This window comes from Mesoplodon mirus (assembly GCF_964341445.2).
Source record: "Mesoplodon mirus genome assembly, chromosome: 11".
Lineage (NCBI taxonomy): Eukaryota > Metazoa > Chordata > Mammalia > Artiodactyla > Ziphiidae > Mesoplodon > Mesoplodon mirus.
Window position 1 is genome coordinate 35,471,118 of NC_138987.1, and position 102,952 is coordinate 35,574,069.

The 102,952-nt window shown below is 54.5% G+C and overlaps 3 protein-coding genes across 10 annotated transcripts; all 3 read left to right on the forward strand.

The window, feature by feature from the left end:
- The first annotated feature begins 7,347 nt into the window (after positions 1 to 7,347).
- On the forward strand, positions 7,348 to 10,577 carry LGALS1 (galectin 1). The gene is made up of 4 exons (XM_082636883.1): positions 7,348 to 7,460; positions 8,693 to 8,772; positions 9,892 to 10,063; positions 10,378 to 10,577. The coding sequence occupies exons 1-4, from the start codon at positions 7,452 to 7,454 to the stop codon at positions 10,522 to 10,524; spliced, it is 408 nt and encodes a 135-aa protein (XP_082493009.1). The 5' UTR covers positions 7,348 to 7,451; the 3' UTR covers positions 10,525 to 10,577.
- A 5,010-nt stretch (positions 10,578 to 15,587) lies between these two features.
- NOL12 (nucleolar protein 12) lies at positions 15,588 to 20,227 on the forward strand. 3 transcript variants are annotated; one of them, XM_082634640.1, is made up of 6 exons: positions 15,588 to 15,724; positions 17,230 to 17,335; positions 17,622 to 17,670; positions 18,193 to 18,335; positions 19,293 to 19,390; positions 19,797 to 20,227. In XM_082634640.1, exons 1-6 carry the CDS (start codon positions 15,642 to 15,644, stop codon positions 19,960 to 19,962), a joined length of 645 nt encoding a protein of 214 aa, XP_082490766.1. In that variant the 5' UTR covers positions 15,588 to 15,641; the 3' UTR covers positions 19,963 to 20,227. The 3 variants fall into 3 exon arrangements, with proteins under 3 accessions (XP_082490766.1, XP_082490768.1, XP_082490767.1); XM_082634642.1 differs by lacking the exon at positions 15,588 to 15,724 and adding an exon at positions 15,916 to 16,674; XM_082634641.1 differs by lacking the exon at positions 15,588 to 15,724 and adding an exon at positions 16,769 to 17,135.
- An 8,000-nt stretch (positions 20,228 to 28,227) lies between these two features.
- Positions 28,228 to 87,073, forward strand: TRIOBP (TRIO and F-actin binding protein; the record flags this gene model as incomplete). Of its 6 annotated transcripts, none has more annotated exons than XM_082635130.1 (24): positions 28,228 to 28,313; positions 28,811 to 28,940; positions 29,884 to 30,044; positions 35,341 to 35,480; positions 36,982 to 37,171; positions 38,636 to 38,804; positions 44,090 to 46,511; positions 50,831 to 50,945; positions 51,642 to 52,760; positions 56,799 to 56,876; positions 59,031 to 59,168; positions 68,503 to 68,559; positions 71,163 to 71,231; positions 71,354 to 71,443; positions 71,835 to 71,944; positions 73,415 to 73,940; positions 74,577 to 74,708; positions 79,896 to 80,043; positions 81,994 to 82,096; positions 82,663 to 82,822; positions 82,900 to 83,010; positions 84,007 to 84,093; positions 84,851 to 85,014; positions 86,382 to 87,073. In XM_082635130.1, 21 exons carry the CDS (start codon positions 29,931 to 29,933, stop codon positions 85,010 to 85,012), a joined length of 6,240 nt encoding a protein of 2,079 aa, XP_082491256.1. In that variant the 3' UTR covers positions 85,013 to 85,014; positions 86,382 to 87,073. The 6 variants fall into 6 exon arrangements, with proteins under 6 accessions (XP_082491256.1, XP_082491257.1, XP_082491258.1 ...); XM_082635131.1 differs by having other exon boundaries at positions 35,341 to 35,448; XM_082635132.1 differs by lacking the exon at positions 59,031 to 59,168.
- Positions 87,074 to 102,952: the final 15,879 nt, after the last annotated feature.

A 102,952-nucleotide genomic window follows, 5' to 3' on the forward strand; every position in this document is an offset into this window, starting at 1 on the left:
ACCTGAGGCATGATCTGAACTTGTGTTGGCTGACTCCGGGAGGCTGCGGCCCCTCTCTGTGGAGACTGAGGTGCGAGACCGGTCCTCACCCTCCAGGAGCTCAGCTGAGATGCTGCGCACCCGCCTCCATTTCAGGCATCCTTCACACCTGGGCTGCTGCTGTGAACGTCTGCCCTGCTGGCCTCGAGCATCCCCAGTGCCTTCTGCAGAGCAGGTGGCCATCTGTGAGCTGGCTGAGGGTAGGACTTCGAGGTCTGGAAAATTCTCTTCAGTATGATTCTTCTGGGGAAGAGGGAGTACTTGACTGAGCCTGGCTGCATCAGGAAGTGGGAGCAAATGTGCTCTTGTGGAGACTTCTGGTTGTGACAGATTTGGCTCAACCTGGCTAAGGCATAAGAGAGTTTATTGGCTGCTCCATGAGGTGGTCCAACACCCTCCAGGTGCATCCCTCTCATCCTCTCACTCTTCTGGGCTTTGGGTGTGAAAGCGGTTGCAGCTATTATGTGATCGCAAAGCATGGCCCAGTATATTTCTCTTGCTTGTGACTCTGCTTCAGAAACATGGGAAGAGCTTGTTGGGGTTGTTTCCTCCAGACCTCTAAAAGTTGCAAACCAACAGAAAAAGTCTAAGAACAGCACAATGAAAACCATATGGCCTTCACCTAGACTCCCAGCTCATATTTCAGGAAGCTGATGACACCAATCCACAAAATGAAACAACTCCTTCACATTATACCCCCTGGTTTCAATAGTTAGCTAGTTTTGCCTCCCTTCTCCCCCACGCCTGCATGTTGACTACTTTCTTGGTGACCAGAGGCCTTAGGGGTACTTTCTCTTGTCCCTGCCATAATTTTTTCCTCTGGGGGTGGCTCTGAAACAGTGGCCAAAGCTCAGACTCACTGAAATCTGAGCTTGGTCTAGCATCAGAGTCCCACCCAGCACTCTTTTTATTTCATCTTAGCTATTACAGATAAGCATAACCACAGGACTGTAAGTTTTACTTTTTTCGCAATTCCTTATGCATCAGTAAGCCAGCTCCCCAGGACTTGGAGCCATGTCTAAATTCCATTGGTAACGTTAACCTTTTTTTAAAAAAAAATTAGTTAAGAAAGCACATAATCTTGGGACTTCCCTGGTGGTCCAGTGGTTAAGACTCCACACTCCCAACGGAGGGGGCATGGGTTCGATCCCTGGTTGGGGAACTAAGATCCCACAGGCCACACAGCATGGCCAAAAGAAAAAAATATGTAATTTTTTTTTTTTTTTTTTTTTTTTTTGGCCGTGATGCATCACTTGCGGGATCTTAGTTCCCCAACCAGGGATTGAATCCAGGCCCTCGGCAGTGAAAGCGTGGAGTCCTAACCACTGGACCACCAGGGGGTTTCCCCCACGTTTACCTTTAGACAATGCAGCACAGCTGCTGCTCATACCGTGGGTGACCACGTGACCACCTAGGAATCAAAGGTTCCTCATCCCGAGCTGTTGCACACTTTCTCTTCCCAAACCACACGTTTCCATGAGCCAGGGCCTTTGTAGCAAATCCCACTTCTCTGACACCAACTGAAAGGGAAAACTGTTTCCTCTGCCCACAGAATACAGTACTTCTGACACCAGATGTGTGGGTTTTCTACATCAAGCAACTCGCCAGTTTTCTGCAGACACCAACTGGGTATCCTACAATCTATCAATAATTCAATTCCGACACTACCCGGAGTTAGTGCAGACCCCACAGGTTAAGTGCTCAGTCCCCCAAGACTTTCCCCCACTTCAATGCCAGTCACAAGTGTCAGGTCATCACCTGGCACTCTGACCAACTGGCTATAAATCAGAGGCTCCCACAACTCCCTTCTCAGGTCTGATCATTTGTTACAACAGCTCACAAAACTCGGGAAACGCTACGAATACGGTTTTATTATATAATAAAGGATATGATAAAGCTTACGGATGAACAGCTAGATGAAGACATATACATAGCGTGAGGTCCTGGAGGGTACAAAGTGAGGGCCTTCTGTTCCCGTGGGGTTAGGGTGTGCCACCCTCCCAGCATGTGGATGTGTTCACCAAACCAGAAGCTCTCCAAACTGTGTGGTTTGGGGCTGCTCATGGAGGGGATTCATCACATAGGCATGATTGATTGTTAGTCTCTAGTCCCTCACCCCTCCCTGGAGGATGGGGGGCTGCGGGGCTGAAAGTTACAAGCTTCTTCTGATCACTGCTTGGTCTTTCTGGTGACCAGCCCCCCTCCTGAAGCCATCCAGGTACCCACCAAGAGTCACCTCATTAGAACAAAAGAAGACCCTATCACCCAGGAAATTCCAAGGGATTTAGGAGCTCTGTTTCAGGAACTGGGGTCAGAGACCAAAATGTTAGAACAAAAGATGCTCTTTCAGGCACCCATATCACTTAGGAAATTCCAAAGGATTTAGGAACTCTGTGTCAGGAACTAGGGTCATGGACCAAATATACATTTCTTATGTCACACTCCCCAAATTTTAATTTAGAAACGTTTCAAACCAACAGAAAAGGTGCAAGAACAGCACAATGAACACTCGTGTGCCCTTCACCTAGATTCCCAGTTGTTCATATTTGTCCGATTTGCTTAATTGCTCTGTATATATTGGGTTGGCCAAAAAGATCGTTCACTTTTTGGCCGATCCAATATCTCTTTTTTATTTTATTTATTTATTTATTTATTTATTTTGCGGTACACGGGCCTCTCACTGTTGTGGAGCACAGGCTCCGGACGCGCAGGCCCAGCGGCCATGGCTCACAGGCCCATCCGCTCCGCGGCATGTGGGATCTTCCCGGACCGGGGCACGTACCCGAGTCGCCTGCATTGGCAGGCAGATTCTTAACCACTGCGCCACCAGGGAAGCCCCTCTTCACATTTTTTAACTGACTCATTCAAGTGTCTGTTGCAGATGTGAAGTCAGTTCATCCCAAATCCTTTAGCTTGTCTGTCCTAAGAGCAAGGATGAATTGTGGATTGTGGTTGTGCAGAAGAGCAAGGACTGTCTACACAGCCACAATCCATGATCATGCAGGAGCCCAGATCTTTGATTTCACTGAGCCACTGAATTAACCTACCACAGAAACCTCCTAGCTCCAGACTGCTTGGTATGTGAATTTTCCTTAATTTTCAAGCAGTCTTCGTTGAGATTTCTGTTATTTGCAGCCCCAAACTCTCCTGATACACAGGTCCCAAGCACATTATAGAAAACATTAAAATGTACCTACAGCCCCCATTAAATATATTTATGGGAAGTTTTTGCTATACATTTCCCCAAATATTTTTATGCTTTTGTTTTAGACATTATTTGGCTATGGGGATCTAATTCAGGAGTGACCGACCTCTAGAGAGAACTGGGCACACTTACGAAGAAAATTCAACCCACAAAATTGTTTTCAAGGTAATACAATTTTTATGGCTACCAAGTGTTAGGTTTGAGCACAGTAAACATTCATTAATTTCAGCTCTTCAGTCTTAGAATTTGGGGGCCAACACATTTTTTTCCTCAAGTCTCAAATATTTTCTAAGCTTTTAAAAAAGTCTTAGCTTCCTCTGAGTCTATAATTGTCACACATCCCCCAAAACGTTTAAAAAAATTAAAAAGACTCATGCCTGAGCCCTGGAGAGCTAATGACAGGGTCTGGACCCCACCCAGCCCTCATACGAGAGGAGTGGTTCCCCAAAGGCGAGCTGGGGCCTGTGTTCAGAGGGGGACAAACACCAGGTGGGAAGGCAAAAGTGACCGAGTGTACTGTGTTTGGGGAGGTGGCTGTCTGGGGCAGGTGGAACAGCATAAGCAAAGGCAAGGAGGTGGCACTGGATGAGCGGGTAAGTGGGGAGGCGGGCTCCAGCACAAACTGCTTGGAAAAGTATCTGAAGTTGGGCGCATCCCCCAACTAGTCCTTCCTTCATGGAGCAGGAGGAAAAGATCATTTTGAGGTCCAGGTATCCCCGGACCACAGTGTTCTTTCCTTGGCTCGGCAGATGAAAGGGCTGCAGCGCTAGCACCGTGTGTGACCCTGGCCACGTGGCCACGCTCTCTGGGTCATCTCTGCATCATTAAATGAAGGAGCTCTGGAGGCTCTGACCACCCACATTTTCCCCAGCTGGGCCAGCCAGGTTGCCTGGGGGTGTGGATGGTGTCTCAGTGGGCCTGGCAGCCCTCTCCACCATGGCCAGCTGGAGGAGGCGCGGCCTTCACGGCGGCAGGGCAGGAGTCGGCAGGCTGGGAAGGGCCATGCTGGCCTGGATCCCCTGTCTGGACAAGCTCAGCTCATTTCTCATGGCAGCAGCCAAGGTCCAGCCCATAGCACCAGCCTGTAGGATGCAGGAATTCCAGAGAGCTCGCAGCCTCTGCGGCAGGCCAGTGAGGAGGAGGAGAGTCCCTGGGGTGGGTGCCCTTGGCCTTGAGGGGTGCAGGAGACAGAGCTGACGTGCAGCCCCTCTCTCATCACTCCTGTAACCTCCAAGCAGCCAGAGGATTACACTCCTGCTACCCTCCAAGATGGGTAACATTCCCACCTTCCAGGCCTGGATACAGGTTCAGGGAGGACAAGGACCAAGGCTACAGTCACAGCCAGGTAGCCCCCAAATCAGGACTTGTCCCTCTTCTCTGATTCTAACGTCGGCTTCATTTCAGGGCCCCAGAGCAGCTTCCCTGTGCAGAAGTTTCACCCCGGTGGCCTGCTTCAGGAGGGAGGTGAAGACGAAATGAGATAATGTATGAAAGTGAGGCGCCGGGCACAGGGCCTGACAGATAAGTAGGCGCCACCAATAGGAGGCCCCAAGATGGGGGCAGAGGGCACACAATGCACCTTGTCCCTGGTCCCTGCCTCAGGAAAACTGCGGCCCCTGTTATAGGGGACACTGGACTCTGGAGAGACTCCCCACCGCAGCCTAGGCAGGAGGAGACTGCCAAGGGATGGGGGGTGGTGAGAGGGAGGCCTCCCAGAAGTGCTGACCAAGGAAGGTGAACTCAGCCTGGGAGAAGAGACAAGAGGAAGGCTAAAACCTTCTAAGACTCTATGAAAAAAATAATCATCTATTAAGTACAACAGACCTGAACTCCACCTTGTACTAACCTTATGCAGGAGAGCAGGGTTGCACATCCCCAATTCACAGATGGGAAGACTGAGGCAAGCAGGGAGAAGCAGCTTGCCAGGATGCCCTGGGGAGAGCGTGGCAGGGCTAGAACCAGAACCCAAGTCTCCAGACTCCCGAAGGGGCCCTTCCGGGAGCCTATACACCCTGTCACCCTGCCATTCCATCTCTCTACCAGCCCTCGACAGGCCAGATGCCAGAGAGGAGTAAAGCAGCCCCTCATCCAACAGCAAACACTTCCTGGTGCTGGATCCGTCTTCCAGGTTGGGGGAAGAATGGAGGAGCAGCTCCTGAGGCCCTGAGAGCCCAACTACTGGGTTGGAACAGCCAGCCAGGCCCACCTGATGGCAGTCACAGCAACAACTGCGTCTGAAGCACCTCTGGCCTTGGTCCCGGACTCTTCCTGAAATGCTCCCATTCCTTGACCAGGCAGAGAGAGTGTCTGTGGGCCTCAGAGGGGAAGCACAGAGGAAAGGCAGTGGAGCTAGGCCCCAGCCACCCCTCCCTAATGCTGAGGTTTGGGGGAGGCCCTGGAGGAAAAAGTGAAGCTCCGTGGTTGGTTTCCGTGGCAGCTGGCTTGGTCTAGGAAGAGGGATGAGGGGCTCGCAAGGGGTGCGACCCAACCTCTCTGGGCCTGCCTCTCAGCCCCCGGCAGCCCCTCTCCTCCTGTGCCAGCGTGGGTTTCAGTCATCTGGAGGAAGGTGGGGTCTGGGGAGGCAGTGCCGGGCAGGGCGGGTTTGCTCCAGATGTGAGTCACCCCCGGTCCACATCTTCCCTCTTCAGTGCTGGTGATTTCAGAAGGGGGACAGTGATGTGAAGGCGGTCCTGTTGATAACTCTCTTAGCAAGCCCCCCACCTCACTCAGTGCTCCCCACGCTCCTCCCTCTACCTGGTTTCTGAGTGTGAGGTGAGCACCCCTCCAACCCACCTTCAACTCTGTTGCTGCAGTGATTTTCCCTGCAGCCTAAATCTGGCCTCAATACTCAGTCTTCCTATAACCTTCGGTGGCTCCCCAGCACCCTCAGATAAAACAGTGCCCAAACCCCTCAGTGAGGCCCTTCATGATCCAGGTACTGCTGGCTTCCCACCCTCATGCCCCATCTTTCCCCAGCACACCCTAAACTCCAGCCATGCCCAGATGCTCACTGTTCCCCAGACTTGTGCCTTCTCATTTCTGAGCCTTTGCCCACGCTGGAATGCCAGTCCCTGCTTCTTCACCCATCCTTTAAGACCCACCTTCTTCCCATTCTGGACCATCCCACCAAGATGCTCGCTCATGACTTCCCTCAGAGCCTGCATCATGCTACTTCTTAATTAGGTTCATGGCCAGATTCTGCCCCAACAGTGGGCTACTTGAGAACAGGGACTGAGGGCTTCATCTTTGAATCCTCTGAGGCTAGCTCAGGGCCAGGCACATAGTAGGTACTCAGTAAAATATCTGCTAAACAGATGGGGAAAGGGAAAGCTGTGCCAGGTGTCAGAGGGAGAAATGTGAGGAGAGTGGATGGGGGTGCACAGACCGGGGACCCCATCCCCTCATGGCCTGGCTCACCCTGGGCCCCCTCCCAGGCCTGACCCTCTCGGACAGGCCAGAGGTTGTCAGGCAGGGGCTTTTGGAGGATCCCCGGCAGACCCCTCGGGAGGGCAGAACGAAGCCTGAGGCCTGAGCCCTGAGCCTGGGCGGCAGCCTCAAGCCTGGCACCGGCCCAGCCTTTCTTTAGCGCTAGTGAGGAGCACGAGCAGCAGCCGCAATCTCTGCTTCCGGGGGAGGCCCAGGCGGGGCCAGGGCTTTGTGGTTAATGGGTCCTGGGTCCTCTGCAGAGGCACCCAGAGCGGGCCACGCCCTGGCCCCTGCCAGGGAGCAGCCTCACGAACCCCAGATCTAATTCTTGAAGGACACTGCACCTCCTCAGCCGCCTTCTATGGGGGACCCCCTGAGCTCAGATAGCTGGCCCTGGCCCTCTTCCAGCCAACTCTTGGGCCTAGCTCATCCTCAAACTATTTTCCACTGGCTTCCCCCATTCTTTGCCACAGCATAATTTTGGGAAGGGGTAAGAGAATGGGAGGTGGAGCCTGGACCTTGGGGGAGTGGCTAAGAAGGAATGGGGGGGTCTCCACTCTGATTGGTCATCTCTGCTCCAGAACTGGCTTCAAAATTCCATTGACTCCGCCTCCCGTGGCCCCCATCTCCCTTCTGAGTTACAATTGGCTCAGCGTCCAGGGGGCGGGACTCACCCGGGTCTGGTCCAGTTAAAAGGGTGGGAGCGGGCTGTGGCCCATCTCTCGGGTAGTCTTCAGACAGCTGGTCCCCAAGTCCCAGGAACATCCTCCTCTCCTCAATCATGGCTTGTGTGAGTATGGGGACCCCACCCCAAGGCCCACAAATGGCGTGGGGGCAGACAGCCAGGCAGAGTGAGGGCAGATCACGATCTGGGTTCTAGTTCTTGTGGCGTGGCCTTGAACAAGTGTCTTTTCTGGGCCTCAGTGGCCGTGTCTGTAAAATGGGGGTGGGCTCCATGCTTCCCCAAGGCCTTCTCTGGCTTAAGAATTTTCTGGATTCCTCCAGGGTCTGACAGCCAAGGGCTGACATTCTGCAGCTCTCTGAGAAGTGGGAGTGGGAAGGGTGTGGCCGACTGGAGGTGGAGTGGGGCATTTTGAGGGCGCCCAGGCCCCTATCCCTTCCCCCTTCCCCCCAAAGAGCCTCCTGTCCCCTCCCCCCTGCAGCTGTCCCTGTCACCGGGCCAGGGCAGAGTCACCCTCTGCTCCAGAGCTGTAAAAGTCGCCAGGATCTGAGACAGGCTGTCGGGAGGGAGCCTGCCTGGGTTAGCCGAGGGCGGGTGATTCTGTCCAGGCTGGTCAGGTGGGGGCTGGGGGAATTCCCGCTCAACCATTCCTCCAAGCTGGGGGGTGGGGGCTGTGATAAAGGAGCAAGAAGGCAGCAAGAATCTTCTGCAGGCCCCTAGGGAAAGGATTCAAGTTTCTGGCAGGAGGAACCACTCACACCAGTGAAGCTTTGCGCTGGCTCTTGTTAACCCCGAGCCAGCCAGGTTGCAGGCTCCCGCCCTGGGCTGCTCTCCCTTCTTAGAGGGGTCTAGCTGTGCTCCTTAGGGGTCTCCTCTCCAGCCCCTGGCCCTCTCTGCACAGAGGAGCTTGAAGGGGATGGTGGGGGATGGCCCAGCCCCAGGCCTCTTCCTCTCCAGCAGAGGGGCAGACGCCTCACTCACCTTCCTTTGCCCCCAACTCGCAGTGCCTGGTTCTCTCCATCTATTCAATGAGGCGATGGAGCACAGCACTCCACCTCCCAGGCTACTCTGCATCTAAAATCCCCGGGCTAAACCGCAGAAACTTTTAGATCCTGTCTTCTAGAACCTCAGTCATGTTACAGACAAGAAACTGACCCAGTTGGGAGTAGGGACTTGCCCAGCAGCACACAAAGAAGGAGAGTCTAGAACTTGCAGCCGGGTTCCTGAGCCTTCGGGTCGGCCAGGTCAGAGCAGGCCCGGTCTTCCCGGCGGGGGGCACGACCTCCCACCCTCCCACCCTGCGTCCTCTAACCCGGCTGGGCGGGGTCTTGTCTGCGCAGGGTCTGGTCGCCAGCAACCTGAATCTCAAAGCTGGGGAGTGCCTCAGAGTGCGGGGCGAGGTGCCCCCGGACGCCAAGAGGTGAGGGGACGACGGCGGGGGCGGCGGGCGGCAGGGGCGGGGGCTGGAGCTCGAGGGTCCCGCCCCGCGTCTGGCAGAGGCGTGGCTGGCCGGGCCCGGCTCCTCCCTCCGGCGGGGCGGGGTTAATGTCGGCGGCTGCTGAGGCTACGTCTTCTGGGTGAGTCACTTCCTCCGCGGAGTCTGGACGCCCCCACCGTTGTCGCCCCCTTAAGCTAAACCAGCTGCGGCCTCGTCATCTGCCTCGGCTGGCCTTCCCCTCCCCACTGCTGTGGGCGGGACCAGAGGCTGAGGGGGGCAGGGAGAGGGAATGAAAGGGTGTCACCCTCGCTGCCCGCCCTCTGAGGTCTGTGTATCCTGCGCTCTTCACTCTCGACTTTTCACTCCTTCGGTCCTTCCTTAACTCATCATTCATTCGGCCAGCTGGCCTAGTTTCTCCGCAGCCTTGTGAGCTTGGGCCAGTCAACCAACCGCCTTGAGCCTCGTTTGTTAATCAGTTAATGGAGGGGGGAGGTTGTGTGGAGGTGAAATGCTGGGTCATCTCACACGTTGATGACCAGCTGACAGTATAAAGAGCCGCACGCTTCATATGCACTGCTCATGTCATTCTTTCTAAATCCTCAGAGGGAGGCCTTGCTGTTACCTCGACTCAGCAAATGTATTATTGTTATTCGTTCATTCGCCCACGGTTACAGAGCACCTACTGTGTGTCACGCATCATGCTGCGCACCAGAGATACAGAGACGGACAAGACAGACAGGACTCTTGCCCTCCCAGAGGTCACCATCTGGAGGGAGTCTCTGACCTTGACCAAACGGGCAGGGACACAAATTCATGTCTACAAGAGTCCTGGCTGTCAGCATAGCAAGGCCCTTAAGAGATACTTCCTGTGGAGCCCCCACTGTGCAGATACGGAAAGTGAGAACCAGATGGAGCAGGGACTTGCTCAAGGTCACACAGCAAGGAGGTGGCAGGGCACAGCTAGAATCCAGGTTTCCTTCCTCTTGGCTCCATGCGTTCCCCCGGTGAGGTCCATTCATGTGCACTGAGCGGCACAGACTGGTCGGTCTGAGGGGGCTGCAGAGGGCGGGGGCAGCCTCAAGCCCACCCGCTATCCCCTAGCTTCGTGCTGAACCTGGGCAAAGATGGCAACAACCTGTGCCTGCACTTCAACCCCCGCTTCAACGCGCACGGGGACACCAACACCATCGTGTGTAACAGCAAGGATGGCGGGGCCTGGGGGGCTGAGCAGCGGGAGTCCGTCTTCCCCTTCCAGCCTGGAAGTGTTGTGGAGGTGGGCTGGGGCCTGGGGTGGGGTCAGGGCCCTGGCTGGGCTGGGGCAGAGCTGGGTTGAGTGGCTAGAGACCTGGGTCCCACCCTGCCCCCCTCCCCTCCCTCCCCATCTCCCCTCCCTCCTGTCACCTGCTGTGTGATCCTCGGTGAGCATCATCCCCTCTCCCAACCTCAGGGCCTCACCATGAAGCGGGGCTGTTGTTAGGGCTACGTGAGGAAAGGGCTCTGGGGGGGCCTAGGACCTGCAGGCCGTGGCTGCAGGGCCGAGGCTCCCGCTATGGGGTCCACATGCTCACTACCCCTCTCCACCCCCAGGTGTGCGTCTCCTTCGACCAGGCAGACCTAACCATCCAGCTGCCTGGTGGATACGACTTCAAGTTCCCCAACCGCCTCAACCTGGAGGCCATCAACTACCTGGCAGCCGATGGCGACTTCAAGATCAAGTGCGTGGCCTTTGAGTGAAGCCAGCCGGCCCATGGCCCCCAATAAAGGCAGCTGCCTCTGCTCCCCCTGAACCAGCCTCCTGTGTGTGTGGGTGTGGAAGAAGAGGATTCCGCCGACTCCCCCAGGCTCTGCCCCTCTTCACTTCCATTCACTGCCTCAGTGCATGCATACCTTTTTTTTTTTGGCTGCACCGTGCGGCTTGTGGGATCTTAGTTCCCTGACCAGGGATCGAACCCGGGCCCATGGCAGTGAAAGCGCCAAATCCTAACCACTGGACCGGCAGGGAATTCCCTCGATGCATACCTCTTAAGTGCTAGTGACATCTTGTTCCCCTGGGTCCCCTGGGCTGAACAGAGAGCTCAATACACAGCGAGGGGCTCAGTGCTAAATAAGACCCAGTCACTGCCCTCAAACAGCTCCCAACTCACTGGGCCCCAGCACACAGTAGATGTGCAAAAGATGTTGAAATAAACGAAAACGGGAAGAGAGGCAAGGACCGACTGATTCATGCCATGGTATCTGGGGAGGTGGAAGGAATACCTGGGGCCCCTCTCATTTGTTTTCATGAACTAGAAAGAGATCTGGTTCAGACAGTGCAGGGACACCAGCTGTGTGCCCCTGTGGGCCTTAACTGACCTCTCTGAGCCTCGGTTTATTCATTTATATGAGGGGGATGACAGCATGGAGACTACCGTGGGACTGTTGTGAGGATGAAATGACGTGTGTGATGGAGGATGAGTGTAGGGCCTGGCACAACGTACACACGCAGTGGATAGTGTTTCCCGTCGCTGCCGTACTACCTCTTGAGATCTTATCCCCCGAATCTGAAGGGGAGTAAACAGGCTCTGAGTGATGACTCCCTGGTCTCTACCAGGCCCAGCTGAGCCTTCTGGGGCTCCCCAGGCATCCCAGCTTTGTGGCGCCAGGCCGCACACCTCAATGCTACAGTGTAAGGGCAACCAGGGTGCTAGTCTGGAAACTCGTGTTCTGTGGCCCTCCTCAGGACCCTCAACCCAACACAGGGAAGATGGGCTTGGGCGGTGGCCCTGGCGCCACCTGCTGGCCCGTTTCTGTATAGGAGGAATTGGGGTGGTCGGTGGCAGGATGCGCCAGCCTCTGCAGAGAACCTACAAGTAGGGGCCGGTGGGCCGACTTGAAGCCCCGCCTTCAGGTTCTCAGACGCCTCCTGCTGCACACAGCCTGTTCCCTGCACGGAGAGTGCGGGAGACTCACTCTCCCTGAGATGAGCCCTCCATGAGCCTCTCCTCTGCTGGTTTCCAGAGGACGTGTTTTCCAAGACCAGCCAGGCTCCGTTACCTTGGAGGGCAATCACACTCACTTGTTGGAAGTGATGGGACATGAGCTGATAGCTGGGCAACGCTGCAGACCGACCACGCCCCTGCACCTTTTCCCTTCTGCTCCCTGCTGTAGGGCCCCCTATCTCCCTGGGAAACAGCCCCTGGGAACTGAGCCAATGTTCCAAGAAGGCTTGGAATCAGGACCTCAGTAGGCACCCCCAACCCCCAAGGCAGTCTCCTGAGGTATGTGTTGGGCGGGAGCTTGGCAAATCTCACTCTCCAGGACAGCCAGCACTAGCTGTGGAACCCTGGGTAGGTCTCTTCCACCCCCAAGTCTGAGTTTCCTCATCCATAAAATGGGGGCCATTATTTTCACCTGGCCCTTTTGGGTGGGTGATTCCCATCTCAGTGGGTCTGCTGGAGGGCACATCTCTATAAAAGGGCCAAGAAGGATGGAGTGCAAAGGCTGGGAGCGGCCATGAGCCACACCCGATCTCCAGGCCTTCCTGGGGCACCCGACTGGCCACCCAGAGAGAAACAGCTTTGGAAGTCTGGCTGTGGAGGGGCGCCCTCTGCTGGACATCAGAGAAAGTGTCTTCTTGACTGCCTTTCTCTGATCCCACTTACTCTCTCTACACTGGCGGAACTCAGCGATACTCCAGGACTGGGACTCCAACCAGGCAGAGGAAAGCCCTGGGGCAGATAAGGAGAGAGACCACTGGCAGTGGACGAAAGAAACTGGGCTCGGAGTCAGACAGACCTGTGTCCAAACCCCAGCTCTATCACTGTGTGCCCTTGGACCAGTTAATCAACCTCTCTGAACCTGTTTCCTCATCTATCAAACTGCATTAGTACTAGTATCCACCCTGTGCGGCCGTTGCAAGGATTAGCTGAGATAACGTAGAGAACTACACTGTGCCTGGCACATAGTAGGAGCTCCGTAACTGTTGGTTCCCTTCACCTCTTTTAAGACTCGGTGTGTCTCAAGAGCCTGTGAAACTGGGTCCAGAGAAACTAAGCAGAGTTCTGCCCTTAGACCACTCAAGCTTCACCCTCAGCACTTGCTCTTCTTGTCTGTGTGACCTTGGGTAAGTGACTGCACATCTCTGGGCCTCATTAAAATGGAACGCATACCTCAAAATAGATAATCGTGTAAAGAGCTAAATTAATGGCAGCTGCCGTTATTCTGGCTCATCATCTTCATCATCATTTCTGTTACGGAGAACGTACCACCTCTTGCTGTGCCTGGCACACAGCAGGTGCTCAATAAACATAAAAATAATGTCAAGGAGAAACTGACTTAAAAAGGGAGGTGTTTTAGACCATGAGTTGCAGTAAATGGCTCTCAAGCTTTTGGAATCTGGGTGGGGTTGCCAGTCCTGTATCTCTTTTCCTGGAGTAAAGGAAACCTGGAACTCCCAGGGAAGAGCTTGGAGCAACAGCACCTGCCCGAAGTGGCGGGCTTCACTTTGTACTGGGAGCTTTCACAGATGTGACCTCCCTGAACCACTCGTGGGCTGGCAGCTCGGGCCCGGTGGGCTGCGAGGGCGGACTGTACAGAGCCCCCCACACGAGGTCCTGCATAAGCAGGTGTCTCCTTACTCGGTCCCCAGTCTCTGCGCCTGACCGGAAGCTCTGGGAGGGCAGAACCACTCCACACACAGGGCAGCAATTGAGGATGATGCTGCACACCACTTAATAATGGGGTAACTTTGTTTAAGTCACTTCTCTCTGAACCTCCACAGAAGGCGGCTCGCTGGGCATATTTTGGGGGGGCATCACTGCATCCAAGGCAATGCTTCCTCCCAGGAGGAGGGTGCCAAGGGTGGCATGGGGCATGGCCACTAGGGGGTGGCAGAGGGACAGAGGGGCAGTTGTTCATCACCCTGAAGCCCCCCGCTGTGCCCTGTATTTGAGGATAACTTCCTCTCAGTGCCCAACGTGGAATCGCCCAGGCGGAGGACCCTTGTGGAATGGGTTCAACATTCATGGAGAGATGCACCTACTGTGTGTGCCTAGCTCCTTTCAAAACTCATGGTCAGGGTCTGCATCTTGCCCTCCGGAGGGGGTGTGCTGCTACTGGGAGAGTGATCCCTCAGGCCAGCGCCCCAGGATGCTGGGCCATGAGGCCAGTGACCCAGGTCAAGTCTCAGCTTTACCAAAGAACAGCAGTGTAACCCTGGACAAGTCTCTTCCCTTCTCTGAGATAACAGTTGCCTTCTCTGTGTGCCTGGCACACAGTAGGCACTCAATATGTGTGTGCTTACTTGCTCTCTGGGCTCCAGTCACTTGTCAAAGAAGAGCATTGAGTCCTAAGAGTCTGTTATCCACACTCTCGGACTGTTCTGTGGTCACCTCCTCTGGGAAGCCCTCCACACTGGAAGAGCCAACCCTGAGCTCCTCCAGCCCCCCGTGCATCTCACAGAAGAGGTGTCATCCCCTGGACTGTAATGATCATTGACCCTGTGGACCCGAGAGTCCTTACGGGCAAGGGCAGCAGCTTGTCTGCAGTACCCAGCACAGATGAGTCAAGAATGGGGGATTCAGGGACACAATCCCAGCTACTAAAATTCCCCTTTAGGTGTTTTACTTACTGCCTTCACATTCGTGCCCTCCTTTTTAGTAGAGGATGTGTTACTACATCCCAACTCCATACTTGGGGAACTGAGGCACAGACAGGGGTGATGGCTTGTGTAGCAAACACATGTGTGGCATGTGTTATGTTATACATACATGCTACATAACACACTTATCCCTCACAATCAGGGTTCTCAAAATTTGGTCTGTGGACCAGCAACATCAGCATCACCTGAGAACTTGCCTGAAGTGCAAATTCTGGGGCTCACTCCAGAACTGCTGAATCAGAAACTCTGGGGTGGGCCCAAGCGATCTGGGTTTCAGCAAACCCTCCAGGGGATTCTGATGCACGCCAACGTTTGGAAACCACTGCCTTACAATACCTACCAAGTCACTATGATTAGTCCTCTTTTACAAACAGGGTGATTGAGGCACAGCGAAGGCAACTGGTCCAGGACCATACAGCTGTAACTGGGGTACCAGGATTCTAATCCAGGTAGTTTGGCTCCAGAAATGTGCTCTTGGGGCTTCCGTGGTGGCGCAGTGGTTAAGAATCTGCCTACCAATGAAGGGGACATGGGTTCGAGCCCTGGTCCGGGAAGATCCCACATGCCGCGGAGCAACTAAGCCCGTGTGCCACAACTACTGAGCCTGCGCTCTGGAGCCCACTATCCAAAACTACTGAAGCCCACGCGCCTAGAGCCCGTGCTCCACAGCAAGAGAAGCCACCACAATGAGAAGCCCGCACACCGCAAGGAAGAGTAGCCCCTGCTCGCCGCAACTAGAGAAAGCCCGCACGCAGCAACGAAGACCCAACACAGCCTAAAATAATAAATAAATAAATTTATTAAAAAAAAAAAAAAGAAAGAAACGTGCTCTTTGAGACCACCACGGAGTTGACATCCAAATCAAAAGAAGGATCAGCAATCTTTGGCCATTCTCTAATAACTCTGTATTGAGCACGTACTATGTGCAAGGCACCGTGCTAGGCGCTGGGACCTCTGGGTCTCGCTCTCACCGTTGTTAGTCTAAGAGAGGGAGTGGGGCTGGGAGTCGCGGGGGTGGGTTGGGGAGGGGCAGGAATCTTGCCTGTTACAGGCAGAAGAGGGGGACGGGGAGACGGGCTGGGCGGCCCCTTTAAAAGGCGGGGCCTGACGAGCGGAACTGCAGGGCGTCTCTGCGGGGCACTTCCGGGAGGCTGGAAGCGCTACCCCGGAAGTGTCAGGTGAGAGGGAGCCGCGCTGCCGAGGCCTCACCGCTATGGGCCGCAACAAGAAGAAGAAGCGAGATGGCGACGGCCGGCGGCCGCGGCTCATTTTGAGCTTCGACGAGGAGAAGCGGCGGTGAGTGTCAAGGCTGGACCGTATCCTCTTCGGGTCGCCGGGCAAGGATAAGGCCAAGTCCGCTGGCACACGCTCACGCGGAGGGCCCTTCCGGTCCCGCCCTCTGGGCGTGGTGCGAAGCTCCCGCGGAAGGAAGCGGGCGCTCTGGGCCCCCAGCCCAGAGGAATGGAATCGTCCGCCCCGCCTTTACTTCTCCTTTCGGCTCCCCAACCTGCCTAGCGTTGCTCTACGCGCCGCCCGAGAGCGCAGAGCTCGGGTCTCCGAGCGGTGGCTTCGACCTCCGTAGCCCAGCCCGGCGGCCCCGCATGCAGCCGACTCAGCTGTTTCTGATGAACGATGAGTGAATGAAACGAGTGGCTTAAATTCATTTATTCACCAGGCGATTACTAAGCTCCTTCGGGGTGTGCGCGCCAGGCCTCGGGATCCCTGAGTCGGACCCTTAGCGTCCGGCCCATCACATGTCCCCCATTCAGAGTGCCACCTGGGCATATGGTAGTGGGTCAGTGAAAAGCCTGGCGTTGGGCCCCGGAACAGATGGGAATGGTGCAGCAAGCTCTAGAGAGATGAGAGGGGCTGAGATCAGATAGGGGGAGGGAGGGAAATGCTGAAGCATCATCAAGAAACTCAGGGTGGGACTTCCCTGTTGGCGTAGTGGTTAAGAATCCGCCTGCCAATGCAGAGGACATGGGTTCGAGCCCTGGTCCGGGAAGATCCCACATGCCGCGGAGCATCTAAGCCTGTGAGCCACAACCACTGAGCCTGCGCTCTGGAGACTGCGAGCCACAACTACTGAAGCCCATGCGCCTAGAGCCCGTGCTGCACAACAAGAGAAGCCACTGCAATGAGAAACCCACGCACTGCAACGAAGAGTAGTCCCCACTCGCCGCAACTAGAGAAAGCCCGCGCGCAGCAACGAAGACCCAATGCAGCCAAAAATAATAAATAAATAAGTAATAAAAAGAAACTCAGGGTGGCATCAACACAACTTACAGATGAGCCCAGGGGCGGGGTCCTGGGCAAATGGGGGGGTTGGTCCAATGAAGAGTTCGTGGAGGTCTGGGTGAGGGTGGCCTTGAAAGGCCCACTAGAAGTGGCTTAATTCACTGAGTAATGGAGTTTGCCAGAGAAGAAAGGACCCTCACCTCTTCTAGGTTCAAAGGCCCTCAGCCTGTGCCCACCACCTCGCCCTGTTGCTGGCGGCTGAGAGCCCTGGAGGGTAGTGAGTGGAGAGAGGCAGCATCTCCTTCTCTTTCCCTAACCTTACACTCTCTGTGACCTTGGGCAAGTAACCTTACCTCTCTGTGCCTCAGTGTCTCCCATCTGTAAAATGGGGATGGGTACCTACTACTCAGGTTGCTATGAGGATTACATGAGTTAACGTGTACATTTTTGGAATGGTGCTTGGCACATGGTGAGTGCAGTATTAGGTTTTTCTTTTTTTTTCTCTCTGTGGAACAAGCTCTTCTTTCCTTGTATGCTGACTTTCTTTCTTGCCTCTGCTGTAGGGAGTACCTGACAGGCTTCCACAAGCGGAAGGTGGAGCGGAAGAAGGCAGCCATTGAGGAGATCAAGAAGCGGCTCAAGGAGGAGCAGAAGAAGCTCCGGGAGGAGGTGCAGAGGGAGAGGGCAGGAGGGTGCCTCTGACTTCCAGGGGACTTGCAGCCTCGATGGCTCGAAAAGGGGCACCTGCAGGGATGAGGGGAGGTGTGGGCAGGCCTGGGGAGCAGTTTATACAGATAGAGACACTGTGGGCCCAGGACTGGGGAAGGTTTAGGGTGAGATCTCCTGGTCTTTCTCTTCAAGTCATGGTCTTACTCACCCTGGAGGTGAGCAGTGCCTCTGCCTGAGGTTGGGCTGAGAGGCCATACTCACCATGTTCCCTTCCCTTTGGTTTCAGCGCCACCAGGAATACTTGAAGATGCTGGCAGAGAGAGAGGAGGCGCTGGGTAATCCCATCCTTGGCCTGTCCTGGAGAATAGCCAACAGGCTGAGTTTATTTATCCCTTGGTGGGTGTGAGGGCTGCACAGAAGCTGACGTCCCTTGTTTTAGGGGTCTTGGTGGTGACCTGGCAGCCAGGGGTAGTCCTCTGCTGTCTCTAAATGTCAGTGGATCAGAGACCAGGAGGAGATCCAAACCTCTTGGTAAACCGATCATGAGCAGAAAGGCCAGCTTCTGAGGCCTGGAGGGACTGGGGGTGGAGGGGTAGGGGAAGCAGCAGCTCCTGGTGTGGCTCCAGCTTTGTCCTGGGGGGGACCAGGGGGTCTGAGGTCTCCCTGGAGCATGAAGGGAAGAGTTGGGGGTCATTTACAGCATTTGCAGGCCAGGCTCTGGAGCTGGGGGCTTCCTGGATGCCCTCCGATAGAGCAGGGGGGCCACTGCACTCCAGGGCTGGGGGCAGGGGGCGGTGGCTGGAGCCTGCTTACTTGTGCCCTGGGGCTGAGGCCTGGCTCTGTGCCCACCTGCACAGAGGAGGCAGACGAACTGGACCGGCTGGTGACAGCAAAGACAGAGCCGGTGCAGTACGACCACCTCAACCACACGGTCACCGTGACCACCATCAGCAACCTGGACCTCTCAGCGGCCCGGCTGCTCGGACTGCCCCCGCCTGAGGTGGGTCTCCCTCGCAGCCCCAGGGAAGAAGGGACACGGGCAGCCTGGCTGGCCAGGGGTCACTAAGTGCGGCTCTATGTCATAGGATTCCAGTGTGAGGGGCTCTTTCCTCTGGGGCACCCTCCAGGGCCTGGACAAAAGCCCCGAGCCTGGGGCTTCAGAGGCCCGCTCCACCACTAGTGGCTGTGGGAACCTGGGCAGGTCTCTCTGCCTTGTCTGCTTCCCTTCACCACTACCTTGGGGTCACTGATGATAGCAGCTGCCTCGTGGGGTCGCTGTGGAGGATAAAAGTGGTCGATCCACTAGAAGCCCTTGAGAGAGCGGTTGATTGTGATCACTCCCACTGCACGGTATGTCTCTGTGCCCTGATCTGTGGGGTGTGAGTCATAGCAAGTTCCAACCAGCATTTTTTTTTAAAGAAAAGGAACATGATATCATTGAAAATATCAGAAAGCATCACAGCAAGTGCTGTCTTATGAAACGTTTGTTTCAGTTAGACTTGTGTTTGGGTCGCGTAGGGGTTTATATGCGTGTGCACGTACAGTCACCAGGTAAACCACAGCCCCGAGCATGGGTTACGGTGTCCTTAAGTTCGAGGGCCACCGCTTTATCACATCCTTTCTGAGCTCACACTCACCTTGTATTTGGTGCTTATTCTTCTGTAAGTTCTGATGCAAAGACCAGTCTTCTCTCCATCTTAGAGTTCGTTCATTTGTGAGTGTTTGAGTGTGTCCACTGTAGGCTGTGGCGGTGGAGGACTTTGGAATCCAGCTCTGCCTGTGTCATCCCTGCTTTAGGGCACACGTGGCCTTTCCACCCACGGCCTTCTCTGAGCCCCGGCCCAGGGGAGGGAGGCGGCAGGTCATGCCCCCGCGCGACAGAGCTGCAACTGCTCAGGGTGCCCAGGCCCCTCGATCCACCGCTCCCTGTGACCGTCCTTCTCCTGTGCTTCTTTAGCAAGGGGCTGGGCACAGGTCTGAGGAGGAGGCGGCGTCTGCGGAGAAGCCAACCAGAGCCTTACCCAGGAGGTCCAGAGACCCTCTGCTGTCCCAGCGGTGAGCCCTGGCCTGTCCTCCCCTGTGAGCCTGCTGCTATGGCTGGCGTTGTGAGGGCGCCTGTGGTGGGTGGTGTGGGGCACGTGTGGGGCCCTGGGCAGCCCTCTGCTCTGCTTGTCAAGTGGTCCTCGGCCTCCCTCACTGCCCCCTACCTCCACCCTCTGAGAATGTCTGACCCTGGGTACCCCTAGTGCCTGGGGTAAGGGCCTTTCTTGCTGTGAGCTGAGGAGCTGGCAGGCCCTCTGGGGACAGAGCGTGCTGCCTTTGGAATGGCGTCCATGGCCTGTCCTGACTTCCCCTCCATGAGCTGGGCCGTCAGTCACCCCCCTGCCCACACTTCCACCCGCACCCTGTTCCCCAGGGTAGACTGAGGCCCGAGCCTCACCAGCCTTCCGCCCTCCCACAGGATCTCCTCTCTCACCGCCTCGCTGCACGCGCACAGGCGCAAGAAGGTCAAGAGGAAACATCCCAGCCGGGCCCAGAACTCCACCAAGAAGCCCCCAAGCGCCACTCGTACCAGTAAGACCCAGCGCCGCAGGCTGACAGGCCAAGCCCGGCACAGCGGGGATTGAGCCCTGAGACCCAGGCTGTGCCCCAGCCTTGGCTGCAAGGACCTGTCCTGTCCCAGCTTGGCTGTCCTGTAAGCCAGCCTGCACCCAGGCGCTGACTCCCCAACCCAAACTTGGGAGGCCAGCATCTCTCCGGCTTGGGGCTTGGACTCCAGCCGATGTAGGCGGCTGAGAGCTGGCCTCCACCAGGGGGAGCCTCCAGGGTCACGTTTGGGGCATCTTCCCAAATGTATACCCCACCGAACCTTGATTACATTTGTGAAAGTAAGCGCACGTGTGGACGGTTTGTCCCTGGCCCCGATGCTGCACGCCGAGGGCAGGCGTTTGGGGTGGAGGGAGCTGCTGGGGTGTGGGTCATCCTCGCTGTCCAGCAGTCCTCCCTGTGGGCACGAAACGCTAGCGCTAGGCCCGGGCCCCCAACCCGGGTGAAGGCCAGCGCCACCACTGCTAGAAGCCAGGGTCTCCCTGCAGCTCTGGAACCTGGGCTGGTGGCTGAGCAGAGCTGGGCTCTGCCTTTTCGTGGCTGGGACTTTTTGCCTCTTCCTTCTCCTTGGCCTTGCTGGCCTCCTTAGGGGTGGAGACGGGGGAGTCCCGGAGTATTCCTCACACCCCCAAACTTGGGCAGCTTCCCCAGGCTTCCAGCAGCTCCCAGACAGAGCCCAATAAAGAAGGAGCGATTAGTCCCTTGTAAAGAAAATACATCTCCACTTGCCTGAAAGCCTGGCCCTTTCAGAGTAGGCCCCTCATGAGGCCGGCTGGTGCTTGGTGAGGCCTGCTGCTTTTTCACACTTCTTCCAGGGAGACCTTCAGGTGCGGCTTCAGAGCCGATGGAAACCAGCCTGTTAGTGACCCACGTCACTCACACTCCCCGCTCTTCTCCTGACTGAGCTGGGCTGGTGGCAGAATCCAGGTCCAGCTGCCTCAGGTGGATGTGGTGCCAGTGAGGACAGCCGGGCATCTGTTCTGGAGACTGTCAGACCCCACTTGCGCTGACTGGTTCCTGTGACTCTGGGCCAGGGCACAGGAATTTCAGGTTGCGTCCTGATTAGCGGAGCTGTGTCGGGCCCTGACACTAGGACTGCAAAGGGGAGACACATGAGCTCTAGGCCCCTGTGCAGCTGATGGACTAGTGAGTGTGTGTGAGGGGAGCACAGGTTCTGTTCAGCCCTGGGGCGTGGGGGCTCCTGGAGGAGGGGAGCAGGGATCGGGGGTCCGCAGAGCCGGCCTTCCCCTCCACTCACCCTGTGGCGGGGCTGCCAGGAGCAGCCCTGGCCCTGCACTGGGCGGGCGTTCTCCCCTGTCACCATCAGCCCGCCGTCTGGTGCTGGCTGCTGCAGGTCTGAAGGCCACACCTGGCCATGGGAACGTGAAGCTCAGGGCTTGTGGCTGGGAGGCCCGGTGACCTGGCTTCTTGACTCCTTCCACCTGCTCTCCCTGCTGCCTTCCTGTTGTCCTCCCCGTGCTTGGGGTGGGGCGACTTGCCCCATTTGGCTGCCTCTATCCAGGGCAGAGGGCAGAGCTTGTACAAGCTGTCCAGGTGGTTCTGGTACTTGACCCGGGGCAGTGAGTCTCTCCCTCACAGCCCCTTGTGATCAGGAGCAGAGATGAGCCTGGGGGATTCGCACACACAGCCGGGCTGGGGTTTGAGTCCTGGCTCAGCCGCTGGCCCACTGTGTGAGCCCCTCACTGCTGACTTCACTGGGACTGCCTCCCCACGTGTGAGATGTTATAAGACGCCTATCTCGCAGGCCTGCCTGGAGGCTGAAGGGAGACCACGTGCATGAACCGCTTCCCACGGCTCCTGACTTTCCCAGGTGTGCCTTCCGTGTGTGCGTGGCTGCCACTGAGACACCGTGCCAGGCTCTCTTCTCCATCCCCAATGACATAGGATGTTTTACAACTTATACCTACATTTGTACTAGTATTAAGTTCTCATCCACTCTCTCCCACGTGTGCCCTCAGAAACCAGCAGACCAAGGAAATTGAATCATGGTAATTTTTGCCAATCCTAAGGTTGAAAGTGATAGAGTCAGAACTCTCTGGAGAACTTGTCTTTTCTCTCCATGTTCTACCTGGATTCTTCCTGTCGCTCCCCATCCTGTGGGCCCTGTGGTTTGGGACCTCTAGGAGCTTAATCAGGAAAGATTAGATTTAGCTACATATAATATGAAACAAGATTTTAAAATAACTGGCTGGGCTTCCCTGGTGGCGTAGTGGTTGAGAGTCCGCCTGCCAATGCAGGGGACACGGGTTCGTGCCTTGGTCCGGAAAGATCTCACATGCCGCAGAGAGGCTGGGCCCGTGAGCCATGGCCGCTGGGCCTGCGTGTCCGGAGCCTGTGCTCCGCAGCGGGAGAGGCCACAACAGTGAGAGGCCCGTGTACCACAAAAAATAATAATAATAAAAAATAAAATAACTGGCTTATGTAAGAGAGGAATTCTTAGGTTAACAAAGATGGAAGGTAGCTAGCTTGGAGTGGAGATGGCAGGCTTTCAGTTTTTTGTTTTGTGCCATTTTCAACACATGGGTTCCATCTCGTGGTCCAAGATGGCTGCCTGAGCTTCAGCCATCATATCTGCCTCTCAGCTGCAGGAAGGAGGAAGGGATGAAGGTCAGGGCCCTCCTTTTAGGAACACTTGATGCTTGTGCTATTAGGCAGGTGGCAAAGGCTTAGGGCAGGAGGAAGAGGGAGCTCCTAGTTGCAGGGAAGGCTGGGGTCCGTGGTCTATTCTGGAGAATCGTGTACCCACTAAGAATTGGGGATTGCGTTACTAACGGGAGAATTGGTATTGGGGTGCAAGCAGCAGATTCTCACACAGGAGCCAAATATGTAAAGGGCTGTCCAGAGGGGATCCAACTGTGGAACTAAAGCCATAGCAGACGCTCATCCAGATGTTCCTATTACCGCACTGAACTTCCCAGATGGGTCAGGCCTGTGCTAGTAAAACAAGGAGCAATGGCCATGGTTACTGGGAGCCAGGCCTCAGCTCAGTAGAGGAAAGAACTCTCCTAGTAGGATCTGTTTTGGGGTGGCCTGATTCTCCCCCGGGGGCTGAGGTGAGGAGGCCGGGTGGAGCTGCCCGCTAGCGCCTGAAACTGAGGAGGAGAGGGATCTAATGTTAAGCCTCAGCTTCCTTCCTCTCCAAAATGCCCTTGACCTTGATGTTCCCTAGACTTGAGCTGTTGCCCTCCCTTTAGCTGTGTGGAGGGCTCTGGGGAGGGGTTCCCAATTCATCCTGAGCTTGGAGGGCTCACTGCCTGCTCTTTTGTGAGCAGGTCCATCTTAGAAAAGCCCTCCTGGGACTTCATTGGTGGTCCAGTGGTGGTTAGGACTCCGTGCTCCCAATGCAGGAGGCCTGGTTCGATCCCTGGTCGGGGAACTAGATCCTGAATGCTGCAACAAAACTAAAAGATCCCACTTGCTGCAACTAAGACCCGGCGCAGCCAAATAAATAATTATTAAAGAAAAAGAAAAAAGAAAAGTCGTCCTGTTCTGAGCAAACATCTGCCTCCTCCAGATGCCAGAGAAGCTCTTTAGGTGTTTGCACTCTGCCCTCCGCCTTTCTCACCTTGGCTCTGAGCTGCCTCCTCTGGGAAGCCTTCCTTGACACCTGGCAATCAGTCATTTCTCCATCTGGGCTCCCGGGATACTTTGCGTTTCTTTCTTTTAAACACTGAACATATTATAACCTGGTTACCTCTTTCCCCCGAGACAGGCCCTGAGCTTTCTGAATGGGAAGTTGTGTCAGTCATTTCTGTGTTTCTGCTCTTGAAACAGGACCTGAATCGCTGTAGGTTTTTGGCCAGTCCTGGCTGGATTACACTGGACCCATTCCCCCTCCTTACAGGTAACCCTTGAAATAATCTTTTTGAGATTTTCTTGGCCCTAGTGCCATGCTTTCCTGTCTGCAAGTTTCTGAATCTAGTTTTTTCTCCTCATCGCCACAACCATCTCCCGTGGGCCCTTGCTGAAACCTTCCCTGTCCAGTGAGCTTTGCCCTCTCCCTTGCCCCTTAGTCACCATGATTGGCAAATAACCAGAAGAAGGAGGATGGAAAACAAATTTATCAAGCACCTCCAGTGTGCCAGTGATGACATTAACTCAACAACAACACTGTGAAGTGGGTACTAGCTCCATTCAACAGTTGAGAAAACTGAGTCTCAGGTTAAGTTACATCAAAAGTTACCCCGTTATAGGGCTTCCCTGGTGGCGCAGTGGTTGAGAGTCCGCCTGCTGATGCAGGGGACACGGGTTCGTGCCCCGGTCCGGGAAGATCCCACATGCCGCGGAGCGGCTGGGCCCGTGAGCCATGGCCGCTGAGCCTGCGCGTCCGGAGCCTGTGCTCCGCAATGGGAGGGGCCGCAGCAGTGAGAGGCCCACGTACCGCAAAAAAAAAAAAAAAAGTTACCCTGTTATAGATAATAAGACATGATCCTCACATCTCATGAAGGAGACAGACACACATGGAGATCACCCTGGAGGTCGGTTCAATAAAGTATAGGCCCAGGGGGGCACAGAACAGAGAGGAGGTGACATTGAAAGGAGTCTTGGAAGATGGCTTGGCTAGGTGGATGGGAGAGGGGATGGGCAGGCAGGGAGCCCTTGGTGAGCAAAGGTGGGGGAGGGGTGGTCAGAGGAGAGGAGAAAGCTGCAGAGGCCGGCAGGGACCAGACCCTTAAGGGCCTCAGATACTGAGCTAAGGATCTGGACCCTTATCTTGGGGCAGTGGGAGCCTCCGATGTGGGAGTAGGGGTTGAGCCTGGGGAGAGAGTCAGAGTCAGGGATTCATTTGAGAGAAATCTCCCTGGTGGCAGCGTCAGGGTGCACCAGGGGGACTGGAAGCTCCAAGACCCTCAAGCAGTAATCCTGGGGAGGGGTGGGCAGACCCTCCTGTCATGCAGGCACCACTTGCTCTCGGTTACCAAGTGTTTACTGAGCACTGGTAGGGAAGTGCTTAGTAAAGCACCAGTATTGGGTGCTTAGCACTGGGGATACACTGGTGAGCAAGACAGGGTGGTCCGTGCCCTCCAGGGGCTTACATTCCCTGAGCTGTTTCTACAGGGACAGAGAGGAGGAGAGATAATAACATTTACTGAGCACTCACTGTATGCCAGTCACTCTTTACCTGGTTTAACTCACTGAGTTCTCACCATAACCCCACAGGGTAGGTAATTCCATTAAGCCCATTTTGCAGGTGAGGCACATTGAGATACCCCCCAACCCTACCCTGATGTCCTCCAGGACACTGTTTTAGCTGAGTTCTAACTGCTCACTCTCTCTCAGTTGGAGCTGGGATTTAAGCTGAGGGTCATCTCTGGCTGGGCACATGTACATCTCCAGGGAAGGATCAAGAAGGTAGATATACCCAAGCCATGGGTCCTTCTGCAAAGAATTAAGTCACACCCTAGATACATACGTTAACACTGCTGGACTAGCTGAACAAACCCAAAGAAACGGGAGGCGGAGATCCAGGATCTTACCTCCAGGGGCGCCACTCACGTGGTCGACAATGTGAAAGACACCCCAGGAACAACGGGAGTCTTGCACAGGATCCCCGCAGAGTGAGCCCTCACTTAAGGCTGGGGAAGCCAAGGAGGGCTTCCTGGAGGGGGTGGGCATTTAAGCCATCACTAAAGGATGAAAATCTGTGATTTACCATTTCAGAGACACTGCATAAAAGAGAAGTCCTGAAGATTAGTTTGATTTGACTCACATAATGTTTAAAAACAATTTGACTTAGCCATATTTAAAATCTTTTGAGGTTTTATATAAAAGTTCAGATTTCCAGCTTCTCCAGCTTCTGCAGGCTTTGGATCACCACTTTACAGGGTAGGTAGCTTTGGGCTGGAGCCAACCCTGATGACCACTTTAGAGACTCATACCTTCCAGCCCCTGCTCCACTGGGTCACAGCCCCCTGCATCGCTACCTTGCCTGCCCAGACCATGTGACACTCCAACAGGCCTGTGAGACCGGAGGCCTGGGATGACCCTTCCCGCTTGATCAGTGAGGAAACTGAGGCTCAGGGGGGTAGAGTGGGATTAGAACTGTCACTTACTGTTCTGCTTCCCCAAATCTCTGAAGAGGTATGTCTGCGCCGAGGGGAAGGGTGTGAGCCAAGGGGTAGAGGTGAGCAGGCACAGACTCTTCAGGGAGCAGAAAGGGCAATGGGAGGCTGGGGCTAAATAGTGACAAGTGGGACGCTGCCCTGGCTGCCACCATTATGCCCTGAGCCATCCCACAGAACTCAAGAGTGTGTTTTCAGACCAGGCACTGTCATCGAGGGTCTGGGTGGCTTTGGGCAACTTGCTTGAGTCTTGAGTTTCCCATCTATACAATGGGGTTGTAGCTGCCCTTCCCATCACAGGGATGAAAGTACCACTGTCCCCCACAGGAGGGGGCTTCCTCCAACAGACCCCTTCACTCGTCCCAACACACCCTTGGCTCACCGGCCCCCTTCAGGACCCTGGCTGCTGCCCACCCCCAATCCCCCCACCGCAAGTGTTTTCCCTGCCCTGGAGGAATGCAACCAGGTAGCTCCAGAGCTGCGGAGAGCACTCAGGACAGCCCACCAATCCCGCCCACTGACTCTCCCCCTCACCTCCTTATTCTTTCCCCTCCAGCCTCGCTGCTTCTTTCCCCTCAGCCTGAAATGCTTTTTCCAGGACCTGCAGGCTCACTGCCACGTCTTCTCCAGGTCTTTGCTCAAAGGTCACCATCTCAGAGAGGCCATCGCCGACCACCTTATTTATTTATTTTTTAATGTTTAACATTTTCTAAATATTTATTTTTGGCTTTTTGTAATGTTAAATAAGAAATAGAGCCATTGGAATTGTTTTATTGACTAAATATATGTGTGTATATATATGAGATCTAGCTGTAAATACTTCCTGCCCACCTTATTTAAAAAGTAATGCTTTCCCCACACCAGCCACTTCCAACCCCCCGACCCCTTCATTTTTCTCCTTAGCACCTAACACCAGCCGACATACTCCATATATTGCTTCTTTATCATGTTTGGGATCTGTTTGTCTCCACTAGAACGTAAGTGCCACAAAAATAGGAGGTTCGCTCTTTTGTTCACTGATGGGTCCTCAGCACACACAACGGACAAAGTAGGGGCTCTGTAAGTATTGAATGAAGTGTCAGGAGTGCCACGCTGAGTTGGCTCCAGATTTTACTGATTGGTAGGGGCTAGAGAGCTGGGGCCATACCCTGATTTTCAAACTCAAACCAAGCACCCACCCACCCCCTGACTCAGAGAGGTCAAGTAACTGTCTCAAGATCCCATGGCCTCACTACAAGCGCTAGGGCCTCACTGCTCTCTGTTTTGCTTACAGTAATTGGGACTGAGCAGAAAGATCACTCTCCTTGGTATGAAGGTGTGCTTTCACCCACTCGGTCCTGTGCCAGGATGACCTGTTCAGGGGTCTGCCTCTCCCCCTGGTCAGTGGGCTCCCCCTCTCAGAAGGAGCCACGTTTTATTCATATCCCTGGTGCCCAGCACAGGCCTGGCATGTACCAGGTACCTGTGAATGTCTGAGTGAACTAGTGAATGAAGATGCTCTGTATTGACCAGTGGAGTCCAGACTGACCAGGGTTTTAGTCTTGGCTCTGCCACTTACTAGCTGGGTGACACTGGCGAATTAGTTAATTTCTCTGATCCTAGTTGCTGTGAAATGAGGATCTTGGTACTTAATCCTTCAGGTTACTACGTCCTCGTAGATGTAAAGCTTTTGGAATAGAAGCTGGCGCATAGTGCAGAATGTTCGCTTAGAAAAGAAGGCATATTTTTTAAAAAGGAGGAGCTTTGCATTTTGTGAGTGAGCTCCACATCAGTGGAAGTGTGCAAATGGATGTGCAAATGGTTGAAAAGCCCTGGGCATTTCATTTCATCCTCACAGGTACCACTGCCACCTCCATTTTACAGATAAGAAAATTGAGACGCAGAGCCAAAGCCAGCCTAGGAGACTGTGGCGGGAACGAACCGAAGGGAAAGAGATTAAAAAGAGCCAGAATCAAAAAAAAAAAAAAAAGAACCAGAATCGCCAGTGCCAGCCCTCTCAAGAACCCCCTGGGAACCCTGCCACTGCTGCTCGGGCTGAGCGTGCAGCGGGTCTGGCACTCGGAGGCATCTGGGCGCCGCCCGCTTCCGCCCCACCCCTTGCCGTCGGGTTGTCCAATCCCAAGGTCTTCATGTAAATGAAGCACCTAGAAAGAGCCTATGCGAGAGCGGCAGGGGCGTGGTCTTCGTCCACCTCCCAGGCAACGTTCTGATTCATTGTTAAAATAGAAAGGCTGTGACCCCTGGCACCTCATCCCAGCACCCCCTTGTGTGTGGAAACCCGAGCCGAGGTTAGTACCGCGAGCGGAAAGGTTGAGAGGGAGGAAAGGCTAGTGGGAAAAGGTAGAGGGGTGAGGGACACGGGGAGGGACTGTCTGACGAGCTGGATGGAGAGAGGTCCAGGGGTCCATTCCCCGGGTGGGGCATGCATGTCCACTGAAGGTTTTTCATTGTTATAGCCACACCTAAAGTGCATTTTAGAGAAGGATTCTGCCAATTGGTTGGGGGTGGGAGGGGGAAGCAGGAGCAGTGAGGGGCATGTGTATAAGAGCACCCCACACCCGCCCACAGGGGATTAAGCTGCTTTCTCAGTCCGAGGCGTTGCTCCTTTATGTGGCGGGGTTGGGAAGGAACCGCCCAGGCTGGGCAGGACGGATGCCTACCCTCTGCACTACTGGGAACAGGGAACGACGCAGGGAGATAACAGCTCGAGGAGAATTGGAGACCCCGGGGCCACTGAAGGGCCAGTGGTGCCCCCAACCTCCACTGTGCCCTGCCACTTCCCCAGGTCTGATGGTGAAGGAGCCAGGAATCTTCTCCCTGGTTGCCCCAGGGGAGGATGTGAAATTCCCCAGCTCTCCCCCAAGATTGGCAACTAAGGCCAGATCCCCTGCGACGCTTTGGAGGAAACTCGACAGGTATGAGCAGATGACCTGGGGGCACAGTAAGGTGCATGTGTGTTTGGGGATATGGATTCCTCTCACCCCACCCCGCTTGCTGGGGTGAGGAGAGCATCTTCAAGTCACTCTTCTGACGGGGCTCCCCGCCCCGCCAGGGCTTGGGGTTGGAGCCCTCAGTGGTGCCCAGAGGAAGAGCCCTGTGCTCACCACAACACCAGGGGTTCTCTTTGGCTGAGCTCTGCCAGACTTGCAGTGTGACCTTATGTTCACTTTCATCCATGATTTTGTCCTCAATTCTGAAAATACCTGGCTGGCCACTTGCCTCACTCTCAATGTTTCCCAAGGGACCTGTGTGAGTTGGCAGTGTGATCCAGTGTCCCTCACGCCCACCTCTGAGAGGATGGGGAGGCACAAAGACTGGGTTTGAATCCAGTTCAGCCACTGGGACTTTGAACAAGTTATGGAATCTCTGTGAGACTTAGTTGCCTCATCTGAAATTGGCACTAATTTGATCAACAATGCAGGATAACTGTAAGGCAAGGGTACTCAAACTTTGGGGTGCATTGGACTCGCCTAGGAGACGTATAAAATGCATTGTATAAATGCCTTGTATAAGTGCCTCACCTCCAGAGATTCTGGCTGGGTGGATCAGGGAAGGAACTGGGAATATGCATTTTATGAGCAGCTCAGCTGAGTCTAATGCAGGGTCCTCAAAATACACTTTGAGCAACACTGCAGTAATGACTAGAAATCACATGTCAAATGTTTGGCAGAGTGCCTGGTGCTTAGGAGGTGCTTAATGAGTGTCTGTTGAGTGAATAAGTGAACAGGTGAAAGAATTGATGGATAACCTCATTTCATTGGTCCTTGGCTGTCTGGGGGCAAGTTGGGGCTGGAGTCCGGGTGGGCTGCCAGCCAGTCAGCTGGTCTTTGCCTCCCCTCCACCCCTAATTCTTCCCAGGCCCCACCATCGGATTGCAGGAGCTGCCCTGGCCTGATTCAACTGATATGGAGGGGGTGGCTGGGAATGCCCCCTGTGAACACTTTGAAGCTAATGTGCTTGCCCAGAGATGCTGTCAAAACTGCTTCCACCCTGAGGAGGCCCACAGAGCAAGGCATCAGGTGGGCAGGCTTTCCTGAGTGGTGGTTTGGGACAGGGGAGTCTGTGATGGGGGTGCCTGGCTGGGCCACTAACTTGCAGCTGAACTCAGACACTGACCTTCCTTGTGGTCAGAGCCTCAGTTTTCCCAGTCTGTACAATGAGGTGGTGGGACCATGTTAATGCTTCCCAAATGCCAGTTATTCTCCTCCTGCTCTTATGATTTTTTTTTGCCAAGCCTCATATAACCTATTACTTACCATACTGTCCATTAAATCAATACGCATTTTTTCACTTACATTAAAACAAAACTTTACATCACCACCACAAATAGAAAACTAGAATCATATTCTTTATATAGAAGGTTCAAAGGAAAGAATAAAAGAAGAAAAAAAAACCAACCCAGAAATGTCACTAAATTCTAACTAGAGAGTGTTGTCAGCTAAAGGTTCTGAGCCCGAGCCCTGCTGCCTCTCTGTTAAAAAGGGAGATTGGTAGGTGTTAGCCATTAAAGAGACCCCACATCCCCTGGAGACTTTCTCCTTGAAGGTACTGAAGGAGTGAAAGGGGAGGCATTTTCTCACTTAGTGGTGGATGGATGAGGTTTCAGGCTAAGCCCTGGTCCAAGTAAACCCAGAGCTATGAGGAGCACGGGACTGTGAATCTCCAAGGGCGCTGCAGCCTTAACCCCCTCATGGCTCTGTCATTCTCAGTGAGACTTGAGGCTCCCCTTGAGCCTGGCCGCCATCTCCATGCAGGCATTAGCCTCTAAGAGGTGGCCATTATAAGGGAGTTGCTGTTCAGCTTTGGAGCCAAGAAGACCAGAGTTCCAGTCCTAGGTTTGCCATTTACCCGCTGTGTGACCTTGGGCCATTGACTGCTCTGGTTTCACTCTCCTAATGGGTAAAGTGGGGCAACAAGTCTTCTCACCCAGGGCATCTGGCCCTGCTTAGCCCAAGTCACATGTGGCTAATTCGATACACATTCATTTCCTTTCTTCCTCCTTCCCGACCAGAAAAATAAACCTGGGAGATTCTTTTCTACCTGTCCTGATACCTCCAAAAACAGCTCCCCTACCCTCACCCCCAAGTTCAGGGAGCAGTTGCCTGAAATCCCTATGAGTCCATCTCCCATTGCAAATGACCTTCTCCCGATGGGTGGGGAGATGGCAAGCCTGGAACAGGAGGAGAAGCTTGGATTCAGACAGGTCTGGGTTCTAGTCTCAGTCCCACCACTTCCCAGCTGAGACCTTGGGCCAGCTCATGTGTTCACATATATTGAATCGGTGCTTAAAATGTGCCAGGCATTATGCTAGATATTGGGGAAACAGTGACAAATAGAGCAGACACAGTTCCTGGTTCATGCGCTTGTAGTCTAGCAAGAGAAATGGAGACTAAGAAAGTAATCATGCAAATAATTTTTTAATCATGGTTGTGATAAATGTTGTAAAGGAACAGCAAGTGGCATGAGGGTAAGTGATAGGGCATTCGGGGAATGTTTCTCCAAGGAAATGATACTTTAGCTGCTTGGTAAGGGCTATGAGGGCATCGCCAGTGAAGTTGGGGTAAGAGGAGAGGAAGGGAACAGTAAGTGCAAAGCCCCTGAGGCAGAAAGGAGGAGGCACACTGGAGGGTGGAGAGAAGCCAAGGATGGAGAATGGGGTGGGGGCTGGGTCTCACCGGGCTGTGGGGACTTGTGGACGTGCTGAGAACCTTGGACTTTTTCCTGAGAGGCATGGGGAGCCACTAAAGATTTTAAACAGGGGAGTGATGTGATCAGATTTGCATTTTCAAAAGTCACTCTGACTGCAGGACAGAGAATGGACAGCAGGGAGTGAGAGGGAACAAGGTAACCAATGAGGAAAAAGTGCAGTTACTCATATCAGAAGTGACAGAGACTTTTTTTTTAATTAATTTTATTTTGGCTGCACTGGGTCTTCATTGCGGCACGCGGGCTTCTCTAGTTGTGGTGCGCGGGCTTAGTTGCGGTATGTGGGATTTTAGTTCCCCAACCAGGGATTGAACCCAGGCCCCGTGCATTGGAAGCATGGAGTCTTAACCACTGGAGCACCAGGGAAGTCCCTGATGCTGGAGATTTTGAGATGGAGACAAAGGACACATTTCAGAACTAACTGAATAGGAGAATCTAAAGGATTTGGTAACTGAGTAACGTGGAGGGGCTGGAACATGGCTGACTGCTGTGTTATTTTCTGTGGCAGGGTTCTTGGAATGGGAGGCCCGTTTGGAGTTGTTTGGGGTGGTGAGTGGGAGGTGCCTGGGGGATGCACTGGAGATGAGAGGAGTTTACTTAATATGAGGAGCTCAGGAGCCAGACCTCTGCAGGAGATGGAGGCTTTCAAGTCATCAGGATCTGGCGCTCATGAAAGTCCTGCTCATGGATGAGCAGTTTCAAACACGTAGAGTCCCAAAATCTGTGTGTTAAAAAAGCATACCCGGGCTTCCCTGGTGGCGCAGTGGTTGAGAGTCCACCTGCCGATGCAGGGGACACGGGTTCGTGCCCCGGTCCGGGAAGATCCCACACGCCGCGGAGCGGCTGGGCCCGTGAGCCATGGCCGCTGAGCCTGCGCGTCCGGAGCCTATGCTCCACAACGGGAGAGGCCACAACAGTGAGAGGCCCGTGTACCGCAAAAAAAAAAAAAAAAATCCCCCCAGCCAGATCCTTAATTACACTCCAGCACACACTCATCCCTGAGGGGCCTGATAAAGGTATCACCTGGGGCTAGAGCCAGTTCTGACATCTTCACCTATGTTAGAAAATGCAGGGACTTCCCTGGTGGTGCAGTGGTTAAGAATCCGCCTGCCGATGCAGGGGAAATGGGTTCGAGCCCTGGTCTGGGAAGATCCCACATGCCGTGGAGCAACTAAGCCCGTGAGCCACAACTACTGAGCCCATGTGCCACAACTACTGAAGCCTGTGCGCCTAGAGCCCACGCTCCACAAGAGAAGCCACCGCAATGAGAAGCCTGTGCACCGCATTGAAGAGTAGCCCCTGCTCACTGCAACTAGAGAAAGCCCGCGCACAGCAACGAAGACCCAATGCAGCCAAAAATAAATAAATAAATAAATATATTAAAAAAGGAAAAAATAAGAAAGAAAGAAAATGCAGAAAGGGCCCCAGGTCACAGAGCAAACCTTTCCCAGAAGCTTGCTCCAGCTCCTCTATGATCCTGGGCTCTGGATGCATCTCTGCTCTGCTCTCAGCTGAGTCTCCCAGGCTGGGAGGTGTGAGGAGGGTTTATCCCTGGAAATCACACAACCTTGACCAGGTCATGGCCAGGTTCTGGATGGAGGGGGGAGGGTCTTGCTGTATGCCAGGCCCCACACATTCCTTTTCAATGCATCTATTCTTAAGTGTATTTAACATTTTATTGATTTAACACTAATAAAATTCTATTGAATGTTTTTACATTATTTATTATATTTAAGATGTACAGACCTGGTGGTGTTCTAAGCCCTTTTACTCATATTAACTCATTTAATTCTCATAACACCCCTAGGGAGTGGGTCCATTAATCACCTCCGTTTTGTAGATGAGGAAACGAGGCTCAGAGAGGGAAGTCACTGGGCTGAGGTCACCCAGCTGGGAAGTGGAGGCGCCAGGATTGGGCTTGATGACTGTCTGAGGCCAGAGCCCGTGCTGACCCGCCAGACAGGAAATCAGAGCTGGGGATTAGTTGCTGGGCCTACTCGTGTGGATGGTGGGTAGTGACGGGGGCTGGAGGTGAAAGCAGGGAGGAGGTACCACGACAGGCTGGGGCTCCTGCTGGGCCCAGCTGGGCTGGGACCCCTTGATGATGCCCAGAGTGCCGCTCCCTCCTCATTCACGCGGCAAGGTCCCCAGGGTAGCCAAGGCGCCAGGCCGGGCTGCAGATCTGACACCTCCCGCTATGGAGCGCTGATCAGAATCTGGCTCCCGGGCAGGGGGCGAAACTGAATCCAGATGGGCCTTCCTTCTCTGGCTTGGATGGCGCGGCAGACACCCCAGCCCCACTCCTTGGCACTGCCCAGGTCCCAGAGTGGCGGCCTTCTTGGAACCCGGAGACTCTGTGCCCACCCCAGGGCTGCGGCCAGGCTGTGGCCTCCACCCCGGTTCTGGGCTCCAAGGTCCCCAGGGAGCCCATGCCCAGGCCCCCGCCCGGCCCTGCTCTCAGGTGAGCCGCGAGGATCGGGTTCCTGCGGTTTCATGTCCTGCATTGTTCTTGGCTGGGCCCCGGCTTATGAAACAGTAATGAGGGGCCCCTGCTCCCGCAGCCGGCCCCTCTAAGGTTTCCACTGCCTCGGCTGCCGCCGCCTCGGCCCAGAGTCGGGGCCTGGGAGGGCAGCAGCGTGGGGGCCTGAGTTGGAGCCCCCCGGGGACGAGGGTGCTGACAGCCGCCAGCCGCCACTGCCGGAGCCCGCCGCCCAGGTAATCTGAGAGGAGGCGGGGTGCAGGGTGCCGTGGCCGCTGTCCCCCTCACCGGAGGGAGGGCCCTGCCACCCTGGGAGGTGAGGAGGAATGGGGGGGCCTTCCCGCGGGCGAGCAGCCATTCCCCCCGGGTGAGCCCAGCACCAGCCTTCGCAGGTGTGGCCCTGCTCAGGGCAGGAGGGAGAGAGAAACCCTCAGTCAGCTCAGGGGCCCTGCCCCCAACCCCTGGAGCCTTGACCTTCCAGCCCTGGAGCCCCCTGGCCCTCCTTTAGGAGCGCACATCTCTCCTTTTCTCCAAGGTCTTCCTTCCCATCTCCTCCTCCCTCAGACTACCTCTTCCTGCCTCAGACATTTTCCTTCATTCTCCGGGCTAGCTTAATCCTCCCTCTCCCTCCTCATCCTTGTGTTCTGGTGGTGATAGAAGACCCTTTTGGATCCTTTCGTGCACTTCACATCCTCAGGCACATACTCATACATATGTGCCGACACACACGTGCTTGCTTGTGTACACAAGTCAGGTGGGTATGCTAATGCGTGTGTTTATAAACACATCTAAATAAACGTACATGCACTTATGCAAACAGACGCATCAGTGTACCCACCAGACATGCATACACATGCGTGCACATGCGCATAATTGCACACACGCAGGAATTTATACGAACACATACCTGTAGACATGTGCGCATGCACATACCCTGTACCTCTGCCAGCCCCCAGCTTGGGTCCCAAGGAGCACTTGCAGTCTGATGGACAGCTCTCCCTGAGAAGTGGAGATCCCAGGAGGAGCTGTCTGGAGACTCTTCCACACCGCCTGGTGGGGGGAGGGGCTGCACAGGGGGAGGGGAGCCCCCACGTGGGTGACGAGCTGCCTCCTCTCCAACTCTGTCTCAGGAGCCCGGGAGCCCTCCAAGTGCTGAGGCGCCCTACTGCGACCTGCCCCGCCGCCCGGCCGCCCCTGAGGACCCGCTCGGTGCCTCGACCTCCAACTGCCAGTCTGTGGTGGGTTCAGGCCTTGGGCCAGGGCCTGAGAGGTGGGTAGAACCCTGGGGCCTGAGGAGGGGTTCCCGGGGTTGGATGCCCTCACCCATCCCACCCCACACCCCTTCATGATGGCAGCCTCCATCTGTGATGGCTGCTGGCGTGGGTCACATGGTCAGTCCACTCGGCCTGGGTACAGGCAGCAGTGGGCATGTTCCATGGGCCCTAGCTCAGGGGATGGAGCAGCTGTGCACCCACCCTGCAGTGGGCATGGCCCACAGCCCACTCACATTTCCTGGTTCCCTTTGCACAGCTTTAAAAGATTAAACAGTCTCAGCACCCAGGGGTGCTTTTTATCACCCACCTACCTGACCATGCACCACCCCTAGGCTCTGGAATTCCCTCCACCCCGGCGCCTGAGTTGGACCGAAGTCCCTCTTTGGGGCCATGGTGCCTTAGGAGGGCATGGCTGAGGGTCTAGAAACCTGGGTTCCAGCTTCAGCTCCTTCCCTGATGGGTTGTGGGACCTTGGGCAGGTTATTCCCTCTTTTTATACCTCAGTTTCCCTGTTTAAGAAAGAAGAGGGATTGAATCAAATCAGCATTGTTTTGCGAACATGTGTTCCTCATAGGTAGGCATTATTTTAAAAAAACAAAAAACAGCTCTGCCATCAAATATGTTTCAGAAAGTCTGGTATAAACAAATTTAAATATCGTTTTTGCACGACTTGTCAGAGCTTTTAGTTTGCTAGCATGCACTGTGCTTTTGGGTGGGGAAGGTAGGAGAAGAGTGTAATATGTCTCAAACTTATTTGACCACAGACCTCTTTTAAGGGTCATCACTCATTTCTGTCTCATAGGCCAATTTGTGGGTCACTCTTTTTTTTTTTTAATTTTAGAATTTTATTTATTTTTTATACAGCAGGTTCTTATTAGTTATCCATTTTATACATATTTGTGTATATACATCAATCCTGATCTCCCAGTTCATCACACCTCCCCACCACTTTCCCCCCTTGGTGTCCATTGTGGGTCACTTTTTGGGGATACTGCCAGCTCTAACCTACTGGCTTCTTTAAAGCAGGGCTTTCTCTACAGCTCCCTCCCTTGGCGTTCAGACCGGTGGCCCTGTCACTGCCCCTGGAGCCCTGCTCCCTCTCAAAGCCCCCTATTAGCCCAGCATGATTCTGTCTTAGTCTTACTGAGCTTGGGGTCCTCTCTCCTGCTCCAGTAACATGGTGGGGGCTGAGGCCACAGCCCTGGTTCACAGTGCATCTTTGCCTTTTCCTAGCTCTGTGACCTTGGCCAGTCCCTTGACCTCTCTGAGCCTCAGTTTCTTCATCTGTAAAATGGGAATCTTTACACTCACTTCGAAGGGAGGCTGTTGGAGCTAAACGAGGCAGCCCACGTGAAGGGCAGAGCACAGGCAGCCCTCAGTGTTAGCTCCCTCCTCCACTCAAAAGTGAGGTGTGTGTGCACCTGGGTGGTGGTAGGGTGTTACTCCTTAATTCCCATCACTTTGAGGGAAAAAGTCACGGTCTGTCTCCTCTCCCAGGGGCCCATCAGCAGGGCTCCCTGCAGAGGGCCTCACAGCCACCCCCAGGAGCCAGGAACCCGAGGCAGCACCCTACCTAGAGGGCCTGGCCTCCTCCCTGTGCGGCAGCTTCAACGAGAGCGCTGACTCTGGCACCAGCTCCAGCCCTGACTGCGAAGCCCCTGATGATACCAGCGACTCGTCCTCCGTGGTGAGAGGGGGGCGGGAGGCCAGGGCAAGAGCAGGTGTCTGCCCCTGGGCCAGCCCTGGGGTCCCACACAAACCCCCAGACGGGGCTGAGCCTCTCACAACAGGGAACGGAGCCGAGGTCCTCTGGAGCCTTAGCCAGCATGTTGGGCTGCCCCAGACCGTGCACCTGGGAGGGGCCGGGGGCTCTGCAGGGCCAGCCCAGGGGGCTGAGGGTCTGGCTATGAAAAGATGGAAGCAGGTGTTTCAGTTGACAGTGAGCTCCCCATGAATCATCAACGGGCTCCAGCCACCAAAAACTCTCAGTTCACGGAGGGCCGGGATGTTGGGTGTGGTATCCAGATCAAGAGTGGGACTGGACCTAGGCCCTGCCCTGGTCACACACTGCTCAGCCCCATGACCAGCCCTGGCATAGATCTCTGAGGGTCAGAGGAAAGGGAGCAGGCTGTGGGGCCTGGCAAGGGCGGGGGCTATTTAGCCAGGAGAAGAGGAGACTCAGGGGAACTTCTTGGGACATGCGACCCTCAAAGGGTTGTTCCGGGACAGAAGAGGCAGGCTATCCAGGAGACCCCAGGGGGAAGTGATAAGACTCAGAATAAAACAACCCAGCCCTGCAGGCATTGTCTCAGGAAGGCTCACCACCCCACTCTGAGGTGGAGAATTTTATGTCCCTGTTTTGGGGCAAGAAATCTGAGGCTCAGAGAAGGGAAGTGACTTACTTGAGGCCACACATCTGGGAAGTGGTGGGGCTAGACTTTGGGGTTTTTTTTTGTTATTATAAATTTATTTATTTATTTATTTTCGGCTGCACTGGGTCTTTGTTGCTGCGCACAGGCTTTCTCTAGTTTTGGTGAACGGGGGCTACTCTTCAATGTGGTGCGCGGGCTTCTCATTGCTGTGGCTTCTCTTGTTGCGGAGCACAGGCTCTAGGTGCGTGGGCTTCAGTAGTTGTGGCATGCGGGTTCAGTAGTTGTGGTGCATGGGCTTAGTTGCTCCGCGGCATGTGGAATCTTCCCGGACCAGGGCTCAAACCCGTGTCCCTTGCATTGGCAGGAGGATTCTTAACCACTGCGCCACCAGGAAAGCCCCTGGGGCTAGACTTTGAACTCACCTACTTCTCTCTGGATCCTGGGGGTGTCTCTGGGGCAGGGGCCGCTATTCGAAGGCCCTCCTACCACACGGAGTCTGACTACCCTGGGTTCAAGTCCCCTCCCATATAAACCATTTCCCAGCTGTGTGACTTTGGGCAAGTTCTTAGCACCAAGGGACATACCTGCTGCACAGGGTTGATTGAACATTCGCTGAGTTCACACCTTCAAAGGGCCCAGCACAGTCCTGAGCATACAGCAGGTGCTCTTGCAACGTCAATTCCCTTCCCTTCCATCTGTCCATCTCATGCTGGGAGTGCAGGCCCTGGGCTCTCTCTCCTTGCTCTCCAAACAGGCTTTCTCCTCCCCTTCCCTGGCAGGACTGGGACACTGTTGAGAGGCAAGAGGAGGCCCCCAGTGGGGACAAGTTCACCGTGATGATCCCACGGAAGCCACAGGAGGGGCCAAGGGCTGACAGTGCCCGAAGGGCTCCTCCTCTCCTCACCCGGTCCCCTGTAGGAGGAGACACTGCAGGCCAGAGAAAGGAGGGTGAGTACCTTCTGCCAGGCCAGCTTGGTCCCTGTGACCACAAGTGTGGTGATGGCCAGGGGCCTGGGAACCAGATAACCATTTCTCTGGCCACGTGGGCCCCTGGATACATCTTACTTTGACAGCTTGAGTCTTAATAACAGTAACAGTCCCCATATAATTATGGAGCAGACAGTGTGCCATGCAATCTGCTTTAAATACATCATCTTACAACTGGTGGGTCAGGATCTTCAGGCTGCAAGTGATGGAAACTGGCCGAGTAAAAGTCTAGAGGAATGCCTTCGGGCATGGCTGGATCCAGGTGTGCAAATGGCATCAGAAATCTGGTCTCTGCTCTTTCTTCTGTGTTGGCTTCATTCTCAGATCCTCCCCTGATGGTGGCAGGATGCGTAGCAGCGGTATCAGGCTGTATCCTACCTAATTTTCAATTCCCACAGTAAGCGGGCACAGTCTTCCCTGTAGATATAGCTAAAGTCCCACGAAGGGTTCTCCCTGGGACCCAGCATGAGTCATGTGCCCAAACTGGAGATCAGGGATGGGATCAACCCCCTGTTCAAACTTCATGGTCTGAGAGTGGAAGAGAGGAGGTGGCCCAAAGGAAATCAAGGAGGTGTTGTTTCCAGAGAAAGGCAGAAGGCTGCTGGTCAGGCCAAGCCCACAGATGCCCATGACACTGGTCAGCGTCTCGCTGGTATGTGAACCCAGGATGCTGGACCCCCAAAGTTTGGGCCCTCCATCACTACTGCACTGTGTTGCCTCCTGGTCTGTGTCTTCAGCATCATCAGGATTTGGAGATGTGGGGTGGGACAACCATGTCTTAACCCCAGGAGGCAGTCTTGGCTTCCTACGACTCCTGTAGCATTCAATCATCAAACACATGAGCAGTAACCATGTGTAAGACCTGATGCTGGATACCTTGGGCCTTCAGGAGGAGACAGACATGGTCCCTGCCCCGAAAAGCTCATCATCTAGTAAAGCAAACAGATGGGAGATGACAAACAGCAGCTCAGGACAGAGGAAGGGCAGAAACAGCTGTGCGGGGTTGTGAGAAGGGCTGGGGGTGAGGGTCGGGGTGGGTCCGGGGTCCGGGGAGAAAGAGCTTCATTCCAGCCAAGGAAGGACTACTCAGAGGAACACCTTTTGGACGTGGCACTGTAGCTGAGGAAACAGCTGGGTAAAGGCATGGAGGTGTGAAAAGGGAGTATCCTGGTATGCACAGCTTTAGCAGAGATGGTGGTATATAGTTGGGCCAGACCATGCAGGGCCTCAAGAGTCTAGCCAAGGAGTCTGGACTTTCTTTTGTAAGTAGCAGGGAGCCACAGGAGGTTTTTGCGAAGGGGAGTGATGTAATTGGTCCTGTGCCTTAAGAATTTCACTAGGGCAAGGTGTGAAAGATGAATTGAAGCAGGGCGAGGCAGAGGAGACTTTTGCAGTTTAAGAGACTGTTGCAGCCACTGTAGTGAGAACTGGTTTAGGCATGAATCACCGGCTGATGCTAAATTCCCAGGTGAAGGGTTGTCGGGGAACAGTATATTCACACGGTCTCAGAGTATCGCCCCTCAGATTACGTATGGATTACAGAGGGAAAAGGCACCCTTAGGATGGGAAGATCTGGCAGACACCGCCTTAACCAAGTGGCCGCTCAGCATCCCAGCATGGGGCAAACTGGCTAGGTGCCCCCATGTGTTGCACGGGGGAGGACATGGCATCTTTTCCAAGTCCAAGGGAGTGGGAACTGATTCTTGGACAGTTAGACAGCAGGCTGTGAGAGCAAGTGGCCAGTGGACAGGGAGGGCCTCTCTGGGGAGGCGACATTATAGCTGAGATCTAAGTTCAGAAACAGAAGGAAGAGCCAGTGCAGAGCCTTAAGGAGCGGGCAGAGGCGGCAGGTTCGAGGAGAGAAGAAAGATGGGGTGATAGGAGCATGTGGCGTGTAGGAGAAGGGGGTGCAGAGGAGAGCGGTGTTGGGAGCCGCTAGCAACCTGTTCCTTCCTCCAATCTGTTGTGTCTCCACCCACCCGGAGGCTCAGTCCCCAAATCTCGTGTTATCCTGATTCCTCCTGCCTCACCCTTTATATCCAATCAGCAGCAATTCTGGTCAGCACCCCCAAAACACACCCCAAATATGTCTCCTTTTTACCATCTTTACCACTGCTCCCTGACCAAACCAGGGGTTATTGCCACAGCGCCTTCAGATCTCCTGTCTCTGCCAGGCCCCTTTAGTCCATTCTGCCCCCAGGAGCTGAGCCATCCTTTAAAAACATTCATCAGATCTTGGCAGCACCCCAGCCTCCACTGCCCTGCCCTATCAGGTCCTGGGGAGAGCGTGTATGGGAAGAAGTGCCTCCCCAGTGTGAATGGCCTGAGAGGTGGTGGGATTTTGTACTAAATCCCTGCTTTCTTGCTCTTAAACACAAGGGCCGTGGGGTGGGGGGACCCTCACTATGTGACCTGCTTGATCAAAGGCAGTCACCACTGTCCACCTGGCGGCAGGTTCCCAAATTGCAGCAGGAGGCCAAGGCCTGGGGGGAATTAGCCAAGTCCAAGATGTTGGGAATGCCTTGACATCCCTCTCGGGGCACCTCTCAGTTTGCAGACACACTCCGTGGGGCAGGCTGTGCCGAGCCTGGCTAGCTGAGGGACAAAACACAGATGCCCTACAACATCTGCATAGCCTGCCCTGTGTGCTCACTAAGGGGGCTGCAGGAATGAAGTCAGATCCTGGGTGGGCCAGGCTCCAAGGGATGCTTGTGATGGGTGGGAAAGGGAAGAAACTGGGGCTGGGGGTGCTGACCCAGCTGTGAGCCACTGGGAGTAGTGGTAAATGCCATGTCAGCCAGTGCACATGCTCAAAGGGTGGGAAGACTCCAGGACGAGGCGCAACTCAGAGCTGGAAGGTGATGGCACGATATTATTGCTCACTTATGGTGTGCTAGACACTTTCCTAAGCCCAGTAGACACAGTAGTAAACAAGAAGGCGAGGCCTCTACCCACAGGGAGCTGGGAGGCCGGTGGGGGCAGGCAGAGCCTTGCCAGACATGGGAAATGCCTGGATTTTATTCCAAGTGCAGATGGGAGCCCCTGAAGTTTTTGCATTTTTTTTTAATCTTTTAGAAGAGTTGCAAGGATAGTATAGAGTTTCCATTATACCCCTTGCCTGGGTTTTCCCAGTGTTGACATCTTACATAACCATAACCCAATTATCAAAATTAAGAAATTAACACTGATAACAATACTGCTAACTAAACTGCAGACTTTCTTTGGATTTCACCGTTTTTCCCCAAATGTCCCGTTTATGTTGCAGGATCCAATCCAGGATCCCACACTGCGTTTAGTTACCATGTCTTCCAGTTTTCTCCCATCTGTGACAGCGTTTCGTTTCTCCTTGTAAGCAGGGGTGATCTAGCTAGATTTGCTTTTGGCAGGGATCTCCCTGGATGGGTGATGACCTTGGGCCCAGAGTGCACATTGTTGGGGGGCTATTGCAACCATCCAGGTGAGAAAGGAGGGTGGCTGAGAGCGGGGAGGTGGGAAGAGGTGGATGAGAGGAACGTGCAGATTTGGAACGTCGTGGGGCATCAGACCATCAGGCAACCACAAGGCAAGTTTTTTTTTTGGCCGAATCGCCGTCTTGCGAGATCCTAGATCCCGGTCTCGGCAGTGAAAGCGCCGAGTCCCAACCCCTGGACCTCCAGAGAATTCCCAACAGCCCAAATTTTAAGTGCCGCTGTGTGCGTGGTTCCAGTTCCTTGATGGGTGCTGGAAACTCAGAATTCAGTGACACCAGCTCAGAGAGTTTGGAGGAGGCAGAGGTTTCAAAGTGTGAGAAGAGGGTTTCCAATTTTTGGTTTTTTGGCTGCATTGCGTGGCTTGTGGGATCTCAGTTCCCCCACCAGGGACTGAGCCCTGGGCCAAGGCAGTGAAAGTGCAGAATCCCAACCACTAGGCCACCAGGCAACTCCCCAGAGAAGAGGGACTCTTAAGTGCGGCCTTTAATGAAGGCAGTCGTGGTTCCTTCAAGACAAGGCCACAATACCCGTTACTTCTCTCCTGAAGTACCAGCCCAGGGACATGCACACAGCTGGTGGCCACCACATGCTTGGTGACCAATGGACTGAGGGGGGTGTAGGGTGACACCATGATCATGGAGGCCCCTTCATGGGGATGGGAGTTGTGAGGGGGTCACTGGTTAGCGAAGTTACATGAATCCCTTAGATCAGGGCTTCTTAAACTGTAACGTGCATGCAAATCACCTGTGAATCTTATTAAAATGTGATTCTGATGCAGTGTACCCAGGGTGCACCCGAGATTCTGCATTTCTTAGCAAAACCTCGGGTGAGGCCAATGCTGCTGGTTCACGAAAGGAAATTTTTAGAGTGATCACACAAGTCTCACTGGAAGAGAGGGGGGAATTTCTCGGAATCCAATTGCAGGAAGTAGAACAGAAATGAAAATTTGTTGGTAGCTGCTATTCGATCTAGCTCTCCCTCTCAGGAGTCACACAGGCTATTTTCTTCTTCTTTCTTTCTTTTTTTTTTAAAGATTTTTTTATGTGGACTTTTTTTTTTTTTTTTTTTGTGGTACGCGGGCCTCTCACTGTTGTGGCCTCTCCCGTTGCGGAGCACAGGCTCCGGACGCGCAGGCTCAGCAGCCATGGCTCACAGGCCCAGCCGCTCCGCAGCATGCAGGATCTTCCCGGACCGGGGCACGAACCCGTGTCCCCTGCATCGGCAGGCGGACTCCCAACCACTGTGCCACCAGGGAAGAACAATGTGGACTATTTTTAAAGTCTTTATTGAATTTGTTATAACATTGCTTCCGTTTTATGTTTTGGTTTTTTGGCCACAAGGCATGTGGGATCTTAGCTCCCCGACCAGGGATTGAACCTGCACCCGCTGCATTGGAAGGCGAAGTCTTAACCACTGGACGGCCAGGGAAGTCCCTCACAGACTATTTTCAAAACTGCTCTTTACGAGTTTGCCTCTTTTCTGACTTGTTCGTGGACCCCCAGACTATGTGACCTTCAGCTCTGGAGCCCATCCTACTTTGACTGAGTCATCCGGGTTTTCATTTTCAAATTCCTGACCTCAGCTTGAGAGCGGCATCTAAGCCCTCCTCCAATCTGTTGCTCAGAGGGGTGGAGTTGTGTGATAGGGACAGTGGGTCCTCTAAGGAGACAGTGTGGGGTCTGCCCCAATCATCTGTCCCAGGGGACAAAGAAAGGTAGGCTGTGGGAGCTGCCTAGACCTCTGCCCTTACCTTGAACCTGCCTCTTCTCTCTCTAGGCTCTGGTGGTGGGAACCGAAGCGCCGGACAGCACTGGGCGAAGCTCCGGGGAGAAAGCGGGTACTTCTTGGAGCGGCACCGGTCAGTGCTGACCCCGGCCTCTCCCGTGACACCACAGAGCGGTCCTCGAAGTGCCACCCCCCAGGCTTCCTCTCTCCATCGCTCTGCTTCCACACAACTTGATACCTCCCGAGCCTCCTCTCCCCCACGAATTGCCCAACGGGACAACCCCAGAACCTCGTCCACCCAGCAGGACACCCCGAGAGCCTCCTCTCCCCACCGAATTACCCAACGGGACAACCCCAGAACCTCGTCCACCCAGCAGGACACCCCCAGGACCTCTTCCACACAGCGGAACACCCCCAGAGCATCCTCTCCCTCAAGAGTCGCCCAACGGGACAACCCCAGAACCTCGTCCACCCAACAGGACACCCCCAAGACCTCTTCCACACAGCGGAACACCCCCAGAGCATCCTCTCCCTCAAGAATCGCCCAACGGGACAACCCTAGAACCTCGTCCACCCAACAGGACACCCCCAAGACCTCTTCCACACAGCGGAACACCCCCAGAGCATCCTCTCCCTCAAGAGTCGCCCAACGGGACAACCCCAGAACCTCGTCCACCCAACAGGACACCCCCAAGACCTCTTCCACACAGCGGAACACCCCCAGAGCATCCTCTCCCTCAAGAGTCGCCCAACGGGACAACCCCAGAACCTCGTCCACCCAACCGGACATCCCCAAGACCTCTTCCACACAGCGGAACACCCCCAGAGCATCCTCTCCCTCAAGAGTCGCCCAACGGGACAGCCCCAGAACCTCGTCCACCCAACGAAATAATCCTCAAGTTTCCTTTCCCCCCAGAGCCACCCAGCAAGACAACTCCAGAGCCTCTTCTACCCAACAGGACAGCCCTCAAGCTCCTGTCCCTGCTTGTACTCCCCAGCGGGACAACCCCAGACCTTCTTGTATTCAACAGAACACTCCCAGGACCTCTTCTACCCAAAGGGACAACCCCAAAACCTCTTGTGCTCAACGGGACAATCCCAAATCCTCTTCCTCACGGCGGGAAAACCCCGGAAGCCCCTCCTCTCAGGGCTGCACCCAGCGGGACAACCCCGGACCTTCCTCTCCCCATCGTTCCTCTCAGCGGAGCAATCCCAGGAATTCCTCTCCCCATCGTACTAACAAAGACATTCCATGGGCCTCCTTTCCCCTCCGGCCAACCCAGGGTGATGGCCCCCGAACCTCTTCCCCATCTCGCTCCAAGCAAAGTGAGGTTCCCTGGGCATCCATTGCCCTCCGGCCAACCCAAAGCGACAGGCCTCAGACCTCATCTCCCATCAGACCACCTCAGCGTGACTCACCCCAGCCCTCCTCCAACCCCACCCAGCACAACTCACCATCCCGGGCCACTTCCTCCTCCCACCCCTCAGGCCACCACAGTGCCTCCCGGACCTCCTCGCCTCTGCACCCTGCTACCCGCGGTGCACCCCAGACCTCTCCGGAGCCCTCCCAGCCTCCCTGCGCTGTGTGCATTGGGCACCGGGATGCCCCTCGAGCCTCCTCGCCTCCTCGCTATTTGCAGCATGACCCCTTTCCCTTCTTCCCAGACCCCCACGCATCTGAGAGTGAATCGCCCCACCATGACCCCCCCTATATGCCCCCAGCCGTATGCATTGGACACCGGGATGCCCCTCGGGCTTCCTCACCCCCCCGCCACACCCAATTTGACCCCTTTCCCTTCCTCCCAGACACGTCAGATGCTGAGAACCAGTCCCCCCAGCACGAGCCGCCTCAGTTCCCCCCATCTGTGTGTATCGGGTACCGCGATGCACCCCGGGCCTCCTCCCCGCCGCGCCAAGCCCCAGAGCCCTCCCTCTTGTTCCAGGATCTCCCCAGGGCCAGCACCGAGAGCCTTGTCCCCTCCAATGACTCTCTGCACGAGCGCCTCCACATCCCCAGCCCTGTAATCATTGGGCACCGCGATGCACCCTCCTTCTCGTCCCCGCCCCGCCAGGCCCCCGAGCCCTCCCTCTTCTTCCAGGACCCCACTGGGACTAGTATGGAGAGCCTGGCCCCCTCCACCGACTCTCTGCGTGGCTCCCCAGCGCTGCCCCCTCACGTGTGCATAGGGCACCGGGATGCCCCTCGAGCCTCCTCTCCACCCCGCCACCCGCCCAGTGACCTAGCGCTCCTGGCACCCTCACCTCCACCAGGCAGCTCGGGGGGCTCCCGGGGCTCAGCGCCCCCGGGTGAGACCAGGCACAACTTGGAGAGGGAGGAATACACCGTGCTGGCCGACCTGCCCCCACCCAGGAGGCTGGCGCAGAGGGAGCCAGGGCCCCAGTGCAGCAACGGGGGCCGCACCCGCAGCCCTGGCCGCGCAGAGGTGGAGCGCCTCTTCGGGCAAGAGCGCAGGTGAGCCCAGGGCCGGGGCAGCCAGGTGGGCTGGGGCGGAGGCTCGGCGGCGGCAGGACAGGTGGAAGGTTCACAGGCTTAGGTTCCAAACCAGGAAAGGGTTTAGACCCCCGCCCTGCTGCTTACTGGCTATGTGACCTTAGGCAAATCACTTCACCTCTCTGTTTCCACACCTTAGGAGTTGTTTTTGGCAATTAAGTGATATTGTGCATAGCCTAGTGGGTAAGAGCGAAGACCAGGGTCAGGCAGGCTGAGTTCAAATCCTGGGTCAACGCCATTCGCCAACTGGTGTGATGTGGTAAAGTGATTTAACCTACCTGAGCCTCAGTTTCCTCATCTGTAAAATTAGAACATTAGTACATTAATTTAAATGAGGTTAAATTCTCAAACCCTTTGTTTGATCCAGAGTCACAGGTTTATTTATTTATTTTTTACACCTTATGTGAGGGAGAAGAAAGTGTCCCAGATTTTTTTCTGCCTTAAAGAAGAAAACTCACAGGTCCCATGCATTTCAGAAAACAGAGATGTCAATTTAAAACGTATGGCCAGAGTCACATACTTTAAATAAGAGAACCCACAGGATGACAGACTTTTTATAGAGGTTAAATGTTCCTTTGCTGGGACACAGCGACAGCACCTGAAGTCCAGGAATCCCACAAGTCTCCTTGGTCAGTGGCTCCATTCATGTGGGTGTTTACAACCCAGCAGAACGTCTGCTTTTCCCCAGTCTTGGGGAGGAGAAATATTTCCTCCAGATCCGGCTGAGATTTCTTTCTCCAGCAGTTCCAGCCTCAGAGTCTTTAAGGATCAGGGCTGAAATTCTATTCGTTAAGTTCAAGAGAACAACAAAACATAGGTCTGAAAGTCTCAAAACTTTCAGTGTAGAATTCAATAAATTATAGCATATTTACTGAGGCTGAGGTGTACAACCATCACCAAAACGTAATTTTAGAACATTTCCACCACCCTAAGGAGTGGGTAACATTTTGCATCCACAATTCCTCTCTTTGTTGTCCCTTAGACAACATTTTCTCTTAGATTTGAATCTGCATGAGAAACCTTATCTCTTATTCTTCAAATTTCCTTTTCCAGTAAGTTTTATCCATTTAAAACCCAGGCGACAACCTTTGTGGTCTCCAGCGTTAGTGTAATTCTTTCTTTGGCCTCTTAAAAAAAATACTTTCGTTTTTTGTTTTTGTTTTTGTTTTTTTGCGGTATGTGGATCTCTCGCTGTTGTGGCCTCTCCCGTTGCGGAGCACAGGCTCCGGATGCGCAGGCCCAGCGGCCATGGCTCACGGGCCCAGCCGCTCCGCGGCATGTGGGATCTTCCCAGACCGGGGAACGAACCCATCTCCCCTGCATTGGCAGGCGGACTCTCAACCACTGCGCCACCAGGGAAACCTTACTTTCGTTTTTTTAGAGCAGTTTTTGGTTCACAACAAAATTGAGCGGAAAGTACAGAGATTTCCCGTATACGCCCTGTTCCTACATGTGCACAGCTACCCCACTATCAACATCCCCCCCCCACACACAGAGTGGTCCACTTGTTAACAATCCATAAACTTACACTGACACATTATCACCCAAAGTCCATAGTTCACATTAGGGTTCACTCATGGTGATGTACATTCTGAGTTCAGACAAATGTATAATGACGTGTGTTTACCATCAGAGTATCACACAGAATAGTCTCACTACCCTGAAAACCTCCTTTGTCTTTGGCCTTTTATGATGACTATTTTTGGTCTGATGTCAATTTGCATACCTTTGACCTTACCTGATAACTCAGCAGGTCTTTGAACCAAAGTTAAATTTTCTCTCCTTTTTTTTTTCTTACTGTGATTAACTTTTAGAGAGAGAAAGCGTTTATAGTAGAGGTCTGGAATATTTATACTTTTATTAATCGTTTAATTGTTTTTACACAGATACTTTTTATTTTGCTCTCTTTGAAGTAGATTTACCTTTTTTTTAAAGCTTTATTGAGGTATGATTGATATATAAAAATTGCATATTTAGCATATATATTTTGGTGAAGTAGATTATTTACTTTTAACCAAGGTTTTACGACTCTACTGAGTAATTAAAATTTTCCCTCTTGTATGGCATTTTTTCCAAGTAGAAAACCATTCGCCCTCTGAAGATAAAATTTTTAAACCTATTTAAATATCTCTAAGGGACAGACTGAAATTTATGAGTGGGTGGCTATAGAGCTGTACTCTTATTTTCTCCCATTCATTCATTCAACATGTATTTATTGAGCATCTACTCTGCTGCTCAAGCATTGTTCTAACTGAGGCTGGAAATTTTTTCTTAAAGGGCTATCACATTAAAGCATTAGGAATTTTGGCTCGATATCTTCATTCCTGCCCTCTTGATGCCTTTGGTATTTCTTGTCGTAGAATCATATAAGCATTTCCTAGTATCTTGAATTCAAAACAGAGCCTTCATGGAATTTACCTGACTTGACGGCCATTGTCCTTTAATACCCTCTGGAGGTGGAAGAGCCCATCCAAGCTTCTTTGTCATCCTCGGTGCAGCCACACCAACCCTCAGGAACAGGCGGCCTGAGGAAATACTGTTGCTTCAGCATCAGGAGGCTGGGTCTCTGTCGAAGTCTCAGAATTTTCTTGAGTTCTTCTCTCCCCTCTCTCCATTCCACATGGGGGGAACCTTCTCAGAAGGAATGCTCATTTAACAAGCTGGAGTTTATATGGAAAATGCATTCATTCGGAAGAGAACGCACGTTTGCCTCCCCACCCTGCACAGAGTAGTTTCTGCCATTATCCTCCCCACCTAGTCAACGCTGGGGTTTTTGCTTCGCAGAGGCTCCTACACCCCGGTTCTGAGGGAAATTCACTCTAAGGCATCAGATCTCACAGAGCAAGGAAACTCTCTCGCTTCAAATTGGATTAAAAATTGAACCTGATCAGGCAGCCGTCAAACTTAGAAACAGTTACTCCAGAGCAGGGAACTTTGGTTTCCTGTGAGTCCAATGCTAAGAATGGCTAAAAGATCAAATTAGTTTATGGATCTGATTCCAATAACATTGGCAAAAGCCATAAGACAAGAACAAAGTCCAAGCCCTTAATTGTTTCACTTTCTAAAGCCTCTGTAGAGTTTCAGCCTAGTCCCCAAGCTGGAGGCAGACTGCAGGGTATGGGTCCTGGCTCAGACCCGAGGAGAGATTCTTCTTCCTGTTTCGCTGGCTGGGTCAAGGTCAGCACCTGGTCATCTTTCCCAGGCTTCTGGTTTGGTTCAGCCACCAGAGACACAGCTCCATTTGTCAATTTAGATGAAGTCTGACTCTCAAACCCTCTTGCAATAAATATCCTAAATATCCAGTGGAGTGGTTAGGTCTTTTGTCTTGGCCCCCTTACACAGGGGAGGGGAGAGATGTACCCAGATTCTGTTTGATGTTCCTACATTTCAACAGAGATGTCACGTTAAATATTAATAGCCGTGGCTAACAATTACTAAGCAAGACAACTAGCTGGAACTAGGGACTTTCTACAGCTTAGAGGTTGTCTTTGTCAGACGTGGCAACAATGCCTGAAGTCTGGGTGTCTTAGAAATGACATTTGCATGGACGGTTTTATGTTGGCCTTTCTGGAGTTGCGGGGAAAAGAGGATGTTTCTTCCTTCTGAACTTGCTAAGAGCTCTTTAACCAACAGCTAGATGGCTGCAGCTAGTACTGAGGGGAAAAACAGGTTGGCCTGGGAAGTCCAAAATTTACCATATGGACAGAAAATGGGCAGAAAGAATGGAATATGGGGGCATATGACATTCTGCCTCTCCTGTCTCCACCTCATGGATTGCAGAAGTTGAAATGAGATAGTACAAGTGCCTGGGACACAGGAAGTGCTCCATAAATGTTTGCCATTATGATGCATGCACACTGCCTGGGACACGGTAGGTGCTCAATAGATCTTAATTCCCACGAGCACCAGTCTAGCCTTTGTCTGAGGGTGAACTGTGGGCTGCCAGTGGGGTGGCGGCCAGAAAGGAAGTACTGAGTGAGACAGGAGGCGGTCAAGGCCAAGACTGAGCTCCCTGACCTTTGCCCACCCCTTTTCTCATTTCATCTTCACAACAGCCCCATGAGGCAGGTAGAATAGGGCAGTGTCGACTATCCCCATTTTGCAGAAGGGGAAACTGAGGCCCTGAAAGGATCCTCCCTCGCTTAAGGCCCTTCAACGAGCTTGTGGCGGGTCCCTGGATCTGCTATGTCTCTTCCACTGGGGGTGGCAGTAGAGGAGCTGGGGTGCCGGGAGTGGGACAGTCCCAAGGGCCCTCAGAGGGGCGGTGCGTTTGCTCATAGGAAGTCCGAGGCACCGGGGGCCTTCCAGACCCGGGATGAGGGGCGGTCGCAGCGGCCCAGCCAAGTTCAGAGCCAACCTCTCCGAAGACAGTCCAGCCCTGCCCTCAGCAGGGAGGTGAGCACTGCCAGCCTGCCTGGGGCCCCTGCACCCCCAAGGGGTGAGCCACAGCTTCTCCCCTCCCCCAGATGCTGGGCGAGGGTCCTGGGAAGGGAGGTTCTTTACGAAAGGGTCAGAGTCCCAATCGTGGGCGTCCAGCTCCTCCCTCTCCCAAAGAGCCAGCAAAATTGAGCCAGACCCCGATCAGTCCATCTTGAAGATGGCCCTTCCATGCTGTCCCTGTCCTTCATTAGGCACCTGCCATCTTGAGACGTTTTCAGGGAAAACCTACCCATACGTCAGTCCAGCTCTAAGGGCTGTCTCTTCCAGGGTGGGGATCGGTATTTTTAAAGAAACTCTTAGATGGCAGGGCCCAACCCAGTGAATGGAGTATTGGTGGTGGAAATTCCGGCACCTGATAGCCCAGGTTGGAATCAATATCTTGGGGGGGAGGGGGAAGTCCGGAAAGTGAGCAGCCGTTTGTAGATCTTTTTCTGGAACTGAGGAAGGTGGGTGAGAGGGAAGGGCTGACACCCCCAGGGAGGGAAGCCAGAGACCCTAGGTACTTTTTGACCTGCTTTAATCCAGCCTGCTGTGAGGACAGAGCTTGCAACTCCCTGAAGCCTGGCTAAGACCCCAGTTTCCTGTCCTCCTAGACAGACACCACCCAGTCAAGGTCCTGGAGCCTCACCCACTCCCTCACCTCATCCTCAGGTAACCAAGCCCCTCGCGAAGCAGGCAGAACCGGCCCGGCGGAGCCGAGCAGAGCCCCCTCATCCCAGGAGCCCCGAGAGGCGGCCTGAGGGGGAACGGCGGCTCCAGGGGTCCTCGCCGCCCCCGAGGACGTCAGCCAGGACTCCTGAGAGGGAGCAGCGGACAGAGAGACCTCTGGAAAGTGGCCGGGCGGGCCCAAGACAGCCTCTGGGAGGGTGGCAGAGTCAGGAGGGGCCGCCAGGATCCGGGGACCCACACGGACACCTGGAGAGAGGCTGGGGCAGGCAGGAGGAGGGCCCAGGCCTGGGGGGCTGGCTAGGACTTGGGGGGCCCAGGCGGGGGGCTGCCAGAGCCCCAGAGGAAACATGGAGGGGCCCTCCCGGGGAGTCTGAGGAGAGCTGGAAGCTGCCCCACAGGGGGCAGGCAGAGGCCTGGGAGGAACCCCCCAGTGGTGGGCCATGGGAGCCCCCTGACAGGCCAGCTCAGCGGGGCTGGGGCAGCCTGCAGGAGCTGTCCAGTCCTCACCAGCCTATGAGGCCCCCAGAGGACTCCAGGGCAGGCCCAGGAGAGTTCTTGAAACCCCGGAGACCTGAGACATCCCCTGCCATGGGCTGGGGGGCTGAGGGAGCCTGTCCACACCTGCATGGCCCTGAGAGGCAACCCGTGCTTGACTGGAGGGACCTGGTGGGCCTCCTCGGGGCACCCAGAGAGGGGGCCTGGACCCACTCAGGGGAGCCGACGCTCGCCTCCGCTCTTCCGAGGCTGGACTGGGAAGGCCTCCTGGAGCTCCTGCAGGCCCAGCTGCCCCGCCGGGACTCGGCTGGACACTGGGGTGGGCCGGGCACAATTTCCCCAGGCACGAAGGGTACTCTGGAGCTGGAGCCAGAGCAACACACCCAGTCTGAAGGAGGGGCAGGAGCTACTCTGGTCAATGGATACAGCCCTGGGCAGTGGCCCCAGAGCTCCGCCCAGCCGCCCAGCCCTGCCAGCATCTCCACCCAGTGGCCAAAGACCAAAGTGACAAGTGGACCAGAGACCTCAACTATGGCTGGTCTGGAGGAGACAGGCCAGCTGAGGGGCAGGAGCCCTGCAGAGGGCCCCAGCTCGCTACAATGGGAGGTAAGTCAGTCTCACTTCCGAGGGGCAGCCTGAAAGTCAGTGCCACCCCACACAAGTGTCCCAACAGGCCTGCCCTCAGCTCCTGCACACAATCCTCCGGACCAAAAGCTTTCCCTAGCACAAACTGCACAGTGATAATGAGAGCACTTTTTTTGGAGCATCTACTGTGTACTAAGCCTTGGTCTGAAGGTCTTATGGTATTTTCCTCATTTAATCTCCACAGCAGTCTGATGAGAAAGGCACTACTTATTTACAGGCAAGGAAACTGAGACACAGAGAGGTTAAGCCACTCACCCAAGATCACACAGCTAGTCAGGGCCGGGGTAGGGGTGGACCCCAGGTCTGCTCTGTGCAGATCACCCTGAGGCCTCAAGCAAGATGCACTGGCCAGGCCCTTCTCCCCTCCTGGCCCTACAATACTTGGTTTGTGTTGCCTCTGGTGGCTTCTACCTGGCCCTGTCTGGGACTGCAGCCAGCGTGGTTGTGTCCCCTCCCCACTGCTGTATTCCAAGTTCCTTAAAGTCCAGGAGTGAAGCTTGACAGCTTCACTTACCTTTCTCTGGCCCATACAGCTCCTCTCAGGCACAGAGAAGGGGTTGCATAAATGCTCACTGGGCTGAGCTGGCTGCTGAGACAGCTGCTTAAATGGGGGCCCATATGTAAAGTAGGCCCAGTGCCTGGCACATAGTAGGTGCTCACCAAATCTCTTCCTGTCTCTTTGGCCCAGGGGCAGGGTCACAGAGTCAGTGGTGCTCTGGTGCTGCCCAGAGCAGTTATCTGAAGATGGTCAGTGGGAAAGGCCCTGGAGGCCAGAACCCTGCAACCTGGCCTCAGCTCACCAGGAATGCAGCAGGTGGTTTTGGACACCCAGACTCTCTTGGTCCTGGTCTTCCTCTGTAAAACGGGACCAACTACTTCCCTGACAGGCATTACTGGGGTGATGCGGCAGCTCCTGCTCATTCATCCAGACCCTCCTCATCTCCACAATGTGCAGCCCAGTACTGCCTCCCCCACGGATGACAGGGGAGGGCTTATGGTGTGCCGGGCCCTGGCCTTGGGGCTTCACATGCTTTGCCACATGTGCCTCAGCTAGATATGAGGCCCAGACTCATTCAGCATTTGCTGGGGGTCACACACGTGTAAGTCGAGAGAAATGAGATCCAAGTATTGACTCCAAAGCCCGACTTTTTACTTTTTAAAATTTTATTGAAGTATAGTTGATTTACAATGTTGTGTTAATTTCTGCTGTACAGCAAAGTGACTCAGCTATACATATATATACTTTTTCATATTCTTTTCCATTATGGTTTATCATAGGATATTGAATATATTTCCCTGTGCTATATAGTAGGACCTTGTTGCTTACCCATCCTATATATACTAGTTTGTATCTGCTAATCCCAAACTCCCAATCCTTCCCTCCCCACCTCCCTTTCCCCTTGGCAACCACAAGTCATGCCTGTAGGTCTGTTTCTGTTATGTAGATATGTTCATTTGTGTCATATTTTAGATTCCACGTATAAGTGACATCGTGGTATTTGTCTTTCTTTCTGACTTACTTCATTTTGTATGATAATCTCTAGGTCCATCCATGTTGCTGCAAATGGCATTATTTCATTCTTTTTTGTGGCTGAGTAGTATTCCAGTGTGTGTGTGTGTGTGTGTGTGTGTGTGTGTGTGTGTACACCACATCATGTATATACACCACATCTTTTTTATCTATTCATCTGTTGATGGACATTTAGGTTGTTTCCATGTCTTGGAAAAGCCCAAGCTTTTTTTTTTTTTTTTTGCGGTACGCGGGCCTCTCACTGTTGTGGCCTCTCCCCCGTTGCGGAGCACAGGCTCCAGACACGCAGGCTCAGCGGCCATGGCTCACGGGCCTAGCCGCTCCGCGGCATGTGGGATCTTCCCAGACCAGGGCACGAACCCGTGTCCCCTGCATCGGCAGGCGGACTCTCAACCACTGCGCCACCAGGGAAGCCCAAGCCCAAGCCCAAGCCCATGCCCATGCCCAAGCCCAAGCTTTTAACCACTATTCTGTGGAGCCTCTGAGCCCATGGAAGGACTAGGGAGCCCCCTTCCCTGCATTTCCCTGAGGCTGCTCTCGATTTCTCCCCTGATCAACTCAATGCACAGACACCAGAGATGCAGGGATGAGCCAGCTTGGTCCTGCCCTCAGGACCAAGAGGGGACTTGGGGCCCCACATGAGAGGTTGCTCTCAGACTTGTTGGGCAGGCAGGTGGACCACGACAGGCAGCTCAAGAAGAAGATGTTGCATCCCAGTGGATGCTGGGATGCTGCAGGCTGGTCTGGTCAAAAGAGAAGAGGGAGGAAAGAGAGATTCTCTAGCTAGAGTTACTCATGGTGAGGCTCAGGGGTCCCAGGGAGGTTAGGAGATGGTGACTGGGGAGGGGCAGGAACACCAGGTGCTTCAGGCCATTTCACAGATGACACAGCAGAGGCATTCACCAGGTCCTGCTGGGGCTCCAGCTGGTCACCTCTAGGAAATCTTTGGCATGGCATCCAAGGCCTCCTGGCCTTCCTTCCACCCCAGATTTGCCCTCTAGCTGTGCTGAGCTGGCTGCAGAGCTCTGGGAGCACATCCCCCTGCCCTTGTGCCTGCTGTTTCTGGCCTAGGAAGCTCTTCCCTTCCCTCTTCACTCACCAAACATCTGTTCATTGTTTGAGTCTTAGATCAGCTGCCCTGTTCTGAGACGCCTTCCCTGAATACTCACACCACCCCTGGATTGGTGATGTTTCCCTTCCGGGCTTGGTAGTTCTGCTACTCTTCATCTGGTCACACTCGGTTGTCATTTTCCCTTAAAAAACATGAGCTCCATGCGAGCAGGAGCTGCACCTACTTTATCTCTGTACCTCTGGCCCCTGGCCCAGGGTCTGACACAAAGGAGGAGATGAGCTCAGTGGCTGGTTGACCAGTGAATACATGGATGCTTGAGGGCTTGCAAGAAACAGACGGAGGGTGGGTAGGGCCGTGGGTAGTTGATGGATGAATGATGGATGACAGACGTGTGAACGGGTGATGGATAGATGATATATGTTGGACAAATGAGAAACAGATGTTGGATGGATGACAGATGGGTGGATGGATGGATAGACGGGTGATGAATGGAACAGATGATGGGTGCTGGATAGATAGATGTTGCATGGATGGGTAAATGTTGTGGAATATGGATGATGGATGGTGAATGAATGTTGGAAGGATGGGTAGACAGATGAATGAATGTTGGATGGATTGAGGAAGGATACGATACGTGGATATAGTTTGTTGTTTTGTTTTTTTTTGCGGTACACGGGCCTCTCACTGCTGCGGCCTCTCCCATTGCGGAGCACAGGCTCTGGACGCGCAGGCTCAGCGGCCATGGCTCACGGGCCCAGCCGCTCCGCGGCATGTGGGATCTTCCCGGACCGGGGCACAAACCCGTGTCCCCTGCATCGGCAGGCGGACTCTCAACCACTGCGCCACCAGGGAAGCCCTATAGTTTTTTTTTTTTAATTAATAATTTATCTTTGGCTGCGTTGGGTCTTCGTTGCTGTGCGTGGGCTTTCTCTAGTTGTGGTGAGTGGGGGCTACTCTTCATGGCGGTGTGCAGGCTTCTCATTGCGGTGGCTTCTCTTGTTGCGGAGCATGGGCTGTAGGCGCGCGGGCTCAGTAGTTGTGGCTCACAGGCTTAGTTGCTCCACGGCATGTGGGATCTTCCCGGACCAGGGATCGAACCATGTCCCCTGCATTGGCAGGCGGATTCTTAACCACCGCACCAGCAGGGAAGTCCCGTGGATACAGGATGGATGAATAGATGATGAATAAATTGAGGATGGATGTATTGGGATAATGGGTGTTGGTTAGATGAGAGGATGGATGAGTGGGTGATGGATTCTGGATGGTTGGATGGATACATGGGTCTATTGATGTTGGATTCTAGATGGATGTTAGATGGATGGATGATGAATGGATGCATAAGAAGTTGGAACCTGGGGAATAATCTGACCTAAGCTGTGTTCTTTCTTATCTCCAGTTCCAATCAAAGGAGCCTGAGGAGTCAGAAGGAAGCAGAGGCCAAGACTCACTGACTGACCAGAAGCAGGCAGACTCGGTAGTTGGGTCATGGGTGTGGGCACAGAGGGAGGGGAAGGGAAGGGAAATCAGGCTGGAGGTGGGCTGAGGTCCTCAGATCAGCTCTGGGGTCATCCAGACCAAGGCTGGCTCTGCCATGGGGACATCGAGAAGAGGGGCTCTAGATGAGCTGGCAGCAGGGCCACCTCATCTGGGTGGGTAGACAGTCCTAGGGTCAGAAGCCTAGGGCTCTGCTTTCAACTTGCTAGGATGCCCTGAAAGGTCGCTGCCCTTCCCTGGGCAAATGGCAGTTTGGCCCTGATGGTCTCTGAAGGCAAGGTCCTCCTGATTCTGGAGGGCTGGCCAGGCTGGGAGAAAGGGTAGAGCTTCCAGGAGCTGGAGCCAGAGAAGCATTGAAGAGGGCCAAGGAGGTATAGAAGTCAGCTGGGCCTGGAGGAACTCCAGGGTCCTGGGGCGGGAGAGATGTGTGCAAGGGGTGGGACCCGCTGAGGCCGCTCTGAGGCCTGGCTGCAGCTGGAGCACATGCTCTGCCCCGCCCCTCCCCACAGACCTGCCAAACAGACTGTTCTCATCACCCGCAGCCTCCAGAGAGGTGAGGTCAGAGCTGAGGGCCTGGGGCAGCGGGAGGCGAGGAGAACACCAGGCTGTTTGAGGCTATGCTTTTCTAATCCTGCTGTTGTTCTGCTGTTCCCCATGCCGCTTCCTGAGAAGCCGGGTGTGACGGGGGTGGGGGGCGGGGGGGTGTCTGTCTGGCAGTCTGGAGCCCCCAAATCTGGCCCTGCCGCTAGTCAGAGGTGGGGGGATTCTGCCCAACCCCTGACTGTGCAGATGAGGAAAGGAGGGGTAGGCAGTCATCTCAGATCACATAGCCGGTCGGTGGTTGGGCTCAAATTAGGACCCAGGGCTCAGGATCCCCTACCCAGCACTCTCTCTGCTACCCCCAACGCCGCTTCCTGGCTCCGCCCTGATTGCCTGCATGGCCTCGCATAGTAGAAGCAGCATTCTAACTGCTTGGTGGGCCAGTCTTCCCATCTGTGAAATGGGAGGGGACGGGGACTGGTCACTAAAAGCACTTCCAGCTCTCACAGGGACTCCGGCAACTTTGCTCTTCCTCTTTCTGGGTTATTTCTTCATACTTCGTGGGGCCAGAGTTTTGTGAACAAAGAGGAAATATCAGCACAGGGGTCCCCCTCCAGTCTCCATGAAATTGGCCTGCCCCAGCAACCCAGAAAACCTCTCAATCCACCCCCAGGAAGCCTGGACTGGGCAGAATTGATAACTGCCTCATTCATTCATTCACATACCCTTCGTGAGCACCTTCTGTATGCCTGGGTGTGGGCCAGAGGCGAAATGAAGCGCCAGCATGGAGCCCACAGTCTAGTGGTCAGGGCTGTGATGGCGATGTGGTGCAGGGTGGAGACAGTCCTTCCCCCCAAAGCCCCCTGGATCTGTGCTTTGATGCTTCGTGTCCCACATCCAGAGAATCTCTGGATTCTGAAGAGTTGGGACACCTGGGCTCTGCCCTGCCTCTGCCAGTAACTTGCTCTGTGACTTTGGGCAAATGCCTCTGCTTCACTGGGGCCTCAGTTTCCCCAACAAGGATGACTCCAAAGAGGGTGCACTGGGGACTCGGCCGGGTGTGTGGCTGTAGAAGTCTGTGACTCATTCCTTTCACAAAGGTGAGGAGAGTAGGCAGATGGGGGACTCAGGATTAGGGGGCCCTTGAGTGACCCCTTGGCTCCAGAGGGTTGTTGCCTTGGGGAAGAGGAGCCCAGAGTTTCTCCATCTTTCGATATTTCAAGAGGAGCTGGAAATATGTAGCTATGTGTTGAACCACTTGATTATTTAACACTGGAACCTAATGCAAAATAATCTGAAAACACGTGGGCTGAATACACATCTGTGGTCTGCACTCCCCGCCCGCCGGCCACCTGGGGTCTGACCTGAGGGTGAAGTGCACATCCCCAAGGGCGCTGAGCCCCAGGAGCCCTGTCAACCAACACCACGCGGTGTGAACACGTGGCAGTCCACCTCAGCAGTTCTGGGAGAGGAGAAAGATGGCAACCTGGGCCTTTGAGGTGGGCATGGCAGCATGGGCAGGGGAGGCTGTCGTCAGGGACTCCTCCATCCCACCAAAGGGACGTGGGGGCCAACATTGGACCCTGTTTGACAGGCAGACAAGAGGCCAGCGGAGGGCAAGGCTGGGAGCCCACTCAAGGGCCGACTGGTGACCTCATGGCGGATGCCCGGGGACCGTCCCACGCTGTTCAATCCGTTCCTGCTGTCTCTGGGGGTCCTCAGGTGGCAAAGGGTAGGCTGGCTCCAGTGGGGTGGCGGTGGGGTGAGGGTGGGGAGAGTGGGGGAGGGGAGGGAGGAGGCTGGTGTCAGTCAAAGAAAAGCCAGTAGGGGCTCAGAGGGAGAGATGTGGAGGCCCCACGTGAGGAAGGAGAGCTGGAAGCAGAGCCCAGAGCTTCCGTGGTCTCTGCAGCGAGGGGGACGTCCCACCTGCAGGACCAGGCTGAGGCTGTTTTCAGCTTTCAGGGTGAGGGGTGATGGAATAATCCACCCAGCTGAAAGCTCCCAATCAGCAAATAGGCCAAGGGGAGCCAGGCTGGGGGCAAGGGGGAGAGGGAGGGAGGGCCTGCGAGGGGCTCTGGGATTGCAAAGTGTGTCTCAGACCTGGGTCTGAGCCAGTTGCACAAACATCTGGCATTACGTAACCCATTCCCTGCCCGGAGAGGGCTGTAAACACTCAGGCCTCTGGTTCGTGGTTTTCTCAAGGGCGGGGAGGGGAGGCAGCTGTGACTTGTGCTCTCCTGCCCCCTTCACGGTGGGAGGGAGGAGGCCTGGCCATCTCCAGGAGCCACGGCCTGGCTCATGGGGTCTCTTCTCTCAGTGACAGGCTGACTCTCATACTCTCATCGGCGTGGGGTCTAGCTCTAGGCTGAGAGCCTGTATACCCATTCTACAGATGAAGAGACCGGGACTCAGAGAGGTGAGGTAGACTTGCCCGAGGTCGCACAGCTATGGTTTAGAGCAGCGTTCGCCAACCTTTTTGGCACCAGGGATCGGTTTCGTGGAAGACAATTTTTCCATGGACAGGCGGTGGGGGGGAATGGTTCAGGCGGTAACGCAAGCAATGGGGAGCGGCAGATGAAGCTTCGCTCGTTCGCCCGCCACTCACCTCCTGCTGTGTGGCCCGGTTCCTAACAGGCCAAGGACCGGTACCAGTCCACAGCCTGGGGGCTGGGGACTCCTGGTTTAGAGGAACTGGCCTCTTGCTGATTTTCCTCATTCCTAGATGAGAGAATGGCAGCAGCCAAACTCACCAAGCCTCAGTTGCCACATCTGTCTAATGGGGGAAAAAAATCTATGGAGATGATCAGGGCTGCAGGGAAGGCTCAGGGAAATCAGGATGCACAGAGGTGTGATGGGGTGGGGTATGGGGTGGGGGGGGCATCCAAACACTAGTTTCTCCATCCACTTCTTAATTTCCTCGCTGCTGCTCTTTGGGGGTCAAGGCACAAGGGTAACCAGGCAAACGTGGTTATCTGGGCAGAGTGGTATCTTCAAGCCATGGGCGGGAATTACCTCATCAGCCTAACTAAGGGTCACTAACACACAGCAGTTCCGGCAGTAGGGGGCAGGTAAGTTTTTGGCTGGAGAGAAGGGGGCGAGAAATGGGGAAACGGACTCTGGGATGATGATGATGGTGATGATAGCCAGCATTTATTGTGCACCTACTATGCGCTCGGCTCTGTGTTCAGTGCGTGGCACATCTGATTGCATTGAATCCTCACCACTAGGCATACTAGGTATGGTTCATATTGTCCATTTCATAGATGAGGGAGTGAAACTCACTTGTTTCAGGTCACACAATGGGGGAGAGCTAAGATGTGAACCCTGCTCTGGCTGACTTCAGAGCCCACCCCCCCACCTCTGTGCATCCGTATCTCCCTGAGTCCTCCTTGCAGCCCTGAGAGTCTCTGCAGGTTTTCTCCACTGGACAGATGTGGCAACTAAGGCTCAATGAATTTTCAGCTATTCTGTCACCTGGGGACGAGGGAAGTCAGGAGCTGAGAGATGGAACTGCTATTGGAGCCACCCAGACAGTTACTTAAAGCAGCTTCACACATCTCTTGGGCTGGACAGTGAAATTAGTCCAAGGTCAAGAGCTAGGAAGCCTGGGCTTGAGTCCTGTCTCTGCCCCTAACTTGTGTGCCTTTGGGCCATTGTCTCCCTTCTCTGAGCCTCACATTGCTATCTTCAATAGAGTAACGCTTTGAGGCTGGATAACCCCAAGGTTTGGTGGCTCTGTTTAATAAGTCACTCCTGGGTCCCTGAAGCTGTGCCATCTCTGTCTTACCAGGGCAAGTTGCAATAAGGCAGTCATTCCTTCATTTGTGCATTCATTCACTCGACCAATGTTTACTAAGGACCTAATGTGGGCTGAGGCCCTAGGCTTACCATGATATAGACAAAAACCACTCTGTTCCTGCCCCCAAGGAGCTCACAGTTTGTGAGGACACTGACATATAACTGATTAGAACACCGTGTGGTCATCCCTTGAGTCGGGGAGTGTACAGATGCAGGGAGCTCTGGGCAGGGAGTACACACAGGCAGCCCGGGGAAAGGAGATTCTAAGTCTGTGCTGGGGGCACTCTGGCTTCCTTTGGACTGAGACTTGAAGGGTAAGGAGGAATTTTCCAGGCAAACAAACATGTGGAGGGAGGGAAGGGAGAGAGTGAGTGTATGTGTGTTGGGGCATAAGAGGACAGCAAGGGAAGTGTTCCAGGCATGGCACAGAACAACATGTGCAGTTAGGGAGGTACAGAGGACCTGGCTTATTCTGAGACTTCCCAGCATTTGTAGCCCTAGCACGTGAAATGTGTGTGTCTAATGACAGAGGACAGCAGGCAGGGGCCAGATGATAATGGACATGGCTGCGGGCACAAGGATGTGTCTATCGACAGTGGAGAGGTGTTGAAGAACTCTGAGCAGGGGAGTGTTCTCATCACCGTGCTGAGGGTACTAGAAGGGAGTCCCAGAGGCCAGGAAACCAGCAAGGAGGCTGGTACTGCCAGGTGTCCACGCCACTGCGGTAGGGCATTGGTGGTAGCTGAGGTGTTCTGTTTGTCCACGCACTCTCCCAAGGACCACATGCCTGAGTGAGGTACAGGGTAGGGTGGGAACACTCAGCACAGGGATGCCAGAAGGCCAGTGTCTAGGAGGACTTACCCTTGGTCTCATTCCTCAGGGTGGAGGAGAGAATTCCAATGGGAAATGCTGGGAACACTTCAGCTCCCTGGGCCTCTGTTTATCTGTGAAATGGGGATAGTGATTATAATCATGACAGCAGTAATTTTTGAACCCCAAACTGAGATGGCAGAATCATTGAAGTGGTAATTATTCCAAGCTCCCCTGCGCCCCTACCTAAGGAGAGCTAACTAGGGATAAAGGGGTTGTTCTAGGTGCTTTACTTAAATTAACACTTAATCCTTACAGTAGCCTGTGAGATAACAGCATTATCCCATTTTACAGAGGGTGAAGTTGAGGCACAGAGAGGTTAAGGACTTTGCTTAAGGTAATACAGGGTTTAAATCACAATGCCCCATAAGCCACCTCATGCATTTAGCAACAAATTCCACCACAGTACCTCCTCAGCTGAGGGCTTAGAGGAGCTTCTGCAGGGCAAAAGTACTCTTACAAACCACCAAGTGTTCTGGGAAAGTGAGAAACGGGTATACCCCACACCCAAGAACCCAAAATGAGGTTCTTAAGGCGAGAAAGACCCCGGGTGAGGAGGGCACGTTTAGGGAAGGCCCTACCAATTCCAGAACTCACTTCGTGCTTAGATTACTTCCTAGAAATCCCTTCTCTTCTTACTGTGTGACCCTGGGCAAGTTGGCTCACTTCTCTGAGCCTCCGTTTTCTCATTAGTAAAATGGGGACAAGGACATCACCTGTCGGGTTTGTGGTAAGGATGAAAGTCCATTACATGGGTAACGAGCGGGGCTTGGCGTGTGGGACCCGCTGAATTGGTAGTAATGGGTGCTTTGCCCATGTCGCCATCAAATCGAGGCGCCGAGGCCTAATGGACCCATCGCTCCGTCCGGCGGCTGGCGTGGGTCGGGGAGCCGTTGCTGGACGACGAGGGTGCCACACCCGGCTGCTCCCACTCCGCACTCCCTAGCCGTGGCCCGACGGAGTCACCTGCACGCTAGGCCCTTCCTTCCTCCCAGCTTGCCCGCCGTCCGAGCTCGGCCCGCCCTCACGTCCCTCCGCCCCCATCCGTCCCCATCCGCCCGCCCCGACTGCCCCAGCTCACCCGTCCCGTCGCGGCAGGCCCCGCCCCCGGGCCCCTGCCGCGCTCCTATTGGCCCATCCGCGGCCCCCGCCACTGTTTGTCCCGGCTTCCCCGCCGCCCATTGGCCCGCCCGGGTCCTCCCAGGAAGTTTGAAAAAAAAAAAAGTTTTATGGGCGGATGGAAGGGGCCGGGGCAGCGCCGGGGAAGGGAAGGGCCGGACGAGCGGCTGCGGGCGGCCGAGAGGGGCGGCGGCGGCGGCGGCGGCGGCGGGGGGATTCCCGCGCCGCTGAGCCCGGCCCGAGAGCCCTTTCCACCTTCCTGCCTCCTGCTCTCGCCGCCCCGGGGTGCCGCCATGACGGTGAGTGCCTCCCCGGGGGGCAGCCCCTCTGCGCCCCAGGTCCGGATGAGAGCAACGGCCAGAGCCAGAGCCGAGCCGCTCCCCTCCTGGGCAGCCCCCTCCTCACTTCTCGGAGGCGAGAGGAGGTCTCGGCCGGAAGACAGGGCGACCGCGGCGCCACGGGTCGGCCGTCCTGCCTCACCTTCCCCCGGCCTCCGCCTCACCTTTCTGGGCCAGAAGCCCGGGCAACCCCCGAGAAGATGGGAACTCTCGTTCCCAGGCACCACCCCCTCACTTTTGCGGGACCAATCACGGACAGATTCCGGGTGGCCTTTTTCCTTCTCCCTTCCAGATCCCCCCTTAGTGAAAACCTGATCTGATTCCCCTAAGCTGCCAGATCCGTAGGGTCTGTCAGGGTTCTGGGCCACGGGAGGAGCGGAGATGGGCCTGGCCTGGATCTGGGTCTCGCCGGGGCCTGGAGAGAGGCGCTCCCTGGTTCGGATGGGTCGCGCTGATGTGGGCCTGGGAAGGCTGTACGCCTGTGTGGGCGCTGGCCGGAGGTTGGGTGGGTGAGAAGGGACCGCCTCGTCCCATCCTGACCAGAGCCCGTCCTGGGACTTCTGAAGCAGCAGAATACCATGTTCTCCCGGGCTTGCCACTTCGCAGTGGCGCTGGGACCTTGGGTGGGGCAGGCCCGCTATTGGGGGTGGGGAACACGATGGCAGGGATTTGTCTTTCCCTTGGGGATGAGCCCTACCCAAGCTCTCTCAATACATGTGCCTTATTTATCATATTGCACCTCATAGCTGAGTTCACCATTACCCCCATTTTACAGTCGGATAAACTGAGGCTTGGGGAGGGGCGTTGGTGAGTTGCCAGAGGTTACCCTGAGTGTAAGGGAAGGAGTAGCCCTTTTCCACGTCACTCTGGCCCCTTGACTGTGGTGTTCTGGAAGAGAGGGGCAGGACTGCTTTTGGTTTCTGGCAAGTGCCTTAGGGAGGCTCTGACAGCCTGATGAGGACGGTGGGGAGAGTTGAGCAGGGTGGTGTATAAAGGGGCCCTGCCCCTGTGAGTGTGATGACCTGCTCACTGCCTGGACTTCCTCAGGCTCTGCACATCCTGCCACCTCTCTGCTGGCCCTTCCTGTTGTCAGCAGCCTCCCTTCCCTGTCAGGGAGGAGTAGAGAGGGATGTGGGGGGAGGAGCTGAGTCAGTGTCTTGGCCGCCCCCCTACCCCGGCAGGCCAGTAGGGGGTGGTTTCATTGCTGACTGGGTGCCTGCCAGGCCCTGAACTGGGTGCTTTCACATTACCACATTGGAACCCTGAAGGTTGATGGTAACTTCCCATCTAACAGATGAGGACACTGAGGTGTAGAGAGGTGAAGTTACAGGCCCCAGGTGACCCAGCTAGGCCCTGGCCGAGCCAGAATTTGTAACCAGCTCTGTCCCAGTCTTCTCTCAGGATGAGATAAGAAATGTACACAGTTGCCTTTCCTGGGGAAGCACACACTGAACAAGGGTAAGGCTGCTAGAAGCAGCATGTGGAGGAAGACAGCACATCCCTGCTGATGGGAGGGGGCTTCCCGAGGGAGATGTCCTCCTGTGACTGTAGGACTTTGTCAGGTGGAGATGGACTGGGGGAGGAGGGAGAGTGTGGACAAAGGCTGGTGGCCATATTTGGGGAATTAAATGGTGAAAACAGAGAAAAGGAACTTGGGAAGGAGGGCCTCAAAGGCCAGGAAGAGCAGCTTGGGCTTTGGTCAGGGGCACTGGGGAGCCATGAAAGGTTTTGGTGCAGAGGGGAGGCTCACAATCACCTTTGACAGTTTACCAGATTCGTCCTGACTGCTTTCAGACCTGAGCCTGCTCCAGGCCGGTGTCCTTCCTGTTTCTTCTTCATACCCTTTTCCTCTCTCCTGGCCCTATCTCCCCGACCTCAGGAATCTGAACGAGCAAGTGGCAAAGGTGCTGTGACTGGGTAAATGCTTAGAGGCTTTGGGAAGCCAGGCCTGGAGTCAGGATCTGCTCCACCTCCTTTTACGCTAGCTGGGTGCAGCCTTGCCCCTGGAGCTTCATTCCCCAGCTGCTACCTGGCATCAAATTATATACCTGTTCACTTGTTTATTGTCCGTTTCTGTCCTGAGTTTTCACCAGGGCAGGGGCCACATCTCTTGTTCACAGCTGATTTCCTGGCGTAGAACAGGGGCCTAGTTCCAAAAGAAAAAAAAAAAGAAAGAAGAAGAAAGAAAGAAATTTTTACGAATGTTCCCTGAGTCCTCGGGTCTTGGGGCATGAACAGTACATGTCCCTGACTGAGTTGCTTCTAGTCTAGCCTGTGAGGGATAAGTAAATGGCTTCAAGACCATCACAGATGCAGCAGAGGCCGTGGGAGGTCATCTGGTGTGGTGTGTGGTGTGTACTGGGAAAGGGGCCTCTGCCGTGGCAATTAAGCCGAGTCTTAAGGCATGAGAAGGGGTTTGCCTGGTCGAAGGAGGAGGAGGAGGCGGCCTGGTATTTCAAGCAGAGGACACAGGCATGTGTGGGGGGCCCTACTAGTCCTGATGTGTTGGGCATCAGAGAGGATGTGTGATGACATAAACATGGGGCCCCCTAAGAAGTGGGGAGTCCAGGTTGAAGCTTTTGTGCCATCCTAAGGCAACTGGACCTTGTTCTGAAGCCGTCTGGAGCCATCCCTGGAGGTTTTAAGTGGCTTGTGACATTCGGCCTTTTGGATCGGGTCCCCTGCCGGAGTGTCCTTACAGGAGGCTGTGTCGATGGTCCAGGCCAGCGGGAGGCAGTGCTGACCTGTGGCCAAAGGAACAAGGGCCCACTGTGAGGACCTGTCAGTGCTCCGGAAAGGAAAAAGGAGAAAGGGAGCTTCCTGCAGGAGGAGGAATGGTGTCTGGGCCTGAGGAACCACGCGTGAAGGTGCAGGGGAGGAGATTTATGTTATCAGACCTTTTGACCCCTGGGGGGGGTTCCAGGGTAACTTCAGGACCTCTCCTGCCAGCAGGTTTAAAACCTCCTCTCCCCAGGGTCACTGCACTATCTCGTGCTTGATGCGGCACATGTGCAGCATGTGTGTGGTGTGTGTGTATTGGCGTCTCCCATGTGTGGCCCATTCAGTTCTCTCACGGAACCGGGGGAGGGCAGGGCCCCGCTATCATTAGCCACATCAGGCAGCCGGGCTCAGGGAGGCCATGTGACGTAGGAAGGTCACCGTGACCCCACTTCCCAGGCAGTCCTCGGGGCCCCAGCCTGTCATTCCTGCCCTTCCTCAGCCTCTGGAAGCCCACGGCTGATCTCCCAGCCCTGGCTCAGCTCAGTCCGATTGGCTGGGTTAACTGCTTGTCCTTTCCGGGGGCTCTCTTCGGGTCAGCACAGCGATGCCAGCTCCATGGTCCATCCCAGAAAGCCTGGCTTCTCATTCTCAGCGCCAGGAGGTGGAGGTGCGGACTGCCTCAGAAGCACAGGAATTTAGATCAGGGAGGTAGAGGAGGGTGGATATTTATTCAGCACGTTTCCCCTGGGGCCACAGCATGCCAGGCCCTGGGGCCACGGTGGGGGGGATCTCCATCTGCATGTGGACCCAGGTGACTTGGTGGCCCTGAGCGTGGCTACCGGTCTTCAGTCTTAACTTGGAACCACCCTGAGCAGCTTCCGGCCCACGTGGGGAACAGGGCGGGGAAGGAGAGAGAGCAGACAGGGCATACGCAGCCTGGGGTTTCCCAGGTCTGGGCAGAGCCTGTGTCCCTTCCCTCAGACAGGTCTCCGGGCAGGGGCTGCGATGCAGGAGTTGGGCTGCCGGCCTGCCGAGATCCAGGGGCCCTGGTCCCAAGGCCATGGCTGGAGACGGCTCAGGATATCCAGGCTGCTGGCCTAAGCCCCTCTCAGGTCTCTTCCTCCACCTGAGGAGGAGGAGAATGGGGCTCCCTGACAGGAAGGCGGGTCAGGGGAGGTGGCCAGGTCAGGTGGCTCCGGTTTCCAGGTTTCCAGCCGCCGCCGCCACCGCCATCGCCACCCACCCCACTGAGCCATGCCACCCGCTCCCTCCATGCAACCGGACACCTTGGCCTGGTGAGGCTGTGATGCAGGTGCTGATAGGTGGGCTCAGAGCCATGGCAACAGGTGGCCGCCTCCTCCCTGCCTGCCAGCCTGGCCACCAGTGGGCACGAGCTGAACCTCTGCAGGAGGACCGGGACTTAGACGAGAGAGTGGTCTCCCCAGCAGGCAGGGAGGGTCTGTGGATAGGCCTGGCCAGAGAAAATGCCTGGATGAGCAGTTTCGTCATCTAGGGTTAGGTGGGGGACCTAGCTCACAGACCCCCGTGGAACATGCTACAGCTGGGAGCCCCCAGACCCCGGGGCCGTGCCCCCTTGAGCAGCACCCGGCAGGTAGGGCTTACTGGGACTGAGGTGCCATCTCCCCGGCCCTTCCAGAGATCTAGGGGGGGACCAGGGGGTCTCTGACCTCAGCCTGGGCCTGGCTCCATCTTTCAGGCTTTCCAGGAGATGAGGGAAAGGCAGGGCTGGTTGGACCACGAGAGGGTTAGTGGGTTGGAAATGGGTAGGAGCGTTAAGGCATTGTCCTGCTGGGCCACTTGGGCCTCATCAGCGAGAAGAACTGGATGGTTTGCTCAGCCCTGCTGATCTGGCCTGTCCTCTGAGCTCTCTAAGGGTCCCTTTTTACAGTCAGAGATCTCCTGCCCCCGTCCCACTCTCAGGTGAGGAAGCCGGCTGGTGGGAAGGGAGCTCAGAGGTCTGTGGTGGGTGGCCAGTCACCCAGCCCACCTCTCAGAGATTGCCGGATGTTCGGTAAAGGGACCAAGGCTGCCTCAGTGGCTGGGGAGCCTGCCTGGATTTAGGGGGCTACCTGGGGCCTCAGCCCTCCCTCCAGGCTTCCCAGGACCTCACTCGGGGGCAGGATGGGCAGCCCCCCTTCCTCCCCAGGCCCCTTTGGTTCTTGCTGGGCCTGACTCATCTGCCCCCTCCTCTCCCCATAGCCCGATCTGCTCAACTTCAAGAAGGGATGGATGTCAATCTTGGATGAGCCTGGAGAGGTAGGAGGGCTGAGGCGGGGGTGGGGTGGGGGATGGGAGGTGGGGTTGCTGCAGGGCCCAGGTAGCTGAGCTGCTTCCCTGGCCTGTCCGGCTTTCTAGAGACCCTGGCTTCTGGGTGGAGAGGGTACAGGTTGGGGGCTGGAGTGGGAGCCCTGAGGGTAGGATGTTTCTTGTCCTGTTGGAAAGAAAGCCTTGGGCTGTGGGGTAGGAGGGCAGAGGCTGCTAGTCATCTCAGCCTCTTGGAGCAGTCTGCAGTCTGTAAAGGTCACCAGGGATGGCGGCCTCCTGGTGCTTCACGCCCTGCACCCCATCCCCTCCTCTCACCAAGAGCCCCTCAGCCCTCCCACCTCTTGACGACCCTGGCTGGGTATCCAAGGGTCTGGGATGGAAGGGTTCATGGAGATCATCCAGCCTGAGACACGTACAGATTCCCAAAGACTCAGCTTTACAGCAGCTCCCCCCAACCCTGGGGGTGGGGCTCAGACCACATTTCTTGAAGTCTCACCAACCTGGGGCCCCATCGGGTGAGTCACAGCTTCTGCTGGCCTCGGTGGCCTCATCTGTGAAATGGACATACTGGATAATAATAGTTCTTTCCAGGGTGGATAACAGAGTCACAGAGGTTAAGCAGGTAAAGGGTCCCACACAACCCCAGTGCCTGCTTGGGCCTCAGCTAATAACCCTTCCTTTTCTCTAACGTGTGCATCTTTACAACCAGAAGGGACAGTAGCCTTTCACCAGCTCTACCCTTCTGGCTGCCAAACTGAAGCTGCAGCTGGCCTCCTGCCCACCCAGCCTGGGAAGGGACATCTCCCCGCCCAGGTCCTGCATGTGCCCGTGGCTTGGGTCTGTGTGCAGCCCGCATGCCGGGGAGGGCACGGAGCCAAAGGGAATCTCATTGTGTTTCCTACCCACATGCTTTATTCCCTCCAGCCTACAGCCTTCATACCCGCTGCCTGCTTGCCAGTCCTCTGGTGGCTGGGCTCCAGGCTCACACAAGGCTGGGCACCCTGCCAGTGACCCTTCCCGGCCTCCCCCACCCAGGGTCTCTGGAGGGCAGAGATTATGGGCTCCACCCAGAACTGGCCGTTACTCATTCTCTTTCACAGGGTTTTGGAATGTCCAAGCTGGAAGGGCCCTGTGAGTTCAGCCAGCCCAACCCCTCGGTGCACAGACAGGAGACAGGCCCACAAGGGCTTTAATCTCTTCTGGACCTAGCAGCACCTTGGGCAAACCCTGGCCTAGAACTAGGGGCACCTGAGGCCCATCCAGCTGCCATCTCAGGCAGTCACAGACTAGGCCTAGAGGGGCCAAAAAGATCATTTGACACGGAACTCCTGCCCCACTTTACAGAGGGACAGTTGTCCTGAGCAGCAGCTCGGGCCATTCAGAAGAGCAGGGTGGTTCTAAGGCCAGCCTCTTAGAACAGTCCCCAACAGCCTAGTGCCTGACCCTATGCGAAGTGCCATGAGAGACATTCCAGGGAGGGTTAGGCATTTCTAACTTCACTAGGAGGCTTAGGGTCTTATTAGCCCTACTTTATAAGTCAGAAAACTGAAGCTCAGAGAGGTCGAGACACTTGACTAAAGACACACAGCTAGCAAGGCATACAATACTTGTAACCTTGGTCTCTTGGATGCTAAAATCCTGTTTCTTAGGGGAGGCAGTGTGGAAAGAAGTAGAAAGTATCCTGGCCCATCCTTGAAAACTTACTGTCTTCCTGAGGAAAGAAAATGAAGTACTTGAAGTAGTAAACAAGGGCTTAGTGATGCGGGAGAGTACCAGGAGGACATGCACTGACCCTGGCAGTGGGTGGACCTCCACTGGCATTCCAGTGAATGGTCAGAAGCCCAGAGGTGGGCTGAGCGTGGCACTTTCATATCAAGCTGTTCTGATGCCCCCACTCCTCTCTTATGTGTCCTGCCAACCGAACCCTGGTTGGAGCAGAGAGAAGCCCACATCGTAAATGTACAGATAATGTATTCACATAGCAGAACACGCATGTAACCAGCACCCAGATCAAGAAACAGAATACGACCAGCACTCAGATGCTTCTCCCTGGGCACCCTTCCAGTCCTGCTCTCTGGTAGACTTTTCTTTGACCACTGGGGTGATTGATCTGGGGTCAGTGTACGGAAAAAGGTTTTTGAAGTTCTGGCCCCCAACTTGCTAGGCAAGTGACCTTACACAGGTCACATCCCCTTCCTGGACTGCACTGAGTGGGACTTGCATGTAGGAGCCTTTGGTGATCTTGGTTGAAAGTTATCAGGAAGCCTGTGGAAGTGTCAACAAGTCAGAGAAGGGCCCCGAGAAAGAAAAAAAGGCTGTGGTTACTGAGGAGAAGCCGACCCATTTCACGATGCTGTCCCCACAGAGAGGAAATGGGGGGGCTTACTTCAAATGTGGATTTTGTGACTCTGCACTGTCCCCTGTCCCCTGCCCCCCACCCCGCAGCAGAGCAGATGAGGGTGCCAGGCCCCTGCTGCAAGCAGAACGGTTGACCTGGCAACGGCCAGGATGCCCGCGGAATGGTGCACACACACACACATGCTCCCATTCCACACCCCCGCACCCCCTGCCTCACCACCATCTCTCCTTCACAGTGGAAGAAGCACTGGTTTGTGCTGACCGATTCAAGCCTCAAGTACTACAGGGATTCCACTGCTGAGGAGGTGAGACGATGAGATGGGAGGGCTTCCTCCCCCATCAGGTGCCGGGGGACACCTGGAAGGGGCTTGGGGGTCCCGGTAGGGTCACTGGAGTCTAGGGACCATCGTGAGCCCTCCTGCTGCAGGCAGATGAGCTGGACGGGGAGATTGATCTGCGTTGCTGCACGGACGTCACCGAGTATGCGGTACAGCGCAACTACGGCTTCCAGATCCACGTGAGCCTGCGGGCGGCTGGGGGGCGGCATGCCTGGAGGGCCCCCCAGAGGAGGTGCCGGGGTGGGGCGTGGCCCACCAGACTGGCTCCTATCACTCATTTACCTGGAGATCCTGTCGTCAGAGCCAGTCAGAAGCCCTGCTGCCAACGCTGGGCATTTCTGGGGCGATCCCGGATATCATTGGCCGGGCTATTTGGATGTTGGAGAGATCTTGGAGCCGATGGGGCTCTCCTGAGGCTAGTGGAGGGGAGACTGTGCATGCTCTGCTCACCTCCAGGCTCAAGACCTTAGATACCCACCTGGGAGGGAAGGGCACCTCTTTGGAGTCCATAGTGGGGAGCGAGCAAGGGGGCTGGCCAGGTGGCAACCTACCTGTGGGGTGGACTTACAGACCAAAGATGCTGTCTATACCTTGTCGGCCATGACCTCGGGCATCCGGAGGAACTGGATTGAGGCTCTGAGGAAGACTGTGCGTCCAACCTCAGCCCCAGACGTCACCAAGTACGTGCCGGGCTGGACCGGGGCCTGGGGGGAAGGCACTTACCCCCGCATCCTGAGTGGGTTTCTGGCACTCACCTGAGGGCCCTGGGGCTCTACTTGCTGGGCCTCAGTTTCTCCACCAACAAAATAGGGAGAGGGAGAGGGCAGGGGGTATCCGTGGCACTCATCCAGAAATACCTTGAGGATTTGAGGTTTGCCTCTTGTCCCTGTCTACCTCCCCACATCCTGAAAAGGTGGGGAGAGGCCTTGGCTCTTTGGAGAAGATGCCGGTGAGTCACAGCCCCATGAGGTGGCTGATTGAGTCTGTACTGCAGGGGCTGTGTCTGAGCCTGTGTCAGGGAGAGGCGATGGCTACTTAGTCTGGGTGGGGAGCTCACTCCCTGTGGAGTTCACTGTGGGTAGAGGGGCAGGAGGACCGAGTGACCTGGTGGTAGAGCCCCACACAGGATAAACTCCAGCTGCCCGTAGGGGCTGGGACTCTGGCTGCTGGGCAGTAGGAATGGACGCGTGGTATTGAGGGGTGCTGAGTGCGAGTCCACCTGCCTGACCACACCCTGGCTGGTCAACCTTAGGCCAGTTGCTGTCTGGCCTGAGTTTCATGTTCCTCACCTGTCACACTGAGGTGTGTCATGTGAGGACGTGCATGGAGGCCCTTTGTAAACTCTCAGCTACTGTGCAGCTGGACTATGATTTAGTATATAGGTTCTGCTGCTACAACAAAGAAACCCCAAACACAGGTTTAAACAAGGGAGAGGTTTCTTTCTCGCTCCACAGCGGCCCACAGCCTTGCCTCTGCGCCAGAGCACTGTTCACATTCTCATGGGTCCCAGCCAGGAGCCAGGCCAGGGCATGCCTGGTCCTTCAAAAGGTGCCACCTCTAGTATGCACTGGGCAGGGTGGAGTCACACGGCCACGTGTAGCTGCAAGGGTTGCTTTAGTTTTTGGCCGGGTAAGCACATACTCAGTATTGCTATGGAAGAAGAGGGGAACTGCCTCAGTCGTTATGGGTCTCCACAGTTTATGCTCTGTGCACCCACCCAGAGGCCACCGTTCATCTCACCAGCAGTGACCCTGGGCATCTCCCCTATTCCACTGTGAGCCTCTTGAACCTAGGGCCTTGTCTAACAGCACACCCTTAATGCTAATGCTTCGATCATGTTCTCAAAGGGCTTCCTGGTTGCTTTGCACACATTTGCTCACCTAGTCCCTCCTGTGAGTGGCACTGTTGTCCCATATCACAGATGAGGTAACTGAGGCTCAGAGAGAGAGGCCAGGCACCCTGGACCCTCTGCCGGTAAGTGGCAGAGCTGGGATGGTTCCCAGGGTGTTAATGATGGAGCTCTAGTTCTAAGCTGCTTCTTCCACTGGGGTCTGTCCCCTGGCCCCGGTGCACGGGTGGGACTGCAGAAGTGCTTATTTTGGGACCAAGAGGGCAAGGTCTCATCTGATGTGGCTCTGCTGGCCCCCTAGGCTCTCAGACTGCAATAAGGAGAACACGCTGCACAGCTACGGCACCCCAAAGGGCTCCCTGAAGGCGGGGGAGCAGCGGGCAGGCTCTGAGGTCATCGGCCGGGGCGGCCCCCGGAAGGCAGACGGGCAGCGGCAGTCACTGGACTACGTGGAGCTCTCCCCGCTGACTCAGGGCTCCCCGCAGCGGGCCCGCACCCCGGCCCGCGCTCTCGACCGCCCAGCCAAGCAGGAGGAGCTGGAGCGGGACCTGGCCCAGCGTTCTGAGGAGCGACGCAAGTGGTTCCAGGCCACGGACAGCAGGGCCACGGAGACACCGGCCAGCGAGGGTCCGCGCCGGGGCCTGGGTGCCCCCCTGACTGAGGACCAGCAGAGCCGGCTCAGTGAGGAGATCGAGAAGAAGTGGCAGGAGCTGGAGAAGTTGCCCCTGCGGGAGAACAAGCGGGTGCCTCTCACCGCCCTGCTCAACCAAAGCCGCGGGGAGCGCCGGGGGACCCCAAGCGACAGCCACGAGGCACTAGAGAGGGAGGTAGGCGGCACTGGCCTCTGGGAGCCTCCTCACCCTACCAACACCCTTCCTATCCCTGCAGTCACGCTATGGCATTCATCTTGCATACCTACAGTGATGGGGAGCTCACCCTTGAGCCACTGACACCCCACCCCCGCCCCCAGATTCCTTATGAACTAGCATCTTCTTTCCTGGACCTTGGGGACTTTTTGTTTTTGTTTTCCCATCTGAGTTCTGTCCTCAGCAGTCACAGAGAAGGGAAGAGGGAAGAGAAGGGAGAGACCATTTATTGAGTACCTTCTGCATCCCAAGCCTTGTGCTAGGCCCTCTTTACCTACATGGGCTCATGTAATTCTCACAGCAGTCTCATGGTCCCATAGGGTAGACCTCATCACTGTTTTACTGATAGGAAACTGAAGCCCCAAGGCATTTCTCCCACCTACATGATGTGGGGGTGACCGCAGTGTTCTGCTCCCAACCCTGTCGAGCCCACTGGGGGCCAGCACTCTCCTGGGTTTCTGGCCTGGCCATCCAGGAAACACCTAGAATGTCCCCCTTGCCTGCATCTCCACACGAGGGCCACTTCCTCCCATCAGCTCCATTCCCACTTTCAGGCCCTCACTGACCTCGCCTTCCCGCCCCCCCACCTCCACATAGGTCCAGTCCCTTCGTGCCCAGCTGGAGGCCTGGCGTCTCCAAGGGGAGGCTCGGCGTCTCCAAGGGGAGGCTCCTCAGGGTGCACCCAAGTCCCAGGAGGACGGCCACATTCCCCCAGGCTACATCTCACAGGTAAGGCCAAGGAGCTGTTGTGTCGGGGGTGGGGGCAGGTTTCTGGTTGCCACGTTGTGAGAAAACGGCTAATATTCTGGGAGCCCTTCCTATGTACCGGAACCCGTGTAAGGCATTTGACATTCATCATCTCATTTAATCTCCCCAGCGGGTGGACGTGAGCACTGTGCCCATTTTTACAGACAAGGCCACTGAGCTATGAGAGGTTATGTGACTTGCCTGAGGTCAACCTGCCTGCAGATGTCAGAGGTGGGATTTGAGCTCGGGTCAGGCTGACTGCAGAGCCTGTGGGTGAGCCCCCATGTGATTCTCTTTACTTAGACCCCTTCCCCTGCACGTCTGGGGAAGAGGGGGCCTGGTGGAGAGTGGGGTCCCTAATGGGCAGGCCCCTGGAAGTCGCTCCCTAAACACAGGGAAATCCTGCCCATGCCTGCCAGGCCGAGGCCCTGCGCAAGGTGGTCTGCGGGACGTGGGCACCTCCAGTGGCCCTCGGGAGACGCACGGTCTGCCTAGGACAGCGGCTCTCAACCAAGCTGATTTTGTTCCCCTGGGGACATTTGGCCATGTCCAGAGACACTTTTGATTGTTATGCCTGGGACAACTAGCTCTCCAGAAAAAAATACATGTGTGTGTACACACTGACACACTTGTATGTGTTTATTGTAAATTTCACTGATATAAAGGATGTTTAGTGTGCAACTTACAAATAAAAAATATTTAATGTTTTTTATTGTGAATTCCATATAGCAAATTGATTTTTCTCAGAATACTTTCGTTGATTTTTTCCAAATGCTCGTATTCACAGCTAGCCGACAAACGAGTGTCGTTCTAACACGAATGTCGTTTGGCATTTTTGTTTGTGTGAATGAGTAAGACAGCAAGACATATGTTGAAACTTTACTTGGTCAATGTCATAGCAACTTCTTTGCTGAATTAGAGGATAGTTTTCTGTTGAGACTATTTGAGAATATTCTTTTAAGAATATTTCTCAGGTTTTTGTTCTGTGTACAACGTGATGGTCATAGATAGGGCACGCCGATTTGAAGTATAATCTGTACTGTGAGCATTATTAGCTTTTTCTCATCTTTTGCTTAAATCTGGACAATCAACAAAACAATAAATCAAGCCCTGATTTGTAACGTTTACCAATTTCCATGGTGTAAATACTCCTGCTATGGCTGATGTCCCTGAACACAGAGTTGGGAAGCTATGTGCCCGCCGTCATAATATTTCCACCCTACAGATACAGGAGACGTAAATAACCTCAAAGCATAGCTACTAATAAAATGCAGTGAAATAATTAGGAAGTGATGAATTTTGAGTATCAGCTTTGTTTTTAATGTAACAATTAATTATAAGTTTATATAATTTCTAATAATGGCTATGCTAAATAACCATGCCACAGAATTCCTAAAAATTTGACAATCGGCTGCCCCCAGCCAGCACGCCCTTGCCTGAAGCAAAAAAGAATGCTGGGATATCAGGCTCTGGGCAGGGGGACCTTCTAGAAGTTCTGAGGGGGCGTGGGGCTCTCAGGAAGTCTTCCTGGAGCTGTGGGTGGGAGCGTGGGCTGCAGCAGGAGGTGGAGGGCCAGTGGGTGCCTATCGTGGAGACCCCCACTGCCAAGCTAAGGAGCTGGGATCGCATCCCACACATCTAAGGAGGTTTGGGGTCTGACAGTGACATCGGGAAGGTGGGGTTGGAGTGCAGGGGGCTTGGGAGGGGGGAGGGCCAGCATCAGGAGCTAGGACAATGCCGAAAGAGAGAGGGATGTAGGAGGGCATGTGGAGGGAGGTGAGCTTAAGGCTGGGCCACTGCCCCGAGGAAGGCAGAGGGGAGCGGCTGGGAGCTAGGGCCACCATGCAAGGCCAAGGGCCGTCTGGGGCTGAGTGGTTGATGGAACATTCAACTGAAGGGAGACCAGGGCCAAGGGGAGTCGGGGTGTGATGTAGAGGCCTAGTTGGGGATCACCTGACATGGGGAAGGGGGAAAGGGAGGGCCCAGTGTTGTCAGGGCTCCCTTGAGGCCAGAGGAAGGTGGGGCATCTCTAGACAGGGTGAGGTCCAACACCACCACCACCTGAGGCATCTGGGGACCTCAGAGACCCCCACCCTGAGGGCTTCAGACTTTGCTCTGTGGAGGGTCCATTCTGGGTGGGTTCATTCACAGCCACCAGTACCAGAGCAGCTCCATCCTTGTCCATTTTACTATTAGAACCTGCATTAGATTCCCTTTGGAAGAAGGTTTCTGTCACTAAAATGAAGTTTGCAAAGCACTGCTCTGACTTCTCAGCTTACAGATGGGGAAACTGAGGCCCAGAGAGGGGACGAGACCTTCCAGCTGGCATCAGACCTGTGTCTGCAGTCCAGGCTTTCTGGTCCCCAGGCGCCCACTGGGCACCCCAAGGCTGTCAGCATTTCGTCCTGCTAGGTTGGGATGGGCAGGAGGAATGGGGGGTGAGAAGGACATAATGGGGAGACAGCCCAAGACGGGGTGGGGGAGGGCGCCAGAGAAGAGGAGCCGAGCCATCTGCGTCCCCTCGGGTCCCTGAGGAGGCAGCTGGAGAGTCACTGGACCCTGGAGAGGTGACAGCAGGGGAGGGATTCCCCAGCCTGGTATCAGGCCGAGTGGGCACCCCTCTTCCAGCTCGTGGGGCTTGCCACCACAGGACAGCAGCCGGGGGCCTGGCGCTTCACCCCGCGGGGCTTCAGTGCTTACTGCAGTGGGGGCCGTGGGTACTTCTTTATCGACTTTGATCCATGTCAGAGGTGGCGGCCAACACGTTGGGCCCTCGGGAAGGCAGGTCAGAGGCAGCAGCACCTGGCCTTCTGGGAGCCCCTCCCCGTGGGCTAGTTCCCACCCCCTGACGTCAGCCTCCAGACGCCCTATTGGCTGCCGGGTCTGCCTGCCTGATCTGGATCTTTAAGAGCAGCAGTCCCATCTCCCATAGTGCTCCGGTCTCTACAGGTCGGCGATCTCTACAGGTGGACGCTGACTTACCTTAAGGACCCTCCTGAGTTGGTCTTATGGGGTCTGTTTTACAGATGAGGAGATTGAGGCTGCGAGAGGGAAAGGAGCTTGCTCAAGTTCACTCCATGGTACGGCCAGGACTAGGACCCAGTCTGTGGAATTCCAGAGCCATGTTCTGTTGCCCTTACTGGGGACACACACACAGGACAGGCACAGAGGCTCAGTGGGACAGGTGTCCCTTGCCCACCACTCAGAACACCTGGACCCAGGGGGCCTGACCCTTGCCCTTCCCCCAAACTGGCCCGTGCAGCCCCCAGATGTGGCTGCGGCGAGGTGGGGGTCAGCCCCCACCGGCCGTGAGGTGCCCTGTGGCGTGGGGAGAACGCAGCCTCTTAACCGGCCCTCCGTGTGCCTCAGTGTCTTCCTTGGCTCCTCCCCTTCCCTTTTTAATGATCTGAAACATTTTTAAATTATATAATGAATTTGTTTACATTTTCAAAAATAATTCAAACAAATCAAAAGGTTAGAAACAAACACGTGAACTCGCTTTCCCCTGCCTGCTCCCAACCCCAGGGAGCCTTGGTTACCATTTGAGCACATCTATAGAGTTTCCTGTTGCAGCCGTAACAAATTACCACTAACATAAGTAACACAAATTTATCATCCCACAGTTTTGTAGGGTGGAAGTCTAACACGGGTCTCGCCGGGCTAAAATCCAGGCATCCACAGGATCGCGTTCCCTTCCATAGGCTCTGGGGAGGCTCCGTTTCCTCACCTTTTCCAGCGTCTGGCAGCCGCCTGCATTCCTTGGCTTGTGGCCCCTTCCTTCACCTTCAGAACCTGCGAAAGAGAGTCAAGTGCTTCTCACTTCCCACTGAGCTCCTTCCGTAGTCCCTTCTGCCTCTCCCTCTGCTCCCCTGCCTCCTCTTCCACATCCAAGGACCCTGTGATTGCTTTGGGCCTAGAGGATAATCTAAAATAATCTCCCTATTTTCAGGTCAGCTGATTAGCAGCCTCTATTCCTCTTGGCCATGTAAGGTAATGTATTCGCAGGTGCCGGGAGTAGGACATAGACATCTTTGAGGCACCATTACTTTCCACAGTATCTTTCCATACCTTTCTCTGTGTTTTTATGTACATGTACTCAGACCTACAGCTCTAAGTGTCTTGTGTCCGTGACTGGGGTCCCACCATGTGTATTGTCAGAAACCAGCTTTCATCACCTAATTTTGGGGACACTTTCTACAGCAGTCCACGTGGGCAGCTCTGTCTTTTAACAGTTGCCTGGGTCCTCTGTAAAGCTCAATCCCATAATTTATTTAAGGGCTTCCTTGTTAGGTATTTAGATTATTTCCAGTTTTCATCTGTTACCAACCTTGCTGCAGGGAATACCCTTGTCCAAGAGTCTTTGTACACGTATGACTTTCTGTGGGGTCATTCCTAGGAGTGGACCTGCTAGGTTAAGGGGTCGTTAAAATTAGATGATGCCACCAAACTGCCCTCCACGCACCCGGTCGCGGCTGACTCTCCCAGCAGCGGGTATTATCAATCATTTAAAAACTCGCCAGTCTTGTCTACACAGCCCCATTCTGTGGTAAGCCATCAATTTCAGCTGACTTACTCAGCACCTGCCACAAGTCAGGCCGTAGCCCATACCCCGGGGACTCTGAGCTGGATCAAATCTTCCTTCTTTTGGGGGAATTTATGATCTGGCAGAAGCAGAGCCTTTGGAGGCATGGGAGAGGCTGCCCAGAGTCAGAGCTAGGAGGATCTTTAAGCTGGTCTGCTGGCCAAGTGAATTACCCAGGAAGAGAAAGTTGGAAAAGAATGTTCCAGGTAGTGGGAACATGAGCTAAAGCTCAGAGGTGTGAACATGCCATGAACTGGTTGTGCTTTTTTTTTTTTTTTTATAACTATGGGACTTCTTGGTGGGGGAGGGCCAGGGATGAGACCACCAGGGTCAGAAACTGGAGCAGGGACTTGGCTCTGTGGGATGGGGAGGCTCAGAAGGGTTCGAAGCAGGAGAATGACAGGGTGAGGTTTGTGGATGGCGGGGAGCAGGGGCAGATACAGGCCGATGATGCCAGGGTCTTGGGGGAGGTGGTGAAGCCTGGACCAGGGCAGGCCTGCCCCCGAGGCTTCTTGTCACAGGCTGGGGAAGGGCCACCATCCAGGCAATGGGGGCAGCCCCGTGACCGCCTGGCCTCCCACCCGCAGGAGGCGTGCGAGCGCAGCCTGGCGGAGATGGAGTCTTCGCACCAGCAGGTGATGGAGGAGCTGCAGCGGCACCATGAGCGGGAGCTGCAGCGGCTGCAGCAGGAGAAGGAGTGGCTCCTGGCCGAGGAGACAGCAGCCACAGCCTCAGGTGAGGTCCCTGGGCAGGAGCGGCACAGTGGGGCCCAGCCCTGTGAGCCTCCAAGCAGAGGCCCCTCCTGACCGGATTCGGGAGGCCTGTAAATAAGAGGTGAGGGCCTGGGTGCCAAACTTGGGGTGAGGGGTCAGGATCCCCTAGATCTGGCCTCTAACCCTGCTTGCAAAGAGGAAACCAAGGCAATAAAAGACCCCAACTCACAGACCATGGGTTGTGACTCCTCTCCCTCAGGGGCCTGTGGCCACTGGGAAGCCCGCCTCGAGCCACACACATGCCCTGAGCTCCAACTCCACGCCCAGGCCTGTGCCATGTGCTGGGGAGAGACCGCTCAGCCATAGACCCTGCTCTCATAGGAGTGCCCTCTCATTGGGCATGTGGGCTGGACCCTGGGGAGAGCAGGGAAAGGTGTGAGCATTTCCCAAGCCCGTTACCCACGTGAGCAACCTTAGTCCTTGCAGTGCCCGAGGGAGTGAACCCATTTCACAGATGAGGTAACTGGGGGCTCAGAGAAGTTAGCGACTTGTCCCAGATGGCATAGCTTGGAGGTGACAGAAGCTGACGTTGGAGCTGAGAGCACTCTGACTGCAAAGCCATTCTCTGAACCCTTCCCTCTGCTATTCCAAGTCGGAAACAGGCATGCCCAAGATGCTGGCCAACTCTCCCTCTCTGTCCTCTGTACACCTGCTATGTGTGCCCGGCATCCTAGACACTTTCATAGTGTTTGAAGAATAATGGAAATGATGAAAGAGGCCACATGATCTGGAACTTAACCACCTGCCAGTGCTTCAAGCACTCAAGCCCAGGGCCCCTCATCCCAAACCCTGGGGTCAGTGCGTTTTGCATTTTAGAAAGATAACCTGGTATGTATATTAAATATCCTCTCCCAGCAGGGTCTGGGCTTCACCCTGAAATCTAGCACTAAGGTTTTGGCAAATTTTGGAAATTTCTCAAAGTCACACTTAAGTGGGATAATCATGACCACAAATAGCCTTGTGTCCGTTCAGGTTGGGGATTGCCACCAAAAGAGTTATAAAACACTTTCAGTGTTCAGAGCTTTTGGATTTTGGAATTATGGATAAGACTATGAATGAGGGCTTGTTTTTTGTTTTTTTTGGGGGGGGGTACACGGGCCTCTCACTGTTGTGGCCTCTCCCATTGCGGAGCACAGGCTCCGGACACGCAGGCTCAGCGGCCATGGCTCACGGACCCAGCCGCTCTGCGGCATGTGGGATCTTCCCAGACCGGGGCACGAACCTGTGTCCCCTGCATCGGCAGGCGGACTCTCAACCACTGCACCACCAGGGAAGCCCAGGGCTTGTTTAATCTTCACAACAACCCCGTGTGAGCGTGGAAAGAGACTCAGTCCTTGGGGGCTCACAGCCTGAAAATAAACCAGTGGGGGCCAGTGTCTGAGTACTGACTCTGTGCCATGCATTGTTCTACTTGCTCTACACGTCTCCCAACAACTCACGAGAGAAGGTGCTGTTGTCATCCCTGTTTTCCAGATAAGGAATCCAAGGCACAAAGGGGTTAAGTCCTCTGCACAAAGTCACACAGATTTGTACCAACCGCAGAGCCTGCATTCTTGACCACTAGGCTGGGCCAGGCAGATGGACCTTGTTAAAGAAACTTCCAGGCTCTGCAGGGAGGACTGTGTGGGGTCTTACCAAGAAATCACTAACAACAAGAGGTACCAGTGGTCAGACATTGAGGTGTCTCCCCAGCAGGGTCCATCAGACAGGCACTGTCATCCTCCCTTGATAGACAGGCTCAGAGAGATTGAGCAGCTTACCCAAAGCCACTCAGTCCATGACACAGCCTGGCCCAGTGCTCTTTGCATTACCACTCTCTGCTCCTGTCTCCACATGGAGTCCCGGAGGAAGTGGAGCTTGTTGCTGCTGACCCCTCCCCAATCGCCCTTCCACCTCTCTGCCCTGCTTCCAGCCATCGAAGCCATGAAGAAGGCCTACCAGGAGGAGCTGAGCCGGGAGCTGAGCAAGACACAGAGTTTCCCACAGGGCCCAGATGGCCTCCAGAAACAGCACCAGTAAGATGGCAATTGGGCCCTGCAGTCTGGGGACAGGGGCTCTCTCTGAGCCAGGAGCCCAGCTGTCCACCCTGCTGATTATGAGTGGGGGACCTGTGCTAAGACCCCTGGCAGAGGGCATGTCAGTTTGCCCCCAGCTGAGACGCCTGCTCCGGTCACATGGCACCGGGAACAGAAGCAGCGGGACCTCAGCCAGACCCCCACGCCAGTGCACATGGCAGTTCTCAGGCCCCTTCCTGTCTACGCAGTCTCAGTCTCCACCCTTCTCTTCCCCTCTTTAGTGTCTCCCTAGAGCTGGGCTACAGTATCAGCCAGTAGGTGCCCCTCCGCCGCAGAATGTTGGGGCTGTGGAGGCTTTAGAGATGGGCTTCTCCAACCCATCCCCTCATAGAAGAGGCGCCTGCAGCCCAGAGAGGCTGTCACCAGTTCACAGCCCCACAGCTGGCTGCAGGCAAAACTAGGGCGGGAACCAGGAGCCCTAAGCTGCTTTGCGTCTGTGTGACCTGACCCAGCTTGGCAGAGGGCGAGAGGGCCCGGGCCACCCTCCCCTCCTCTGCCCTGGGCAGGTCAGATCTGGAGGCACTGACGCGGGAGCTGCAGGTGCTGTCAGAGCAGTACTCGCAGAAGTGCCTGGAGATTGGGGCCCTGACGCGGCAGGCGGAGGAGCGTGAGCACACGCTGCGGCGCTGCCAGCAGGAGGGCCAGGAGCTGCTGCGCCACAACCAGGTGGGCCTGCTCCACTGCGGTGGGGGTGGGGCGTGAGCATCCCGGCACCCCTGCACTGACCGTCCCACCCCTCCCAGGAGCTGCACGCCCACCTGTCCGAGGAGATTGACCGGCTGCGCAGCTTCATCGCCTCACAGGGCACCGGCAACGGCGGGCGCAGCAGCGAGCGGAGCTCCTGTGAGCTGGAGGTGCGTCCACCCCTTGTGCCGGGCCACCCAGCTGGTTCTTGGGCCCTGGGTGTGGGGAGTGTATCCAGACAGGCTGGGTCTGCCCTGTAGCTGGGAGAGGACGGGGCAGCTAGGAGGGACGCCTGCTGTGCATCCAGCACTACTGGGCTGACTGGGTGAAAGCCCTCCTGTGGTGGGTCCTGCCACCCACCTGCTGTGTGACCATGGCAAGTCACCTCACCTTTCTGAGCCCCAGTGGCTCATCTATAAGATGGAGCTAGCACCTCCCTTACTGGGAGAAGCCGGAGTGAAAAAATGTGTATGTGATCCCAGGGCCACCCTAGCCTTTTGTTGTATTTAACAAAAATTTATATACAGCTTTACTCTGTGGCTGGCATTTCTGTAAGCCCTTATATCTGCTAATTCATTGAAGCTTCCTAACAGTCCTATGAGAAAGATGCCATTACTGTTCCCCTTTTATAGGTGAGGAAACTGAGACACAGGGAGGTCAAGTATCTTGCCCAAGGCCACACGGCTAGTCAGTATGGGAGCTGGGATTTGAACCAGGCAACCTGGCTCCAGAGACTAAGCTTTTAAGCCTCCTTCGTCCTGGCTGAACTTGTCTCCTCCTTGGTCAGGTCAGGGTAGCAGTACCTGCTCATCAGGGTTTGGGGAGGGGTTAATGAGGAAGCCCAGGCCACTCTGGTTCACACTAGGGCCACACTGTGGCTTCTTTTCGTGCTCTTTGCCCTGAAGTGGAGGGCCTGGCGCTGTGTTGAGGCCATAGCAGAGGTGACCGTAAGCTGCCCACTCACATGGTGTGGACAGGGTGGGAGAGCAAGGAGAAATCAGAGAGGACTTCCTGGAGGAGTCTGCTCCTGGGGACATGGGTCTTGGTGCAGGTTGGGAGCTGCATTCTAGGGGCCTGAGGCAGAGAGAAGCCATGCTTCAGGGGTGCGGTGAGCCAGGGTAGCTCTGGCCTCTGGCCCTGTGTCAGCCTGGCACCTGTGACCCCAGGTGCTGCTGCGAGTGAAGGAGAATGAGCTGCAGTACCTGAAGAAGGAGGTGCAGTGCCTCCGGGATGAGCTCCAGATGATGCAGAAGGTGAGTCCCAGCCGGCCAAGGCAGGGTGTCAGCGGGGTGGGGAGTCCCTGGATCCAGCTGTGCCCCATCTTGTGAGCACCTGCTCTGTGCCGGCCACTCCTGGCCTCATCAGGCTCTCCCCGTGCTTCCCACGTAGGTGTCACTATTCCCATTTACAGACAAAGAAACTGAGGCTAAGAAAGGTAAGTGACTTGCTCAAGGCCACATTTGCTTTTATTTAGTCAGAAAATATTTATTGAGCACCCATTATGTGCCCAGCATGGTGCTGGATGCTGGGTGACAGCCGTGGACAAGACCAAAACCCCCGCACGTGTGGAGCGTGCGTTGCAGTGAGGGATAAGCCGTGTTGCTGGGAGTTGGGGGACCAGGATTCAGACCCAGTCTGGCCCACCCTTGGTGCCATGTCCCTTTGTCTTTGACACCCGCTGCATGTTGGTGGCTCTGAAGTGTGTGTGAGCCAGACTCATGGAAGGGGCCCAAGCACTGGGCCAAGCTGACCTGGTTCTCCTTCCAGCCACTCACTGCTGTGTGGTCTCAGACAAAAGCTTCACCTCCCTGAGCCTCAGCTCTCATCTTGAATGGGATGAAAATGACGCCGAAGCCTGTGTCACTGGCTGGAGCCGGGGGCCATCTAGGGGGGCTACCTGGAGGGAGGAGGCCATGGGGGCAGTGGAGGGGCCTGGCTGCTTTGTGCCGGCAGGTGGGCAGGGCCAGGAAGGAGGGCTTCGTGCCCTCACAACCCCTCCCCGCCCCCCAGGACAGGCGCTTCACCTCGGGAAAGTACCAGGACGTGTATGTGGAGCTGAACCACATCAAGACGCGGTCGGAGCGGGAGATCGAGCAGCTGAAAGAGCACCTGCGCCTCGCCATGGCTGCCCTGCAGGAGAAGGAGGCCGTGCGCAACAGCCTGGCCGAGTAGAGGTGGGTGCCCCGGGGTGGGCGGGGCTGAGGCCACGCGGGGCCTGGAGGTGTGAGCTCAGGCTCATCCACACCTGACTCCCCACTGCCATCTGGGCCAGGGCACTTCCTTCTCCTAGCCTCCGTATCCCTTTCTGTAAATGGGGACAGTGACGCCAGCAACTCGGGGTTGTCGTGGGGATCTGTCAGACTCAGCCAGAGGCTGCTGTGTAAACTTGAGCATGTTTCTTCAGAGGTGGACCAGTGAGTTCAGGGTCTGATTTTCGCCCTGTCCCCGCCATGTGACAGCGGGTGCTTCTTAACACAGAGCCACAGCCACAGCCCGAGCAGTCCACACGCCTCCTCAGGGCTGGCAGTGCCCTAACTGATCTGCCTGGGCTTCGGTGGCAAATCCGGTGTGGCCACCCCCTCATCAGACCCAGCAGCACAGCACACATCACTAATCACCCACAGCGCTCCTTCCTCCGTGCTTCACACCCCGGACATCACTGGAGGCCGTGCTCTGTCTACTGCTTCTCACGGTCATCCCTGACCTGGCAGGGTGTGAAACATTTTTATGATGCCTTTTCCTACTGCCCTGTCTACCTGGAGCTTCCTCTTTCTAACACATCCTTGGGGACTTCCTAAGGCACTCGGGAGAGGCCACCCTGTGGGCCAGGCTTGGGGAGAAGCCCACAGGAGAGGATCTGGCCCAGCCTTTGGGGCTGAGAGGCATTGGAAGGACCTGCCAGCCACCCTTGCCTGGCCTAAGCCAGACTCCCACACTCTTTTTTTTTATTGAAATGTAGTTGATTTATATTGTTGTGTCAGTTTCCGGTTTACAGCAAAGTGATGCAGTTATATACAGAAATACATACATACATTCTTTTTCATTATATTTTATTACAAAATATTGAATATAGTTCCCTGTGCTATGCAGTAGGACCTTGTTATTTATCTATTTTGTATATAGTAGTTTGTATCTGCTGATCCCAGACTCCTAATTTATCCCTCCCCCCACCCCTGCTTTCCACTTTGGTAACCATAAGTTTGTTTTCTGTGTCTCTGTTTCTGTTTTGTAAATAAATTCATTTGTATCATTTTTTTTAAGATTCCACATATAAATGACATAAGATATTTGTCTTTCTCTGTCTGACTTACTCCACTTAGTATGATAATCTCTAGGTCCATCCATGTTGCTACAAATGGCATTATTTCATTCTTTTTTATGGCTGAGTAATATTCCACTGTATATATATACTTTATCCATTCATCTGTCAATGGATACTTAGGTTGCTTCCGTGTCTTGGCAATTGTAAATAGTGCTGCTATGAACACTGGGGTGCGTGTATCTTTTCTAATTAGTAGACTCCTCCACTCTTGTCTTCTAGGTCCTCGTGGTCCAGCCCTGCTGCAGACCCCCAGCCCAAGGGGACCAATCGCCCTCCTTCCCTGCTGGATGGACGTCAGAAGCCAAGCTTTCTCCCCACCCTCTGTGGGCCGCACATGCACTCACACCCACTATACACACACACACACGCACACATACACATACACACACACACTCTCTGCGTATCTGAGCGCGCCCCTAGCACTGGGTCTTACCTTGCACCTTCTTCAGGATTTTATATGTGAAGAGATTTTTATATAGATTTTTTTTCCTTTTTTTTTTTCCCCCAAACACTTTATACTTTTTAAAAAGCAATTCCTGGTGGCGTGTGCCTCTAACACTGGCTCCCCCTGTGTCTCCAGACGCCTGCTTGGGCTTCTGGGCCCACAGCCCGGCCCGGGGTCTAGCGGAGGCCCAGCAGCAGCTATGGCAGGGTTGACTCTGCTGGGCGAGGCCGGGAGCCAGCCACCCTCTTTCTACCCTACCTCCCACTAACTACTTCCTGCCCTGGGGGGACCTACTCCCTGGGACTCTGGACGGAGGGACAGATGGACAAAGGGAGCCAGCAGCTGTCCCCATGGCCCCACCCCCTCCTCCAAGGGGTGCTGGGCATGGATCTGCAGGGACCACCCCGTGCAGGCGTTTCTCTCCTGCTCTGTGAGCCTTCTTAACTTAATAAAATGTTCCAGCAGCTCTGGTGTCCTGGGTGGCTGGGCAGGGAGGGTAATGGAGGTTGGGGTTTCTTAAAGTGGCTTCACCACCCGCCCCCGCCAGCGCTCCACCCTTCCTGAAGGGGCAGCATGTGGGCTTCTGGGGGTGGGGTTGAGAATCTGGTTCATCCACCAGGCTTTGCAGCTCCACGTGGGGTTTGCAGACCAGCAGGAACAGCAGTGACACCAGGGAGCTTTTTAGAAACACAAAGTCCAGGCCCTGCCCTGACCTACTGAGTCAGGATCTGCACTTCAACAAGGCCCCTCAGTCTGAGAAGCCTGGGAGTGGGCGCTGGGCCCAGCCTTGGAGGGAGGACTGGAGCTGAGGCTTTGCCGGTGATTGACCTTGGGCAAGCCACGCCCCTCTCTAAGAGCCTTAATCAGCTCTTCCATCAAATGGGTACCTTTAAGCCCCAGTCCTATATTGAGGCTGTGCCCAGAGGGCTTGTCCAGCCCTGGCAGGGTTGGGGGCAGGAGCAGTGGACGTGGCCACCCCAGGCCCATCAGGCCAGGAGGCCTCATCCCTGCTGGTTGTGCTGATCGTGGCTCCACGTGGGGCTGAGAAGAGGCCCCAGTTCCAAGGTACTGCCAGTCCAGCCTGGGCTCTCCGATTTGCAGGGCTGTGGTGAAGGTGATGAAGATGAGGGGACAACTTGAGCCGGCCCCACGCACTTCTCATCAACCCTCGGGCACCTCCTCTGGGCTGGGCACTGGGTGTATAGAGTTGGAACAAGAACTGGCCCTACCCCGCACCAAGGCCACAAAAACAGGTCACATTGGGTTGGGTCCCGGAAGGCTGTGGGAACCCAGAGGAGACCCCCAACCCAGCCCGCAGGTCAAAGAGGGTTTTTGGAGGTGGCTTTGGAATATGACTTTTCTAGATGGAAAAATCAGGAAGGGCATTCCAGTTCCAAGGGAACAGCATGAGCAGATGCCCTGTGAACTTCCCTGGTATGTTCAGGGAATGACCCGCAGGGGAGTAAGCTTGTGGGGTGTGGGGAAATGTGCCCCATTCCCTTGCCAGTGATGGGTTTAGGAATGAGCATGGGATGCGTTGCAGTTCCAGCCAATGAGATGCCAGGGAAAGTCTTTGTTAGGGTGGAGGGGCTGGAGGGGGTCATCTGGAAAGGTCTGCCTTGCTCTTAAAAAGGAGCACAAGGAGGGAATCCCCTGGCGGTCCAGTGGTTAGGACTCCACGTTCTTACTGCCGAGGGCCTGGGTTCAATCCCCGGTGGGGGAAATAAGTTCCCACAAGCCGCATGGTGCGGCCAAGAGGTGGGTGGGGCACAAGGAAGGGAGGCCTCTTTCTCCCAGCCTTTGGACACTGTTGGATGAAGTCCCCACATTGCCACCCTCTTGCCTCATTAATATGCTAAAAATGGCCGAGCAGAAAGAAAGAAGAACCAGGACCCCAAGCCATCAAATCACCCAGGCTTGGCACTGCCCTGCCTCAGGACTTCTTGTCTCATAAGGAGCATCCCATGGGCAGCCCCAGTATCCAGCTGGTTGAGTCCAGCGTCCTGCCCATCCTCACCATGCTCTGTTGTCTCCCACCAGCACCCCCAGACCTCCCTCGAGTCTATCCTCTGTCTTCATGACTCCCCAGCCCAACTCAGGCTGCCTGTGTAGCACCTGGGCTATGGGACCATCCTCCTCACCGGCTCCCTCCCACGCCACCCGCTCCTCAGGCAGGGCTGCCTGGACAAACCAAAAAGTCAGGCCAACCTATGAGTGGTGCCCCACCTGAACCACTTAAAAACAATGAGAGATCACTTCCACCCCACCCCACTACAAAATAGCTCAAATTAACAGGACTAATGATACCAAGTGCCTGAGGATATGAAAAACTGGAATTCTCACGAACTGCTGGTGGGAGGAGTGTTCTTGGTCCTAGGACTGCGAGGACCTGTTGGCTTTCTTTTTTTTGGCCGCACTATGTGAGATCTTAGAAGTCCCAGCAGTTTCTTATAAAGTTAAATACGCACCTACCCTGTGACCTAGGATTTCCACTCCTGCATATACACCCAAGAGAAATGAGTGCTTAGGTTTATAAAATGACTAGTACAAAAATATTCATATCAGCCTTACTCATAGTAACCCAAATCTGAAAACAATACACATGTCTATCAACAGTAGAATGAATAAATAAATGGTGGCATATTCATACAGTAGAACACTATACTGCAATAAAAAAGAATTATTAGGACTTCCCTGGCGGTCCAGTGGTTAAGACTCCGAGCTCCCACTGCAGGGGACATGAGTTCGATCCCTGGTTGGGGAACTAAGATCCTGCATGCTGCGCGGCACGGGCCAAAAAAAAAAAAAATACTGCTACATGCAACAGCATGATGAGTCTTCTAGACATAATGTTAAGTGAAAGAAGCCAGCCACAAAAAGTCCATTTACAGGAAGTTCAAGAACAAGCAAAACTGTCGCTGTGGTGATAGTCATCTGGGCTCCGGGTAGGGTGGGGCACATTGACTAGTGGGAACTTTCTGGGGTGCCAGGAATGTAGCATATCTTGACCTGAGTAGTGGTCACATGTAAACATTTGCCACTTTGCACACTTAATGACTTGCGCATTTGACTGTGTGAATCACATCTAATTAAAAAAAAAAAATCCAGGGTTCCAGCAGGTGCCCAGGTGAGGCTCCTGGGGAAAACCCCAATAACCTGTCACACAGGGAATCTGGCCAAAACTACAAGGTTTGGCTGCTAGGTCTGGCCTCCTCAGACAGCCAAGTATGTGCTGCAGAAAGAGCACAGGGTGGGGTATCAGACAAACCCATAGGGGTTCAAACCCCACCTGCTGCCTCCAGCTGGCTACATGAATCTCACAGAGTCACATCCCTCTCTGGGCTTTATTTTCCCGTCTCTTAAATGGGGATGATAATCTCTCCCACAGAGGATTATTCAGGTATTAAATTACCAACTGGTTCAATGATCTATTACTGTGTAATCAACTACTGTAAACTTAATGGCTTAGAAAAACAGTTTTTTATGATCACTCCTGGTCCCGTGGATGGACCGGGCTCAACTGGGCCATTCTCTTGGTGTCTGTTTTGCAGTTGCAGTCAATGGTGGCTGGGCTGGACGTCCAAGACGGCTTCTTCATTCGTATATCTGGTGCCTCAGCTGGGATGAAGGTGACAGCTGGGGGGCCACAGGACAGATCTCTCCCTTTCTCCACGTGGCCACTTCACGTGGCTAGCTTGGGCTTCCTCACAGCATGGCAGTCTCAGGGCAGTCTGTAGTCTGACTTCTTTTTTTTTTTTTTTTTTTTTTTTGCGGTACGCTGGCCTCTCACTGCTGTGGCCTCTCCCGTTGCGGAGCACAGGCTCCGGACGCGCAGGCTCAGCAGCCCTGGCTCACGGGCCCAGCCGCTCCGCAGCATGTGGGATCCTCCCGGACCGGGGCACGAACCTGCGTCCCCTGCATCGGCAGGCGGACTCTCAACCACTGTGCCACCAGGGAAGCCCTGTAGTCCGACTTCTTACATGGCAGTTCACTTCCATTAGAGAGTTTCAGGTGATGCTGGAGGAATCTACAAGCCTCTTATGACTTAGGCTTGGAAGTGCTGTGGCACTGCTTCCAATCACATTAATCAAAAACAAGTCACTGGACTTCCCTGGTGGCGCAGTGGTTAAGAATCCGCCTGCCAAAGCAGGGGACACAGGTTTGAGCCCTGGTCCGGGAAGATCCCACATGCCGTGGAGCAACTAAGCCGGTGCACCACAACGACTGAGCCTGCGCTCTAGAGCCCACAAGCCACAACTACTGAGCCCACGTGCTGCAACTACTGAAGCCCACGTGCCTAGAGCCCGTGCTCCACAACGAGAAGCCACCGCCATGAGAAGCCCGCGCACTGCAACAAAGAGTAACCCCCGCTGGACGCAACCAGAGAAAACCTACGCGCAGCAACGAAGACCAAATGCAGCCCAAAGTAAATAAATAAATAATAATTTTTAAAAAAGCAAGTCACAGGGCCGGCCCATAGTCAAGGGGAGGGGACAGCCCCTGATCATGGATGCTGGGGGGTGATTCACTGGGAGCTAGCTTTCTTCTCTGTGCTCCAGCTTCTCCACCTAACTCTCCACCTCCTCCTTCTCAGTCTCCTGAGAATTCTCTTCTTCTGTCCCGTCCTCTAATGTTGGGGTTCCCCAGGGACTGTCCTCAGCTCTCCTGTCTTCTCCTTCTACATGTTTTCCTGTGACAAGCTTGATCTCTGTCTTTGATCTCTCGTCCTTGGCTTTTGTGTGTCTGCAACCCAGGCCTTTCTTGGGAACTCCAGACCTGGGCAGCCTCAGTCTCAAGGCTGCTATCAAGGCCCTGTCTTCCCTCCAACTTGCTCCACTTCAGTTACTTACAAGAGGCCACAATCAGCAGAGAGGATGCAGCAAACCCAGCCTGGGAGGTCAAGAGAGGCTTCTTGGAGGAGGGGGCCCTGGAGCTGAGGAGGAACTAGCTAGACTAAGAGGGTGGAGAGAGTATTCGAGGTCAAATGAACATCACATTCAAAGGCAAGAGATGGGAAAGGAAAACCCATTCGGGGACAGAGCAGCTGGGTTTGGCTGGAGTTTGGAGTGCGTACAGGGATCCAAAATGAGGCCAGAGGAACAGGCCAGAGCTAGAATAGAATTCAATCTGCAAGGAGGGTGGGGACACTGCGTCCAAGCTCTAGCTTCATTCTTCTTTTTTAAAAATATTTATTTATTTATTTGGTTGCACTGGGTCTCAGTCGCAGCTTGTGGGCTCCTCAGTTGCGGCTCGAGGGCTCCTTAGTTGCCGCTCACCGGCTCCTTGGTTGCGGCATGTGAATTCTTAGTTGTGGCATGCGTGTGGGATTTAGTTCCCTGACCAGGGATCAAACCTGGGCCCCCTGCATTGGGAGCTCAGAGTCTTAACCACTGCACCACCAGGGAAGTCCCTCTAGCTTCATTCTTAACCCAGTGGGGAGCCATTGGGGAGTTTTAGGTGGGCCGTGCCCTGGCTCAGGACGGAGGTCTGGGCAAAGACGGGGCTGTGGGCAACATCAGCACAAGGGGTTGGTGAAGGCTCTGAGTTGGTCTCAGGGTGGCAAGTAGCAGGGTGGGGGGCAGGGGGTTGGAGAGGAGGACAGGACCCTAAGGAAGAGCAGTAAGTAGGTTCCCAGCAACCGGAGGGAGTGGATGCTTTGAGAAGGGAGTGGCTGACTGGGTCTGGGAGAAAAGGCCCACCAAGGGCCCACTGAATTTCCTCAGGCCACAGAGGGTGGGGAGTCATGAGGGGGACAGAGGCTGTGAGGGGAGGACAGAGAAGTTTTGTCACTTCCTTGTCACCTTTACTCTTTATACCTTGTCAGACTTTACTCTGGCTCCTTTTTCTAAGGCCTAGAGCTTCAGTCACCCCAGGACCACCCCATCCAGGGGCTCTGGGACCATCTCACCCTCAGCTCCAGGGACCTGCAGCCCCTCTGGGAAGGGGGGGCAATGTCACCTCAGAAGGCACTAATGATGCAGACCCTCCCCTCCCCGTCCCACGATGCCTGAGAGAGGCAGGATGAGGAAGGAGTAAGGGCTGAGGTCAGTGGCGGGGGGTAAGGGGACCAAGACAGCCCTTCATCCGTATCCTAGCTCCTAGCTCTGCAAACTTGGGCAAGTTATATAAATTTTCTGTGCCTCAGTTTCCTCATCTGTAAAATGGGGATAGTAGTGCATACCCCGCAGGAGCGTTGTGAAGCTCAAAAATGAGCCAATACATATAAAATGCTGAGAAGAGTGCCTGGGACAGAGTAAAATGCAAGTAAAATGTTAGTTGTTCTTATTGTGGTGTGTGGTTGTTATTGTTATGGGGTGGTGATGAGAATTAAGTGAAATGATGGAAGTAAAATGCATGGCATGGGGCCCAGAATACAGTAAGTGTTTCAAAAACAGGAGCTATTATTATTATCAGTCAGAAGTCAGCTGGCTGTCCCTGCCCCCTGCCATTCCCAGGAGATCTGGTTAAACTTGGTCCAAACCCCGACTCCATGGCCTGTGAGAATCCAGGCCTCTTCCTCCCATTTTGGCAGATTCCCACTTGTCAATTTTCAGGGCGTCCTGAGACTTCCCTTCTCTTGGGGTGGGATGTGTTGCCAGGTACAAAGCCAGCCCCCTTCAGGGGCTCTATGATAAATCCTCTGGAAAAGAGTGTCCTATTAGCAAGCTCTCACCAACTTGCCCCTGCGCCGTCTCGACCCCAGCAGGTGTGGGCAGCTGGCAGTCTGGGAGGAGCCCAGCGTGGCCATGGGGTATGTCTCTCCTCCTCCCCACCAAGCCCTGGGGTAGCTGGCTACCCCTTTGCCACCCTTGGATGCTACTGCTTATCTTTGTCCCCAAGCCCATGCCTCATTCTGCATCTTCCCCAGTCCCCAGCCTCTGATTTTCCCCCTTGCATCCGATCTGCACACCACCAGTGTGGGTTTTCTAAAACAGGGTTTTCCCTTTGTGAAACCCTGCTCTGAGCCCCTAGGATCAAGTACTGGCACATGAGCCCCTGCCCCTTCAGGATCCCTGGGCTCTGGGTTTCCACTCCACGAAGGCACCTGCAGCTCCTAAGGGTGCCCAGCCAGGCACTGGTCTGTCCTCACCCTTCTCCTCCACATGCACCTGCCCACTCCCCGCCCCTCCTCTGGGAGACCCAGTAGAGTCAGGACTCAGATCAGTCATCACCTGCCACCTCCAAGATCCCCCAGATGGGGCTAGATGCCCGCTCTGGCTTCCACAGCCCTTCTACTTGACATGTTCTCTCCACATGGCTCCCCCAGACTGTGAGCCCCCCAAGCCAGGGACCAGCTCTGATTCACTTCTGTTTCCCTAGGGCCCAGCACAGAACACATGGAGTCTCGGTATGATGTATGTTTGTTGATTGACTTACTGACTGACTGACTGACTGACTGGAAATGAATGACTACCCAGCCAGGTGCCCTCCAGACAGGGCACAGCCTCAGCCTCAGCCTCAGCCTCACCCCTGCGCCAAAGGGCAAAGGGCTGGGTCTCCCCGTAAATCAGCCTGGAAGCCCAGCAACCAGCCTGAGGTGCTAGGAGCTAATGGCAGTTTCTGGCACGTGAAAGAGCCTAGGCTGTAACTGTGAGTCATCCCTGTCATCCCAGGGTCCCATCTGACTTTACAAGCGGACTCTGAGGCCCGGGAAAGGAGGAGGTCACATTGAGGGAGCTCCTGCCATGAGCAAAAACTTTTAGACAACAACTCTTTGAAGTGCTGAGCCCATCTACAGAGGAGGAAACTGAGGATCAGAGACGGGACATGACTCACCAAGCTGAATAATTTAGTGAGTCACATCACGGCATGTCTGGCTCCAGCGCCCAAATCTTCTTACTCAGGCCACCTGCCCAAACAGAAAGATATCTACCTTTTATGGAGCGCTTAGTGTGTGCCACTTCCTGGAATAGGCATTTGCATTCATTATCTCCTTTAGTCCCCTGAACAGCCCAGTGAGGGAGGTGCGCATTTACCTCCATTTTATAGGTGAGGGGGCTGGGACTCAGTAGCGCAGAAGTCACAGAGCTGGAGTCCAGGTCCGTGGGTCTCATAGCACCAGGGGCTTTCCAAGCTGACCAAGGTCTTCTCATTGGAAACTGCCCAGAGACCAGGTGCCCTGGGTCCCTTCCTTGGGGTATAGGTTTGGAGGGAGGTCTGGGTGCACCTCTGTTGGGCTGACTTGGATGAGTCACCTCCACACTCCTGCCTCAGTTTCCCTAGTTAAGCAGATCAAGAGCTTCCTCCCAAGGGGGCTAGGAAGGCCGGAGGCCCCTAAAAAGGGCAAGAAGGTGCCTGAATTGTTGCCCCTTCACCATCCGGCAGCTCCAGTCTCCCCCCTGCGTCACAAGGGGTGCCAATCACACCTTCTTCTCAAAGTCCCTGGGCTCTTGCAGTGTGGATCCCTGCCTGGACCTCCAACCCCACTCCCTGAACTCCCAAACCAGACCCTCCCCAGCTCTGGGCACCCTGGGCCCAGTCGGCCACTCTCTCCAAGCTCCCTTGTGGTTCCTGGTTCCTGGTTCAACAAGGTCAGTGGCCATCTCTGTGTCTCCATCTCCTGCATCAGGGCAGGGCATGGAGCCTGCATCCCAAAGATGCTCATTTGGCTTGGCCACCCACTGGCCCGGTGACCTCAGTGGAGGCATCTCTAGCTTCAAGAGGGGGGCAGCTGGCTGCACTGGCCAAGCAGGTGTGAAAGGTGACTCATGGTGGGCACACTTCACCAGCAGTGTGACATTGCTGCATTGCTGACAAGGAGCCGAGATGGCCCTGCCGAGAGACCTTCACCTGGGACCCAGCTGGCGGTGACCCTCGGGACTCCAGTGGATTCTCACGTTCTCCCATTTCCTTAGGAAGACAGGTTTGGAGGTATCTCTGGCCCCACACCCAGGGTCCCCCCATAACCCAGGCCCCAACCTCAGGCATCCTCTCTCCCCTTCACTTGCTCCTTCATTGATCCATTCATTCAGTCAAAGTCTGTGCCTGTACGAGAACATTCATGGCCACATTGGGAGTAGGAAGTGTTTAATAAATTCCCCACCATGTGTGCCAAGCAGTTATAAAAAGCAGTGAGGACGTTCTTTTTTTTTTTTTTTTTTTTTTTTTTTTTTTGCGGTACGTGGGCCTCTCATTGATGCGGCCTCTCCCGTTGCAGAGCACAGGCTCCGGACATACAGGCTCAACGGCCATGGCTCACGGGCCCAGCCACTCCGCGGCATGTGGTATTTTGCCGGACCGAGGCACGAACCCGTGTCCCCTGCCTCGGCAAGCGGACTCTCAACCACTGCACCACCAGGGAAGCCCCGTGAGGACGTTCTTACATGCTGATGCGGAGAGATCTCCAAGATGTGCTGTAAAGTGAGCAAAGCAAGGTGCAGATCTGGGTGTGGGGCATGCCACTATTTATGTAAAAGAAGAGGAATAGGGCTTCCCTGGTGGTGCAGTGGTTAAGAACCCACCTGCCAATGCAGGGGACACGGGTTGGAGCCCTGGTCCGGGAAGATCCCACATGCCGCGGAGCAACCTAGCCCGTGCGCCACAACTACTGAGCCTGCGTGCTGCAACTACCGAAGACCGCGCACCTAGAGCCTGTGCTCCACAACAAGAGAAGCCACCGCAATGAGAAGCCCTCATACTGCAACGATGAGTAGCCCCCGCTCGCCGCAACTAGAGAAACGCTGCGCGCAGCAACAAAGACCCAACGCAGCCAAAAATAAATAAAATAGATAAATAAATGCAAAAATACAAAAAAAGAGAGAGAGAGAAATAACAACAGGTATGGTTGGCGTTCGTACTTAGAGATGCTCAAAACCTCTCTGGAAGGAGTCACACGCATGCACACGCTCACGCACACGTGTGTGCACCCACACACATGCATGCACATGCACACACACAGCGTGAGAAAACGCAGGGGGAAGGGGGCCCTGGACATGCAAGAATCTGGAACAGCAGTTGCCTCTGGAGCGGGCTGGAGGGTGAGTGACAGAGGTGGAGGGATGCTTATTTCAATGTTAGATGCTTTTCTGAATTGTTTCCCAGGGGCGTGTGAGAGCTAATCGCAAATAAATAAAAGCTTAAAAAATAATAAAATTGCCCCAAAGAAACATGGTATGGGAACGACAGAGCTGACGCCAAGCCTGGGGTTCAATTTCTGGTTCTGCTGCGTACGTACTCCACTCACCCTCTGAGACCTCGATTGATAAATGGGATTCAGTGAGGTCACGAGGGCCCGCTTCCGCTCACGCCAGTCACGCTAGTCTGCGGCCGTGCCCACCAAGTGGCAGCTGTTATCATTGCTGTTAATGTCCCGGTCAGACCTGTTCCAGACACCTGAGTGACAAAGATGTGAAGGACACACCCTCACCCTGACCGAAGACAGCGCCAGGGAGGGCCAATGTTGCAACTGACCCAGCCAGAGGAGCCAGGGCCGCCTGGGGGAAAAGGTGACACCCACACTGAGTGTCCGGGGATACGTAGGCGTCACCAGGAGACAAAGGCGGAGAAGGGCGCTCCAGGCTGGGGGAGCAGGGCAGGCACACCTGGAGCTAATGCCCCGTAAACAGAGTTGTAGACGCGTGCTGTCATGAGCACCTGTGTGCGCTCCTGCCCCGTGCTGTTCACTCCCACACATGCCCCCCTGCTCACAGGGCCAGCCTGCAGCAGGTGTCCACACATGCTCCAGGGGCTTGCAGGTGGGCCGAGCGTGGAGGCAGCTTGAGGCTCAGGGGTGCGGGCTGGGGACAGACTGCTGACTACCTGTGTGACCCCAGGCAAGTCACTTAACCTCTCTGGGCCTCAGTTTCCTCACTTCTAACATGGGGATAATAACAATACTGACCTCGTCAGGATGTGGTAAGGATTAAATGAGGCAGTGCCTGTAGGGTACTGAGAACACTATTCAATACATATTCACTGTTATGATTCCTAAAACACGCTCACTGATACATTAGTATCATTACACTGTGTTCATATTTCATAGACTATGTTAATGTTTTACTAAATGCATGCCTCGTGGCATGCATTTCTATGTATCTTATGTATGCATACACACAAGCCTGCTCAGCCACCAAGGGACCTGGAGTTCTTTGGGTACAGCTGGAACCAGCTTTTTCACCACTTTTATTTTGTCCCATCTAAGTTTTAAAAATTGTTATTTAGGGCTTCCCTGGTGGCGCAGTGGTTGAGAGTCCGCCTGCCGATGCAGGGGACACAGGTTCGTGCGCCGGTCTGGGAGGATCCCACATGCCGCGGAGCGGCTGGGCCCGTGAGCCATGACCGCTGAGCCTGTGTGTCCGGAGCCTGTGCTCCACAACGGGAAAGGCCACAGCAGTGAGAGGCCCGCGCACTGCAAAAAAAAAAAAAAAAAAAAATTGTTATTAAAAAAAAACATTGTTATTTACTATACAAGTGAAGTATGTTAATTTTTGAAAGTGAGAAAAAGCATATGAGGTAAAAGAAAAAAGAATCATTAGTAAGCCTACTTCCTAGAAGCTAAACTTAAGTTGTTGAATATCCTGTCAGACTGTTTTGTAATCCTATGTTTACACATAACCACTCATACTTATACTTCTTTTAATGTAACATGTATATACCTTTCATCGGATCACACTACACATAGGCTACTTGAGCACCTCAAAATGCTAAAAACTCCCCCGCTGAAATATAACTTTTACCTTTTGACATATCAACGTCTTTTCATGCCAACAAATTGGAGAACTCCACCATCATTCTTACTGGAACGATAAGACCAAGATTTATTCTGCAGGTCCCTCTCTGTTTCACATATAAGTATTTTCCATTTTTCTCGGGTTAAAAAGTAATGCTGCAGGGACTTCCCTGGTGGTCCAGTGGTTAAGACTCCGCACTCCCAATGCAGGGGGCCTGGGTTCGATCCCCGGTTAGGGAACTAGATCCCGCATGCCACAAGGAAGATCCCACACACGGCAGCGAAGATCCCATGTGCCACAACTAAGACCCAGCGCAGCCAAATAATTAAATTAATAAATTTTAAAAAATGCTGCAGTGGGCCTCCCTGGTGGCGCAGTGGTTGAGAGTCCGCCTGCCGATGCAGGGGATACGGGTTCGTGCCCCGGTCTGGGAGGATCCCATGTGCCGCGGAGCGGCTGGGCCCGTGAGCCATGGCCGCTGGGCCTGCGCGTCCGGAGCCTGTGCTCCGCAACGGGAGAGGCCACAACAGTGAGAGGCCCGCGTACGGAAAAAAAAAAAATAATAATAATAATAAAAAAATGCTGCAGTGAACATCCTTGTACAGAAACATTTGTGTGAATTTCTGGTCATTTCCTTAGGCTAGATTCCTCTAAGTGGACCTCTTCCATGTTTTAAAAGTTCTGGTCTCTCAAACAACCTACATTCAGAAATAAGAGATTCCTCCGTTTAAAAAAATTAAGGAAAGCCATATGGAGCTGACAGTCAAAGCTTTGCAGGAGCAAATCCGCTGTTCCCACATTGAATTGACATAAATCTTAGCCCAAAGTAGAGACACAACACATTTGTGAGTCTCTGCCGCCTTATTGTGGGCAAACACATCATTTCCATCCAGGTGATGAGATACCAACAATGATGATAACAACTAATGCTTAAACTGTGCTGAGTACGTGTCTGGCACTCTTCTGAGTGATGTATATATAATCATATCACATTATAATATATATAATACTATAGATGTTATATATAATATGACATATAATTTGTTATAAACATATTACATATACACATATATATTTATACACATATATATACATTCAGTCTTCATGAAAACTCTATGAGGTAGGTGCCACTATTATCCCCAGTTTAAAGGGGGAGGAAATTGAGACACAGAAGGGTCAGCTTGCCCAGAACCTCGTACCTGTAAGTGCTAAAGCTGGGATTTAAACCCAGACAACATGGATCTATGGTGCTTGGACCTCACCACCATGCTAGACTTTGTGGACTTCTAGTGGGTCAGTGAGGTCCTCCCAACCCTGAGTTTATAGGAGAGAGTACGTGAACCCAGAGAGGGTTACCAAACTATTTTAGGCCACACAGCAGTTTCAGGGGCTTCTCCCACCCACACTGTCTCCTAAGGTGTGTTTAAACACCTTCAGTGTGCATGGGAAAAGTTTCCTGAACCTTTCCAGAGAAGCTGCAGCGACCCAGAGTTTATACCCCCTCGTTCCTGGGAGCAGCACTTTGCTCTCCACCCCAGCCAGCACCAAAGCATGTTTTGAGCACTTGCAGGGAGTGATGCCAGCTGTGTTTGGGCCCCATTTGGGCATGGCCCTCGCCAGAGAGCAGCCAGGCCCAGTATGCGGGCCCTCCTCACCATCCTGGGCATACCAGCTTCGGTTCCAGGTTCCTTTAGCCGCTGGTGCTGGGCAGGGTACCAGTTAGGGTATCTGAGAATGCGGTGCATGGAGTAGAAAAATAATATTTACCCATCTATCTAGGCACTTTCCAGATATAAGAGATTGTGATTCCAATACTTTAGAATTCAACATAAGTGAGAATTCTAGTATGAGGACTGAATTCTTAGCTTCCATAATTTCTCTGAATTCTTTGATTCTAGAAGTCTTTGCCCTTCATTCCCAAAAGCTGTGGCCAAGGAAGGCCAGTGCTCCTTCCTCGGGGCAGTCAAGGAGTGGCTGCCTAGAAAACATCAAAGTGCTGGAAGGCAGCTGGTTTCGGTCTCTCAGAGGGAAGGAGCCGCGATCTATGTACTTTGCCATCTTTTCCTGGAAACTCTGGTTTTGTTTGTGTTGCGTGTTGCTCCCAAGACGCCCTAGTCCCCCCTGCCCCCACCCAGGGACCCCTTTTTATCTCCTCATCCAGGCGGCTCTTGCTCACGTGAAGGGCCCCGAGGTCAAGCTCAGCTGACCATTTCGATAGCAGAGCTCGTGCCCCGAGGTTAGGAAAACAACTGCTGCTGATGTTGGGGGTTACTGCTTTTGAAAAAATAAACACAAACAGACCCTCCACGTGCCCTGGGCTTCAACAGCGGGGCCTGAACTGAGTGGCAGAAACAGGGCCTTGGATTTGGGTTGGGGTGATCCCGGCTTCTCCCAGACTCCCACCTCTGGGGGCTTCCATGACCCTCCAGGCTGTGGCTGCCCATCCAACACTTGCTGGAAAAGACACAAGCCCTGAGTGTTAGGGAGGATGGACAGGCAAGTCCGGCAAGGAAGCGGTCCCAGAGCAGTGCTAACGGGGAGACTCGGGTAACATCACAGGCAGAGAGAGGACTGGGACTCCATCTCCTTGACACCACCCAGGTGTGAGAGCTAAGCTCTGCAATTAGGGTCCTGGTTTGGCCTCATCCTGGCCCTGATGTGGGATGAGGGGTTGAGTAGAAAGGACTGGGCCAGGGGTCTGGAGTGGGGCCGGGGCCAGGGCAGTGCAGGCAGCACACGGCGTGAACTGTGTGTGCCCCCCAGACAGGCCTGCAAAGGGTCTCTAGCCCAGAGGTGCTGAGGGCAGAGGAGAGCAGGAGCAGGCTGGGGGACACGCAGGACCAGAGCCAAGGTCAGCCTCACCAGGCTGCACATCCTGCCTCTCACTCAGACGCTGGGCTGAGAATGGGCTATGCCTCTGCACTCACTTGGCCTTGAACACTTTTCCTCCAACTTATTCTGTACATTTTTAAACCTACAGATGAGCTGCAAGAATAGTCCAATAGGGACTTCCCTGGTGGTCCAGTGGTTAAGGCTCCGTGCTTCCACTGCAGGGGGCACGGGTTCGATCCCTGGTTGCGGAACTAAGATCCTGCATGCTGTGCAGCCGTGCAGCACGGCAAAAATAAATAAATAAAACTTTACAAAAAAAAATAGTCCAATAAATTTCCATGTATCCTTTGCCCAGGCTCACCAACGGTCATGATTTTGCCACCCTTGCTTTCTCTCTGGTGTTCTCTGTTGACACCTCTGTCTACATATATACAAATCTGTAAACCAATACTTCTGTCTAAGTACATATATTTTGCTCAATGATCTGAGTTGCAGACATCATGACACTCTCTCAGCCCTTCAGCATCCATCTTTTAAGTTAAAGGACATTCATCCACAAGACCACAATCTAATGAGCGCATTCCAGAAATGGAACGCAGGTGCAACGTTATCTAATATACAGCCCACATTCAAACTTCCTCAACTGTTTCAATAACGCCTTTTAGAACCTGTTCTTTTTTAGATCCAAGGTCCATCCAGGAGCACGTACAACATTTAGTTGGGTCTCTCTTGTCTCCTGTAATCTGGGACATGTCTCTGCCTTTATAGTCTTTCATGACTTTAATATTTTTGGAGGGTCCAGGCCAGTCGTCTTATAACATGTCTCTCGGTTTGAGTTTGTCCAGTTCTTTTCTCATGATTAGATCCAGGTTGAGTTTGAATAATTCAAGGCCTTTGAGTCCTAGTGGCAAACTGTTATCCAAACACGTTGATCTAATGTCCACTCCTGCGAGCAAGGGAAAGGAGTGGCCGACTCACTCCCAGCACTGTTACCATTTCTAAAAATCTTAGTTAGGGAAGTCCCTGGCAGCCCAGTAGTTAAGACTCCGTGCTTTCACTGCCAGGGCCCTGGGTTTGATCCCTGGTCTGGGAACTAAGATCCCGATCCTACAAGCCGTGTGGCATGGCCAAAAAAAAAAAAAAAAACCTTAGTTAAACTGAAAGGTGAAAAATATGACATTGCTGTTGTTTAAAGCTGCACATCTTGGCTTACGTATGAGATCAAATTAGCTGGTATTTACTTGTCTATAATTTATCTGTTTATGTACTGTCTCTCACTGTGGTGTTACCATTTTTCTCCTAAGGATTTGTAACACTATTCTATATGCTATGAATACTTACTGTTCATCATATTTACTCTTAAGGGTTTTTTAAAATATTTTTTTTGCCTTTTCCTCATATGTATGTTTTTGACATTATGAAGGTTCTTTATTATAAAAGTAATACATGCTTATGGGACTTCCCTGGTGGCACAGTTGTTAAGAATCTGCCCACCAATGCAGGCGACATGGGTTCGAGCCCTGGTCCGGGAAGATCCCACATGCCACGGAGCAACTAAGCCCATGCACCACAACTACTGAGCCTGTGCTCTAGAGCCCGCGAGCCATGACTATCGAGCCCGTGTGCCACAACTACTGAAGCCCGTGCGCCTAGAGCCCATACTCCACAACAAGAGAAGCCACTGCAGTGAGAAGCCCGCACACTGCAACGAAGAGTAGCCCCTACTTGATGCAACTAGAGAAAAGCCCACGTGCAGCAACAAAGACCCAATGCAGCCCAAAATAAAAAATAAATAAATTAATTAATTTTTTTAAAAAGTGATACATGCTTATTGTTTAAAAAAT

Coding starts and splice junctions, on each gene's coding strand:
- LGALS1 (XM_082636883.1), top strand. Junction 8,773..9,891: donor GTGCCCCCGGACGCCAAGAG/GTGAGGGGACGA, acceptor GCTATCCCCTAG/CTTCGTGCTGAACCTGGGCA. Junction 10,064..10,377: donor AGCCTGGAAGTGTTGTGGAG/GTGGGCTGGGGC, acceptor CTCCACCCCCAG/GTGTGCGTCTCCTTCGACCA.
- NOL12 (XM_082634640.1), top strand. CDS start 15,642: ATGGGCCGCAACAAGAAGAAGAAGCGAGATGGCGACGGCCGGCGGCCG. Junction 17,671..18,192: donor AGAGAGAGAGGAGGCGCTGG/GTAATCCCATCC, acceptor CCACCTGCACAG/AGGAGGCAGACGAACTGGAC. Junction 18,336..19,292: donor TCGGACTGCCCCCGCCTGAG/GTGGGTCTCCCT, acceptor GTGCTTCTTTAG/CAAGGGGCTGGGCACAGGTC.